This window comes from Ischnura elegans, chromosome 1 (genome assembly GCF_921293095.1).
Source record: "Ischnura elegans chromosome 1, ioIscEleg1.1, whole genome shotgun sequence".
Taxonomy (NCBI): domain Eukaryota; kingdom Metazoa; phylum Arthropoda; class Insecta; order Odonata; family Coenagrionidae; genus Ischnura; species Ischnura elegans.
In genome coordinates, this window is record NC_060246.1 from 143535998 (window position 1) to 143660180 (window position 124183).

At 36.8% G+C, this 124183-nt stretch overlaps 2 protein-coding genes across 5 annotated transcripts; both read left to right on the forward strand.

The window, feature by feature from the left end:
• The first annotated feature begins 18745 nt into the window (after positions 1 to 18745).
• Positions 18746 to 61449, forward strand: LOC124171453. Of its 2 annotated transcripts, none has more exons than XM_046550628.1 (12): positions 18746 to 18872; positions 18998 to 19084; positions 23253 to 23412; positions 23587 to 23736; positions 29310 to 29363; positions 30283 to 30409; positions 36257 to 36432; positions 40213 to 40348; positions 43669 to 43824; positions 53594 to 53680; positions 57788 to 57929; positions 60449 to 61449. In XM_046550628.1, exons 2-12 carry the CDS (start codon positions 19059 to 19061, stop codon positions 60474 to 60476), a joined length of 1242 nt encoding a protein of 413 aa, XP_046406584.1. In that variant the 5' UTR covers positions 18746 to 18872; positions 18998 to 19058; the 3' UTR covers positions 60477 to 61449. The 2 variants fall into 2 exon arrangements, 1 of the variants encoding a protein (XP_046406584.1); XR_006867725.1 differs by having other exon boundaries at positions 18747 to 18872; positions 57788 to 58021.
• Positions 61450 to 64084: 2635 nt separating this feature from the next.
• On the forward strand, positions 64085 to 121574 carry LOC124171465 (protein phosphatase methylesterase 1). Of its 3 annotated transcripts, none has more exons than XM_046550647.1 (11): positions 64085 to 64192; positions 64498 to 64723; positions 68068 to 68177; positions 70731 to 70891; positions 81319 to 81400; positions 82851 to 83063; positions 83163 to 83228; positions 91506 to 91704; positions 97820 to 98006; positions 111463 to 111595; positions 121373 to 121574. In XM_046550647.1, the coding sequence occupies exons 2-11, from the start codon at positions 64502 to 64504 to the stop codon at positions 121389 to 121391; spliced, it is 1392 nt and encodes a 463-aa protein (XP_046406603.1). In that variant the 5' UTR covers positions 64085 to 64192; positions 64498 to 64501; the 3' UTR covers positions 121392 to 121574. The 3 variants fall into 3 exon arrangements, with proteins under 3 accessions (XP_046406603.1, XP_046406595.1, XP_046406611.1); XM_046550639.1 differs by having other exon boundaries at positions 64106 to 64276; XM_046550655.1 differs by lacking the exon at positions 64085 to 64192 and adding an exon at positions 64390 to 64408.
• Positions 121575 to 124183: the final 2609 nt, after the last annotated feature.

Below are 124183 nucleotides of genomic sequence, written 5' to 3' on the forward strand. Positions count from 1 at the left end.
TGTTTATTAGGTTTAGAAAACTTCCTTTATACGTTAAGTCCTCAAATATAAGAACCTAATGTCTTAAAACATTTTAATATTTTATTTATGGCTATTCAGATTTCATACCTGGAATTCACTCCAGAAATAATTAACCGCTACATCATTACAAAATTCCCGTTTGTAGTACTCAAAACGTCCTGAAGTAACGCAAGAGCCCATTGACCTTTTGGTAGCTTGATTAATATTTTCGGCACGCTGCTCGGGAAAGTGCTGAAATTCCCCTCGCAGGACATTTAATACGGAAGTAATGAATACCAAATATCATAGCTTCGTTCATATGGTCTCATGGTGTCCCACTCAAAAAGATGAGGAAGCATGTTTGCACAAAACTTGGTACTCTATGCATTCCACTCACGCCCACATACAGCTCTTGGTCGAGCAACGAAATAGTCTACAAATGGCAAATCACCAGATCAAATATCTTTCCAAAAAAGAGAAATACCGTATAACAATTTTAAGAGAAATTTATCTATCATGAAGCTTATTTTCAAAATGCTTCTACATTAAATTATCCATTCTATCCCTATTCATCCCTAACACGTAAGTTATGTAAGTTTCCATTTGCATCTCGCACGATTTCGAGTTCACATACATAAAACCATGAAATCTAAATCAACTCGATAAGTTAACCCAAAAGTTATTTTATTCAAATTTATAACCAAGGTATTCTGGGTAGGTGATCTAGACCCTTTCTGTGGGCCACTTGTTACCTTATTAAAGGAAACGAATCACAAGTACTTCAAATATTGTGTTGCCTAGAGACTCCAACCAAATTTGAGTCCGATATCTTTCGGTCTAACTCCCGCAAGCCATCTCACAGTAGGTCAAAAATGTCAAAAGAACGTATATCTGCGTTATTCGGATTTTACGAAGCGTACTCCCGAGAGGTTTTTTGATGAGGGTACATTTCATAAAGAAGTAATTGAATTGCAGCGTAGTAAACAAAAGCTTTGTCCTCACAGGCAGTATTTTATCTTCCAATGAAATAACAGAAAGCGCACTTTAAGCCATGTAATAGCTTATGGTATAAAAAACATGGGATTATTCTTAATTAAGTCCCTAGGCCAATAAAATACCACTCAGATTTTATCTTTTTAATATAACGACGGAACCAGATAATTTTCTAAAACAAACAGTGCAACATGCACCGCATACTTGCAATACAAATTAAAGGAGGCACAGAAAATTTTGGGAACTAGTCATTTCCATAGTAACATTTTCATATTTCTCTAAACTCAATGGTTTAACGATAGCATAAGACTTACTAAGATTATTTTTTACTTGACAGCACTTGTATTTCCAGCAGCTCAGAAATTCAAGAAACGTGACAGCGCATTTTCTATAGCTGGCGATTTTCAAAAGGGTGCTTCTCTGTAAACTAATTTTCTTCACAAAATTCTTCATTTATTGCGCAAAAAATATTCAGAATTTCGGCTAAAACCAGTGAGCTTATAATTTACCTCTAATGCTGAAAACAATCATAGGCGACATTCGGATACCGCAAAAATGTTCGCCATTTCTATCCTTAATATTCCTGTATCAAGTAATCTCCCACAATGGATCATGAACACGGATAAATAGATTCTACAAAGTTCTATGATGTATTTTTTACGAATGTGTTCTTATAAAAGCTTTCAGCAGAGTTGGTGACCAATAAAATTGCCTTGAGGATTCAATATTTTGATACCTCCATATTCAAGGGTCACTCCTCGTAGTTGCGCGTCCGACTAAAGCATTGGGCTAAAATGAAGGGTTGGCTTTAGATGAAGAGAGGAAGTAGCCAAATTAAGTGTCAACGTACAGCAACCAGAAGCCGATACAAAACCATAAACACAAAGAACGAGATTGACAAATACATACCATCATAAAATGAAAAATAGAAGAAAAATGAATAACAATCCATCAGAGCAACTAATGAACTAAACAATTGTGCAAACACAACGCTCCACGAAATTTAAAAAAACACACTTTGGGCTACAGCAACCCATACAGAAAATTAAATAATGATTTTTGGGCCGAGTTATTAGGCATTAACGAACGTTCATAACCTTTATCCTGGCTCAGAAATAAAACATCGTGCAAGTTACGCTGACGAAAGTAAATCAAAGCAGTGGATTTTTACGGGATATCATGTTTTATTTCTCAATAGTACAACCCCGGTAGCGATTGTATCACGTCGGGGTGTTCATCGATTAAAATTTCTGAACCTTTTACCCCAAAGTTTAGATTTCTACGAACGAGCAACATCTTTTATGGCCTCACACACGGCGCCACGTCAAGTCAAAACAGAGCACCATGATGTTTTCTTTCCGAAGTCCTTTTCATAATCAAATTCATAATCCCCCATCCACCCTAACCGCAACTCGGCGATTTTCGTTATACGTTGGGAAATTTCACTCCAAATATGCGCATACATCACGATTTTTTTCTTATCAACACCATTTTTGGATGAATCCTCAACGGAATGCGTTGTGCGAATCACCATTTTCATCTAGTCACATTTTAATGCACAAAATGAATAGACAAAAAAACTAAAACCGAAAATAGCAGTACAAAATTCATCCATATGCCCCAATAGTAAAATTATCGTAGCTATTCATATCTAATTTTGTATCTCATTTCCAAGGTGTGTTAACGAGTTCCTTTGATCGATAAATCTCCAGTAGGTCACCTTTAATTTATTGGATTCGGGTCAGTGTAATGTCCGTATTAGATTTAAAAATCTCTAAACCTAAAATTAAGAACCCTAAATACATCATTATGAAAAAATAAACGCAGTAAGTAGATTGCATAAACAAATTAACCGCCAGGTTGTACGGGTCTTCACATATATTGCTTACTTCTAGCTATGCTGGACTATTAAGCACGTATCCTGATTAATAACATTAGTTTCATATCCTGGCATTGGGATTTTTAAAATTTGAGATCGAAGGATAAATTTATAAAACCATCGTGGCTCAGTTATCGACTAAACGGAAGGGTTACACAATAGGTTTGAGGATATGATCCATAAGAGAATAATAGAATCGATATGGATATTTTAATAAAAATTATCAAGTTTTAGTGGAGTAATTAAATAGAGAGACCTCTTTCCCGGTCGAAGAGATGGAACAAAGCGGCGAGTAATGGTCATCTCATTTTTCATTGGCTATTGCAACCATTCCTGACTGACTTCTCCAGTAATTTTAGTTTGACTTTTAAGTTGTTTGCTTTGTACTATTTTTTAGGTTTTTCCCAGGGGATTGGTATCCAGTTAAAATGTCAGAATATTTTCTCTCGTCAGAGGGGTAATCTAATTTCAACATCAAATATTAAAGAGTATAGCCATTAGACTAACTGGCTTAGAAATAAATGAATTCATATAGAGGCTTCCTAAATTCATATTAACGAAAACAAAAACCGTTTTACTACATTCTGATAATGGCATGACAAAACTCGTTAGCCTTCAGTCTTCCTGTTAATTTTATACGACCTGCAGAATACTTAAATAATTGCTCGTGGAAAATGCTCAGAATAATTAACTTAAACAGACAGTTAATTTAAATCTTATGGAATGCCTTATGATGAATTGAACAAGCGCTCTGAATAATGGATATTGGCATTGTAAAACAGATATTTGGATTCACAGCTCACTATACAATTAAAATTATTTATTTAATACACTAAAGTTAACTTAGAAAATAAAAAAATATTTTCACAAGAAAATATAAGGCTGTGCTTCCTGATGTATTCTGGAATGGAATTTATCATTCTTGAAAACCTTCAATTATAATGTGGGTTAAGTATACACCTTAAGTTATGACCACATAGTTAACGAGGGTATTTTTAGGAGTTCCTCGTCAAAATATGACAGAAAATTACGCTATAAATACATGACAATGATGTTACTCCCTTAAAAACCTCCGCTTAGCAAGCAGTTATGACAGTAGAAGAGAGTCTCGCAAGAACTACATGAATATTTTTTTCTGAACAAGTATTTTCATACAACTCGAAAATTAGACAATTAAACAGTTGACAATCTACCCGGTTTCCAATTCCATCTTCCACTCAAATGGTTACCAGCAATGAACTTGCTTGAAGCACTGCTATTTATTTTGAGAATTTTCATTCTTTAATTCATCTAAGGAGCATGATTACTAACTACAGCTTTTTCAGACCAGGCAAACACAAAATTAAATAGTAAAATTACAGCATCAGAAATGATAAGGAGACTTGGAATGATAAGAGGAGGACATTAGTGTCCAAATTAATATATGAGTTTTCAATGACAGTGTAATAGGTTTGATTCGTTTTAGTAGAATTAGAATAGCCTATTTTACGTATTTGTTGAAGTATGTAAATCTCGGGTGCACGTAGCATCATAGGCAAGATCGTAGCCAAAATAGAAAACATGTTGTAGACTGAATAAAAAAATTGAATCGATATTCGATATCTATAATTGAATTCATCAGTTTCCATAGACTGACTTGAGAATGAGTCTTAAATAATAAAAACAAAAGCTTAAAAATAGAAGCAAAACTCAGTTCCTTGAGAGAGCCAAACATCCCTCAATCAAATATTTATTTTTGAAACGATTTTTCCAAACCAATATTTCCTTTGATACCTGCTCAGTGCTCACTGACGATCCAGTGGGTAAATTATGTTTCCATTAACAGATTAAATTTCAGAATTTATCCGCCCTTGGGATTATTTTGGAAAATGCACATTAATGCAAATAATTATTGCCCCCCCTCCTCTTAAAAGCAAAAATCGCAGAAGTCTTTGACGAAAATCAGAACTTTATTGAAACAAAAGTTTTCAACAAATTTTCTTTTAATCCATGAAAAATTATATTAGAATAAGGCATGTAACTAAAATATTTTTCTTTCAAGCAAATAATTTTATAAATTAAGCGCAGTTATAATTATCTTAAAATGTTGGTTTAATTCACCTTTTCCGTGCAAAAATGTTAACACTTGAACGACCATGGCTTTTCCCCCTCCCCCGTGGTGTTAATCCTGGGTACGCCCTTGTATGCATACCGTAAAAACGCACTCCGAATCGAACCAAACTGTGTTTGCCAACTGAATGCCCGATAATCAATTAGCCCGACTGATTATATTTCTATAACTGATACGGAAAAAAAGGAAATGTTGGGATAAAAATGAAGGCAATGCGCCGAAAAAAAATCCGCGTTTACACACGAAAAGTGTCGACGGGTTATCTATGTCTTTAAATGTAGGCAGTGTCTTTCTTTAGCAAGCAAGTGGAGTAATATTTTAATGATTGTACCTTGCATTACCATACATATAGTGCTCAGCACAAGCATGGGGCTGAAAAAAATCTAAAATATGGAGCACGCAGTGAAACTTGTTTAAAGCGGCCGCCAAACGCGTAAATGTGAATGTGCGACCGCTGAATAGAGGCGAGAGATGGAAAGTTCTCAGGAATGATAACTAATAAAAAGAGCCATTCATTAACTTCCAACCTGGAACTGGTAGGATTATATGGATATAGTTTTTAATCTTTGGTTTCAGGTATTTTTATAAACATTAATTTCAGGGATGAAATCAAAGCATTAAAATCCCATCCATGATTTTTTGCATTGAAATTTCAGCTTACTTTCAGGCCACATTTTCCTACGACTTCGGAGTCCAAAATGTATTTGAACTGCTAGTTACGAAAAAAAACATGGATGGGCAAGGCAGTTTCGTATACTATAAAGCGGCCGCTGCATGTGAGTAGGAATAATCCAGGCTTGTGCCATGGGCATAATTACTGATTGCAGAATACAAGAGGCGGCAGTTTTTTTTTATTAGAGATTTTTAGAGCGGTCATTACATTGAAAAGTTTTTATTACAAGAGATCAATTCCTAAATGATATTGCAAAGTATTTCATTGACGTAAAGATCGAGGTATGGATGCTTAAAGATTCACCATATGCCGGAAAAAAAACATGGCCGCCACTGTTGAAGGAAGTGGCAGCTGACAAGAGGAAGAATTTACATCGTTTATCCGAGAAATACTGGGAAAATCGCTGGCAAACGGAAGTGGGCGCCTGGGCCACTTTTACTGCACTAACTTTACGATAAAAATGCAATGTTTTCCTAAGGTGAGCGCAAGGATTTTCAGATTTTTTCAACGTCTTTTGCATTGAACTTTCTCCTAACTTTCACACCACATTTTCCTATAAACACGGAGTCCTTAATGTAGATGAATTGCCTTTTACTAGAAAACACGGCTATTCAGGTTTTTCATGGGAGTGACCACCCTGATTATGCACTCATTCCTCAAGGCCGCTATACACGGCGAATGACTTCATTCGCATGATCATTCGTCTGATGGAATTCAAGGATTTCAAGGAAATCCCAGTTGATAGGCACCATTCGCGCGGCCACCAATTAGAATGGCTACACGGACGGAGGTAAAGAGGTCCTCTTCTTAGTGGACGACGCGTAGGTCAGGTCCTTTCCACTCGGATGGCAAGCGATGAGCAGGAGGCCGTTGAAACCAGGAAACGACGAACGCCATGTTAAGCAGGGGGCGTACCGGGCATTTCCGCCGGGTGAAGACTCGATTAGCATATAAATTATTGTCGCTAGGGAAACCGCCTAGAAAAAGAAGGATGAGTCGATAAAGGCAACGACGGCTTGACGCTGTCGTCCCGCACGCGTCTGCTGAATACTTCGTTTAGGTTTAGTTCGATCAAAGCATCAACAAAATTTTTTCTGTCAAATTTAACGCCCTCCAATACTTTAATTTCATCCTTGAACATAGTATTTTGAGTAAAATACGGAGCTAAAAAAGTCTTTTTCGATTTTCCTAGTTTTTTTCCACCAGTGATCCGATTCCTAGGGCCCAAAAATGAAGACTGGATTGGCTTAGGACTCAATGAGATTAAGATATAAAATTCAGAAAATACCATACACCTTACACTTTTATAAACTTTCATCAAGCATTGGGAAGGAAAGATGGAAAATATTACAACAAAATAAAAAAGCAATAAAACTTCCTTATCATTAATTAATTTTCTCCGTAGGTGCTAATAACCTCGTGCTGACATCAAATAACATGAAAGTGGCCGTGAACTGATTAGAAGATAACGTTTAAAAAAATCTGCCGAAGGGTATCATAGAAAGTGTGGTGAGGAAGAAAGAAGAAATAAATGCAGTACATATCTCACGACAAGGTAAATATTTATAAAATGTATATACTCTGGCGCCTATTTTCCTACACCATCACCAACATACGAAATAAAAGTGGAGCATAAATTTCTGTCCATGGTCGATGATTTTCCTGTGAAGTATTTTAGCCCTAATTGCACCAATGGGGAAATCCGTTAAGGTAGGTACACCGCTGAGCAATGCGCGGCAATTTACAAAGTCTTTCATTTATTGCCGGATCTTTATTATTCTTCTCGTTGTTCTGTACAAACTCTAATATCACCGACTATGATAAAGCCGATAGTTAGTAGTCTTGGAATCTAGACGTTAGGCTTGGAGGGGGGGCACTTCACCTTCTCTTTTTCACCTATCCCTCCTAGTAGAGAACAATCAATCGATTATGACCTTAGGAAGAGCAATTTTTCTCGTATAATACAAGAATGATCGAGGAATTGGTTTTCCCTGACCCTCACGTCAAGCTAAATCCCGTGACCAGTTAAACACGTGTAGAATTTCCCTTCATCCAGGGTATGGAGATTCCTATCAATTTGTGATCATTAACCTCCGCCCCCACGAGGAATCATCCATTCTATCGGCCAGACAACTAGCCAAATGCAGATAGAATATTCCAGAGTCCCAGCTTATGACATTTAGTATATCTTATTAAATAACTATCAGAGTGCTAACTACCTTTAGCGACTAATTCCATTTCTATACCTTTTCTCAGAGCAGTTAATAACAGACATTACTAAAAATATCAAAGATTAATTCATCATCACTGGTCAACAATCCTAGGATTGGTTTGACGCAGCTCTCCATTCAATTCTTTTATCAGCTCATCTTTTCACACCTATCAATTTCTTCCCTTTCCTATCCTTCTTTACCCGTTCCATATATTTTATTATGGGTCCTCCTTTTCTTTCTTGCTATCCACTTGTCCCTTGACAACTGTCTTCATTAGTTCACGATGGCTTTATAAGCATACAGAAATAAAGCAAGAACACAATTATGAAATGCAACATCCTAAACCAAACAAAATCTAAATGCAACAACTCCGACTTGTCAGTTCCTACGATATTCTATACAGCTCCCATCACTAGCAACATATGCGTTATGGAAAGTGATAATGGTTGTAAAAAGTGATATTGTTGCAATGCAGAAATCGCTTTCAACTTATTTCACTAAAACTAATATCGGAATTATATCCGTGACAAATCAATCCAAGGGAAATGCAATCATTCATAATAAAAGAATATAAAGAATTAATTGATGAACACGGCCTCGCTGCCTTTTGCACGACATTCAATTTTACAACTTCAACCTATTCATCTCTCAGTACGAATAGGCTTCGCTTTCTTATAAACTTAGAAACCAAATTAGTTAAGCGAACGATAGGAAGAAAGTAACCACATACAATTAACAAACTCCATAAATATGAGAGCAGTAATCATAGAGTGCATACATAGTATATTTGAACCGGTGCATTGGAATATTTCTATGAAAAATATCTATCGTCCTGTTTTTAAAGAATCACATTCCTATTCATCGGTATATTTGTCAACACAATTCTCATTCTGGTGGGAAGTTCTGCCTCCAACTAAAGCGCCCCTCAACGAAATGACACTATGTGCATGGCATATTTACACTACGGGTTGCTTCGCTTTAGGATACATCATAAGTCAGGTTTCTAGTGTTTTTAACCATCAACGATCGAGGGGCATATATGAATAAGCATCATATGTTTTAAATTATCACAAATTTAATTGAGGTTATCAATAGTTCTAAGTTAAACACGAATCAAATAATCCTAACTGTGGCTTTAAATGATAATACGTGTTCACAAAATCCTTTTGCCATTAATGTACCTATATTTATGAGAAAAATCACTTGAAAAGACTTTTTTAACCGGACCGAATCTAATATTATGGAACGCTACGAGTACTCCTGCTTAAGAATAAACGCATTTTTTATCATTTCACCCAAAAATCCAATTTATAGTGACCACTTGGAACCTTATGAAGGAATAAAACTTACTTCATAATCAATAGAAGTGTTTTACTCATTTTGAGAGCATTTTTCCGTAATCGACCATAAAGTCATATTTTTCCCTGTCTGTATCCCCGAAACTATCATAGATACCTCTTCATAAAACAGATTTTTGGTATTCGACCACCATTTATAGCCTAAAAGTTTTTTGAAGAAAATATTTCATAATGTAGTCCTAAAAAGGGTTAAGTGATGAGGTAATACACCATTGAAAATGATATAAATAATAGATAAAACTGTATATTATAATCAAAAGTGAATTTTTTTCCAAATTTCTGAAGTTAAATTAGCTAATAAAACTGAAATTTAAATTAAAATCTAAGTCATGGCCTATCTATACCTATCACTAGGAGCTGCTTTATTTTGAAGTTGAGATTTCTATACCAATGACAATTAAAATCCACCTAGCAATATAAATGAGTAATTGTCCCTATTCAATTATTTTAGGAAAAATTTAGTACTGGTTATATGAAGCCGAAGGTTTACTTTAATATCTAATGTAATTCTGTTCCGATTCCAGAATGAAAGATATTACTTCAAAACGTATTTAAAAATAAGATTGGCAAATTGGCAAAATATCAAAATCCTGGCATCATGATTATACAAGGCATTTCTATTTACACAAAAATTTTACAGCACGAAAATGCAATTTTTGGCTCGTTACTTTAAATTATTTTTCATTTCATTTAGGTACCTGCTTGGCAACGCATTTATCACTTACAAAATATTTCTTTACACGAAACATTCATGAAAACTAGCCTCGCCAGTGCGACGCTATTCATAGCGTGAGTTAATTTCTCAAATATCATAAGAATTTCATCATATGTTTATTCATATCATATATTTCATCACCATATCATCCAATGCTTTCAGATCTGACGGGAAATTGCTGTATTTTTTAATTGCACCCATCGCAACTGTATTGAGGTATGTGCGAGAATCAATCATAATAACAGAAAAATACCAAATACCAAGTCCGAGCATAAAACATAGAAGAGTTTGTTAATATCCCTCAGATGCAAATAGTAAAGGTAGACGTCGAATTTTCAGACATAACTTCGCAAGATGCTGTCAATTACTCTCCTAACTTATATTGGTCCTTTGCGCAAAATAAGATGACAGTAAGAGATAACATTTGTGCAAAGATGAGAGAAAATAAAACTTTTGACCGCAGCGGGACACTTTTTAACGGGTTCCCCAGCAGCATTTTTATATTCAAAATCATAATTCCTACCCTTCGCGCATGCCCTTTGAGAGTGTCATCCACACTTCGTTCCACACTCTTTCATATTCCCCATAGCTATGCTCCGATGGCTTCTTTCCTTCAGCTGCCTTGACCATAAATAGAAGGAAAGAGTGTTTGGCATCGTCCCTAAGGAGAGTCAGCGAAGCTCCACCAAAACCGTATCTATTCTGCCCTCTATCAGCCTCCTAAACACACCTTCCTCCTTCCCTTGTTCCCTCCTCGGGCACGTCGCATTTATTTTCTTTACTCTGCACCTTCTACTTCTTCCAAGTAAGGCACGAGAACAGCCTTTGTCCCTTACCCTGTCTCGGCGCGAATAACTAAGCATTTTCCTTTCACTCCAGGCTCCCCAACTTCCGATGCGATGCTTGGATATCAGCCTTTTTTTCTTCATATTCTTCTTCACCAGGATTCTTATCGTCCGTCCCTACGTCCCTAAACTATGGTTTCCGTGACGGCTGCGGCGATATTTTTGGCCCTCGACCGCATTATGTAGACTTCTGATTCTGCAACACACCGAGCCAACATTATGCCCCCTTCATCTGTCCATGCGCTACGTACGTGGTTAAAATCTGAATGTAATATATAACTATGCAGTAAAATAGCAGTTAGCATGAATAAGGAGTACTTAAGTAATTAATTCTAAAATAAAGAACCATTAAAAATATTCTTATACGTACATTTCCACGATTACATTTTTCACGATTCCAACAACTTGAATGTATCATCTCGTTCTAGCTCAATTAGCCTTCAGCTGAGGGAAACGTATATTTAACGTATATTCGTAAAAAAAACGTAAAGTAGAAACGTATAACGCAGAAATTCGTTAAAAAATCGTAGAAACATTTAACGTAATTATAGAAACCCCCCTCAAACTAAATCCAAACCAGTACCTTCCTTGTCCTGAAACGGCCGCCTACAATATTCCATACGGATACGATGATGACTTGTCAATGACCACCACCTGGGGTGCGCCAGTTAATCTGTTGAGTAAATATTTTGCTTTTAAACTGATAAGTGCGTTGAGAGGAAAGTATTTGAATTACAGGAAAAATACTTTGGAATAATGAGCTAAGCAATTACATTTTCACAAAGTTGGTTCCTTTGAAATATGAAGCTTTACCATGACGCCAAGGTTTTTACACCAGGAGAAACATACTCCTTTGCCAATTTGCATCTTATTTTGAAATAAATATATTCTGGATGATTCTCGGTATTTTTCCAGAAGACTCTGCGTAGGCTGGCTGGACGCGCCCACCTGTAAGCAAGACCACAGCATCCTCTGGACCGAGGTAAAAATTCTTAGCCATTCACAAGGGTCTTCTGGCGAGAGAATATTTAGAAATTCGGCTTGACGTACAGCTTGGCACGACGGAACTTAGATTTTCATCGCAGCAGCACCAGGAGTCAGCTCTGAAGTGCATTGAGAATTACGGAAAAATCGAGCAATCCAATCGGACAAGTCAATTGATACAATATAGTTAGGTGATGGTCTAGTAAGTATAGAAAAGTAATAAATACGATGCTATACCACGATCGTGTAAAAAGAAGCAACTTGCATGGCATATCAACTTGTATCACACTCTTCTCCCACTTTTTCCCTCATTTATGACTTTGTTCCCTCCCTCATAATAATCTCTCTAACTTATCACCACCTTGGAAACGAAATGCGTATGCTATGAAGAAAAATTTGCTAGCTGTGATATGTGAACGTAGAATTCACGCACTCTCTTTCTTTAAAATGTGAGAATACTATGGGCATTTGATACTTTCAATAGACTTTTCATTTACCGTAGAAGTCTCTAAACTATCACCACAATATTTTCCACTGGCCTCAATGGATATTTTGTTGATTATAAATGCGATAATTAAGCACACAGAACGCGAAGCGGTTGTCATAATGCGGTGATCTAGACGTCGTCATGAGTTGCAGACTTCTCATCCTTGCCAAAGTTTGAAACCAAATACATGAACGACCCAATTAAACCGAGGCATAACTTTGCGTCTCATCTAGCCTAAATATTCCAAGCGCCAACGCACCCTTCATCCCAGTTCTCCGTCTACGCGCTGCAGGAGAAAAAAACACATCCATTTATTCAGGATGCATTACGGACAAACTTCCCGGCAAAGTCCAACTCTCCAGGAGAATCCCACTCATTACTGCCGATCCATAATACATGCTGTAAAAAAGTCTGCTTAAAAGAAGCCTGAAACATTTTCAATGGTACGAATAAAAACTCTTGGAAATACTTGACGCAGCAGGTTGAATCAAGGTATCCCCTAAAAACGGGAAATTTTCAGTTGATTCAGTTGATGGTATTTCTTTCATGAAAATAATCGGTACCCAACCTTGATTCGGTTCACTGAGATACCAAAAAAAAGCATCAACTTGACTTCAGTTCGTAAGAAATCAACTTGGAAACGACTATAAGGTCGCCTGTGACGTCGTTTCTTTTGAATTTAATGAGAACTTTTAAGACTATTCGTGGACCATTCTAAGAAAAATTCAAGGACAATGAAGTCCTAAATTTTTCGTTCCAATTGTGCGATACATAATTCACAAGCACCCAAATCGAAGACGATAAATCTGGAATTCTCAATTCCATGCGCTCACAGAATAGCCTATCAGGCCATTTCACTAATTTCATTTGGCGTAGCCTAGATTCAGTAATAAGGTTATCCTCCTCTTGCGCACAAACTCGTACAGGTCATTTTATTCTCATGACGTAAATATAAATGCAGTAAGATTGAAATTACGAACATTTAAGAGAATTAGCCGACGTTATCCTCCGATGGCAGGAACTACGAAAGGTTCTCCGAAGACGGCAAGGCTCATCAAAGAAACACCAGTAGCTGAAATGCTCCATTTCAACGAAGGAGTGGCCTTCAAGAACAAAAACATAAGTTCGAAGAATGATATTGTTTTACTGAGAAAACGAGAACTTAGTTTAAATCCTCAAAAGTTCTAATAAACAGACTGTGGTAACTACGATCTTCTATGACTTCGAATAAAACTCTTAAATTTAAAAAAATAATAATTTCACCATTACTAGTATCGTGGCTCTACCTTATCCTTAGCCACAATACAGGAAATAACCAGGCAATTGGTAAATATTGCGTCCAAATATACATATACACTGGATATGAGGAGCAACCCTATTTTTCGCTGCAAAGCGACAAACCTTATGCATTAAAAAAGAAGTAAAATAAAAATTGTGTACTCCCTTATGACCCATGAAAACTTACGCAGCTATTAAGGAAGTCATATTTTTTAAATACGACGCAATTTCACCAGGTAACGCCGCAAACAGTTCATTACGTTATGCGCAAATTTTGATTTTCTCAGTACGATTTATTGTACCTACAATCAAAATATAACAAGCTGTTTTCCATGGCTCAAGGATGGAAAGAAATGTTTTGTCGCTTCAGAAATGCCAGTGATTACAAACGGTTATCACCATGAGCAAGAAGGGGCAAAAAGCAGAACCCATTTCACAATCTTTTCAATTTCACTGCTGATGATTATAATCTGAAATCGGAATATTGAATCTTCCAAATAAGTCGATGAAACGAGAGCATTTCAGCAGAAATATTTTAGAATGGACGTTTTTATTTTGCAATTTTGGTTAGCAATAGGCCTAAATTCTCCATCTTCATGAATTGTAAGATTGACGAAAACGAAAATTCATAATGCTTAAAGCTTAACTATTTCTGCCCTTGATGTATACTTGTTATTTTCCGAAAATTTTCAGCAAAAGCTCATTCATTCCAACGAAACCAAGGATCATTCCATTATTGTGATATAAAATCGAAATATTTATTTGACCGGTAATTTTGTACCCCGTAGCCAAACAGATCGATTACTACTATCTATTTTATTTAAATGCAAATATATTTTTATATTCACCATCTATATGCTTCCCTCTTCTACATCCATTGCATTCAATCCCTTCCAAGTCTTCCCACTTTTCAGCCTTAATTCGGAGTGCAAGTTCCAATCCTGCAAACTCATTGGCCTTCTATCTCATTCACTCCCGTCCCTGATTCCTGAACTTTATACCCCGTTTCCCTTCTGACATTTTCCTTAAAAGATGGCTCCACTTTCAGAGAGCCCGAATCCAATAAGCGCCTTTTATTAGTGTGTGAAGTACGTTCTATAGAGGGAAACGAAGATTAAAAACAGGTCTCTCCATTTCATATGCCAACTCTCATTTTATATGTACAGTATTTACGAAAAGGGGAAGAATTCGATTCCGCTAAAATAATTAATTATTATATGTTCAGTTAAATACATGCTCTAATGGCGATTAATGATAATAAAGAAGTATCAAATTCTAATAACTAAGAAATGTTTCAAATAAAAGGAATGCCAGTCTTCATTACTCAGTTGATGACATTAAAATTTAAATAGCCGATGAAAAAATAGACCTATTTTAAAAGCCGTGTTTGTGATTTCTTGAAAAGCGAGTCTGGGGTGAGCTCTACACTCACCTACCCAAACCGAACTTCGGCTCAAATAACTAAGTAATACAGTGATGACACTCCACGAATGACCATGAACACGTATTGAAGGTAAACTCAAATGAACCGATATGAAGGAAAAATCCAAGGTCATTAAATTAATATATTTAGCCTCGCCATAAACGATGAGATTTCATGGAATAATTAGCAGTGGTAAAACAAAATTACAAATTATTTTGATAATCTTTTCAAAACATGAATTTGCTAAATTAAATAAATATTTCTAACAAACTATCCATTTATAATTGTGTGATTATATCGCTAGTGTAATTTTGAAATTACCAACAAGTTCTAATGGTAAGCCTTGTATTTAATAATACAATACTTATAATTTAATGAATACTTAACAATACTTACTATTTAATGAATAATTCAGTCACATCTTATTACTAACATAGTAGATAGATAGTCTCCAACGACAACATGTTAATGATAACTTTAAAATATTTCACTGAAATTTAATTTACGCAGAAATGGAGTCACAATAAAAAGGTGGACGTTCAACTCTAAATTGATACGCTACATAAGTTATAAACATTTTGATGAGGGTTTCCTAAACTAGATTTCTTTGGCATAAAATATTGACTCGAAACATCACTGTCTAATATTCTGTGACTATTATAACTACCAATCTTAGGAATTAGCCAAATACAGGTGGAATATTCCAGAGTCCCGGCTCATGACATTCAGTATATCTTATTAAATAACCATCAGAGTGCTAACTACTTTCAGCGACTATTGCCATTCCTTTCTAAAAACCCATGAAATTAAAATTTTAATGAAGTTAGAATAACACTTCGGTTGTGAATGATTACATAGTGGATTCACTTAAATCTGCTACTCGTACATTTACAGCTTCCCTCCTCTAAATTCATTCAACTTCATTCCTCTTGGTTTTGTTTACAATTTTCTGATACTCAGAGCAACTTCTTTTTGGTTAATGGCTTCGAAACATCTGTTCCTATTATTTATTTCCTCTACCAAGAGCAGATCTGTGGAAACCGAGGTAAATGACGAGTTTTCGATCTTTGTCATGCTTAAATTTTGGGAGATGCGCGTGTTTTTTGGTGACGTAGTAGTTACAGGGTCGATTATTAATAAATGCCAGGCTACAATTAATTTATTTCAAGTAACAAAAAAAACTTTTCGTTTGTTAATCACGATCATTATTTTGAGAGAAATATTTTATATATATTTCAATTAATGGTTGGGCCTTCACACATACGCTCAATAGTTGGCCAGATCATCTAACACCATCTTTCGTAAATTTGTATTTTATCGTGCCTCCCAGGAAAATAGCAGTCAAATTTACTGAAGGCAGAACTCAAAAAAGGTACTTTCCGACAGAAATGTATGTATTGCTCGTATTTTCGCCCACATCAGTAATTAAGGTAATAATTATGTTGCTACGGTAAAATATTACATTATATATATCAAAGAACAAAATATATAACAGCCAAAAATTATCAATATCCTCCATGTCTTCACAATTTTTTATCACAATGATACATATTGAGTGAAAAATACAACTGAAAAACTGAAAAAAAATAAGTAGACATTGACAGAAATGCGACAATTGGCCTACTGTAGTAATTCACTTCACTCTTCTGAAAGCTAATTCTGTCGGAAGAAAACTTGATTTAGACTCAAACTCACGACTTTTGCATCAAAGTCGTCGATTATATTTTTCAGTGTGTACCTACTATTCTTTTCATTTCATTCCTACCTGAGTAACTTAATAGACGGGACACTTCTCAGAAATATGGAGAAATATAAAGGTTCCTTTAAGTTCCCGGTGCCTTTTAAACCACCATCCAGATGTTCGCAGGATAACTTTGTTTTTAAATTACGTCGTATTCCTTTATTTTCATCTCCAAGTAATTCCTTATAATAGTGATATTTCGATTCCACTTTATCCTGCAACGATAAGTTCCAGACTTCACTACCTCATTTCCCCCTTACATGCATACCTTCAATCCATGGCTTTTTTTAATGTTTTGTCAACTTCATAGAAAGACCCTTATTACAAAAAAAATTCGAAAATAACATTTCATAAAAGTCCATTTCAATCCATGGCTTTTTTAATATTTTGTCAACTTCATAGAAAGACCCTTATTACAAAAAAAAATTCGAAAATAACATTTCATAAAAGTTGTCTTTCACAAAATTCAAGCTCCTAAAGGCCGATCATGGAATTCCTGGAGCAGTTTTATCCTTCAGGAAACGTCAGCAAGCGCACCGAAAGCCAAAGCAACACAACCGAGCAAAATACTGTAGGCCTTTCCCCGGTCGATAAGGAATTGGGGGGAGGAGAGAGCATTGTATAATCTTTCTAAGATATCCTTAACGCCGGCTTCCACCTCACAACCCCCAGCCTTCCATTCGGTCATCCCATCCTCCGTCACCGTCGTTCATTTGGAATTCACCCCGCGTGGGACGGCTCGTGGGAGTTATCTGAATTTGTATTTGCCGGCGTCGCCACGGAGAGAAGTATCCGTCCTTAAAACCCCCAACCTACTACTAGGGGAGATTCGCCCGTCCGTCACTACGCACCCCTGCCGCCTTCTCCGTCTTCGCCCTTGCGGGGGAAAATCGAGTTAGCGCCGTAGATATGAAGAACTTGAAACAGTTCCGCCGTCGTTCGCTCAGTTAGAAATGAATAAACGACTCGCACTGACGTTCACATGTCGCCCCCGCGACATGCCGGCTCTGCTCGCGACGGGAAAAAACTTGAGTGCTGGGACGACCTACATTACGAATTAATGGCAATTCTACAATATATATTGACATTTTATCCGGATAGTCGAGCGATCAGAGTCCACATTTCCTGAGGGTTCCCCAAATATTACCTCAAGTGGCCGCCAGTTCTCTAGACTTAGCCTCCCCGCACACAAATTCCAAGGCACCATATAATTACATTTCTCAAATATTTACACATAATCTAAGTCGGGCTATGAGAAGATTATCTTATCCATCAGCATCACCTATTAGGTATTTCTCCCATCCACTGTCCCCCTTGTCATTTTTCTGCATGAATTTTAAGTTTTCAACATTTCAGCATTCCTCGATTTTTCTTAGGCTACAATCAACCGAGCCCGATCCTGTAGAAGACATTTGATAATACCTCCGATTTCGATTCCTCGAGAAGTTTTAGTGTCAAAAAAACTCTCCATCCTCTCCTTGACCATGTGATTTCAGAGACAAAATTCATCTGCTGCTTCGCGTTAAACGAAGTATCGGTAAATACTTACCATTGTGTCGCGACATAGCTTTGTATCCTCTTTTTTCCAATATGATGTTCATTATAATGGCTAGCCAAGATTTATCCTGCAGGCATTGGTCTCAAAATTATTCGCAAAGTTGGAGATGAAAGAAACACTATCTCTAATTTCCAAATGCCTCTGGACTATTCTTGCCACTAAACACACCGTAAATATCAATAAATATGTACAAAGCTAAGCCCTGATGTTAGTTTAAAATAAACTGAAACGCTGGCTAACAACTTTTTTGCATCATATACATTTGACATATACTCCAAGAACTATTTGGCTACGGTATAGTTTTATCGAATCTCCAATTTTTGTCGGATCTTCACCAAAATTAGTATACATAACTTATTTCACATCCTAAAAAATCCCAAATCTCCACAACTATTTAACCATTCATTTTCAGATAGTTAATTTATTGTAAACAAAATAAACTGTTGCGCCTCGCAACCAAAATCACCAATACCATTACTGGCCAATCATAGCTTCTGAACAGGTGGAAACCAGTAAAACATGTTATTTGTAATCATTTTTATGGCACATTCGGCACATTCACTTCTCACATGTGCATAAAAATATTCCCATGCAATCTCAAGACCATCGAATCAAGTAAGTACCTAACTAAGGAAAAATATTTAGTACACCATGGTGAAGGGAATTATATTTAGTTTTATTGACTGGTAACCAGTTTATCACAAGAATAATTTTAATAACGCTATGATATTTTTAACCAGACGATACAATACACCTGCTCTTCAGCAAAGGATTGCAAGCTTCTAATTCTCTTTCACCAAGATGCCGACTCTGCGAGCTGTTACCAAGTATGAAATCCTCTGTTTGTCTTACTTATTTAGAAAAACTGGCCTCGTATAGAAATGATTACTCTCTACGGAGGTAATGCATTACATGCATATTAATTATTGAATTTTCATACGTAATTTATCCCCTATGAAAAAATTGTATAAACCTGTTTCAAAATTTTATACAATTTATACAATTGCCATGGCAATTGTAAAAATTGAATAAAATTTTGAAACAGGTTTAAACAATTTTTTCATAGGGGTAAGTGGAGACTGATCATTAATCTGGCTATAGTTTATCTTCAGATAGTTAAAGATCTTGCGGAAATGAAGTGCGACCTAACAAAGGCAAACATTTCTTCGTAAATGCATTTATTGATCATCTCTTGAGTAAGGCGAGAATCGAGTGAAATACATCTTACATACATCGCAAAAAAAATCACACCGGGATACACATTTGGCCCCATTAGCTCAGAAAACCGATTATTTTGAGCAATATGAATTAAAATAACTCACACTGATTGAATAGCCATACCTTAAAGTAAGCTCTTTCACATTTTCAAGCTCATATTCACAAAAGTGTTGCAGCTCGTAGGTTCCTTGCACACACACCAATTTTGGACGACCGTTAAAAAATTGGCCGATATTTTATCTGTAGAGCGCTGTTTGCACATACGCCCGATTTTAACCGATCAAATGATCACTTGCTTCGTTGTCGTGTCGGCTTTGGTGATCCATAGCGGCATTGGCCGGCTACTAACCGACTTTTTATCGGAACCGGGTCGTGGTCGGTCAGTGTGCAAGCTCCCATGCCCTGCAATTGAAATGTGGACAACCATGCGTGGCATGCACGTTTGGCTGGTGGTCCGTTTCCAGGGTAACATTTTTACCATGAAATTTTACCTGCGTGGATAAAACAATTCTTACAAGTCGCGAGGTCAATACCGGGGGCCCCACGGCCGAAGGCCCTGAGCGGCCTCAGGAAGCGCGGAGCTCTTCCATTTCCTTGGACCATGCAAATACATGAATTGGAAAATGAAGGAACACGCAACCCAGACGGCACAGAAACCTCCGTATCTAATTCGTATGTGCATAGTACCCATTGACTACGGGGATACTATGCCGCTCCGTCGCTTTTCGTCATGGATAATTTCCGTTCACGGCCTGTCGACGAAGCGCGTACGGAGCATGTGAATGTCCGCTACGAAGTGCTTTCGAAAGGATACGAAGCGCGCAGGAACACAGCGCTTAGGCTAATCTCAATCGTTCAAGTCGAAAATTAGATATATCGTAACTGGCACGATCGAAAAATGTATCGAACGTAGCACAATCGATAACTACCTACCATGGCCCTTATCATGAACATGCATAGCCCTTATATACCCTTGGCCCTTTTACAGGGCAGGAAAGAAAAAAACACAGAAATACATTACAGATATTATTTATTTTCTTTAGTCAATCACAATAATATTTCCAATTTTCTCTTCTAACCCACATCTAATTTGGCGAAACAATTACCTACTCTTATTCTCTTCGAAATGAAAATTATTTAAAAGAGGACCGGCCGATACATAATAACTATCTTCAATGCTTCCTCCGATGAACGTTCACTATCACAGCATCCATTTGCACAAAACAAACCCACATCCACTTTAGATCTATATGTCACTACTGCTACGACGTCTTTCTTCTTGACGACAGGTTACAGCGAAGCAATGGCACCTTCCTCCAATCTGGGCGCCTTCAATTCAACAAGAATTTTCTCCCCGTCTTCTCGTCCAAGACCACAGATTATTTTCTGATATCACAAGGTGTGATGTGAAGCTCGCACACCTGAAACTAATAAATAATAAAATACAATGTAACTTACTAGGTCACATCAGTCGTATTATTGATAATTGTCACAGTTATTGTATAAAGGTAGGGCAATAGTCACAACACACTTATAGAGAACAACTCACTAGTGAACTTCCTTTATTTGAAAACACGCACTGATAAACATTGTAAAACAAAACACACACTAGAATAGTGCTACCAACCCTACTTATACAAAATTATCCACTGAGGTTATTGCCAACCTAAAATACATTCCAAAAACATCATTTCCAATTTTTGGTATTTCTGCATGAGAAATCAAATTACTAGGCTCGTAAATATAGTAAATAGTTGTATACCTGAATATTTTTTTAAACTATAGCATAAGATAATTTGAAATGATGAAAGCTGACGTATAACAAACCATTGGTCTAAGAAACAATTTTCGATTCTATAAACTCGGCTGCTAATTCCTTTTTTCTCCTTTAGCCACACGTTCACCGAATGAATTAATGCAAAAAAGACAACTAAAATGCAAGAATTTTCAAATGAATTGCTGCTGTAAAATTTTGAATCACCATTTTAAGTACTGAAGTTATGCATCAACATCCCGAAGCCACTAACTTAAAATTACATCCAAATAATTACAGCGAGAAAGAGTACATACCTTACTGTTTTTCGTAGGGGTGAAATGTTTTCTTCTTATCGCCCGAATACACTTCTTCAACTCAGAATCTTTTGGAAAGCTAAAACTTGAACCATGTCCCGGAGTTGATCCTTTAAACCCCGACAATACCACAGCCACCTAGAGAAACTGTCACGCACGAAATGCATTTTAAACAAAAATACCGCACGAACACGTTTCTGAAGCCCAGTGAATGAAATTAAAAAATTAGGGAAACTTCACCATTACCAGACACACTGTTATTCACCAACTTAACCGCAAAAATCCCTGAAATGTGGTGAGACGTAAGGTAAACCATGCAATCTCCAAAGCCTTGTGCTGGCTTGTGATCTTTAGGAGAATATGGCACCACCCGCGAAAGAAAATAGTCCCAGGCCGAATACAGTTTTATTGATGAGATACACTTTTATAGGTGCAAATGAATTTGCCAGTCCTCTTGTATCTTTTTTCTTCATTAAAGGAAATAAGAAAGAAAACTTTTTTAGTAACTTCCTAATTGCGATTTCTTGTATCCACTTATATCTTGATGGCCCACCTTCGTATTCAGGTACGTAAAATTCCTGTGCCGTCTGGGAAGAGCCTGCAGTGATTACGGCCCCTCTATTTTTTTTCTCGCACTCGTAATCGCTAGCTACGTTGTAATTATCAAGATACGTCAGGGAAGGGGGACCCCATCTCACTCCCTTTTCGGTTTTGTTTTCACATTTTATCTCTAGCACCACACTCTGTGCCGCTAAATACTTTTTTACGCCATGGGTTACTAGTCCGCTCCTCTACTTTTGAATATAATTTGAAGCTCAAATTTTTTAAAGGAATACTTTATTTAAATGGAAGTAAAAGTACTCGCTGGGCAAAAATATCCATTTAGGCATGAGGAAACAGGCTGCACTTAATTGCGCTGTATTGAGTGGGATACCAGCCTTTGCCTTTTATTATTTATGCAGACTCTGCAAATTACTAAATTAATTTCGCTGTGAAGAATTAACACCCAGTAACTAAGTTCCATCCATGTCCTAGGTGATTTAAGGAAATGTAGAAATAATCTTTGAACGCCGAAAGAGCTGGTCTTCTATCGAAATGAATAAACTCTTCTTCTAGGTTTAAAGAAGTGAATTAAAAACATTGAGCATTCTTGTGCGGTGATGAAAATCTTCTATTAGCTTATTGTGTTCAATCCATTCTCAGTGATGAAGATGCATTCACTAACACTGGTGTTCACCCATATTATCGAGAAAATAGTATTCACACAGGCACACATGATTTACGGTGTATACACCAAGGATGAAGTTTGCCATGAAAAAATATTTGGCTTAGCAGGAATTCCAAGCTGGATTTCCCAATTGTGGACAGGTCGCTCTGAGAAGATGGCTTGGAGGTATAACTAGCTAACACGCCTGACATTTGCACCTGTGCACGTGACTGTGAAGACTATACATAAGCCATCGAATTGTAACTAGAACCCATTTAGCTAAGAGATTATACATAATTTATGCACATGTTATTCAACCTCGGACTCATACTATCTGAAAATTTAAAAATATCTTGGGCATCCATAATGCTACTAACATCATTCCATTGGCAATTAATTTGAGCATAAGATGGTTTAAATGAATGAAAGATTTCAAATTTTCAATGATAAGCATAATAATGGAAATATAGTAAGTAAATAATAATTTTCTCTAATTGTAGCCTGGATTCTTTGAAAACTATTGAAGACTTGGATGCCATGTGGAATATAATACGCCCTGAAATATCTCAAAGGACAAATAATAAACAATATACTTGCCTTCCCCACATAACTGATGGATACCTATACAACATTGGTGGTTTAATTGTAAAAACGTCACAGGTTAGACAGTGAAAAGATGGTCTAATTATTTCACAATCTCAAATTCAACCCTCCTTCAATGATATGAATATAAATTAACAAAGGGCAACTATATACAATAGAATGCCATTCATAACAAAGTACATGTTTGAAAAATTGTTCTCTACATCGTGATGACCTCAACAAAAAATTCAGGCAGGTTGCTGTTTCAAGAGAAGGACATTTTTACCCTTGGGTCCCATTGAATGCTTCCTAGATAAAAGAAGAACACTGGACCAGTGGGATGGCAGGCATTCTTTACTTCAATCAACAACTCAGATAACACACTTGGGAAGTTATTTACAGGTAAATTCATTATAATTATGATCATATGGTGTTCAAAATATTAAATATTACCAACATATTAAAAAAATGTCTATCTCATCAATTTAAATATCCGTTTGTGATGTTTACTAATTCATATCTAAAATCCAATGTCAAGAATAATAGGCTTCAGATGAAAACTTCGGCAGACATCAGGCTTCCCACACCAATTCAAGAGAATTTATTTTTGGGATGAGAATAGCTTAGAAGATATTTAGGAGTCTAACTAGAAATTTTAAAAAACCTTATTTCAGCATGCAAATTAATTTCTTGCATCACAGTTATTACCAAATTAATAAAACCCTAAAAATTCATTCCTTCCATTCCACGAATGCATTGACAATGCATTGGCTATGCACTGACTCATTTGCAACATAGATATTAGGTCATCTTTACACAAACTATGCATTGATTTCCATAGCTACAGACCTGAAAAATACTGCAACCAAATATCTATATGTGTATTATATGCATAAAAGAGGATGTCTGTTTGTCTGTCCACCATGCGTTTTCATACGGCTGCTTGGATTGCGACCGAAGATAAAACTAAGGTCATCTCATGCCCCAGAACCCCATAGTGCTACTTTCAGTTTCGTCAGACGAGTCATTTGCATCATATGCTCATTACCTTCGTTACATCACATCATACTACTTATGTGGTGGGGCATCCTGCCGGGTAGGCACACTTCTTGACACACTCAAAGGGAAAACATAACTCAAAAGGATTCTATGCTTAACAATTAATCCTCTTGGTACAAACCCTTTTCCTGGGTTATGTGCTCACACAACGTTTTTGGTTTACACATATACGGACACACACAATGATCAATCATGATGTGCAGTAAACGGAAATCATTTTTCCCCCTGTTTGCTGTTTCATGTTTTCACACCTTTTTTGTTCCTTTACCTAAAAATCCTGCAACGTGACCATAAATTTCAAGTTCCAAGTTTTCCACTTCTCCGTATACTATCCTTCCTGAGCAACACTGGGTGACTTTTATAATAAATCCCATAATATAGCGCCAAAATGCATATTCTATAAATTTTTCACATCAAGATGATTCCCACCAAAAATTTCAGACAGGTTGGCTCTTTTTTATGCAAATGATATTTTTTCCCATAGCCCATGAAAGTCCTCCTTTGATAAAAAATTTACAAAGGAATGCTGGGAATTATTAGGATTGGAACCTCATAACTTCATTAGACCAATCCATACTCTGTTATCCACGGCTATGATATGCCAAAAAATATTATACTTTGATCACTAAAATTCACCCAAGTATTGCTTCATTCCCACTACTACAGGTTACGGTAGTGAGTGATACAAAAAGGCAAAGAAGAGCCTAAAATTCTCTTCCCAAAATGTCTTTATCTTGCACCAGAATCATTGTCTGAAACTTATGTCATCAGAATGTTGCGTGCTTTTGAGAGGAGGTCCCAACTGTCCCACATTCAACCCATAAAATTATTCCTGAATTTCTTGCTCTAATACTAAGACACGAAAACACTCCAGTATATATAATAGAAGAAGTATTCATCTGGTTTTTTTCATCTGTTTGGCAACCTTCACCATCATCATCACTGGTCAACAATCCTAGGATTGGTTTGATGCAGCTCTCCACTCAGTTCTCCTATCAGCTAATCTCTTCACACCTACGTATTTCTTCTCTTTCACATCCTTCTTTACTTGTTCCATATATTTTGCTCGAGGTCTTCCTTTTCCATTCTTGCCTTCCACTTGTCCCTCGACGATTGTCTTCATCTGGCCATCATGTCTCAAGATGTGGCCTATAAGGCTATTCCGTCTTCTTGTTAAGGTTTTCATGAGGCTTCTCTTCTCTCCTACTCTTCTTAGGACTTCCTCGTTACTAACTTGGTCGATCCATTTGATCTTCATCATTCTTCTGTAGCACCACATTTCGAAGGCCTCTATCCTTGCTTTCTCCGCTGCGGTCATTGTCTATTAGGGCGGATCGCAAAAATTGATTTTTTTCAAATCCATCTGGCCCAATGAAAAAAAGTTGTGGGACCGATCAAAAATTAAGGCCTGAAAAATTTGAGACCTCTACATCAACCCCTGACCCTCGCTCAAATGCAATTTAGGGGGGGAGGGTCGACATTCAAAAAATATAATATTTTATGGTCATTCCCTATGGATTTTGCCGAGTTGCTGCCCTTTTAGGGCAAACATTTCGTGCATTTTGACGTATCTGCCACCGTTTAGCCACAAAATGCCTAATTTGAGTCCGCGCCCGCGAAGAAAATATTCCAACTCCCACGCAGCGTCGCGGATACAAGAGCAGCAAGCCGATCCCGTCCCCTCCCCGCTCGCTTCTCCCCCTCCCACGCCTCGAAAGCAGCAAAATTCATCCCGCGTGTGCTGCTAGGAGGACGACCATCTTTGATAATATAAATCAGAAGATGGTAGAAGGTAAAAAACGATGCGTAGTGAGACGACTTGTCCCTTATTAGGCGCCTCGTCGGCGTTAAACAAATCGATGTTACCAACTTTTAGAGAAGCGATGAAATATTTCCTTATCCTAAATACTATCAATAACTTTTTCAGTCCTTCACCTGGTTCCTGGATCTTAGTTTCACTAGAATGTAGTCGATTTGGAATCTTATAAGGTCTCCTGGCATCTTCCACGTGTATCTTCTTCGCAGGGGATTTTTGAATAGAGTGTTGGCAACCACTAGCCTGTGCTCAGTGCAGAATTCAAGTAGCCTTTCTCCTCTTTCATTTCGGTTACCTAACCCATATTTCCCAGTTATTATTCCGTCTTGACCTTCGCCGACAACGGCGTTCCAGTCACCTAAAATAATAAGATTTTCTTCCCCTCTTACCTGCTTGATAACTTCCGCTATATCTTGGTAGACATCTTCTACTTCTTCATCTTCATAATCTGACGTAGGCATGTAAACCTGTACCACTACAGTAGTTACGGGTTTAGTATCTATCTTCACCATAACTATCCTTTCATTAAACTGCAGGTAGCTTTTAACACGCATCCCGGCACTTTTTCTAAGCATTATGCCTACTCCAGCATTACCATTTAGCGATCCTGTGTGTATCATTCTGTAGCTTCCACTCCAAAAGTCTCCTACTTGGGGCCACTTCATTTCGCTGATGCCTAATACGTCGAGGTTCATTCTTCGCATCTCCACCTTCAAGTTCTCCAGCCTACCATAGGTACGAAGTGATCTAACGCTCCATGTTCTTATCCTTAACATTCTATCACCTTTGACCAATGTACCCTCTCGAGCAGTCCCCGCCCGGAGATCCGAATGGGGGACTAGTTTACCTCCGGAATATTTTACCCGAGAGAATTCCATCATATCATTATATAAATTGAGTGGAGTAGCTGCGACTCCTCGGGATGATAATGTGGAGGTTTCCCCTTTGGCAACCTTATAGATTTTAAAAATGCTAAGATTAATCTTATTGAAGCAGTTAGAAAAATAGCTAACATATACCATCTCTCATCCACATCCAAAATAATACTACTAGCATAAATAAAGTGTACTAGGTGAAACTTGAGGACACACTAACAAATCACAGAGTAAAAAAGTCACACACACAAGTCACATGAAAAATTACACATTGCACTCTGATATTTTAGTCATAAATGAATAAGCTGGCCAGAGTTTGGCCACTTGATATTTTCCAAATTAAGATAAACAAGTTTATATTTAATATAACTTTTTCATCATTAATAGTGCTATCAAACTGTAATGCATGAAGCAATATTTAAAGGGTAGGTATCATTTTTAGATTAGCAACAGGATGTAAATGTAAAAGTGATACTTGTGATAATATTGATGTCTATCACATATAAAAATGACATATGATGCTGCTTTAGTCAGTTTTGGAAAATTATATAGACCTGTTAGAACCAGACCTGCCAAATCATGATGATAAATATTAGGATTTTGATATGGATCCTTCCAAACTCTATATGCTCTAGCATACTGTAAAGAAATTTCAAAGGGAAAATCACTCACTGTCACTCGGGCAGTTATACATATTATGTATATATTTTTGTCTAAAGTACTTTTTTTGAGCAGCACAGAAAAAAATTTGGGGCCAATGGTAAAACATTCTGATATGCCCACGACTCCCAGAGAATATTCAATTCCTCCTTGATGCATAAAACCAATTTCTTTTGGAGCGACTTACTAATGGAAAAATATGAAAAGGGCAACGAATGCATATTAGGTCGGCCCTTATTTCTCATAATTACGAAAATTTATGTTTTCCTAGCCTTAAAATGATTCAAATGAGGTTTATATTAATGTGTTAAAATTTGGTTACTTTAAAATAACGGCAACCCGTGCCCCAAGGGCCCTAAGTGCTGAGGACCCTCAATTGAGTTTTCCAGGGGCGAAAAAGTGCTACATAGGACGGCATTGAAGGGTTAAAATTGATAATGTGAGCTTTAACAACATTAATCATGACACATGAGGAACAACCTGTTCAACTCTGTACCACTAGCATGTAAATCTTGTCATCAGGAGCAAAGACTTTGTCAAGGGAGGGGACTTTGTCAAGGGAGGGGACTTTGTCAAGGGAGGGGACTTTGTCAAAGTCTCCAGTAAGTGGTGCGGGCCGTACCTCAGTGGCGCCGCGGTGCGAGGTGATGCCCTGGGAGGTGGTTTGCATTACAATGGACGATATCTCCTAAACGCTTAGAGATAGGTCAAAACAAATAGAAAATCGGCCAATAAGGCACACTAGGAAGGCAGCACGGAGAGAGACTCACAAACCGTGACCGAAAAAGGACTTCCTTCTGTGAGAGATGACGGCAGGGCATTGAGAGACTAATCAGACTGTATCGCTCACCTATATAACGATTTGATCATTGGATTCTTTTTCCTCATAGAATGGTCCTCCAAGATTGTTAGAACATTAATTGCGTAAGCTTGGTTTCGTTAGTAGTAGGACCCACCCGCCTTTGTGATGGTGAGGGATTCCTCATCCCCTTCCTTCCTCCCCTATCCCCTCCCAGGAGGCATCATCGGGCTCCTATCGAGGCGGCGCCTCCTTCCTTGTTCCTTCCTGTCCTTCCCCTCCTGCGGGCAGAGGAAAAAAGGTAGCGCTTAGAATCCCTGCCCCAGGAGTGTAACCCGCGAGCCTGACCTAGGTGTCTCATTTCCGTTGTATCGCTCACCATCTAATACACATAGTCCGACTTTACTTTCATTTAATTCATTGAAGAGAGGTTCAATACTGTATTTATCCAAATTATGGTTGGACAGAATCATTCTCATTTGGATGATCATCAAAAAATAGTTTTGCACTAAAATTATTGCATTATGTTAATCACATTAACAATCAAGATAAGAAAAGAGATGACTAGCACATTGATAATTACAGAATAATTAGCCAACATCTATGTACAATTGAATTAAATATTTATAAAGCTGATGAAAATGTACACTGAAAAGATTTGTATACAATATAGAAATTAAAATTATGCTAACAATAAAAGGCTCGAACACGCCCACCTATCAATAAAGCATTAACTAATATGAGAATATTCTATCATTTTTATCAGGAAAAAAAAGGAGATGCAGTGTCCAGTAGGCGGTTCAGTAGACCAGGATTTACTGTAAGTTCTACTTATTAAATATAGCATACCATTTAGCTCTAATATTGAAACAAAATCCCAAAACTTAATATCATCAGTTTCCCTTGATTATATGGAGACTTCATGGTGAATAATGATCACTTTTCACTGTTACCAAACTACCATACATACTTACTATTGTGAGCCGCTCATTCACTTTTCTCAAAAAAACAAGCAGTTGAGAAAAAGAGGGTTGGCAGGTGATGCAGACCCTCCAGGCTATAATTTATGACCAGATCTTAACAAAGACACATCTCATCCAAACATTCAGACAGAAATTTGTTATGAGGGGGCTAGGGTGGTACGCGGGTTGCCCATGCTGATATTTTGTTGTTATTTCTTGAACATCGGAAAAGCATACATTCCATTAAATCAGCTATACATTTCATGTTTCATGGTGCTGAAATTAAACTTCATCATTAGTTCTTACAAGGTTTTATGAAATGTAACTATGTCCAAAAATGGAGAGTCAGAGGAGGCCTTTGGGCTAGTGGTCTCCTCAGCAGATGTATCATGTGTAGTTACCACAAGGGAAAAAATTCAGGGGAGGGGGCCAAAGCCGACAAAGCCCCCTGGTTATGTGCCTGATCTCATGAGACCATGATCACCTCAAGAAGGTTTACTGAATAGATTAAAGAATTTACTTACATTAAAAATTTTTCAACACAAAGCTCTATTTTAAGAATTGACAATGAGTGGCAGGGGGAATCCTAAAATATTATTTTCTTGAAATCGTAAATTATCACCTTAAAATAAGCACTGGAGAGGATACAAAAGGGACTGACTGAATAATGTATGTAAATACTTTGGTGAGCAATTCCAAATCTGAAGTGAGCTTAATAATTAAGAATGAAAATTCCATTTTTGGCTATAAAAATTCAGGTCGTAATTTCCATTTTAGATTGTACTGGAGGATATTATTGCACACAAAGAATTGAAACTGAACATTGAAAATATGTATATGAGGACAATGTCACCTGGAATTGACCCTGTTGGTAGGATTGTTATTGATCGTTCCAAACATCCAGGTAAGATAATGCACACATAGTGCTAGCATTTTGCACATAAAATTTGGGTAGTTGTAGGGTAAAAAAAACAACAACAGTAGTTGGGGTAGCAATAATGGGAACAACAGACAGTGCAGTTTGCTTACAGAGAGAGCCTCTCTGGTTACTCCTGACTTTAATTTCCACAATACTTTACATAGATACCTACCTTGAATCAATTTTAATCTAGTTTTATACAACTTGTTATAAGTAATGAATATTACCCGTAATACATTCATGAAACATAAAATTAGCTGCATTAAGGTGCACTATACTTTCTTTATTATTATATTCTAAAATCATAAATTACTTACACCTCATCACTAAATTGTTGTAGAGTCATGATTTTTGTCTAAGATTGTGAACGCATGGCTACCTATGCAAAAGGTATTGAATTAATGTAATAGCTTTCTAATGGTACTTTCTTTGAAAAAATTTCTGCCTTTTGAATTAACCCAAGCAGTAAAAACTTACATATAGCTAGTATCTTTAAAATTATTAGAAAAAATTTCTTTCGATCATTAATAAATTTATTAATAAAAATTAATTGCTCGGCCTTAGTCTCGCTAAAACTCGATAACGGCTGGACAAATTTTGGTTTTGAAATATTTGTGGTATTTCAAGGAAGGCTTAAACGGTGAGAATATTTTTCTGGAGGGCCCATGAGGCCCTGGCCTATTTCCATAAGAAATACATGTAAAGTTCGTCATCGATGCCTGCAGACCTTCTTTTTTTTCACATACTTAAATTAGTGATAATGGATGCATACATTTGAAACATATACCATTGGAAAAAAAAATAATTACAAATTGTTTTGCATGCATTCGATTTTCATTTTCCACGTGATTTATGGTGAATTTTCAAATATTGTTCTAACTAATGTCAAAATTTTAGCTTTCTCAGCTTGCCATCCCCTTGACGACCGTCAATATTGTTACATATTTAGCTTGACATGTCTTTCTGTTTATTTACAAAATAAATCCTTTGATTTAGTTGCTAATAAGTTCATTTCTCATTATTTATTCTAAAATTTAGTTTGTGAAAGCATTCTTCTCTAACATTCGGCTAATTTCGTTCTTAACTGTTTATTGTTTATGTTAAGTCACTCATTCATTAATACAGTTTGACATAGGGACACTATTTACCGCGAAGTGTATGAGAACTTTCTTTTCCTTGATTATTTACAATGCCAAGGAGAAGACGACCTAACTTAAGTCGTCGAATTCAATCAAATGACCTGACCTGCTAACCGTACTGATGACCAGTAAGAGACATAATAACAATAGTCGTTTTGGTATGGCAGAATTGTGTTATAGAGTGACTGAAAATGAAGCGGATTGGCTAACAATGTAACAAGTTTGTAACCATCAAACACAACAACAGGAAGAACAACACAATCGATTAAGACGCTGTGATCCTGGAACGAGTAGCATTCGACTAAGATTATCGGGTTGTAGGTTATTGTGCCAGTAAATCATTCGCAGTTGGGGAAATGAAAATCATTTGTCAATATTTTAAGGCGTTAAGATATAGCGGTGAATCTACTGGATTATTTTAGGCTGGTGGAAATGTAAAATTGCCACAATTAGTGACACCACCAGTTCAATTATGCTCATTTGTTTCTGGAAATGGAAATGATTCTTAACCATTATTTGCCAACATTAAAAAATATAACAGTTGTTTTCAATTGAATTTGTAATCTATATATATAAAAGAAAGTCGAAAATCGTGTTAGTTAGAACACTTATAACTCGAGAACGGCTGCACCGATTTCAATGAGATTTGGTTCTTTGGATTCGTCTCAGGCGGGGTTAACATATAGGCCATTAAAAAAAGGATAATTTCACACAAAAAATTCATCTCATTCCTATGGGCATGCTTTTAGGAGTTATAGTAACACAACAATTGATAAGTCGGTCAAAACTACAAATTAAATTATTTGTTTTGTTTTTACCATTTTATTGACTAAGCTTCGTAGCAATATAATATTTTAACTACTAAAAATACTAAATGTATTCAAAATATTGAAATTCTATTTAAAAAATGAAATTCGAGCTAATTGTAATCCCAGCTCGAATTGACTCTTCACTACCGTGTTTGTAAACAAATCTCCAAGCAATTGTTGACAAACGGTAATGCCCGTGTTCCTGTCGAGGACCTTTGAAAATTATTTTAATCGGAAGGTGAGCTCATCAACAAAGTGTTCCAGAATATGATTGATCACCACAAAAATCAAAAATGGTTGATTGAGCGAACAATTTTGACGGCCTAGAACGAAGATGTGGATGACTCAAACGAGGTATATCAGGATAAGATAGTTGGTACTCTGCATGAATTTGAATCTTTTAACTGTGTAACAAACGAAGACGAAATCACCAAATATCTATCTGAATATTTTAAGTCCTTGGACGTACCTGGCTTACCAAGGCACGATTTACAGCTAAATGTTGGCTCTGCGTTCATGATCTCTCGAAACCTAAACCAACCATAACTATCCAACGGAACGCGTTTGGTGATTTAAAAAAATTGATAATGAATGTGATTCACGCGACTTTACTCAAAGGAAAATTCAAAGACGAGGAAGTTCTCATTCCGAAGATTCCATGATCCCAACTTATATGCCCTTTTGAGCTTAAACGTATTCAATTTCCAATTCGTGTTGCATTCGTGATAACGATTAACAAATCGCATGGTCAGTCTTTCAGTTTTTGTGATATTTCTGCTCATGTGCCAATGAAAACCCATGATTTTCTCATGGTCAATTAAACATGGTATGTTTACGAGTCGGTAAACCATCCGCTGTATTTTTTCCTTCGCTTCAAGAGCGCAGCTAGGAATTAAGGATAGCGGGGTTTAAGGCGCAGCTAATACTACGGGTCTGTAGGGTATAGAAAACACACTGATGTAAGCGAGAGGTGTGGGGGCCCTCCCCCAGACATTTTTAAGATAAATGGTTCAAAATAGTGGGTTTTGCGGCTGTGTGAATAGTTAAATATGTTTTGTTTGGTACTCTTCCGTACCCCTAATATTAGTAACAAAGGTTTTTATAAAAAAATTCTCTAAGCTCTTTGGGGGTTTTATCCCCCAAAAACCCCCCTCGCTCCATCACTGCTTTGCTTCACTATATTTATTTAGCTTCATCGGCTTTGTCTTGCGCCTAATAACAAAACAAAAACTGTTTTTTATCAGAAGGTGCTTGACACAAGACATTAAACCCGAATGTATAGGGCACACCTTGGTGCGTTTACGCAGTGTATTTTTTCCAAACAGAGATACTATGACTGGCGCACCTAAAGTAATTTGATACGAATGCGTTTATTAGGGGCTATTCTTACACGATTTTGAGCATCAGTCAAGCGTCGCTCTGGCGTTGTGTTAACTTGCCCCGTGACAATGCCAATTTTACGCAATAGACTTGGACCTAAAAACATTTTTTTTTTGTTAATAACACATATAGCCAACCACTGAATGCGTATAATTTAATTTCATTAACTGCTTTATAATACCACAATGCCCAAAATTTCTTAAGCTAAAACATGAGAAAATTCATTGAAAAAAATCCGCGTAAACGTGCTCCGATTCACCCTATGTAGATTCAATGAAGAAAATTTCTTTCTGACAAGCAATTTTGATCCTCATTCACGTAGTTTTATTGAATTTGTATCATTATTTTATTATAATAAATTAAATATGATTAAAAGTTATGCAGCCGCTCTTGATTTATAAATGGTGTAACTAAACAGAAAGTTCATTGAATTTTAGGCGGTACGAAGTTCGTCGGGTCAGCTAGTCTTTGTATATTAAAGCACCAAAAAAATGAAAGAATATATTTTATCAGAAAGCATTACTGATGAACTGTGATGTAATTAATGTAAATGAAGATATTAAATCCATTAAAATTGTAAGGAAGTTTTAGTTGATAACCGCATTTAATACTGACAGACCACAAACAGTACTGACCGAAAAAAATTGTTGGTAGGTACTTATTTGTTGGCATAATTATCTGTAGCACAATCATTAGGAAAATGAGGCTGAAAGGAGGGGCATCAAATGTTTGGACTTGATAGATATTTTATAAACAAAATTAGACAAATCGGCTATGCTGCTTTTCGAGTTTTAACAAGAAGAACTAAATGCGATTGACTTATGAGTAAATAAATAGATACGAAGGTGATATGAAGTTCACTGGGTCGACATATCCCAAGTAGCAAAAGAATATATATTGAAAAATGATTTTAAAATTATTTCAAATAATTTTAAAATCTAAATATCATAAGATGGCTAAATTCATGACTTTTTCAAGATTTTAAAATAATTTTAAAATAATGTATTAGGTGTTGCTCTTTTTAGGTCTTGTACCATTTGTCCTCATTTTCTTGATAGTATATATACATGGATATGCAGGAAGCAATGGCTTATTTTTGCCAAAAATGTTCCTTTCTTAATTTCACAGAAAAATAATTATGTGAATATTATTTTAAAACAATTTCAAATTTATTTTACACATATTTTAAAATAATTTTGAAATAATTTGATAATTATTTTCTAATCATTTTAACATAATGGTAAAATCATTTTAACATAATTTTGAAATAATTAGGTCATTATTTTGAAATCATTATAAAACATTTTAAAACAAAAACAGTGCACTCATATAAATTTTCATTGGTACATATAATCTTAGTCATACCAGTATGATAAAATAAACCAGTATAAAAATTCTCATTCCTTTGAGGTGAATGTGAATAACTGACAAGTATGTAGCTTTACATAAAACAATTAGTGATACAGATGATTTTGGAGACTTTTTCTACCAAAAATGATTCCCTTTTTTCAAAACTGAATTTGAATTTTGCCGTCTTGAAATCCACAAAACGGTATTTTTTGGCAGTTTTCAATAATATTCCTAGAAATTTAAAATAATGAATTTACGGAAAAATTATCCTGAAATGAAAGCATATCACATCAAATTTCTAATTTAAACATGGACATCTGATTTCGATGTTTTCTAAATGTTCCTGGTAATGGTGGGCATTCAGTGCAAATACGCAGGTAAGGAGATTCTGTAATATTCACAATGCTTGTACAACTTCCTTCGATACACTCAAGCATGTTGACGCTAGGATAATTGTTAGGTGGGAAAATATATTTTTACTGTTTCTGGCACAGTTTGTAATTTCAAACGTATTTTATACTTACATCATAATTAACATAACAATTAGTCATATTAATAAGAGGCTGAATTAGTTACAACATATTTTAAAATCTATAATTCATAGCTCACACAGGAGTAGGACATATTTTAAACTTATGTTAAAATCATTTTGAAATGATGAAAAAAAGATTTATAACGTTGAAACAGAGAAAGCTAATATGTTTTCAAAATTATGTTAAAGTCATTTTAAAATGTTCTCGCAATATATTTTAAAATAATTTTTACATAAGATTTTGCTACTTGGGATAGTACGTACGTACGTACGTGTACACTACATTTTTTTGGTTTTCAATTTTTTTTAGATATATAAAATATATTTTTTTTATACATATAGGTATATATCTTTATATTTTACTAATCACTTTTTTAGATTTAGGAAACATTTAATAAACATTTACTCAAAATTTTAAATTACATTTTATTTAAAATAAATAAAAATATAAATAAAAGACATTTTTTGTTTTAAAAATAAAAAAAATACTTCTTTGCCATTATAAGAGATTTTGAAATAATCACTTTTTTATAATTCAGAAGCTTTATTAAAATATTTTCTCATGATCTTAAAATATTCAGAAATTTTCAAAAATAACAAGGAATGAACCATTTTTCTCTAGAATTGTCAACAGTAAAAGAGATTTATGTTGTCACAAAGATACAAGAGGCAGATCGATTGGAGTTAACAGGTACAATTGGACCAATGGCAAGAGTTTTCCATTTAATAAATAGATATCCTTTATTGTTCAACTGCGAAAAAATCAAGCTTAATGAAGAAGGCAAAGCAGTATCTAAGGTAGGTTAGCCCTAATTGCAAAAAAAAATTTATGGTTTCATGGTTTATAAGTTTAGAAGGTGGAAAATTCTGGATAGTTACAAGGGCACACAGGGTTTCAGGGTTGAATAACAGTGATCTGACTTATTTCGACCAAAATGTGGCAGGCCTTCATGGAATCAATAACATGACTGAATGATTTCCTCCAATTAGTGGTGTAGCTGAAATAGACTCATGATGTGGTTTAGCCCCACCAGTGAACCACACTAACATACTACATATGTACTCCCTTCATAAAAAAGATTTCTAATGATATAGGTTTAATAAATATCATACTACATACATGTATGTAGCTTCAAATTAAAGAAATAGATTCTGCAATTCGACAAAAAGCAAAGTCATTCAAATTTACAAACTTTTAATTGCTAAATTCTTTTTTTAAATCCTCCATGCAAAAGGGGGGGAATTCAGAATTCAAGAAAGACGTGGGGACAGTGGCTCTCCAACACTGGAGGATTTCTTCTGTACTTAGGGAGGGATTTGGGGTTCATAGATAACACTGATAGGGACTTTTAATCAAAATACTTCTTAATTTGGGGATGTAATTCAGGATATGGGGGGTTTTACTTATCAGGCCACTGACTCACGTTCACTGCTGAGGTTTGACTTCCACTAGTGGCTCTTTCTCTGTTGTTGCTACGCCTTCCACTGTCTCCATGGCTGAGGGAGTGGCTGGTGGAGTGCGATGGGTGACCTCTCCATGACGATGGAAGAAAGAAGAAAAAGAAAGGAAAAAATCCTGATGGCAAGAACTACACTTTAACTGTCTGACAAATAGGTTTCGGACTATTCTCTCACCACTTTGCATCACACACAAATAACAGAAATTTTAACGTGTTCCCTACTATGAACGTTCATGTGGAATCTTAAATGACTTCAAATGCTATTTAACAAGATTCCATATAGCATCTCTTACACTAATGGATAAAATGCTTGGTATAAATGTAATAGTAACTCCATTTAAGCCTGGTTGGGAACATGCAAAGGTGGCAATATTTAAATTGAGGAAGGATGAATATCCCATGGCAGAATATTAATCACAAACTTTTCTCTGAAATCTTCCAATCAGATGGTTACTACAAATCAGAAAAGAGGCTTCATCTATTAAAAGAGTGGTCATTATGATTGTGCTTCCTTTGAGAAAACTTTAATGCTTTGGATAGGGCATCATAAAAATAGAATTGCATCGCATACCTGACATGAAAAATATTTCCCATAAACAAGTCTCAAACCTACATTACAAATCAGAATTTGGATATTACATTGATATACATATTCCATGTTACATTGCCAAGGTGCAACATAGTCATGTGATGTTACTTAATAGAGAAGTGTTTTTATAGTATAAAAGAATATCTTCAATCTGAAATGTAACATTTTCTTATGTGAATTTGTTAATTTTGACGTGCCCTATATACTTGTTTTATGATTGTATCATGACATATAGTATCCTTTGGGCAAATAAATATTATTATTATTATTATTATTCCCATCCATTGCCATTGGTTCACCCAATTAATATTGCATAAAAGCAATTGAATCATGTTCCAAGACCTACTGAATAACCTGTAACTGGCTGTGATGATGAGTCATAACTTCATTTTCCCCAAAGGCTATAACCCTTTTCACTCCATGAGTTTCCAGTCAATGATTTTTTATGAACACCCATATAATTCTTCACTAACCGACAAAAATAAATCCTATGGAAATACCCCATTGTTGTATCATATAGTTGTATTCGCAGACAATGATAGCATTATTTTCTCTATAGAGAATATATATACAAGATAGGATCAAAAATCTGTAAGGCTGAATTTGTTGTGCAAACGGAGCATTGGAGGTGAATGGGACCACCTGGTTGTGGTAGTGAGGAGCCTTCCAAAGAGTCTGATATTTTTTCCAGTCACCAGCAGTCAAGCGGAGAGTAAGCGAGTCAATATCCATGAACCTTTATTAACCCAGGAGAGGTGCACGGCAAAATGTAACGTTAGAGGGTGAGAGCGGGGTCTCATCGACACCCCAAAGAAAATGTTTTTTTCTCTTTACTTGTAATGATACAGTTATGTTATGTTCTATATTAAATAGGTCCACCAAATTAGATTGATACTAAATATTTACTTTTCTACTATTACCATAAAATTGATAATGGAGAAATGCATTCAACCGAAGTTTTCTATGTGTGTTATTTGACATTCGGCATCGTATTGATGTTAACTTTACAACTTTGGGTTTCAAGGCATGAAATATCTTATTATACATGCTGAATGTAATGTTCTACGTGCTAAAAGAGAAAAAAAATAATTATCTCTCATGAAAGGAGAAAGCTCAGGGGAAGTCCTATGGCTCCGAAGAATTGTAAGGGTGCGTGGGGTGTAGGTGACACCCCAGGACATTCTAACTTGTTCCGATCCCGAAGCAAAATGAAAATTTTATGGGGTATTGGCAGCATTTTGTCAAAATGTATAAAATTTGATGGAATAAGAACTGAGGAAGAACTGAAGAAGGTGTAGATACCACAATGTACGTACAATGGGTCAAAGAAGAACCATGGGGTGTCGTTAACACCCTACACACCCTTTCCAAGGTTAATAAGTGCGGTCGTATTCCAAGACAGAGAAAATTCTAGAACAGGGCTATGTCATCAGATACCGCATCAAACTCAGTAAACCACCACGGAGACGCTAAGAATGATTGAGGATGCCCATGGTGATGCTGTCATGAACCACTCAACAGTGTTCTTGTGGCATAAGCTGTTCCAGAAAGGGCGAGAACTCATTGAAGAAACTAGTGTGCCGGTCTCCAGTCAACTTCAAAGATTGATGAAAATGTGGCCAAAATGATAAAGCACTTTGAGCTCCGACTGGGACACAAACATTCGTCTAATCGTTGATGAGCTAGAGAATTCGTCCTAAAGATTATTAACGAGGATTTGGCCATGCAAAAGGTGTGCTCCAAGTTTGTGCCAAGAATCATATGATTATTTTTATTTATATTATTTTGTTCATCCCTCATATGAGGGATGTCCAAGAAAAACCAAATTTCTTTGACAATGGCGCAATAACCAGTGATGAAACGTGGTGTTTTGATTACGACCCAAAGACCAAATGCCAGAGTGCCAAGTTGCATAACTATAAGCCCTTTAAACTGCAGGTCAGAAGAAAGATATGAGCAAGGTCGTGAAGACGTATCTCTGAGGGATTTCCTGGAAAGCGAATTTCATAAGGTGTGCATGCAGTGTTATCAAGTTGTGTTGTGTCGAAGCACAAGAGTGTTATTTCGAGGACTACTAAAGATTTGTACCGATTAGTCAAAAATAAAAATTTCAATTAATTCAGTTCTACTACTTTTTTATCCTACCCTGTAAGTACTTTATAAAGACATATTCAACATCTACAACAACCACTCATATCCTTTAATAAAAACTATATAATTAACTAATTGAATATTAATTAAGATTCAATTATAGTTAATTATATACCTTAAGGCCTGGTTACACGGTATTTACAAGTTATTGTGGTTTGCATGAATGATTTTGGTGGACCAGAACGAACATGCACGAATGCATGAGCCAAATTAGAACAGGTTCTATTTTCTGTACATGTATTCGCACAAGTTGGGTGGTCACACGGTGCATTTTGGCGTTCATTCTCGCGTTCATACGTTTATACATTAACCCGTACGTGTTAATGTGTCATGCAACCAGGCCAAAAGTCTGGAATATAAAAATTTATTCTCCTTCAGAGGGAATGTAGACATTCAGATGCGAGAACTGAGTGGATTAGAGGCAACCCGACGGAGAAGGTGGAAGGATCCTGGGGACCCACCTGGAGAAAGAAAGATGAGCAAGATAAGGAAGACCAAGAAATTATCCAATTAAGTAAGTAAATTCCAAATGAAATTTAATGGTAAACAGAGACAAGGCGACGCTGTTCTTGATAATTTCTATTATTTTCAGTGAAAACGGCGGAAAACAAACCATTTCTTGGCTCACAATAAATAAATGAAATTTCATTTACATGAAAATGATGTCTCAAGTCCGGAAGAGAATTTTTTAAAGAATATTTTGGAATGGAAGTAAATAGAAAGAAATTAAAAATTACCATGTGCTGAATAGTTAGCATCATCTCTCCAAAAAGCGGCAAATTCTTCGATAATTTATCTATGAACTTCAACCAACTTTCAAAACAGCATGAAATTAATAGGGCAAATCCTATTGGCTAGGACAGAGGACGTCACTTACATGCAATGGCGCATGGCGCATGTCATACAATATTGGGGTGCTGGTGATAGCTCTGTGTTAATGTAGCAGAAGTGTTGGCTACTGAAATAATAGCTGTTTGGTGTAATTACTGATAGCATTAAATTTGCTTATGTTATTTATGCACGCGGTTATTTAGTGGATTCTTTTTCTCTCCGAAATCCGTCACAACTCTTCTCTACATTACGTGTCTTTCGGTATTGCAAAAGATCAATATCGAATCATTATGTCTGTTGCTAAAATTCAAGAAGAAATTAATAATATACCCTTGGCTGATGATGATCCTCAAGGTATGCTACGTTATTCATAGCTTAGAAATTAACATGGTTATTTTTAATGTGTACTATTTTGCTTCCAGTAACCATTTACATCGATGCGTGAAAGCTAATCACCAGTTATACGCGAATGTTTACGTACTTAAATTTACAATTACTTATCCATTTCATGGATTGAGGATTGGTTATTTATTGGCCGCGGAAATTAAAGGGATTTATTTCTTAAAAGATTATCAGGAATGATGAGTTATTACCACCGTATCATAATTATTTATTATAGAAAGGGCTGCTTATTCTTCGTGCCTAAAATTAATGAAATCATTGTACAACAGGTCACCTCCAAATATGTATACTTCTGTCAGTATCCGTAGTTTTAGATATTTCTTGAACTCTTAAACTCCATTTTCACCGTAATGAAAGGTCAAGTAAAATTGTCTCTGGCAAATTTACACAATACCATCCTCTTCCATATTTGCGTGTATTTTTTCCCTTTATTTAATCAGCTTCTTTTGCATTTCCATAATGGATTAATGGTTTTTTTCCTTCGCCTAGTGACTTTCTTTATCTACCTCGTACTATACATGCATCATAAAAGATAAAATTTTTAGAAAACATATGGCAATAATCTATAATTTATCCAAACTATTCATAGGATCATAGGTGACCTCTAAGTGCATAATTTTGCGTTGCTGAATTTATCGGATATTTTATCGTCTAATTGAAATCAAGATTATGGAAGGCAGATTAAAAATTTAACGTCCCAGTCTTAGATTAGGTTTCTTGAAGCAGAAACGTCTAGAGGTGACATCTCTCTCAGCGTTCTACCGACGTAATTGTTGAGAGACTTAACTGGTCAAGTGTTACAGCTGTCATCAGGATTTGGAAGAGCCACCTTTCGTAGTCTCTTATACAGAGTGCTGTCATTCAAGTGCCTTGAAAAAAGGACTCAAGCTAAGCGCTGGTATTGGTGTATTGAAAGTCCGGTCCTTATCTCCACCATGATAGGTTTTTTAATTTGCTGTGTGGTACAGTGGCGGAAAAAATCAACACAAAGCTCGTTGGTGTCTGAATGTTGCTAGCTCAAGAACTATTTCAAGACGTCCATATCCGATAAGTATGCCCCCATAATGTTCTCATACAACCAAGAATTTTCAAACTATATACTCCAGGGAAATTTCAGGAAACTATAAACTTCAGGGAAATTCACTAACATGCGTTGCAGTATGACAATGCTTATCAGACCTGACTACTAATTCCTCCTCTCATTCTTTGTATTATAATTTCACCCATGTCTCACCTGTGTGATGCGTGATTGGGTGCTGCATTGACTATGTGGGCAATTTTCTAATATAAAATTCTTCACAGAAACTAGTTTAAGGTCCAGAGGATGTTGCATGACTATTGAGTTCTTAAACGCTATTAATTTGTTGAAATTTAACTCCTACCTTGCATAGCCATTTGGGTAGTTGACTGTGGAGTGAATTTAGAGTACCTTTTCAAATAAATATTAGGCTTGTGCTTAAATTTTATGGCAAATTGGGCATTGCTCTCTAATAAATTTTTAAATATTTTCTTACTATCATGGGACTGACTACTATTTCTTAGTCTGAGAAATATTTTACAGTCGGCATTTTCTGCTGTTTATTTATTTCCTGAGCTGACTACATTCAGATGCCAACGAGCTTTGTGTTTATTTTTTCCACTGCTGTACATAGATGGTCTCAATGTCATAGCCTCTTAGAGACTTGAAATATTTATAAACGAGTTACAGGGGATTACTAGCTTGTATAGTAAATATGTCCATGTACTTCTCTCGACACGTGATTTGCATTAACTGAGGAAAGAATTTATCAATTAACTCATCATTCAAATTAGTTTATTATTTAAGCACACTAAAAAAATCTATTTAGGGGTTTTTCTTTCTTTTTAAAAGTGAGCCAAACCAAGTAGTATTGTTAAGTGGTGCCTAGAAATAAACAACAAACTTTCAATTCATGCCTTTGTCTGCCTCCTAACAACTTTAAGCGTGCACTAAAAGATGATCAAATCAGCAAAACTTTATATCATCAAAATTATATCTCCAGGATTCTTGTTTATACAAATTACTATGTTTCTTTTAGTTACAGTGTATTAATGCATCCCAATATGTTAACTGGATTTTATGTTATTTTTTACTAAATCCTGTGACCATCACATTTTTTTAAAGTGGCCATCTGTCCCGGTTAAAATCACTCTTGAGGGCATCCCATCTATCTCATAAAATTCTCCACAATGTCCTGGTTATGGGAATTATGTTTTTACAATAACAGTTTATAACAGAAATCATAAAACTATACGGCAATTAGAGTTTAGAATAAAAAGTATCATAGTAATGTATAATATTTAAATGGGGGCTTTATCAAAAAACACTATCAGTTGGTAACGGAACGTCACTGCTGCTGGTCTGAATGTGAAGAGGATGGTGTTACATGCTCAGACCATGTTAAGAACACATTATAAGCCACAAATATTACTACAATCTCTATTTAAATAGGAGTAACATGGAGGTTTATCTGAAATTTGGAGGTCTATTTTTTACTTTATGGATCATTGTGGTAGTTTTCTTAGCAATATGATGTAATGGCTATTGTTATTGTTCTCTCATTGACCCTTGTAAATTTTTAGTCGTTATATCTGAAGGAGAAGGAGATGGCTGTGAAGAAAGCATCTCATCTCAGCAAGTTGGTGTTGGTGGAGGAGGCTCTATGATTGGCCATGGCCGAAGCATGGACTCCATACCGTCAACGTTTACAAATGGAAGTAGCAGTCCGGGGCCTCACAGTAAGATATTAGATTTCCTTATTCCATTTTCTTCATGCTATCAGTATGTCAAGTAAATTACCTGTGATTTTGTTTTTTAATTCAAAAATCATTCTTTCTTGGTCATTCTTCTTCATTGCAATACATAATTAGTTAAAACTCAGTGGCAATACATGACGTTCAAGCTAAGTCATCACATGCGTGGCAGGTGGCATATTTTCAGAGTCACATTTTTGTTCAAGAAATTTAACTTGCATGGATAAAACTCCTCTTAAAAATGATTGATGGAGGTCTGTGGGGCTTTAGGGCCGAAGGCATCAAGCGGGAAGTGCAGGGCTCTTTCAGCACCTTCGAACCCCATGGTTTTCATATTTTATCTAGAGATGTGTGAATAGTATCCGCGAATACTAGAAAGTATTCGAGATTTCGAAAAATTATGCTAAGGGTACCATCTCGAATACTTTGAATTTCGCGTCATACACTGTCATGCACACGTCGTTGGTAGTTGACTCGGAAAAATGTAGAGAACTCGTTTAGTTCATGCAGCACCGTTTTAGGCAAGTTGACGAACTACATTAAATTCGCAGATTAGAGCGGTGAAAAGAGTTCAACATGGGGAACCAGAAATGATCAGGTGAAAAAATCCGAAAATCCCCAGTTTCCCCCACCAGGAGAACCTCAGTGCCATGGGATAGTAAGTACGTAGCACAATTTCCAAAATCCGCTACCCCCTCCATCCATCAGCCCTAGGCCCCTCCTCCGACGCTTTCCTCCTCTCCAAAATCAAACAAAAGGCCCCTGCTCGTGCAGGGTTCGTATTAGGAAGACCATAAATCAAAAGCTTCAAAAGAAAATACAGTGCAACCTCGATAAAACGACACCCCACGGTGCACCAATAAACACTCGCTATAGCGAATTGTCGCTTTACCGGAGGTGGAGCAAATAATAGCCAATATACCTGTTGCGAACAGTTATACAGGAACAGGAGTGGTGCGGCAACAGATATATTTCTATCCGATAAACGTTAGCATAAATCCAGACGAAAGGCAATGTTTTTTTGCATCAATAAATTTCCTTACTCAAACAACAACTAACTATTCAAACCATTTTAAGCGCCGCACTGAATAAAAATCATGCAAAGCGTAGTTTTGTCAATCATGCCAATGCACAACCGACGAAGCCATTTTTCTATGCACTTAATTAGTGCATTTACGTAATCATTCTATTATTCTGATATTTTCCACTGAAAATTCAAAAATTTAATGATAAAACAATATCGCGGTTATTTAATGCCTCAAATGTTTCCATTGGTGTATGTTTATTGTTCCTGTATGTTAAGCAGCAGTGAAGTGAAATAACGTATTGCATTTGTTACTGCAGTCGAAAACGCTGGAAGGTTGTATAACGTTCCTGCCTTGGAAGACTTTTCTATCAGATAATGTAATATCTTCATTATCTACAGTAAAAAGTTTGCTAAGCTTGAAAAATGATGTGATTAAAATTGCCATTGTTAAAAAAGTTCCTTTTCGAGTGTTACGCTCGCGACGTATTTGAAATAATACACAGAGTTTACCACGGCACTGCAAACGATAGTGAGTTGTTCTGTTAGTTCTTCCTGCGGCCACCAGGGGATGTTCGGCTACCCACGTGACGGAAAAGAGCGCTAGTACGACTCCGACCACTGACGCGAATAGTTCACCCTTGTGAATCCGCAACGGAGAATAAATACATCCATCCGGACAATTCACGCCGAGTATCATTGCATCGTACATCCTACATCATTGCTAAGGTGCACTACCTACCTTTAGAGGCATTATTGCAAGAAATACCTCGTACTGCAAGGGTTTTGTCGGGGAGTAGGATGTAAAAAACTTCCGTTTCGTCTATGTTATATGACGTGGGGAATACTTCTTAAGATACTTATGATCGGATTCCTTTCTTCCACGACTTAGTGTTTACACCGCAGGCATCACCAGCAATTATGAGGGGAGATAACGCTTTGGTGCTTTGCATTATTATAATCAACCTTCCGCACTCTTGAAATTTTCGATTTGCAATCTATCCTTGAAATACTCCGCTTTAGGCGTAGGCATAGCCCCCCTTTCTCAAAAGTTCCCGCAGATTGGAGTGGGCAAAACCACCCGAACAAAGCTCCTTGTAACTCTACATAGTCTGCATTCCTTGGGTACTTTTTTTTAATTGTGAAGAGCGAATAGGAAGATAAATTAATTTCGACATTCTCATATTACTCCTTTATTTTTATTTTCTCGCTTGAACGTGTTTGTTGTTTTTTTGGCCATGGTGTCTGCCATCAAATGCTTTCTATTCACGCAACTCACGGACGTGCGGGTATACTACCGACTGCTTTCTGCCGCCCGAGGAATGAAAGAAGATCAAGCATTCGCGAATGCTAATGTCACAATATTTCCACCAAAATTAACTACCTATTTATCGAATGACAGTTTACCACATAAATTTGAGACTGAGCACTCCATTAACTTCATTTCTTACAGATCGCTAGCAATTACAGAGATTAAGGAGTCTTGATGTAAGTTTTTCCGGCGGTGAAACCCTCGCTATGGCGAGAGCCAACACCAAATGGGCCTCGTTAAATCGAATTTTTAAATATACCTATTATAGGGTCAATTGACGGTGCATCGGCTATCTCTCGTAATAGTGGGGGTCTCGCTATAGCCCGTACTCGCTTTAATGAGGTTCCACTGTATTAAGTTACAGGAGAATAATAGAATCATGTTTCACCCTTCCCTCTTTCTCCCCCGCTGACCTTTTTCTGCCTACCTGCTTCAAAGTTCCCCATTACTGGAGGTCTACTGCTGCATGAGTCATCTATTAGCCCAAAAGGTGTCAAATTGACTTTCGGCAATTGATATTACACCTTCATTGGATTAAAATATTAGTAATGTGCACGCAATTAAAAAAAGAATAAGGCCAAACATGACGTAATTCTGACTTTATTTAAGCATTTTACGCAAGGAAATAAATTTCAAAATACGACGGCATTCTGGCAAAACTCGATATCCTCGCAGCTGAGCTTCTCAGAAGTTGATGCGGTATTTTTTTCCGAAAACATATATCAAGTTAGAATTTATGAGTTGTGCTATAAATCTCTATTGTCACAGTCACAGACGAAGGGATATTTTCTCAGTATATTTGGTTTCTCTCTGCTAGCAATTCAAACTCATTTGCTTATCTCATGAGAACTTCTAAAGATGGACAGAAAATAATTGAAGAAGAAAATCTAGTGGAGAAGCCCGTGTATTTTGCAAAATGCCTCGGATTGTCCACTAGCACTTGACAGTAGGAGTGGGGGTAAAGCGAGCTCCCTGTTGAAAATAAGAAGATGGATGAAGCAGAGTATCAGCTGGGCGTACCGCTGAAATGGCGTTTGGTAGATATGAATGTATACATCAGACAGAAATCCATCGTAGCAGTGTAAATGCCGAGACGGCATGAAATCATTTTTTCGCAAGGTGGTGTGTCCACTTGGGATATTTGAGATAGATGTTAGTTGAATCAACTATGTGCCCAAATTGTTTCCATAAAATGAAAATATTCCATTAATCAGTTAATTTCCTGTTTGAATCCTTTAAAGGAAATCACAATTACTCGCCAAAATCCTGAGTTTTCTGCTGCATAGGCAACCTAGTCAAACATTCCCGCATTCATCGTTTTTTTCGTCTATCCCTTTAAAAACGATAGATCGAGGTGCCACTGTATACCTTTTTATTTATAGATTCATCAAGGGAAATAGAAGAAGAAACATTCGTTTAATAGCTTTGGGCCACTCTAGTATTCGAATATTTGAATCATCATTTAATATTCGAACTCAATATTTGAGTTATAGAAATATGCTATTCGACCCATCTCTAATTTTAACTCTTAACTTTGCATGCTTTATGGCTTCATATTCTTTTATTCGCTTTGGGGCTCTTTGATCACATTGTCACCAAGGTCCTCGGATAACTAGTCAACCCCTTCACTTAGTGTACTTTTATGTGTGACACTTGATTTAGAATGAAGAAAAAGTACTGGTTGTGTACAAATATCCATTTAGACATCATAAAACAAGTGGTATGGTATTTGGAGGAGGCAACCGACAGCTGAAGTCATTTGCACCATGAGGGAAGGGTAGGTGGAGAGAAACCCGGCATCGGCATTAGCCAGCTCTTAACGAAAGGCACCAAGGGGTCCACAGCTTAACGTTTCATCCGATGGATGGAGTGTTTTGCTTGAAATGTCCTCCACAAAGCATTCAAGCAGGGATCGGGCAGTCTCTGAAAATTCTCTGCCACCCCCGGGATTCGAACCTGAGCCGACGAGGTGGGAAGCCAACACTCTAGCCACCACACCAACCCAATCCCCCGGAAACAAGTGGGATAACCAGGATTTTGAAATAGGGGAGGTTTAGTGGAGATTTCGGGGCCCTTCGGGGGTGTATGGAAACCACCACAGAGGAAAGGGAGGATGTAACCCAGAAAATATTTCTCCCCTTTCCCCCCCTCCCCCCGTGTTGCTACTGCATTGCAGGAAACTGAGATACGAGGTTAATTGTGCAGTAAATATTGTGGGATCCCCAACTTCATTTTTCATGACTTTTTAATTAATTTTGTTGCAAATTTACTAAGTAAGTGCCAACCATGGTCTCAATTAATGGGGATGTATAAATAATTTTTGACTGCTGAAGGATGCCTTTTGAATCTTATTTAGAATAGGCTAGTTGATGGATTTTAGCAGCAAGGAAATGACAAACAATCATAATAAGAGGTGCTGAAAAAAATATACGTACAGAGATACAGCTGAATTGACACCCTTGACAAAGCAACAAATGGTAGTTCTGTTCTCACCATCTGGCACCATATCTGGGATAACTTTTCTAGTTAAATTGTGAGATCTAATGAGGCATAAGTTGCTCACAATTGAAGTAATCATTATCTTATGCCAAGTTATTATAATTGTTAATGCAAATATTGTGCAAAGTAAGCTCCAAAATAGGTATCTCCTTTCACTTGGTAACTTTAATTGGACAACAATCTGTTTGGTCCTTACAACCTTAAGCCTACAGCTCAGGTGGGCCTAGTTCATGTCGGAAAATAGGGAAAACTGCGCTTTCTACAGTAGCAGGAGAGGTATGCTCAAAGGTTTCCCACAGGTAAAAGGGAAGGGGAAAATAGGGGAGGATGCTTCCCCTTGAAATCAGTTTGCTGACTTGTTTTTGGTCACACACTTAGACCATTTAAGTAAGTAGACCTGCCATTCGGGCGGAACGCTGTGGCCAACATCGCACGGCGGGGAAGTGGGTGGGATGAGGGAGCGTGACGTCACGGTTGGGACAGCAGACGATATTCTGTATGCGCGCTTCAGATATTTTAACGCTCACTGTACAAAGTCACTGAAAAGTGACGATATTGGGCACGCAAAATGATTATACACTTAATAAATATATTTTTACGATGACCTAAGGCATTTTATAGCCTTGACTGTGCGCAAAAAGCTAAATAAATCAAGATAAAGTGAGAAGCGATCGTATTAAATAAATTGATTAAGAATGTCATATGTAAACATGGGCGTACCCAGCGAAGGGCAGGGGGAGCAGCTGTCCCCCTGGAAGCAAAAATCGCATAAGTCTTTAAGCAAAATCAGCACTGAATTGAAATGAAAGTATTCAACAAATTTTCTTCAAATCAACGAAAAATGATATGTATTAGTATAAGTTAAGTAACTGAAATAAAACTATTTTTTCAAGGAAATAATCTCATAAACTAATAAAGCGCTGTTATAATGTTCTTATAATGTTGGTTTCATTCATCTTTTCCATGCTAAAATGTCACAACTTGGCTTGCCCCTCCCCTCCTAGATCATGGCTTCCCCCCCTAGACCATGGCTTTCCTCCCCCTAGGCCGTGGCTTCACCCCCTCTAGGTAAAAAGAAGGGGTTCTGGCAAGTATCACATAATTTTTTCCGCAAAAACCAGTTTATTGCGATCTCGGTAATCTTCAATAAAAATAATTAAACAAATCGTTTTATTTATAAACCCAACACAATGAAGCCTAGATTAACGTATTTACACTGAAAATACGCATTTTGAAAAATCCTACGTGAGATTAGAAAGAAGGCGTGGAGCAAAATCCCACGATATCTCACAAAGGATGAAGGGAGGGGTCCATAAAAAGGCAAAATTATTTTAGAAATATTACTTATTACCAGTAGATTAACCTAACGGTGACATTCCTAGAAAATGAATATTAAGACTGTCCCAACGGTCGTGTGTCATTTTTAACCCGTAATTTTAGTAACTTTGCATCGAGCAATATTCATGAAAATTGGCACACTTATGGGGAGAGGTCCTAAGTTTTGTTGAGTTAAAATTTTAATTTGCCTTATGTGGTTTTAATGTAAAAAATCGAGATTGAAAAATGTCTGAATTTCATTGACCAAAATGTCAATTCTTGGGTTTTCGGACACAAGAAACCCGAAAAAAAACACTTTCATTTACTAAAATTCAACCGTTGACCCAGTAAGGTCACCGTCAAGGTCATAAGGGTGGCAGAAAGAATAGCATACCAATAAAGGTGTCGATACATGGATTTTATATGGCACCCAAGTCATTGGTATTGTCCAAATACCCGTATTATTCACCTCCAAGGTTAATACGGAGGTCAAAGGCCATAGAGGTAAACGTCCGGCCATCGTGACACCCAGGTTTCGAACCATTTGTTTTGAAGGATGCCAAAGTCGATTTTTCAGTTAATAGATCCGTATTGTTGATTTTTTGACCACCGAGGTCTCAATGGGGGTCAAAGGTCACAGAGTCTGGCCATCATGACAACCAACGTGTCAAACCATAGGTTTTGAAGGGTGCCAAAGTCGGTTACGCAGCTCATTCATCCGTACACCAATTTATTTTGACCTCAGAAAGTCATAATGGGGGTCAAAGGTCATAGAGATTTTAGTCGACCGCTTTGACTTTCTGACCGCTTTTGATTCAGATATTTTAAACTTCATTCGCTACTTCGATTACCAAAATTTTATCACCCTCAATAACTTCAATAGCATTTTTAAAAAAGGTGATTGTTTGTTTTTAAACTCTAGCTAAATTTGAGGATTTTTTTCCAAACTCTCTTCTACAATTCTAGGACATTAAGCCTGATATAGAAAGTGGGAATTCATGGTGTGGTATAATTTAAAAATTCTATCTACAGCTGATGAAAGAGGTAACTAGCGCGTTTTACAGTAACCAAGTATTTTCTTATACATGCGACTTCCGCAGTTTCACAAAATTATTTCAGCATTTAAGACGCACAGTGTAATGTAGAAATAGAAATATATTTTAATGACAATATTTTCCACATCTGCGGGCAACAAAACAGCAGCTGTTTGAACGGCGTTATGTATCATGTGCGCCGCAAAATCGATTTGATAACTTGTGATGTACAAGCCTTAGATCTGAAGGAATGACTATGAAAAATAGCATGGAAAGACATCCTTCTGCTGATGCTAGTTTCTTTTCTTCGTCTCCATAAATTGTTTTTACTAAAAATTTCTGTATTTTGGAGGAAGATGCAGCAGTATTTAAATATCTTTTATGCTCTTGCGTCTCCAAGTGCTTCGAAATATCATAATGCCGTGAAAAATAGAAAATTATCCGTTACATTTCACACATTTGACAGAGTAATCGCTTCTGGATTTTTTAATAAAATGAGATTCACTTCTTAGATGATCTTTGAATCCGCATCCTCTTTTCTTACGTATTGTGACAAGAATATAAAAAATAAAATTATGTCGTAAATTGTTTGAAAAATTTAATTGAAAACTCTGTAAGTATACACGTACAACATTACATGAAAATATTTAATTAGTTAATATATATATTAAATATAATTGATTGGTATAAAGCAAATTTATTTTTTAAATTATTTTAATCCAATCCTCTCTTTCTTTCTAATTATAAATATGCTAATAGGTATTATTTATTCCCAGAATTTTCCGTAGCGTACGTAAATCGTAGGTGTCACTTGCAAAGCCGGCGCTAGACCTTTTTCCACCATCGCAAAATATATATAACACGAGAGCTGTCTGCTAAGTAAAACATTATGCATTTATAAAATAACTAAATTACTTACCTAAATAATATGAATGCTGATTTTTTGACATCCCTTTTTAGTAGCGCTAGCGCGCAGTTCAATTTGCGTCGTATAATTGACCGTTTAAAAATTACTATAAGCGAAGGCGTTAGCGCGTTACTTCGTGGACGACCGGCAAATTCTTTACACAATGACCCTTTTCCTCTCTAAAATTCCCCCCGTTTACAACTTTTGGGCAAGATTTCGTGTTTTTATAACGATGTTCCGAATGATGCTAGATCGTTAACGGGATAAGAAAAAAATCTGCGGAAGTTTACAAAGGGCTTTGTCTTCATTTTACTGCCACAATATTTTTTCGTCGCTGCCAATGCCGAAAAATGCCACTGTTCATTAATTGTAAGTTCACCAATCCAACCATGGCTGAGAGAATACTTCTCGTACATAACGCAATAAATATTAGTACATTTAATTGAAAAATCGCGAAGAAAATGGTCAAAATACCGCAGTGATACAGTGAATCCCCATTCGTAGCCATGCGCTACGACGATGAGCGTCCCAACCGTGACGTCACGCCGCTTTAAAAGTGGGTGGGGAAGGAAGGGAGCGGAGGGGAGATGTTGGCCACACGGCGAGACATGGGTAGGGGTGGGGAATGGCGGGTCTAGTTCTTATATGGTCTAAGGTCACACATTGTCCAAAAAACACATCTATGTGGTAGTCTTTTTGATGTATGATACTGTGCCTGGGATAGGAAAAAAGATGGGTACCATTCCTGTTCATGCAAAATATAGTCGCTACTTCTAAAATACAAATGCACAAGTTTTTAAGTTGCATAATTTTTCTCCCACAAAAGGAATTCTAATCCCAAATCATGGAACATGTGGTCAAATAATCATATGTACAGAAGGAATTATGGAAGACAGGACTTTTAATTGACAAAATCAAGAACTCTATGGTAAATACCAAGGGAAGTACTGTTAGGGGGTTTCAGTGAAAGTTACCATTCTTACTGCAACACAATTTATAAATCATGAATGCATGTATATTTATGCATATCCTCACAGGAAAGAATGGATATTTTTTTTTAAATTGCCCAATCCCAACATTGGTAAATCTACTTGCCACCATCCAAAGCCCTTTGCCCTCCCAACTAGGTCAGAGGCACCTTACCCTCCCCTTCTTCACTCAAAGGTTCGATATTCATTAAACTTGGTCTGACTTAATCATTCAGAAATGTAAGCTTTAATATCAATTTTGAAATTTCAGAATCTTAAATTGTCCAATATAACATCATTAGCATTACAAAATTCGTCTTTTTTTGTAAAAATGAGGGACTCTAATGTGTACTTCTGCCTTTAATTCTTGTTCTAATTATTATTAGGTAAGAATTTTAATGCTGTAGTTAAGTTCACAAATTGATCTATGGTTGAATATGTGTATCGTTCTTAATACTTTACTCTTTATTTATTTATTTTTTAAGATTGTTTTCTCTTGGCTGTTTCTCACAACATTTCCCTAGGAAAAGTTCAATCACTCACTAGTTATCAGTTATTGTTTGCTTTGTTGTTTTCTGTTTTAGAAAGATCATCTCATAATATTCTTGGGTGAGGAAGTTAATGATACAAAGCAAGAATCATGTAATTCAGTGCTGTGCTGATAGTTCTATTAATTTAAAATTTTTTGCCTAGGCTTGGATCCTGACATCAGTCCTGATGAACAAGAAGAAAAGGCTCGACTAATATCTCAAGTGCTTGAGTTGCAGAACACTCTTGATGGTAAAAATAACCTTAAGGTCTTTTTGTCTGAAGTACTTGATCTTGCATGTTAATATATGTATTGATAATTTACATGACAGCATGAGGAAAAATAAGAGCTAAGGCTTTTTAAGTAAGAAATTCTTATCGGGTCCTCAACCAGGTTAATTCAGTTGTATCAGTCTATGTTTTGGTAGATGACTTGTCTTCCATTTTCAAGGCGTGTTACTCAATGAATGTCCAATTTCACACTGAACCAAGTTGATCATTTAGCGTTCACAACAATAAGGCTCAGGTGTCGTCCAATTGGCTGTCAACTCAGTCCAATCTGTACTGTACATGTACTGTGTACCACTGATTGCTTTGGGATTGATGTAATAAATCAAATGTCGCAACTGTTATACATGCCAGTTGACCTTCTGGTAGCATGATCAATATTTTGTGTCAAGCCTGGCCAATATTATTCACCTGGAGAACTTAAAATCACTTTTAATTGCCTTACTCATGCATTTGAGCTTTGGTTCTCAAAATTTGCCATTTCAAGCAAAGCCATTTTCTTTCATTTCTGTAGACCTCTACTTCAAAGAAGGTTTATTTCATTTATTGTGTATACACTTTACAATCTGCAACCTGGGAATCTCATTAAGTACTGGTACTGTGTACACCATTTTTTATATATTGTAAATAGTTAAAGTGTCGCTTAAGTATATTTTAAGTAATTTGTTTTCCAGAATATTTAATTTGTTCAAGAAGAGTAGTTCATTGATGCAGGGGTCAAGGCAAATTACAGTAAAACTTCGATTTTACGCACTTTGATTTTACATCAAGTCTCGTTTTTACGCAGCAACACTCAAGTCCGGCCGGAAAGCATAGGGAATTGCAATGGTGAAACTTCGATTTTACATCTTTTCTTGATTTTACACAGTTTTTCGATTTTGCGCAGCATAACCCCAGCCCCAAAGAGGTCGCTAATCTTGATTTTACGCAGTTGTCTTTCGGCTTGTTTTGAAAATCCGACTGGAGCAATATGAAGTTAGGTTATTATTTCGTCTCAATGAGTTGCAAAAATGAATAGAGGAACGGTTGAAATGACGCCGCGATGTTGAGCGTGAAACTAAAAACATCGTGAATCTAATTATTGCTTCCCCCTGTACCCTCTCAGTAATATTTCAGGCTCCTTTACAAACGCGAATATCGATCTTGGTTCAAATTTGCCGTAGAAGGATATCGACACCTAAAACACCCGGCAATCGCCGTGTATGCGTAACTACTTTTGATTAAGACAGATGATCGCCGGAGAAATTAACATTATCACCTTTGGTTTATTATTCTACTTATTGATCGACGCTGTTTATAACATATTTATTGTAATTACAGTAGATGGCCGTTAATCCGGAATTATGAACTACGGAAGATCTATCCCTAATGGAAGGTTATCTAGAATTTTGCCAATGTTTTCCGTCGCCCCAGCGAGATATAACGGCGAAATGAGTCGTTAAAAATCCTCCCGTGCCAAAATTTTGGCTTCCAAGGTGATCCAAAAAAGGATAGTCGTACTTCTTTTATGGACGTAAGTCGATGGTGATTCAACACGATGGTAAAAGCAAAGCAGCATGCATTATCTCATTCCGCGGGCTAACTCTACATCTGCGGGACAAATGGAGGCGAGGGAAAGTTGCTTGCGCGGCGCGCTTACCAGAACTGACTCAACTTGTATCTCATTGTCAGTGGGTTTAAATTAAACATAGTTGGAACTTGAATAGCCATTAGCTTAACTCCGCTAGGTGGCAAGTGTTTATTTTAACGGAACGGGAATATATGCCCTCGGAGAATAACTCGCGTCGTGAATCGTCATGTAATCATTGAAGTAAAATTCAAGATGTGAATGATAAGGCAGTCCCATTAAACTCTAGAATGGCTTAGTACCATAAAAGCGGTATACAAAAAGGGTCCGGTGTTGTTATCAGATATGGGGAAGCAAAATATTACGTGAAGATGAGTCACATGGCTTGTGAGTCGAAGGTCCCGGCGCTGAATTTGCGGAAGAATGCCGACAGAGAAGCTATACCCGGTAGATTCAATCTACTGAGGCTAAAATTTCATGGGAAAATGCTTTTTTAATGCGTAAAAATTATAAAGTGGGAAAAATTTTCGGACTAATAATCATTTTTTTATTCATCATTGGCGGCATGACGGTAGTTTTCGGTTATCTAAATAGTTCTCTTAAAAAAGGTGATCTAAACACCGGAAAAATCTGAACTTCCGAATATCCCGGGTCCTGTGTGCTCCGTATTATCTATGGTATGCTATTTGGAAGGAGGTAACCGACAGCTGGTGTCATTAGCGCCATGAAGTAAGGGCTGGGGGGATGGGAACCCTATGTTGGCATTAGCCAGGTTGTAATGATAAGCTCAAAAGGGACCAGGGCTTAACGTCCCATCTAATGGACAGAGTGGTGCACTGGAAGTGCCCTCCACATTACACTCAAGTTGGGATAGTGCCATCTCTGATAAGTTTCTGCTACTGCCAGGACTTGAACCCAGGCCCAGGGTGTAAAGCCTTTGCGATGTATTAGCGAAATTTTTCTTCCTCTTAATGGGGTCAATTTGGATAACTATCCTCAGATATCTCATTTTTTCAATCTCCAATCTTTGTTTGTCCGCCTGTGGTTAAACGGGTATCCTGAAAACTGCTTTTAATGAGAATATTTTCGAAAATTAGTTTCTCTGAGAGCATTTAGTATCACCATTCCGAAATTTCTCCTGGGTAACAGAAGTAATCTTAGTGCCAATTCTATAATCAATTCAATAATCTGGCAATTCAACCATTTTGTTCAACCATGGGAAACATTGTTCAGGAATGCAACATTGTTTCTCTTAGGGTAGCACGTCATCTGTGGTGTTGCTTGTGAGTAAATAATTAGCCTTCATTTTCTTGCTTCCAAATGAGTAATTGAATCCGGGAAACATATATCTGATGTGATTGAAAAGTATTTCATGCTCATTTACTGTAAAACTTCACATATGAGACTTTTTCTGGTTCCGTTTCTGGCTTAAATGAGAACTATATGTACAAAAAGGTATGACTAAGCCTTCTAAAAATAATGAGCAAGTGTTATCCTGAAAATTATACTCCTCCTCAATACCAACTCTTGATTTTTACACACTTGTATTTTACACTGTGCGGCATATTTCGGTCCCTCCAACTCCGTAAAATCAAAGTTTTACTGTATTAAAGAAATAACTCGAGAGAAAGATAGGTTAGGAAGTGACTAAAGAAGTTGATAGTCAATAAACCTTATTTATATCTTTTGCCAAATCGCTTACTGGAAGGAAAATGATCCAACCATGGGATGAATCATAATTTCAAAATGCTCCTGGTCTTGCTTCATGCAGATTATCAATCTTCTGCAATAATTCGTTAATGATTAGTTTCTTTGCAATTTTTGCTTTTGTCTGTGTGCCATTGTGTCTTTAAATATATGCCATAAATCCTTAGGACAGCTTTATCACAAGTTTTTTGAGGGAGCTACTTTGTTATGGGACATTATAACATATGTTTCATAACCGATGTGATAGTATAAGTGAAAAGTTTCTTGAGGAAGGTTAGAAATTCATAGGGTCTCATGGGTTTATTCACAGACCAAAAAAAATTGTTTTAGTGAGGTCATTATACATCTAAGGCTCTACTGTATATGTACTGTGTACCACTGATTGCATTGGAATTGATGTAATAAATCAAGTATCTCAGCTGGTATAAGCCAATTGAGGTTCTGGTAGTATGATAGACATTTTGTGTCAACCAAAATTCAATCATTTTCTCATATTTTGTAAAAATAATCTTCTATTTCCATCAGTACTTAAAAAGGAGTGGGTTTTTATATTCATTTATGAGGTAATTTTAAGAGAATATCCTCCTATTTTCATTGTTTTCAATGGCACCATGTGATTTCATGTTTTTTATTACTATAAATTTGATTTTCATCAAAGGTTGGTCGAAAAATTGGTAATAGATAATTATATATCTCACTATAATCGAGAATAAAAATAACTGCTTTTCCTATTTTTTTGTTTTTAATGTTAAAAAATCTATCTATTCCATGATCCATATTGGTTTTTTTCATAATAGATCTGTCTCAGAGAGTTGATAGTGTAAAAGAAGAAAATTTGAAGCTGAGATCTGAGAATCAAGTTTTGGGTCAATACATAGAAAATCTAATGTCTGCATCAAGTGTCTTCCAGTCTACCTCCCCTAGAGCATCAAAAAAGAAGTGAGCCATCACCTTATATTTATTTATTGCCTGGCTTTCACGGCTTAAAATGGTGAAGTGTGGAATATTGGGGTCTTTCATCACTAATGCAGGTCAGTTAACTGAGAAACTTATCCAGGTTTTCTCTTCAGCTCAACCTCCTAAGTATCACATTTTAGTGACTACAGCTCCACCCTATAAGTGTTAAGTATATTTTAGCTCTAATTTATGGTGGTTTGTGCTTTTGGGAACTAATGGTATTTGGTTGCAGTATTCCTAAAATAGAATTAGATTTTTTTAGAAGTGTATTTTAATGCTTGGTAGTTTTTTCTGATTTACTTTTTTCCCTTTCATAAATTGATGCAAGTACTTGATGAAATTAATGGTATTTGGTTGCAGTATTCCTAAAATAGAATTAGATTTTTTAAGCTGTTTTTTTATGCTTTGTGGTTTTATTCGGATCCACTTTTTTCTCTTTCATAAATTGATGAAGGTACTAGAATTTTTGCTAATGAATGATTCGTAATCAGTAGTGCTCATTGTTTATATTCAGTTTTAGAGGTTTTGCAATACATGTTGGTTCCTGGATGTGGATATACATTAGGATTCAATTTCTTGAGTAGGCTATTGCAATGACCTTTGGTTGATTTTGAGTGCATGTTGGGCCATGGGCAGAGGTGCCATTCAGCAACTCTGGTTCATAGCAAATTATTTTCAATATGCATGACTTTATGGCAGGTTTTGGGTAAGTTATTGGGTAAATTAGTTACATATAGTTACATATCTTGGTAAATAAGTTACGTTACATTTATATACGAGGCTTACTTTTGGCATTTAAAACATAATACATATATGTATCATCTCTTTTAATATAGATGAGCTCTGTCACTCTCATCTTATCCCATACAATGTAACACCAAAACAAATAGCTAAAAATTTCAGTTTTATTGTAATTTGATTTTTGACACATATCTGGTCTTCCTGCATTCCTAAACCTATTTAAAATAGTCAAGTAATTGACTTCCTTGGTAATTTGAGGTTACAACTTATTTGTGTTGCATCTTAGGGGCTATGAGATAAAATGAAGCACCAGTGTAACTTCAGTTAGTATCACCTGAACTTTATGATTAGGGAAAACTTTTTTCCTCACCGAAGAATGAGTTTTTGGGAAATTTAGTCTGCAACACCCATCCTAGATAGTCTAGTCGGTGGCATTTTTATATGAAACATTCTTGCTAGGTTTGCTAAAATGTAGAGTGGAGAAAATATTCCTATTTATAAATAATTTTTGCCATACATATACTTGCTTATAACAGACATTTTTATTTAGTTTAATTATTCTCTGATAGGAAACCGTTCAGGAAATTCTCCCAAATTTTTATTTTTTCCATCTTTCCATCTTTAGATATATAATTTTTTTGGACAGTGTGTAATTCAGTCATCAAAAACTTCCATTTTCATTCACTTCTTACACTATACAGCAGCTGGCAGGGGCGAATCCAGGATTTTGTGGGGGGAGGGGAGGCAGCAGCAGATAATTCTCCTTCAATCAATAAAATTTCTAATAGCGCTCCACATGTCATATGATGAAATCCCTAATGGCTACCGTATGACATCTATCATGTGGTGTTGTGTTACCGAAAAAGAACATGCTCGGTCATCAATGACCGAAATATAGGGAGAATCACCTTAGCACTTCCAGGTATCCTCCACAAACTGACCTTGAAACAATTTAAAGAAAGGATCTTAGGTTGAACTGCTCAATGACTTGGGCTTCCGCTTTTGAGGTCAGGTAGAGGACTGGTTAAATATTGGGCAGGTAATGGACTTCCTATCGCCAGCAAGGTTGAAAGGGTCATTATTGATCAATCCCTTTGCAGCCAAATTTGGAGTGCTGATGGTGGATAATAACTGTGCAACTACTTGTTAATTTAAGTAGTGAGAAGAAGAAGGTGTCCTTTGCTTATAAATAATTGACTTTGGGACCTTTAGAACAAATTAGACAAAATGTATTCAGTGATGGTATCAGGAGGGAAAGAGCAAGACATTCCATGAGGTGAAACAGGCTGAGGCTGAGTCAAAGGTCCAGGCACTGCTTTCAAATAAGAATGCCGATGAAGAAACAGTACATAATGTGTTCATTTTACTCCTGCTACATTTTTACGTGAAACTTTCTTGCTAGGTTTGCAAAAATGTAGAGTGGAGAAAATATTCCTTTTTATAAATAATTTTTGACATACATATACACGCTTATAACAGACATTTTTGGTTAGTTTAATTATTCTCTGAAAGGAAAGAGGTCCAAATTATCAATCTTCAAGTATAATTCATTCATGAACAGTTTTTTTTGCTTGTTTCAGTGTCATTCTTTCTCTGCATCTTGTGTAATATTTCCATTAAAAAAATGCTTAATGGCATGTTTTTGCATTCAATATAGCCATGCGTACAAATTGTTCATTTATTGCAATTTAGTGTCATAAATACTGTCAAAGAGCATATTATCAAATAAATAATATTATTTTGTGATATTTCTATTTCAGAGGATCATCAGCCAAATTCATCAAATGAATGTGGACACTTAGTGGTCTCCTGGTCCATTTTCTCTTTCTTGAGCTGGAAAATCTTTTAATAGTTGTGGCTCTCTCACTGCACAAGTCAGAGCTCTTAGAGACAAATGAATTGAGTTCCATGTGCTTTGAAGATAATGGTTTAACTTCTGTGATTACATTGAAGACTTTAAAGTTGGTTTATAGTTATTTCATGTCTCTAGAGAAAAATGTCATTTGCCATTAATGCAGTGCACTTCTATTTAGTAAAGATTGCTTGCCTACTGCCAGTGATATGCTTTAAATTAAACATGGTGTTACATAAAATATTGCATAACATCTTCATCCCATGAATGTAGTGTTTTTGACCCCACAATTTGGGTGTGTATTTATTTTAAAAAGTCAACTTTTGTAGCTCCATTAAAAAATGTGTCACTTTCACAAGCCTGGAAAAATTATACATTCAAAATGTTATACATAATACGTTTTGAAGTGTGCATTTAACTTTTCCATAGCACCAACACTCTGAGCAAGCATTAGTTAAAAGTTTGTTAGCTCTTCATTTTAACACACACCTACCTATTCACAATAATTCTAGCTATCTCGTACAGTGCTTCATTGAATATTACTGACAATACCCCATTAATGAATGGCCAATTTTCTGTAGGCCAATCTTACATTTCAGCTTTCTTTAGTTTTAATGTTTTAGGTCACTGCTAATTGGTGTGATTTTGTATACATTCATTCATATGTGTAATTGTAAAGTAATTTATACTTTGAATATTTGACTTGTTTTGGTAAGAAAATGATTTTTACTGTAAACTTTCATAATGTATATGTTGTTCAGCTATGTACATTCCTTGATTTTAGTTCCTATTCTGATATTTGAGTGCCCATCACTGCTAATGTAATATGCTCTGAATTGCATATAATTTGTGTCTTTGTGTATGTTTGCTTTTTTTGGGAAATGAAAATGCTTATTCAGCTATTTAAAAGATGGTGTGATTACCACAAGTCATCAAATTACAAAAAAAACTCCTATTTCTACCACTTAGGAAAGCTGTAAAAATACCTGAAATTGTTTAGAGTACATTTAGATATAGTGTATACTGCAGGGTGCCATTTTTTGTCAGAGAAAACTGTAAAATATAAATGCATTTGAAAATGTCAATCAAGTCAAAATTTAAGAGATTGCCAATCCATATCGATTACAGATCATTAAAGATGTGATGTTAGCTTCAAAGTTATGAACTTTCAACTGAAAATGACAATATTTTTATTAATACATTTTGTTCTGTCCAAGTGACCATATTTTTGAGTAAAGGGGTATCAGTCATTAAGAATATTGGCATTCATACCTCAATATGCAAGTTTTATGACCATTTTCAATTGATTAGAAAATTGTGATGCTTGCTCCGTGAATTAATTGTGTTAAGTTTTCAGCCAACACAGAATCCGCATGCACTGTTTCAAGGTTTGTCACATTCCTTGTCTTCAGGAAATGATGAGGGTTATAAAATATGATGTCAGTTCCATGGATTTTCTCTCACATCAGGACCTCGGAGAGCTTTATCCAAATGCATAGTTGAATTAACAGAGCTCTCATTTGCCACCAATCCTTGTGGCAGGCAACCTGCAATACATTCATGTATGCTGGCCTTTAAGGAAGTATGACAAAACAGAAAATTGACCAGTTGTGAATAGTGTATCATGTACCTTCACAGTTGGAACGGTTAACTTCCCAAACCCACCCTCCCTCTCTGAAAATGGTCAGTGTTCTTTGAACAAGGATCCCTCTAAAAATTTTCTCATGAGAATTCATGCTAATTTCACCGCTATTCATGCAGCAGGATTGGAATATTGAGCATTACTTCCATGAGCTGCTTTAAAGCCGGTTTGAGGTTCTACACCAGTTATGGCTTCATTGAAGTCCTTTTTCCCTCTCGTTGCCATCCTTTACAGACCGCGAGGACCTAACGTGTATCATGAGCCTCGGTACAATTGCCATGGGAATCCAGGAACCTGGATAGTGTTGTGGTCTGCATGGTGGCCCAGAAGCAATAGTTCTGTGGTTTGATTCTTGGTCCATGAGAATTTTTTCTCATAGCAATTTTTGTGAATTTCAGTCTTTCACGCTGCAGGATCAAAATATTATGCATGGATCCCTACGATTAAGGAATTTTTCTTTCTTAACTCGCATAATTAATTCAATCTCTAAATATATCTGAATATAAATCTGAAGACACTTTAAATTCCGAGTCCTCTCTGATTCTCACACACTATTCCCACACCAAATGTTAAGGCAATGTAGGGGACTCTGTGAAAGATAAGTCAAATTTATAAGTATGGTGAGCCAGGGGCCCAGCTAGGAATTAAGGCTGGTGCATTTAGCAATTTAGGTGCAACTAATACCAGGGTGTGTGGGGGTATGGAATACCCACCAGGATAAGCGGTAGGTGTGAGATTAATAAATTGCAGAATTTTAAGATAAATGGTGAGTTGTACGGCTTTCTGAGGGATATTTTATTAATCCTTTCAATATTCTATTAGTAATATCAATTCAAATAAGTAAAATGGATTAAACTTAAAAATTTCTCTTAAGCTCTGGGGGGGGGGGGGTTTATCCTCCAAACCTCCCCCCTCGCTGCACCACTGTCATGAGACATTGACTACCTACTGCGGCTCAGATCATAATTGAGGAGAAATGCAATGCTTTCAAATGAATCCACAATCAATAACTTCACCTGTAGGTTGGTTTTGATAGCTCACCACATACTAGTAGGCTTGAACCACAGGCAAATGAATTTCACATGCATAATAGGAGGGCCAGATACTTTCCTTGCACCATCTTGCTCTTTGGGGATTTAAAAGTGTATAATGTCTGAAGGCTACACTCGGTATCAGTTCCGAAGACCTGGCACTACAACCCACTGGGCAAGCATGCTTACCCGAATTCACCTTAATATAAGATATTCTTTCTCTACCCCTGTTGAATTTTTCTTTTGTTGGAGAAAACTTCATCTGAAAATGTAATTCCCCAGAGCAAGTCCCCTTAAAAACCCTATCACAAAGTAAATAACTGTGACCCCAACATCTCCTAATGATGAGCTGCATTAAATCCGTCATGGTCATGAGAAGATGTCCCTAGATATCCTATATGCCCGCAGAGAGTAGTCCTCAATACCAAATTCCAGAGATCCTACATTTCAAATTCATTCTCTCGCGGGAAATGTCGTACCAGCAGCCCAGAAAGTGTTCAGATTGCATATACTTTGGGCGTACATTGCAACCAACCAAAACTTTTACATTTCATTGTGCAAATCGGGCAACTTCATTTGCTTTGTAGTACCATTTCATGTATTTGGTTATTAGCTATATTTTCATATTTTTACGAGAAAAATTTTATAAACGTATTAGTTTACCTTGCAAATTATATTATATGCGACTTTTCACAGTCTCACAAGACCTGACGAATGTGTTTGAAGGCCGCAAACGGTGGTCCTACAATTTAAGGAGGACATGAAAAGTCGTGTTATCGCCTTTTATAGAATATTCTGAGAAAAATTATCATATTTTCGATTTTTTTCTGTCTTCGGACTGCCTGGGATGAATTTAAATTTTTATGTTGGTATTGCAGCGTTTGAACGCTTTGCCTTGTCCCTGAAATTATACTAGCCAATGGTAAACAAGTGGGTTTATTTTATGTATATAAGCTGCAGTGGTGCTGCAATAACAAAGGTATTTGAAAATGTCATCTTTGCAGAAAGCTTTGATGAAAGATAAATTGCCTCCACTATCCCATGGGAGTACTTCGGTTCATGGGTATGACTGTATTCATTTATTCATTGCATTAGTTGTCGTGTGCTATTTTTCTCCATAAAGTGTTTATAGTGGAATCTTCCATCAAGGGATAGCCCAAGTCGATCATTTCTGATTTCTTAAAACAGCGCTCGTGTATGATTTCTTCCGTAGAAGCTATTAATTTGCTTTCCTATGAAATAATGTGTCCGAAATGTTTGAGTAATTCTATGTCTTATAATTAGTGGAATGAAGAGAATGCCTGGACGTAGAAGGGACTACAGCCCGGTTCTTTGGAGTCAGTATTTCGGCGTTAAGAAAGACGTTCAAATTGATGGCAATACCTTTCGAGTGTATATAAAAGAATCAGAGGCAGCTGAAGATGATGACTCAATGCCCTCGGAGCCTGTTCCAGTGTTAGTTCTATTACATGGAGGTGGTTTTTCTGCCTTAACTTGGGCATTATTTGCGGTGAGTATATACTAGTTTTTTTTTATTTCCCTTTTTGTGTCCATTTTATTGTTTATTAGATGATGTACATCACGCGTCAACCTGACGTTCATTCAGGTTCTCTGCACGACACAGCTTTTGTTGGCACTTAGGGCTACGAGATATGCATTATAGTTGAAGCCATCGTTCTCTGGAGAGTGAAAGATTAGGTTAAGGCACATGGATTATTCCTCCATACTTGTGATTGGTCATTTTTTCTAATTTATTCATTTAATTCTTATTTGTAACCATTACTTTTTCAATATCTATGTTCAGTGAACGTTTGGCCTTTACATCAAATAGTAAAACTATTAACGTCTACTGAATTAATGTATCGAATGGGTAGATATATTAATGGAGGTCATCACTGACTTTTTGGAATGTATCATTAGGCCTGCTAAGTTTTACTTTGTCAGCTCCTTTGCTTGTGTTTCTTATGCTCTGTAGTTATATATGAATGGCACCTTTTCCCGAGGAGGAACGTTTTCATGCTTTTCTACTGTATTTTAGCATTTATCTTAGCTCTTTTGCATTGTAGGTGTAATTTAATACTCTGTTGTGCATTCCTTTTGACATTTGTTTCAACTAAAAGTAATATACGAGTTGTATCAAATCTTAATCAAATATTACACAAACAATATTTTATACATCTTAGTGAGTAAATGCCAAATCTTCTCCTTAATTTTGATCCTGATTTATCGTTTTACGGATGTTTTTTTTCTATTTTGTGGAATCACATTATTGCTATATTAATAGATTTAAGTATGTTCCAATTATCCCCATGCTCATTGAAACACTTCATATCTTGGTAAACATTTGCTTTATTTCTGAGCTGAGGCTGCCACCAAATACTTCCAGACTTGGCCTTGTCCCTATCTAGGAGGTGTCTGGTATTATTAGGTCCATGAAATAATTTAGAACCGTAAAGATATTGATGTATGGGACTAATATCTGTATAAGGGGTCCAGTCTGCCAAAAACTGCCATGTGCCATAGACCCTTGGTAAACACTTCATAACCTAAATAGTCAGACTCTTAAATTATAAACTCTAAATATCTTTTCTTTGTTGATTTGATGTCTTTTGAGTCAGCTGGACTTGGTAGACTGATGGCTTATTCTAGCATCAAAATTTTGATGCATTACCTCTAGTCAAGTATTATGTTATTGCATTACCATTAAATCTATTAACTGAAACAGCAGGACTTTTTAATATCTTATCTGTGTAGCCTCAAAAGTCATTTCCCATCATTATTTTGCAGTATCAGTATTATGTCCATCACTTTCACCTAAACTACAGATCTTTTTCATGTTTTCTTTGTGTAGCCTTTTCGAAATTGGAGCTCATGATGTCCTCGGTAGCATATTCATACTTATCAATTTAAACTTATTAATAGTAGTTGAGAATAAAACATGGTTCGTGCATGAAGTCTCAAAGCTCATCGTAAGAAGAAGAGAGTACTAGAAAGAAACATAGAGGATGGGCAGAATTGTTACCAGAGGATAAGAAACTAGATTTGTCATTAAAGGAGGAGGGTTAGAGAAATGTGGATGAAGAATATTTGTAAAGATGAACAGAAAATTCTTTTCTATGGAAATATAGAAACGGCCAATAGGGTAGTTTCCTTCATCAAAGAAAACGAAAGGCATTGATTGCGATTCATTACCCACCATTAGTGTATTCATAATATACAAATTATTTGAGAAATCCCAGTTTAGATGAATGTTAATGGTCAATTTTAGCCTCATTTGAAAAAGGCCAGATTGGCACCCATGCGATTCCACTTCACGTGACGTCACAGGGACCTAGTTTCTCTACGAGTTGATAGGAGTTTTAAATCATCTGAGATTACCAATGCACGCATGAGGCACAGAGCTCTAATAGGAAACCACTCTATTGTATAGTGAGGAGCCACTTCAAGGAAAGTGTTGAGAGAACCTAAGGGAGAAAAAATGGGGAACTAATAATTGAAAATGAGAACAAAGTCAAGAGATGGAAGAGATATGTGGAAGATTTTTAAAACAGAAAGTCTTAGAACAAGAGCTATCAAAAACTGAGGGGAAGAAGTTAAAGATGGCAGAGGATTTTAAGATCAGAATTTGATGCTTCAGCAAGAGACCTGTGGATGAGTTAAGCATCTGGAATTGACTATATTCCACCAGAGCTAATCAAAACTGCTAGAGAAAATACCTTGAACCATGTGTACAAAATCATTTGTGAAATGTATTCAACAGGTGAAATTCCAAAGCACTTCATGAGGGAAGAATTGACAAGGAATCCTGATTCTCTTGAGAAAAAAAGTGAATAAGTGTGAAAAGTTTTGGACCTAAAGCCTGACAACACATGTATTGAAGATATTGACAAGGATTGTCTACAGAAGAATAGGACAAGGAGAAAAAGAGTTTCTGGATGAGTACCAATTTGGGCTCAGAAAAAGCAAAGGCTCAAGAGAAACAGTATTGGCCCATAAGCTGCTCATAGAAAAGAGAATTTAAAAGACCAAGCCCATGTTCTTAGCATTTGTGGACTCAAAGAAGGCATTTAACAATGTGCATTAGAACTCAATGCTTAGAATCCTTAAAGAAATGATAGTTTTTTTTTTTTTTAGAATGACAGGATAATTATCCTCAGTTTATATTAATACCAAGCTGTGAAGTTGCAGAAATTAGGGAAGGAGTTAGGCAAGGGTGTGCTTTGTCACACACAATTTAAACACTTGCATCGAAAAAGCCATAATTGAAATCATAGAAAAGGCATCCGTGGTGAATATCCATGGAGAAAATATTAGCATGCTATGACGATGAAATTATGTCATTTCAGATAACCATAATGATAAGAAATCCAGTTACAAAATAGGAAAAATGAGTAAACTTTCACTCAATGCTTTAGGTTGGCCAAAAAGGTTTGAATGGAAAAATAAACTGATAACCAGTCATCTTTGATGTCATAACCTTACCAGTCCATTGTTTTATTGGCCCTCCAAAAATTTCAACGACTCACTGTGCACCATCCCCTTTGGGCACCCCTGTAAAAATGTATTTGAAAATATTTGCCCTCTTCCTCTTTGAAATAGATAGTCTTGCCCATGATAATAACTCTCTTAATTAAAATGAGTAGTGTTGCTATTAAAATAGTGGATAAGGGCTTCATTACTTTTCATTTGAATGGAGGTATCTGTTTTAAAGTGCATATGAAATTACTGGGCAATGGCTTTGTTTGGGTATTTGGGTTGTTGGGGCATAAATTCTTTCCCTTTCTATATTCAAGACTTCGATTTGAATCTTATAATCTGTAGAAGTTTATTAATTTGTTACATTAATATTTCTAGGAATGTGTTACCAGTCAAGTACAGTGCTATGTAATGGCAATTGATCTTCGTGGACATGGAGACACCCATACTACGGATGACTTGGACCTTTCAGCAGATACCTTATCTAGGTATGCTATGTTTGTGTTTCTAGTCTTAGAAAAATGAGAAATTGTTAAAAAAAAATGTGTTCTCCTACACCCTTTATGCAGGAGTTCAAAGCTTTGCGGAAGGGAGTTTTCTCATTCGAAGTAGGATATTTGCTATGTGGTGGTAGAGTGAATTAAATAAAACTTTTCTAGGATGTCCTGTATTTTTACCACAAAAATTAACTACTTATGTGCTTCGATCCATAGCATCGTCATCAGGTCAACGAGATACAGTGTGGAGAATGGGAAAAAGTTTTATTTAATTCATTCACCATGTTGTTCAACTATGTATATCTTGACACCGATACCCCCAGATACGTCTGTGGAAAAAAATCCACCATTCATCATATTACATCCAGGAGTTACCCCCAGATATGTCTATGTATATCTTGGTTAAGGCAGTTGAACTTATTTGGTGTTAGAATGTTTGTATAGCAACTTCTGAGTTGTAAGGATATTTTTTCAGTGAGGAAATAGAAGTATGGGCCATAGTTATTTAAATGTAATTCAATTTCTAATGGTTAAAAAAAGAACAGACTGAAGAAATGTGAATTTGAAATCCCTGATAATGTGGTGTGCAGATATTAGAATTCTCATTGGTATTATGCTTCAATGTCATAATCATGGCCCTTATACACTGGTTACTAATCTCCGGCTCGGAGTTTGTTGCCTGAGATTCCGCTTCCACCCCTCAAACACAACTATGGGCACAGTGCGCTGTCACCAGGGGAAATATGGAACTAACTGCGCTGTCGAAAGCATACACCGCCGCCGACAGTGCAGTTAGTTCCATATTTCCCCTAGTGACAGCGCACTGTGCCCATAGTTGTGTTTGAGGGGAGGCGTGTGAGGGGTTTGAGGGGTGGAAGCGGAATCTCAGGCAACACTCCCGAGCTGGAATATGTCGGGAGATTAGCAACCAGTATATAAGGACCATGGTCATAATAAATAGAATGGGAGAGAGAATAAATAGAGAAACTTGTTTAAATTGATCAGGATCAATGCTGTGCTTGGACATTCTGCTAAAGTTAAGAGGTTTCAATTGTATCTTCACAATTTTTATAAATTGTAGTTATTCTTGGGAGGCATGATAAAATTTAAATAAAATGAAATTAGATTTATTGTCTTTTGGTGTTAATCTATTTTTATTTTTCAGTAAAGTGTTTATTTTGGAAGCATATACATATTTTTGTTTACAGCCTCTCGTAATGATTTTATTGGCAGCCCGAGTTAAAATGGGATATTTTTCTTTTGTAGGGTGTAATGTAGATTAATTTTTAATCACATGGCCATATAATTGATGAAATAATGCAGTGTTTAAAAATGATAAAATCATCTTGCCAAAGAGTTTATTGATGTGTCATTTTAAAAGGAATGTCCTCCTATATAGAGTGCCATAAATTTTTGATCTTGGCAATCTTTTTACCTGAAAAGTACATATAATGGAGGAAGGAATAGCTCAAGGTATGATGCAGTTAGTATTATTTTTATTCAAATCTCTGCCGCGCTTGTTTATTTTGTTATGAAATCCTTTAAGCTATTAGTAAACAATTTCATGTAGGTTACCATTAAATTAGCCAATTTTTCTCATGTTACATTTTTTGTCAATTTTCTGGCTTACCTATATTTTATTCCTTTTCCTGAAAATTATTTCTCTTATAAAGATGGTGTGGGAATTTCCTCAGTATCTATATTTACAGTTTCATGAAACGAAAATTTGATGTTCCGAACGTTTTAAGATTTTTTATGATATGTTTGATTGTACACACTTATTTTTTCTCCTGTAAAATTTAGTAATTTTTGCTTTTTTGCTCACTTGTCATAATTGGTGGATTTTGTTTTTTAACATCACAAAGATATCTTTTCATGTCGTATTAACTTCTGGGAAACATACAAGTAAAAGTCGTCTTTAGCCAAGTCTTAGATGAAATAGTTAAAGATTCTTATCACTTTTGAAAACAACCCTGTGCATATAACAGTTCCTCTGGTGTCCATTACCACCCAAAGACTTTCCATCTGCCAACAACAAGTATTATTGTTCATCAGTGAGTAGCAACCTTTCTTATGTTTGATAATATTTATAAATTATATGTTTGTAAGTCAGTTATTTTTTAATACTTCAGCATGTATTTGTTCAACGTGAATAAGATTCTGTCTTCCAAAGGAATAGGTTCTTTGAAAATTAGGATTTATACAATGTTGTCTTGAATTCAAATGTGTCACAGAATCTAGTGGTAATCTTGCAATGAGTTATAAAGGTTTATGTTAAGCTTCTGATTGATTCCTCATTATTGGGGTAATATTTTCTTCGTATGTTTATTAGATTATTAAGTCTGAATATCAAATTTTTATTGTGGTTTTTATTTACTTTGATCACTCAGCACTTATCAAGTCTCCCACAGTTTTTTTTCTGTTTGATTCACTGATTTTCGAATTTATATATCAAAAATACATTTATGGAAACATTTAGTGTGATAAAGAAGGGAAAAGTTTGCATTTTTTCTCTGGTTCATGCATTTTTCTTTTTATTTCCAGTGATGTAATAGCTGTGATTGATGCTGTTTTAGGAGAGAAAGATGACGTCAATTCACATCCCCTCATCTTAATTGGCCACAGCATGGGTGGAGCAATTGCAGTGCATGCAGCTACAAAGATAGTGAACTCAGATTACAAAGATTCAGGAGGAGTAGTTGTTGGTAAGGCAATTAAATGTTTCACTAACTCTTGGTTAACTATGTGGTATTCCATTATTTCCTGGATTTAAACAGTTACTTATAAGTGGTATAAGTAACTGTTTATATCCAGGAAATTAAATGTTTGCTCACTTAACTCTTTGGATTTATTTCTACCTCTTTCGGTTGGTCTTACAGTATAACCTGTTTACATCATAGAGGAGGGGACCTAAATTTAGGCAATTAGATGTATGGAGGTTCACTATACAGAGGTTTTAGTGATAGGCATGTAACAAAACTCACCTTCCACTTCTTAATTTGTGTTACCCTGGGTTACAGAAATACACTTAATTAAGAAATAACATGCACCAAAATCACTTTTTACAAATTAAATTCAAAATGTCGTAAAGAAGACTAATTGGGCCCAATTTACAATCTGATATTATACAAATATTTATTGCGTAATTTCCCTTTCTGTTCCAATGGGCATAATCAAAAATTGTCTATACATACAACTGAACTCCTGTCATTGAAATCTTGGATAAAAGGTGAAAGATTTATACGAAGTGACTTGAGTTCTGCCGTATCTCTTCCTCCGCGATCTTTCTCTCTCGTAGACGCCTCCTTTTTCTTTGCGTCCCTCTCTTCTTTCTGCCGATCTTTTCAGAACACGTCTCTCTTTTAGCTCTCTCAATATACCACTATGTTAGCTTTTCTCCCGATCCTTTTTATAACATGTCTATCTCTTAGCTCTCTCAATATATGACTCTATTAGTTTTTCTTTCCGCGTCCCTCACTACCATTATTGCCTCCTCACTACGATTGTTAATTTTAATTTATTTATTTAAACAAACAACATGGCGGTTTGTTTACAGGCACCATTTTTTCATATCCTTCGCAAATGAAAGGCACTACTATTTTTTAAACCATTATATGTATGTGTTTAACCCAACATGCAAGCATTAGTGAACACATATTTATTATTTATTAATAACAGAAAGCGAGCGCTATCACATGATTTTTACCATGATTCGAGAGGAAAAGATGTGATCTCTCTTAAATTAACAGTCACTTAAAAAGATTTGGATAGTTGGAAACCTTTTTTTCTTATTTACTTTTAGGTATGCTCTCATATGGAACAAAATGGTGGTAATTAATGGTTATTGTGAAAATTACAGCACATTAAAGCTGTATAAGAAAAAAGATAAGCATGAAGCATTTATCGCTGAAAAAATGTCATTCCATGTACATACCGTATAAGCGTGTGTTAGAGGCGCACCTTTTTTCCCAGACATTGCAGCCGAAAATGGGGGTGCGCCTCTCACACAAACTTCTTATCTTCCCCCCTCCCCTTTACCGGTCGCAAGTCCAAGGGGAAGTGAGTGGCCTTGGTTTTCAGCGTGAGTCAGTCATATTAAACCCTGGGTCAAAATCAAGCGGCAGGCAGGGGAGTTTCTCCCTTAGTGACGTATTTTTAAAATGCTCCTGTTTGAATTTCTTGCAAGCATTGCGCCGTCACGTCGGTACCCCAGAGGTGAACATGGAAAAGATCGCGCAGGGTGATTCGCTCCGGAGCGCGTGCTATATTTACTGCCACGAGTGGGCATCCCGCGGCATTTATACTGCACATAGTAATCGCTTATCAAAGGTAGAGAAACGCGTAGTTTTGAAGGACATACCTGGTTAATAGTCAACATCCGTCTTGCCGAGCAATTTCCATTACGCTGAGCACCTGATTTTTCAAAAATCATCTTCAGACGCTAATATGAGGATTTTTGCAACTGAAAATTATATTGGCGTTAAAACCTACGGTTTAAAAAATTCGAACGAGTGTGTTCATTGTTGGACTAAATGGTGGATAGCAGAAATCGGAAATGCTATTAGTGAAGAGCGCTGAAGGAAAGGTCTAGGGGAAGGAGCGCGCTCCCTCCCCTCCGTATTTCAAGCTACAAGGCTATGAGTGAAGGAGCAAGGGAAGAACACATCCGATCTTGCATGTGACGTCGTTGCCTTTAAAGCGAAGGGGAGAAGGCACAGCAATGTGATATACGCAGTTTGCATTGCCTGAAGTTTCCAGTCCATCTCGTCTTGTTTGAATGCGCTTATGCTACGCTTGTTTCTTCCGAAATTGTGCTGTTTGGGCTATGTTGAATATTAGTAGCCTTGTTTTATCTATAAAACTTTGTGTCAATCAATTAGAGCTCAAAAACTTAAATGCTGTCAGATATACGTCGCGTTAGGTCTAATTCTTTCTAGAACCTCGTGCGTGTCATACAATTGCTGAAAGATATCGAGAAATCTTTGAACTCAGTAGGTGACTCACCTAGCATTTGACCTCCAGAAACTCGGAGAATTGAACCTGGTAGACCGAAAAAGGTCAGTTGGTGAGATGGGGTAGGGATGAAACACGTTTCCATTGTTCCCCTGTAACTTGATAATTTCCTATTTTCCTTTTGAGTCTCGGAAAGGAAAAAAAACGGCAGAGGCATTGGCTGATGGAGGGCCGAGTGTAGTTCCGTTAGGCCCCTTGCACACATACCGATTTTGGACGGCCGGTAAAATATCGGCCGATATTTTACCGGCAAAGCGATGCTTGCACACACGCCGGATTTTTACCAGTCAAACGATAGTTACCATGTTTTTGAGCCGGCGCTGGCGATCCACAGTGACAATGGCCGGCAGCTAACCGGCATTTTGCCGATGCCGGCGCGTGGTCTGTACGTGTGCAAGCTCCAATGCTCGCCCATTGTTCACTATTGGAATATGGACGGCCGATATTTTACCGGACGTCCAAAATCGGTATGTGTGCAAGGGGCCTTAAATCTACGACGTGGTTTATATCCTACGGCGCTGAGATTGCCCCGATTGTTGTCCAATCTCTTGGGAAGGTTCATGCCATGTGCCTGTCGTGTTTTGCCTTAAAATTTTCCACTGCTGCAATTCTATTGCAATACTCCTGCGAGAGCTTTTAAACAAAATTGTTCGTGGGTAGGGACAAGCAACGTAGAGCAACGGCGTATGCGAATAGAGGATCGGAACTCTTTTTACTCCCTCTTATGCCGCTATTATCAAAATTTCCTCTTTCTAATAGTAATGAAAAAGGAAATTTCGATAACTGTCGTAATTCCAGGCATAGGTCTGCAAAACCGCATGATAGGATAAAAAAATGCCGCAAAATTTTTTTCTTTATAGCTTCGATCCTCAAAATAGGGGTGCGCCTCTTACACACGCTTATACGGTAATTGTGGCTGCATTAATGGTCTCTAGTTGTCTCAGCATGAGTTGCAGTGGTAGTTAGGCCATCTCAGGGGTGTCTCCTTGGTATAATAAGTGGAGTTTTTACGAGATAAAGAGGTTCATTGCATAGAGGTTTGCCAATAAATTTACATGTAAATCTGACGGGACCGTAGGGGTGGTATGAAGTAAAGAGGTTTATGATGTAAAGAGGTTCACTACATAGAGGTTTTAGTGTATTTAGGTCATAGGTCACCTTGACCCTGTCAGTTTTGTTGCCGGTTTTAGACTTTTTTATTTGAAAGATCTAGAGGTCATGAATGGATAAGTGTGACACTTCATGTCTTAGTCATGGATTTTACTTGACATCCAAATGCTGAGGTTGCAGAAACATAAAATGCCATGAGAAAAATTCTCAATTGAATTGTGGACCTTTCATGCACCTTGAATTGTGGTTCATTCATAATGCAGTAGACTCCCAATTACCTGGCTGCGGTTTATCCATGTTACGGATTATTTGTGCATGAATTTTACACTTCTTTGATGTTTTCCACTATCTTTATGAAAAAATCAGTGGGACGCAAAAGCACCAGGATATTTTCATTTTAATGATAATAATAATAATCATAAAATAATGAAGGCTAAACCGGACTTATTATTTCCTCTGGAATCCTCTTCGTAAAAGGGGATTATTTTATTACTTTTTGTCCAATGGGAATGTTCTAAGTTTACTTGGACATCTGCTCTAGCATGCAGACGATGATCAGAAGTGGGAAAAAATTTTTGATTAAATTTAGAAGACTATTCAATGGTTAACCAATCGCAAATGAAGATAAATGTTTTCTACAGTCTATAATTGTACATTTCATGTCGCAAATGCGCAATTATTGCCTTGGCCATGCATTCGGTTGAATTAGGCCCAACGGAACTAGGGATTTCGTCTGCTCTCTAACATAGTTACGCCGTGACTAGTCAAGTTTAAACTGTAGAGAAAGGGTATAGTAGAATTGAAGGCAGTGGGGGAAATGGAATTAGAGAGAACATAGCTAGGCACTCGCCTATGTGGACAAATTGCCAAAAGTCCTAATTTCATATAACCACTGATGTGCAATGGCGTGATCGCACACCTGTTGCTCCGATTTCCTTTTTCCAAACATCGCAATGTGCGATCACACTCGGTGATCACGGATCTGTGCCCGGCAGCAGTTTCATCCCAGGAAACTTGTGTGAGACATGACTATGTGATGCAGTACCTGACATTGAAGTTTCCAACGTTGCACAGTGGTGTTCAAGAATCCATATTAACAACTTTTCAGAATCCGTTATCTTGCTGCCACAGTCACGTGGTTTTTGGAAACCAGGTGTTACATGGAGCAGTAGGAATAAAAGTGCAATCACATTATCGTCACAAAAATGTAAGGTGTGTAGTGTGTAAGGTAATGTGCGTAAATAATTATGGATTGTTTGATTTACATGAATTATGTAAATTACAAGATAAAGTGAAAGTTTGGATTATTCGTACCACCTCTCCCCATCATTAGCGCAGATAATCGGGAGAATACTGTATTTATTGTGGCAATTTTTGTTTCTGCTCAACAGCATGGAAAACCTGATGTCTATGGTTTGATTCCTTGTCCTGTGTCTTTCTTGTTACGATAGATTTCCCTCCCTAACAAGCATTAGGTTTTGGAAATTTGGTTTGAAGAAACATCCGCATGTGGCAACTTCTTGTCCCTAGCAGTCTTGAATAGTATAACATGCTTCCATGTTCAGTAATCAATGTCTTCATTATTAGGAAATGAATGTTTAATGAACAATAGATTTCCATATAGAGGTAGATTAACTATGATCTTGAAATTAACTGTTAGAGTTGACTCTCGTTATCACGAAGTTCACAGGACCTAAAAACTGGAGTTTAGCAATAATGAAGTTATAAGAACGTTTCTTTTAGGAATCGTTGAAAAAAAATATGGTTTGTAAAAATTTCTTTTCCCTTCTACTCATACTTATAGTCACTCTGTGAAATAGCTTCAGAGTCAAGGTTATAGTATATGCAATTAAATTATGCACTAATATACAAAAACAAGCACATTCGTTTCATTTTCTCAAAAGAAGAATGTGGCATGACTCAATCAAGGGTTGATATCTTCCCGAATACAGTCCGATTATGCCCAAGTGCAAGTTCTTCTACGCCACACCTCATTGCATCGGCTAACTCTAAAGGTGCCAAATTTGAAATTTTGGGCTTGCTTGAATTTTTTGAACGTTTATATCTCTGAAAGTTTGTAAATCGAATGTGCGTAGGAAGAGGACTAACTGTACATCCAATGTACCAGTGATGATGAGTGGGTTACCATGATTCCACAGTAATGAAGTTTATAATATGATGTTGCGTGGATGCTGAAGAAAAAAACCATAATTGATGCTCTTGGCACAGTGCACAAGGAGAACTTAAGCATAGCACAGTGATTGTGATGTAGTGTATAAAAACACCTTTAGTATATTATAAAATGCCGCCATTTAGTGTATAAAGGCTGTTGCTTATCTGTGGGACTTGGTAATAACATTCACTCTGTAACCCCCGGGACTGGAACTGAGGTTTGTAATTTCGAATTACGAAAATTTTGTAGTAAAGTTTCTTTTACAGTAGATTGGATAGGCCTTTTCGTCAGGACCAACAATTTACTTTGTAATAACGAGAACTTCATAATAAGGTTGTTCGTATTAACGAGAGTCTACTGTATTGGGTCTCCAGTGGATATTGTGTGAGAGTTTTGTCTCAATACTCCCGCATTAATTTTGTCCACAAACGTAACTATGAATGAGTTATTCTCCTTGTACCCATTCGAATATCTGTAAGTGTCTGCAGGGGGAAAGGTCACCACCGATGACTATGGGTTGTAGAGACAGGGTTCCCACTCAACCGTGAAAACCTTAAAACCGTGAATTAGCCGTGAATTTCGTCTACCGTGAAAAAACCGGGAAATAGCCGTGAATTTCGTCTTAAAACCTTAAAAATCTCTCTATCTTGATAATAATACCTTCCCAGAAATTTTCATCTTCGTTCGTAGCTAGTGCACTTCTATTCATTGTGGCGAGCATCGTCGCATGCGGTCGCATGGGTCAGAAAAGCGTGGGAACGAATGTTGCCTGAAGAAAAACATCTTTCAGCAGCGCAGGCCTTTTCTCTCCCCCTCCTGAAATATGACACCACTTCTCATCAGCTTGTTTACTTTCCTCAAATGGCTTGGTTTCCCCTCCCTCGGTCACTGCTTAGTCCCCCTTCCACCCAATTAGGCATCCCACTGGCTGCAGCGACCACTTTCGAAACTAAATCTAGATAGCATTTGTGTCGAAAAATTTGAACGTTTATTCAACACCCTCAATCCTGTGATTGGAAGACCGCTAACCTTGACAACCTGCTATGCGCTGTGGACACTACGCTCCCTGAGTTTGAACCGGGCGACAGCGAGCTTTCGGCACGACGTTACTAATTCTTGCGCGTTGCGGCCTGAAAACGAGAGAAGATTTCCGCTTATGGCACAGCATTACACAATTGTCGCATGCGTCGACCTGGAACTTGCCAGTTTTACGTCGCAACCGGAAAGTTTGTGTGGAGTTATTTACTGTCGGTGGTGATCCAGTTCCTCCTCTTTGTGCTATCTAAGGTAATGCTGTTTGTTTGTGTCGTTAAAGCCTCAATGCCGTCGCGATATAAACTGCTACATAGTCTCACGAATACAAGGATCAAGAACTTTGCTATTTCCTTGATCCTTGTATTCGTGATATTATGGATTTCCACCAAGTTACGCCCTCTACGATTAATTATGCTACATAGTCGTTCCATTTTTCCCAGAGCAACGGTAAGAAGGGAACATGATTTGCCTCTGATTAGAGAGATCGATTCAGTTTTGGTTTCAGAGTTTAACGATAGCAGAGAAAAGAAGTCATTACACTGCCGCTTTCAAAATAAAGTTATACAGTGGAACCTCGATCTATCGTTCCCGCATTGATCGTTTGCCGTTTCTGGTCCCAAATAAAGTTCCTTATAGATAATTTAATTTTTTCCCGCATCTATCGTTCCTCGAAGTATCGTTTCTCGCATTGATCGTTTGAAGATCGCGGTTCCGACGCAGAATTTTCCCGCATCCATCGTTTGACGAAAATGAGACGAAATAAATACAATGTGTCATTTATGGCTAATAATGACAAGCACGTAGTTGGAATCCTCCCCAAGAGATGTAACTACCATTGGGAGAAGCTCAGTGCCGTGGGAAAGTAACATTAGCGCATTTCCCAAGAACCTTTATCCCCCTCCATTCACCATTCTCCTCCCCCCTTCTGACGCTTTCCTCTTCTTCAAAATAAAAACAGGTCCCAGCTCGCGCAGGGATCTTATTACGAAGACCTTAGCTTCGAAAAAAATATCGAGTTACACGAGAACAATAGAAACGTGTTTCGCGCTCCCCCCTCTTCTCACCAACTGACCTTTTTCAGCCTAACTGCTTCGAAGTTCCCAGTTTATGGAGGTCAACTGCTGCATGAATCACCTATTAGCCCAAAAGGTATCTAACAATGATATTACTATGATGATACTACAATGGTACTAAGAAAGCTATCTGTGGCTTTAAAACAATGACTCTAAGGCTTTATAACAAGCTTCCGAAGAACCTAAAAGCTCCCATGAGTTTGTCGACCTTCAAAACGAAGTGTAAAAACTTTTTATTATCCAATTGTTTCTACTCAGTTGATGAATATTTATCTTTGTAACTGCCTTTGTATTTAAACTGCCATTTTGTATATAACTTGATTTTGTATTCATGACGTGCCATATACAATGTATGTACAATACTTGTCGTCTGGCAAATTAATAAATTATTATTATTATTATTATTCAGTAATTGCTATTATGCTTTTATTAGATTGAAATGTTAGTAATTTGCACGTTAAAAAAAAACGAGACCACATATGACGTATTTTAAGCAAGGAAATAGATGGAAAAATACAATGGTGATTTTTGGCGAAACGCGATATCCTCGTAGCTGAGCTTACGGCAGTTAATTCGGCATTTTGTTCCGAAAACATGATACCAGGTTGTTATCAGTTATCAATTTACGAGCTATACTACTACTAGTAGTCTCACTTGTCAGAGTTACTGACGAAGGGATATCTTCTCAGGATTTTTGTTTCTCCCTACTAACAATCCGAATTCATCTGATCATCTGGCGCTACGCTAATTAGAAAAGAATGGGCATCTTTAGGGTAAAAAATTTCATGGCGCAGTCATATGGTCACGCTTCGCCCTCTGCGTACCCCCGTACGCGATAGCATCAGTTCCGAACTTCACCTCGTACGAGTGGTTCCCTACTTTCCGGGGTGGCTGGACTTCGAACCACCGAGTGTTTTCCATGTGGGTTTAATAAAGTCATTTTCACTAGTTTAATTTTAGTCGTCTTCCGACCATGGCCCCTCCGAAAAAACTATTGAGAACTTTAAGAGATGGACTGAAAATAATTGAACATGAAGAAAAGAATCCGGGCTAGATGTGCGTGAATATTGCAGAGCGCCTTGGGTTGTCCGCTAGCACATGACGTTAGGGGTGGGGGTAGAGTGAGCTACCTGGAGAAAACAAGTAGAGATATGAAGGCGAAGATCGTGGTGGGCGTGCCGCTGACGATTAACGCAACATTGTTCACGCTTTACCCACTACCTCAATTGTATTAAAAATATATTCATTAGACAGGAACAATTCAAGTAATTGACTATTTTTGGCCTTCGTGATCCATCTCACAACCAGTCACTGCACTGGCGAATGCGGTTGTTTTAGGCACAACATGCACATTGCTCTCGTGAATACGTGTACTGGAAATGGTGTTTGATGGATAAGAATTTTTACATCTGACTGAAATCCATAATAGCAGTGTAAATGCCGAGTGGAGAGCAAACATTCAGAATTTTGAAAGAGATATGGGTCGAATCAACAATATGACGTATGTGTCTTGATAAAGTACTACTATTCCTGTTATTATCTAAAATATTGTTTTGAAACCTTTAATGAATATCTTAATTACTCGCCAAAATCCTGCGTTTCCTGGGACATAGGCAATCTAGCAAAAAAAATAAAGCATTGATCGTTTTTCCGCATTCATTTTATAATCGTATCGTTATTAATAAAGAAAAATTGTCCCCTAGTGGAGTTCCAAAAAAGGAGGATAGTCTTAGAATCGTGTTCGTCTTAGATTCGCGCTAATACGGTGTATGAAATTGTTTTTCGATTTATTATGTTCTATTAACAATTTTCATAAAATATTTTCCGTTAAATAAGAAAGAATCAATTTATTATTTTCTATAAACAATTTTAATAAAATATTTTCCATTAAATAAGAAATATTGGGGTGGGGGAAATTCGGTTACTGTGCAGTAATAACAACGTGCGCAAAAAACAATCTCTCAGCGAGGAATTAAAAAAGGACCTCGAGTGTCCGGACGGAAGAAGGTCCGAAGGGTATTCGGCATCCGGGCAAGAGTGCGGTTGGGCTGGTCCTTTAGTCGGCCCTGAATTTTGCAAACGATAGATCACGTCATAACAGATATCACTTTTCATTGCGGCGTTAACATTCACAGCGTTTTTCGCGTACGTTAATTTTCTATTGATATACGGCCAGTGATTTTCTTATTGTTGGCTTATTAACGGACCGTGAATTTAGCAAAATTGAGACTGTGAAAACCTTAAAAAACCGTGAAAACATGAAAAATAACCGTGAAAACCTGGAAAAAGCCGTGAATTTCATTGTTCAGGTAGAGTGGGAACCCTGATAGAATGCCCCCCCATGTAAAATGAGAGATTGTGAGGATTCCATAAAAATATGTATTTTTAGTACACGTATTTTTAATTAGTAAGCATAGAAATTCTATTTATTTATTCTAAATTTTTTTATCAAGGGGGTGGGATAACATTTTAACAGTCCCTCTGAATATGCATGTGCTTTTGCCTATTCTTAATGATTGAGGGCTACAATTGATTTTTGGCTCTTCAGTCATGAGCTTAACTCTTCATCCAAAATTGTCTTGTATACTTCACAGTGTATTAAAATAATTATGATATATTCATTGAAATTCCTTGCACCATGTTGGGTTATTATTTGAAATGGATAAAAAGAATTGGAGGTAGAGAAAGTGGGTGATTTATATGCTTTTTTCTCCTCATCTTCTCAAAGGTGACTCGGATGATGTTATGCCGGAGAGCCCTCAATGTGAACAGCAGGGAGGTAGTGATGAGGAAAGTAAAGAGCCTGCAAGGTAGGTGATCTCGTACCAGTACTGCGGGATAATTCCATTGAAATTCCTTATAACTTTTTCAACTGAATTCCCTTTACTTTTGTATAGAGCTGTCATAAAATATTGAGGCACCTTTTTAAGTAATGTTTACGGCAGCTCCTTAGCCATTCCTGTAGAGTTCTACACAGTTCCTTTGAACCTTCTGTAGAAATTATTTTCCGTAATTTTTACTAGCATTAATAATTAAATTCTAAAATAGGAAATCATGCTTTTCAAGACTAAAAAGCACTATGTAAGAGTAAAGAATTACATATTTAAAAAGAAAAAGCATATAAAAACAGCAATAATGGGCTCAAACACATGACCTAGTTAGTGCTTCTGAAGTAACTGCTGTAATCATTACACCAACATATCGTCATGAGGAAAAGGTGTAACTATGCAGCTACCATTAGCATTGGAATAGGTTGTCCTCATCAAGGTTCTGAGTCGTAAGGTCTTACATACTTCTCTTGTTCCCGTAAACTGAATTATAATCCACCTATGGTATAATAAATATCAAACCTCAACACTCAACATGAAACAACTGCGGTTCATGTATCTTCATCTTCAGTAATGCAGGACATCGCAGTGGATAGTATATTTTTGCTTTCATTAGGAGTTCTATTTAAAGTATGCTTAAACTCATTGTAGCCAATTAAGTATGTATTTATAACATTACGAGTGGATTTCAGACCATTTAAACAAATCCCCCACATGACTATCCCTCTCTGAAATAACCTTTCCAAAAATATTTAGGCAACACTCTTTTCCAATCCTTTATTAGAATTTATTTTGTTTATGATTATTTTATTCATACATTTTTTGACTCTCAGAATACTTACGATGAGAGTTGAGTTGAGCATCATTAGTTAAAGATTGGTCCATCTTGGAATGATAATGACTAAAAATCCCTTTACGTTTATTTTGTTAATTTCATGCTTATATTGCTCTGGAACCAACAAGCAAGTAAAATGAAAAAATATAAGTGAATAATTTTATGTTCCACTGTGGTTACCTAAAAACATTTATGCTCATGTAATCTAAATTTATGATCATGGATCTTGTAATACATGCATAGTCTTATTGTATCAATAACATACTTGCATTTTTATAAAAATTCTTATATAACTGAGTATATTCAACTATTTTTTGCAAGTTTTTTTTTTCATGTGGGAATCCTTTCCTCGTATTCATAAATTATAATAAAACTCTAATTTGGACCCCATCAAGCTTTAAGAAATTGGTTCTCTAACATTATGGTTGATCATTCCCCTGATCGAAGTCAGTAATTCTTTTTACTTCTTTCGGTTGATATTTTTTTCTAGAATTTGAACAAAAGTAGTGGCTACAGATGGTGTTTTAGAATGTCAAATTGGTTGACTGAAAGAATAATATTTGATGATTCACTTAATGTCTTTAACGCCAACCGCAGTCCTGGGGAAGAAGATAATGTGGAGTACAAATATGATGGTGCATATGATTCATCAGATCAGGATTTTCAAACAAGAAAAAACTATAACCTCTGCGGCGTAGCTGTCATTGATGTTGTTGAAGGGACAGCAATGGATGCATTAGCAGGAATGCAAAGTCTACTGCGTTCACGACCTCAGAAGTTTCCATCTCTGCCCAATGCTATTGAGTGGTGGTAAGTTCTTCAGCAGTTGGAGAAATGATGTATATTTTGTTTATATTTTTCATATGATTTTTTTTTCATTAAGGCAAGTGTGTATTTTTTTCCGTGTAGTGTCAGAAGTGGCCAAGTCAGAAATGTTGAGTCTGCTAGAGTATCCATGCCAGGACAGATAAAAAAGTAAGTACATAATCACCATTTCATTTTTTTCTTAATCTCAATTAATATACTACTAATTGTCTCTTTATGTTCTACGGGATGGGAGGATAAATACTTCATGAGATTACAGAAGTAGTTTGTAGTCGCTTCTGCATTTTGTCTCAATGTCTTGCCTTGTGGTGAACAAATTGGATTATATTTTGAAAAAATATACCTTTTTTGCCATTTTTTGTGATTGGGTAATCACCCACTTCAATCTGTGGGAATTACTGAGAAAGGCTTATGGCTAAAAGCTTTGCTAATGGCTATGTTTAAGGCTCAAGTGGAGTATTTCAGTGATAGATTGAGAATCGAGAACTTGGAGAGTTCGGAAGGTTGGTTATACTAATTCAAAGCACAAAAGTGTAATCTCCCTTCATAATTACTGGTGATGCCTGTGGTGTAAACCCGAAGTCATGGAAGAAAGGACTCAGATCCTATCGGAATGTCTTTAGAAGTATTCCCTGCGTGACATAACGCTGACAAAATGGAACTTGTTTACAACCTCTCCCCGACAGAACCCTAGCAGTACAAGGTATTTCTTGCAATGATGCTTCTAGAGCCAGGTAATGCGCCTTAGCGATGTGTTATGTGAAGAGCTGATTCTGCACTTCTAGCTTATCATATAACATTTGGACCTCATAAGGTAGGGGTATTGTGGGTTTATGTTTGAACAAGAAGGAAAGCTTAAGAAGTCAGGAGGGAATATGTCAAGTCTTAGCAAAAATGTTCCCTGACAGCAGTAATGCAAAGGGCATGGAGATCTATCTGACTTAAACTGCATACCTTGTAACACAGGGCCTTGTTCTTTCTTTCTTTCACCTGAAGCTGACTGATGACACATTGTTTGCAGAAATGCTTGTAGTTTGTTTTGATAAATCTTTCAATAGAATAATGAAAAGGCTTCAGATGGATGTAATAGTTTAGTTGTGGTTGAGGAAAGCCAGCAGGAATGAAGTCTCAACTAGGTGTTGGACTTAGTCATTTCTAGAACACTCAACAGCTTCAAATATTCTCAAGTGGTTTAAAGATTCTAGAGGAGATTGTAACCAGAAAGTCGTTTGTTCTGGTTGGCAGAGTGAAATATTTTTTAAGTCAATCCATAATTTATTCAAGGATTCTCTTGGGTGTCGTGCAGATTTTTCACATCTTACTGAAAGTGATGAATTTCCTCTGAAATTTCACTGTTGTCGATGGCTTGAGGATGGTCACATGTGTACAGCCATTTAGGTTGTAGCCCAACTAAAAGATTTCGAAACCTAGCTCATCAAAACTAAACCTATGGTGGAGTTCACTGAAGTTATTTCATTTATCCAATAGCTGAAAATCTCCATTATATCTTGCCAGAATTTATTTACTTATCATTTTTTGTTTATCAATATATATGCATACAGTCAAACCTTCTTATTACACACTTCTTGGGATTAATAAAATAGTTAAATGTAGGTGTTTATTGTAAAGATGTTCTAATTAGATATGGGTCGAATAGCAGATTTCGCGAATTCGAATATGAAATCATTGCTCGAATATTCGAATACCTCGAATACTAAACGATGAATGCTGTAATGTTTGACTCGGTTGCATATGCAGCAGGCAACACAAGATTTTGGGGAGTAATTTCGATTTCCATTAAAGGATTCGATCAGGAATTTAGCTGATTAATGGAATATTTTAATTTTATGGAAACAATTGGGCATATAATTAATTCAACTAACATCGCTTTACCCCCACTGCTGCTGCCAAGTATTAGCTGACAATCTGAGGCATTTCGCAAAATACAAGCTCTTCTCCACTGGATTTTCTTCAATTATTTTCAGTCCATCTTTGGGAGTTCTCACGAGATAAGAAGATGAATTGGAATTGCTATCAGGGAGAAACCAAATATCCTGAGAAAATATCCCTTCGTCTGGGACTGTAACAATAAAGATTTATAGCACCACTCATAAATTGTAACTTGATATATGTTTTCGGAAAAAAATACCGCATCAACTTCCGAGAAGCTCTGCTGCTCATATTGAGTCTCGCCAGAATGCCAAGTCTCCGTCCTATTTTGACATTTATTTCCTCGCGTAAAATGCTTAAATAAAGTCAGAAATGCGTCGCGTTTTATCTTGTTCTTTTTTAAATTACGCGCACGTTACTAATATTTCAATCCAACAAAGGTGTAATATCAATTGCCGGAAGTCATTGTTAGACACCTTTTGGGCTAATAGGTGATTCATGCAGCAGTTGACCTCCATAAACTGGAAACTTAGAAGCAGGTAGGCTGAAAAAGGTCTGTGGGTGAGAAAAGGGGGGGGGCGCGAAACACATTTCTTTTGTTCTCGTGTAACTTGATATTTTTTTCGAATCTAAGGTCTTCGTAATATGATCCCTGCTCGAGCTGACACCTTTTTTTTATTTCGAAGAAGAGGAAAGCCTCAGAGGGGGGGCTAGTGCTGAATGGAGGGGGATAGCGGATCTTGGGAAACGCGCTAATATAACTATCCCACGGTACTCTTGCAGCATTTGACCTCCAGAAATGGGGAACTTCGAAGCAGGTACGCAGAAAAAGGTCAGTGGGTTAGAAAAGGGGGGCGTGAGACATGTCTTTATAGTTCTCGTTTAACTTGATATTTTTTTCGAAGCTAAGGTCTTCGTAGTACGATCCCTGCGCGAGCGAGGAACTTTTTGTTTGATTTCGGAGAAGAGGAAAGCGTCAGAGTGGGTGAGGCAAGTGCTGAATGGAGGGGGATAGCAGATCGTGGGAAATGCGCCAATGTTACTATCCCACGGCACTGAGTTTCTCCCTATGGTAGTTTCATCTCCTGGAAAAGATTCAAACTAAGTGCCTGTGCTTATTAGCCATAAATGACGCATGATAAACACTTCGTCTCATTTATATGAAACCTGCGCGAGCAGGGGGCTTTTGTTTGATTTCGAACAGGAGGAAAGCGTCGGAGGAGGGGCCGAGGGCTGATGGATGGAGGGGGAAGCGGATTTTGGGAATTGTGCTACGTAGTTACTATCCCACGGCACTGAGGTTTTCCTGGTGGGGAAACCGGGAATTTTCGGATTTTTTCATCCGGATCAATTTAGGTTCCCCACATCGAACTCTTTTCACCGCTCTATCCCGCCCATTTGATGTAGTTCGTCAACTTGCCTAAAACGGTGCTGCATGCATTAAAAGACTAGAGTTCTCAACATTTTTCCGAGTCAACTACCAACGACGTGCGTGCAACAGTGTACGACGCGAAATTCAAAGTATTCGAGGCGGTACTTTTCCCATAACTATTCGAGACCTTGAATATTGAATACTTTCTAGTATTCGAGGTATTCGAGTATTCACGGATACTATTCGCCCATCTCTAGTTCTAATGCAATGAAAACTCATTACTGGGCGAATGACAAATATTTTGCTATTCTCTCAGCAGTTGTTGCTGCTCAAGTTAAAGAGATACATATATCTGAAGGCAATTCATAAATTTTAATGAGTGGTTTTTATTTTTAAATGATGTCAGTGAAGCCCTCATTGTTCTTGACATCATTAAGCTAATATATAATGGCAAATCGATATGCCACTGACTGACTCATCAATATTCGCAGCCCAAACTGTGATAGGTGTGGGTATTTGGCTTATTGGACGCAAAAGTAAAAAAAAATTCATCGGGAGAAAAAATCTGAAAACTTGAAAAAGTCGATTGGTTTTCGAGATATATCGACTTGAATTAACATGGGAGCCTTATGGGACTAAAACTTTTTCGCTTTTATTTTGTACTTTTAAACGTTTGAGGAACATGATATTCAATGGACATAAGCTAGATTTTTTGGTTGATTTTTTGGTATGGTTGCCATAGCGACAAATTGATATTCAGTATTTTTTATTATTTTTTGAACGTTTTCTATGCTTTTCTTATGGAAAAAGTTTAGGAATTTTTTTGACCAACTTGCAATAATCGTACGACAAATTCCTTGACTTATTTGGTAGAGAATTTTTTGGTTGATTTTTTGGCTATCTTGGAATTTTCATATGTCGAAACAATTCCGAGGAATAAACGATTTCGATTTTACATTGTCGTGATGGGCGAATATTCAAATTCGGATTTCGGCCTTGAGACATGTGCCATGTGAAAATTTGGAATCTCCTAGAAAAACCGTAAAGGATACTTCGTTCCCTTACGTTTGAGCTCACTTTCTCCGTATCCCTCTTGGTTAATTAATAATTAAATTCCGAAAAATGTCCTGCACGCGAAAAATCATTGTCGCCATTTTTTTGTGGAGCATACAACCTTAAATATCTTAGCAACCATTTCAGCTAGATGGATGAAATTTTCAGGGTAATAGCATCATTAAAATAGTCAACTTTTGCAATGGTGATGATTCCGCTCGATCGATTCATGTGCGAGTTATATCGATACCAATCTCCTTGGATACGCTTTAATCGCTAATAACTTTTTTGTTAATCAAGTTTTGAACATGGAAGTCATACACAATACAACTGATAATGTGTTTCATCCGACAAAAGTTAAATCAAGCGGATCGATTGATTAGACTCGAAGTTATGATCGATACAAGGTTGTATTCGATTGAGCCTTTTTTTGGGCTTATTTACATAGTTACAGGGATAAAAATTTTAACAATATGTAAGGAAAAGAATGAATTATGCGCACACATAAATTATTTAGATGAATTACGTTTCCTAATGAAGATACATCGATATGAATTTATACCTTTTTGTATTAGGCCCCCGTAAGAAATACACGCATCCCGTCTATCTACGTCACCAATATAAGAAAATAGGCTAAATTTTGAAAGCGGGGATAGTAGAGAAGGTAGGGATAACGCATTGACCAAAGAATGGAAGGGATATCAATAGGATTCCGGATTTTACAGTACAGATGTCACTATTGTCTAAAGTACGATTCGATTAGTATAGCAAATATGCAAATTGGCATAACTTGATTAGCGTATACGTTAGACCAATGAAACTTGGTGAACGGGTACATCTTGGTATTCCTCACAATACTCAATTGTAATATGTTTTGTATATGGTCTCACATGCGATATATATCGAATCTACTTTTTCTTAAAATATATCGAATTGCTATAACATGTAGGATTTAACATCCAAGGACATAGTTGACTAGGGATTAAATAGTAGATACCCATAGACTGGATTTCAAACCAATAGCATTGTGGATTTTACAGTACAGATGTCAGTATGATCGAAAAATCGATTCAATTATTATAGCAAATACACAAATTGGTATAACTTGAAAAGTATACCCGTTGGACCAATGAAATTTGGCGAATGTGCACATCTTGGTATTCCTCACAATTCCCAATAGAAATATGTTTTGTATGTAGTCTAACGTGCGATATATATCGAATCTACTTTTTCTTCAAATATATCGAACTGCTATAACATATAGGGTTTTACATCCAAGGGCATAGTTGACCAGGTATTACATAGTAGATACCCATAGACTGAAAGTTAAACCAATAGCATTGCGGATTTTACAGTACAGATGTCAGTATGATCGAAAAGTCGATTCGATTATTATAGCAAATACGTAAATTGGCATAACTTCAATAGTTTTTCCGTTGGACCAATGAAATTTGGTGAATGGGTACATATTGGTATTCCTCACAATGCCCAATGGAAATTTATTTTGTATGTAGTCTCACGTTCGATATATATCGAATCGACTTTCTCTTAAAATTTATCGAATTGCTATAACATATAGGATTTTACATCCAAGGACATAGTTGACGAGGAATCATATAGAAAATACCCGTAGACTGGAAGTTAAACCAATAGCATTGCGGATTTTACAGTACAGATGTCAGTATAATCGAAAGATCGATACGATCATTATAGCAAATTCGCAAATTGGCATAACTTGATTGCTATCTAAGTTGGACCAAAGAAATTTTGGGAATGGGTATATCATGATATTTCTCACAATGCCCAATGGAAATATGTTTTGTATATGGTCTCACATGCGATATATATCGAATCTTCATTTTCCAAATTATATCGATTTGCCTTAACATTTGGGATTTTACATCCACAGGCATTGTTGACCAGGAATTATAGAGTAGATGACTATTAACTGGAATTATAATATACAGCATTGCGGATTTTACAGTGCAGATGCAGTTTAATCGAAAGATCGAATCGATTATTGTAGCAAATACGCAAATACGCATAACTTGAGTAGTATATGCGTTGGACCAATGAAATTTGGTGAATGGGTACAACTTGGTATTCCTCACAATGCCCAATGGAAACATTTTTTGTGTATAGTTTCTCATTCGATATATATCGAATCTGCTTTTTCTTAAAATATATGGAATTGTTATAACACATAGGAATTTACATCAACGGGCAAAGTTGACTAGGAATTATATGGTAAATGGCCATATACCGGAATTAAAATCAAAAGCATTGCGGATTTTATATTACAGATGCAGTATAGTCGAAATATCAATTCAATTATTATAGAAAATACGCAAATTGGCATAACTTGATTCGAATATCCGTTGGACCAATGAAATTTGGTGAATGTGCACATCCTGGTATTCTTCACAAACCCCAATGGAAATATGTTTTGCATGTTTTGTCTCATTAGATATATATCGATTCAGCGTTTTTTTTAAATATGTCGAATTGCTATAACATGCAGGATTTTACATCCGCGGGCGTATTTGACCAAGAATTATAGGGTAGATGACCAAACGGGAAGATAAATCAATAGGATTACGACATTTTAACTTCACGTGTCAGTATACTTGATAATTCGATGATTACGGTAGCAAATATGCAATTTTTCATATCTGTCTAACTATTGATGTTAAACCGAAGAAATTTTATGAATATGTTTATTATAGCATTGTTCATGCTGCACCAATTAAATATATTTGCTTTCCAAGCTCCCATTCAACACATATCGAATCTACGTTTTTGTAAAATATATCGAACTGCTATTACTTACCGAATATAACATCAACGGGGACAGTTGAACATTCTTCGGTTCTTTCTCCAATTCAAGTTTCATAACCGTATTAATATATTTATTGTAATCAATGCGTTTTGTTGTTATAAACCTTCTTTAGATCCAAAAATTGACACCATTGAGAGACATACATCGTCAGAGAAATCCGAACATTACTTCATTATTCGAGACATTTCATTAGTCTCTGTTCGTTTATTTTCTAAAAATGCTGTTTTTAATTTCATTAAGTTTGCTGTATGCAAACATTATAAATCAAAAATAGGTGAGTAAATCAAGAGGTGATACAATCCTAGGGTAATGGCTGAAATACGATAAATCGCTTAAATTCATCTACCATACACTATATTTTTTTTATATTGCGTAAATCATTCATAATAAAACGGTTCCCCGAAGCATTGATCACCGTGGTTACTAGGATGGTCTTAAGTATTGTTGACAGTGAATGAGCGTATTGCCCGCATATTTCACTCATTTAAACGATATTTGGGGTGTTTCTTTCGCTTTTTGAACCACTTATGGGCACATGACTCGGAAACATGTGACACAACTATGTTCCCCCCCCCCTATTTACCCGCTTGATGAATTCAAGCGCCCAATCGACTCGTTTCTTTATTATTGCTATGGCACAAGATGATTTTTCCATGCCAGATATGGCTGGAGTGATAAATTGGCATCAAAACAACCACCTAAAATGTCAAGCCATTTTGGTTAAATTCCCCTCCCGAAAATTGCACCAATTGAAATGTGTTATCTTCCGATGTGCATTTTTTAGGTTCTTCATAGCAATCCAAATCACAAAAATAAAACAGAAATCATTTATTTAGTCACTCATAGGCAATTTGCATCGTGTGCTGTGAAGGAAACGGGCAAAATTGGACCTTGCATGTCCTGAATCTTAATTTTTTCTTCTGAGGAGGTGAAAAATATTTTGTGCCAAAAATTTATTTTGCTGTTTTGAAATTTTTGCTGAAAGGTTTGCTACTTAAAGAGTGAATGAAAATACATTAGTGGTAAATAGGAGTTAAATCGGGACTATAATTTTTTACTGAATACAGATGTTTTGCCCTGATGAGGTTTGTTATGTAGAGGTTTGACTGTATCACCGTACATTGCCCTACAATCATATCCATTTGTTAGTTTGTAGCATGGAATGTCTGTTTTTGCATATTTGAGCAAATATTTGTTTATTTATCCTTAATAACCAGCAATTTCCTTGATATGGGTTTAAAGCAGATTTTTTTTCATTAAAATTACTTTTCAGTGCCAAAACTGGACAAACAGCGACCAACGATGTAGACAGCTTACAAAACCAATCTTTTGATGAAGCTAGCAGCAACGATGGCAATGCAAACCCTGAAAGTGGATCAAGACTTTCCACTGATATGGATGATGCCATTAGAGAGGAAGAGGAAGGGGAAGGAAATGATTCAAAGCTCCCTGAAAGCTTTAAAAAGCCACTGGTATGTGTTTATCTGTAATTTAGTGTGATGAGTCTGCACATTTCACTTGTACCCTTTTTGATGAAGTACGTGAAAATCTAGAAATCATGAATGAAGGATTATCCCCAACTTTTAGTTTAAATTTTAAGTGCCGTATTTGACGACATACACAGATACATAGACATACATGTATGTATAAGACACACCCTCGTTTCAGTATGGTACAGACAAAAAAGAGTGTGCATGAAGGCGTGGCACCCCAACAACATAATGTAATTCCTTTCAGATCTTATACAAACATATAAATCAGAGCGAGACATCAAATGAGAGTGATTGTATTAATGTGATCAAACTCATTCAATATCTCTCTCCCAACTTCTTCTATATCGCAAAAGCGAGCAAAAAGATAGTAGTTAAAGTATACCGGGATGAGCCACAGTGATGACTTTACGGGAGTCACACGTAATGCACGAATTGTGCAAAAAATCCTCAGAGAAAAAATCATTCGTCTTGACCGGGATTCAAACCTGGATCCCCCGATTTCCGTTCGAGTGCTTTAGCCAGTTAAGCTTCTGAGGCATCATTCCTCCCTGTGGATATTTTGTGGACCCTACTGGAAAAGGTGTTATGGACTGCTGAGCATATGATGCGACAAGCAGTCCAAATCATGCGCACAGCACCACAGGCGGAGAGCAGGCCTGGACCTAGAATACTTTAGAGCTGTTGACTAGTTTAAGTACATATACCGGAACTAGTCACGGTGATAACTTTTACGGGAGTCACCCGCAGTGCACTAATTATGCAAAAAATCTTAGAAAAAAGGTATGTCTTATATGTAGAGGCAAAGATTATCGGTGAATAAAAACTGTGAATTTCGTCATAAAAATCTGTCAATTTTGGTTTAAAATTTCGTCATAAAACTGCAATTTCGTCATAAAAAAATACAGTTTCGTCATAAAAATTCATTCGTCACAAATATTCTTTTTTATCCCAAGAACAATAATTTCACCAATAAAAATGCTTATTGGCATCTTAAATATATTTTTAATCGTAAAAACCTTGACAAAGAAGGGACAAAGCAAATGCTAAAGGAATAAGTTAAGCATTTGTTAGATACACATACCATAAACACTCTTTGCTATGTATGTATGTATTTCAACCGCATACCGCTTGACAAATGCGGGATTTGTATACATGGGGAATATTTTTGATTGGTCTAAATTTCATTGTCTCATTGGCCTGCATGATGTAAAAAACGTATAGTTTTTACTTAACACATTGATAACAAAAGTCTTTAAGGTCTTACACAAAAAATATAATATCAACACATGCAAGTATGTGTTTATCTATTATCTATATTTTTTTTAATATGCCCTCTGAAATTGTTCACACTCTGGAATTTAAAATTGGCTGAATCCTTCTTTTACTGGAATTGAGATCCATTGGTCAAACTTGACTTTAATTCTACATTTTTGGAAGTTTAGTTGTTCTTTTATTTATATTTCCATGCATGGAAAATCCTCTTCCTGCATCTACATTTGCCACGGGTATTCACAGGGTTTTCACACAATTTTCTACAAAATGGGGAAAAATCATTTGAAAGGGCTAGAATTAGAGGAAGTACTGAAAATTCTTTTCCTTCTTCCTGAACGGATCTAACAGAATCCTTCAAAGCAGAATAGCCAAAAAGTTCTTGAGTTTCTCGTAATGATTATATGAGGACATAAGCAACAATTGTGCTTAAGTCCTTCACATCAGTTGTCAATATACACCTTGAGTTAAATAATCTTCCCATGGCTGTAATAATGCTCCTCCCTGGGTCACTATACAAGGAATGACAACTTGATATTAGTCTTTATCCTATTTGCTTCAGGACCTCACACATGGAAAGTTTCACAGATTTTTTGAGACTGTTAAGCGAAGATTCATTTTCTTTTCCAAACTGTGCATTGCTGACTAGGGTAAAGGAAGGTAAAGGTTGAGTCGGTTCTTAAATTTTTTCGGTTCTCGGTACCGTTCTGGTTCTCCCCCATCAGTTCTCGATATTCGGTACCAAGGATGAACTCTAATTAAATTTGCCATTAATTCAGGTAATTAAACAACCACAAGAAGTGAATGAAAATAATTTCACGAAAGATGTTAATTATCAAGAAAGGTCTGTTAAAAAAACTCAAGATCGCCTCCATAATTTTATTTACCAAGTAAAAAAGTTAAATAACACATTGTTAAGAATGCATGATCGACCAACATGTCTCATTGCATCAGGCATCCACTGGTTCTTTCTCCAGGTTTTTTATGTAACTTCTAAGTGAGATTAAAATACATTCTGTGATGTAACTAGCTTAAATTGTTACTTTAATTGACAACTGATTTGCATGCTTCACTGTCACAGTTCTTATAACCTCAACAATAAACTGCTCAACACGCCGGTACAGCGACAACATTCATAAACTGAGCGGCCAAGAATTAACGTAAAATTGTAATGCGGGGTTGCATTCTGCAGGATAACCACACTTCTCGACGCCTTGCATAGGTTTATCAACTCACGAATAGGCTCTCGAAATGCATCTTGCTCGTATGTCGAAGAATTGCAGTCAGATCAATCTTAAGACCACTCTCAGACGAAACGATTTTCCGCGGGTGCCGTTCACGGCACAGCACACGGCGTTGCAGAAAGTCGTTTCGTCTGAAAGCGGCCTCAATGTAGCATAGCCTATATTTCACGCCGTAGATGGGGCATCGCCGGGCCGGATTGAAATGGGCGCCGTGCCGTCAACCCAACGGTGTGTGGTTCGACTCGTTTGAAGACCTCCATAGACCTATAGTATGTTGAAAGAACGTCACCGTGCCGTGGCCGGCGGCAGGCGAAAAGTCAGCTTGTTTGAAAGCGGAAATGAGCGTGCTGGGGAGCAACTCTCAAAAGAAAAAAGAAAACATTGACGCCATGCAATCGGAAAGTAATATATGCGTTTTCAAATTTTATTTTTTTTCACTTTTTGGCCTTGAATACGCTGCGAACCATTTCGGATTTGGGCGCCAAATTCAAATCCTCGCAACAGTTCCGAATCGGTTCCAAAGCACCGACTTCATGCGATCGGTTCTTGATACCGGTTTTTTAAGAAAACTTACAGTAACGGGGTATTTTTTACCGGCAACGGTGGAAAATATCGCGTCAAATTCGCAGAAAAAGTGCTTAAACGCGAAATTTCGTGGAACCAAGTGAATTTCGCGCAACCTTGGAAATTTTGCGTTATATTTTGCGTTTCGCGGTTCGCGAAAATTCGGTGCCCCTACTTATATGCCGTCAAATGTGGAAAAATTATCCTATAACTGTAAATCCTTATGCAAAAATGTCTGTCGAAGTAAATATTGTGTGATGTGGCACTGCATGGTTAAAATTTTACAATTATTATATTTGAAATTCTATTATTCTTAGTGATAGCCAGAATAGTACACATTTCTTTTATGGATGTAAAAAATATGTTTGTGTGCACAATTTCATTTTTTTCTTCTACAGTTACAGAATCAATTCCTTTATTATATACTTATTGTTAGTGCCTCACCAGCACTCCTAAAAACTGCATAATTATATGCTGACATGCATGTCGCCTGGATATCTTTCATGTTTTTGCTGTTTGGGGTGGGGGGGTGAATACCGTTCCTGTTTTTACTGACTTAGAATGAAATCTATCGAGAAGGTTAGGTATTGGCTATTCACATATCCAAGTCTACCAATCCCTCAAGTCTTGGAGCAGGTTTTAGATTCAAAAACTTAAACAGGGTTGTTACTGGTTAAGAACTTAAGGAAAATCAAGGAAAAGTCTGGGAATTTAATGGTGAAGGAAAATCAGGAAAGAGTAAAGGAATCTATGCAATGCCAGCAACAGAGAAATTTTATTTCATAATTTTCATGTATTTTTTTATACAAGATAACTTTCGTAAAATAATTTGACCCCTAGCAATGATTTGCATTTGTATATTACATATAATTTGGTCAAACATAGTTGTATCTAGAAGCATATGAAAAAGGGGTCTTGATACGGAATGATAGATGTGAAACATACCCTATTTAAAATGGGAGAAAATTGAAAAAAACATATATCTGTGCATAGGCATCTTAACCCGAGATATGGCACGCGGGGTGTATATCACCCCATGATACTTCTTTATTTAATAAGAATAATTATTAGTATCAATTTAATTTTGTTGACATATTTAAAAAAGAACACAGCATAACTATATCATTTCAAGTAAAGAGAAAAAAAATATTTTCTTTGGAGTGTCGACAACACCCCACGCACCTTCTAATATTACATTTCGTCACTCGCCCTATCCTGGGTTAACCCTTTCCTGCCGGTGCCTACAAGAGGGAAGCATTTCCCATTCTACAAAAGCATGAGAATATTTTAAACCTCTCTGTACGGAGTTCTTTTTTGGGGTGGAGTTACCCTGGTATTCTCGTCCCTCCGATTTGGGATCCTACTGAACAGGGTGCCCGGCCATTGGACAATACTCTGTAACCCTATTTTATCACGAGTCCACAGCCAACTTATTGCATTACCAGTATTTTTTAAGCCAATTATTGCATTTGATTTTCAATAATTTACTGTTCTATAAGAATTACTAACATTTTTAAAAGCATTGTCGAATTTTATACAGATTTCTAGATTTGATAACAGCAAAGTTAGTGAACACTAAGCACTAAGTTCAGAAATCCATTATTTGTAATGCTAACATTTTGTTTAAAAATTGATAACGCACAGAATAAAATGAAGAATTCATTTCAAAGTATTAAAAAAAATTGTAGTATGCAACATAATGTATCATAGCAAAAACCATTGACAATATAACCACTTCTCAAAGGATTCCTGCAGTGAGGATGGTCATAAACGAGTCTCGCTAAGCTGGGTCTTGGGCTGGGCCTGAATGCATCCGACAATGGCTACTTCAATGGTCACTTCTCTTCCCCCACATCGGCTATAGCTGATGTCTGGTTGTTTGTGTAGAAAAATCCACAACGGCAATACCAGGTGTTAGGTCTTCTGGGTATGAAATGCTTGTCGGCTGTACCTGACGTTCAGCGTGAAAGGGTTGTTAAAATGAAATTTCAAAGGTATTCTTAGTGATGAAATTCCGTTGATAATTGCATGTTTTGAGTTTTTGCAACTTCGGAACTTTTAAAAATGTTTTCACTATGAATGTGGGTCACAACCTTCTGATGTGAGTGGGGGTGAATATGTTTATGTGGTAAAATAAAAATTTATATTTCTTGGAAATATGGTGTGGTATTTGAAGGAGGGGACCGACAGCTGAGATCATTTGCGCCACGAGGGAAGGGTAGGGAAGGAAGGGTGGGGAGAAACGTGGCGTTGGCATTAGCCTGCTCTTAACGAAAGACACGGAGGGGACCACGGCTTAACATGCCATCCTACGGACGGAGTGTAGCGCTTGAAATGTCCTCCACAGAACACTCAAGCAGGGATTGGGCAATCTCTAAAAATTCTCTGCCACTGCCGGGATTTGAACCCAAGCCCTCCGGGTGGGAAGCCAACTCTCTCGCCACCACACCAACCCGATCCCCCTTCTTAGAAATATTCTGGTATACATACCTATGATGAAAATATGAACCTCAAAATAAAACCTTAACTTTATATATACTGGGAGTAAGTACTGTAACTTTTGGTGAGTCATTTAAAAATGCATTTTTAAACTTATTTATTATTGTATTATATTTGTCCTTACTTAAATTTGTAAATAACTTTTTTACTTTTTGTTAGTATAATTTATCCTAGTAAGATTCAAGTTTTTTGAGTTTTGTGTTATTTATTCGGGAACTTTTATTGGAATTGTGTTTCGGTTTTAGGAAGTGAATGATCTGTCCTCCCTCCCCCCAAATTAATAACATTTGTTTCGCATTCAATGAAGGATGTTACCTATTTTTTTATGTACCCAAATGGGAATTTTATGTGATAACAGTTAGAATTTCTATCAAAAATGTGCTTTGCATTTATGATCCACATCCATTGATTTTCTTTCACTGAATTGTCATTTAAGTATTTTTATATTATAATTAGTAACAATTAAGCCTGATGAATAAGTCTCTTGCTTAATCTTTATCATTTTCATTCCTTTCCAGCCCTTGATGCAGTCACCGCCTAAAAGTGGTTACGAGTGGAGGATCGATTTAGGAAGAACGGAAGTATTTTGGCCTGGTTGGTTTCAAGGGCTATCTGCAGCATTTCTAGTTCTACCTGTTCCAAAGCTCTTGCTTTTAGCTGGAATTGATCGACTGGATAAAGCTTTAACTGTTGGTCAAATGCAAGGTACTACTTGTAATTTTAATCATCACACTTCAAATTGCAGGCATATAATCATGATGTGCACATTTCTATTATCACATTATGTTTATATAGGTTTAAGTAATCAGTGTACAATTAATTCACCGTCAAGTTATGTGAACAGTATGCCTTGACCTATTGATCTGTCTTCATTGTATTGTTCATTTACATAATTATTGTTATTCGAGTATTGGGGGATTTCATCTCAAATCAGGCAGATAGTGCAAAATCATGTCAGGTGACCATCACCGATTTCTCTGAAATTTATATATGTGAAAGCAGTATCCTTATGATGAATAGCGATGACTTAATCTCTGCTCAGAACTGAACCGTCCTAAAGTTACCGCCCCTTGAACATTGCATTGTCAGGCCTCAGAGTAAAAAATGAAAAATCACATAAATGCTGATTACTAAGGAACCATGGCCCTTAAAGCAGTGTTTATTGTTTTATTTTGAAGAGAATTCATTTGTGCACATTATGGCATAACTTGCAAGTCATTTAAAGCAATAATAAACAAATAGGACTTGTTTAAACAATAAAAATTAGTCATTATTTAACAATTTATTACTAAAAAAGGCCACCTTTTATTTTCTTTAAAATTTCTCAGCGGGTAGTTTAAATGTTCTTCTTTCAATTAAAAAAATAAAAAAAGGTAGTATTTTTATACTTTTTGTTTTAAGGCATGTCAAAGTTAGGCATGTTTTCGACGCTTTTACACCAAGATTGCATACCTTTAAGGGGGGAAATGCAGTTTCATTCTACTTAGCATTCATAATATTTCACTTTCATGAAGTTACTTTTTTTTAATGCTTTACAACATTTACTCATACGCATTCCAATGAGACCGTTTTTGGTTGAGTATTGTGCATTTGCTTTGCTAGATGCATAAAGAATATGTAAGGATGTGTTAAAATTTTGATCCCTTCAGTTTTGAATTACAGATGTTTTTACTATCATCCAGTGATTCAACCGAGAGGTTGGTTTGGATGGGTGAAGGTAGAGCTCACTCTTAGTAGTAGGTGTGTGAATTTTATACATTGAGGGTAGGAGGGTCTTGGGCTTTCCCTTTCTTTGGACTTTCCATGGGCCACCTAGCACTTCAAGTATTTTTAATTTGCGATTTCTGAAGGCTACACTATTCGAGACTCAAATGACCGATGGCGGCGCTGCTGTCAGTGATGTCAATTTCAAATATGGCCGCCAGAGTGATGGTAAAATCAAAACAATCATAAAGCATTGGCGTACAGAGAGAACATAAACCATAATATCAAGAGCTAATAAGATAAAAATATTCTATTAAAACCTTCGTACGGTGTATTACTCGGCTTCTTTCGTTCGTAAGAAGATCTAGAACTGAAGAAAACTGCTTGACGATGTAACTAAAACTGCTTATAATGTACCCAATCATTGCGATTCAGGTTTGATTCTCGACTTGCATCTATCCGACTCGTATTGCGTTGCTTCCTAGCCATTTCTATGGAATACACTTCAAAAGAACTTAATATCGTTCAATAGCACATCGTGCACAGAAGAAAAAAACACATTTATCAGACTAACACCGGCAAATACCATCCCGCTCATAATAATGGCGATGTATATATTGAGTATGTTATATTGAAAATCTCGAAAACAGCGATCACAGATATCGGATACTTTTATGCATTGGATATACGCTATTTTTCTACTTTTTTCTGCGTAACCTGACACACGAACGATTTTCAATTGAAATAACACTAAATTAATAGCTATAACATGTAAAACCAACGTATCTCCATTATAATCGTCCTAATGAAGAGCTTTCTGCTCCTACCTACGTGCGGGAACAACAGCCGTCGCCTCGCTTTGAAACAATTCTACTTGTGCTGCAGTTATTACAGGGTCGTAGAATTAAAAAATATTTAACTTCAAGTAACGGTAATAATTTATTTGAAACCAAAAAGTAGGTATCACACCGTAACTAGTCAATAAAACAGTGTAAAGGTCTCACATACACTATTCCTCATAGCACTACCGCATCATGACCATCGTTCCTCTGTTTCGAGCGTTCTCCACCAGGTGGTGTCTCCCTTGGCTGGAATCGCGAATAACCAGGATTTGTACTAAGCACTTTACCCAACAGGCTACCACAAACTCTTCTCCAGGTGTTACTGTAGCGTCTATAATTCTCTCAAAAAGTCCCCAAATTCCCTCCCCTTCTCACCCATCAGTTTCCCCCCCACCCACCTTCCCTTCCCACCTGCCACCAGATCTGTTACCTCATGAAGCAGTTTACATATGAAATTCTATTTCATTTCTGAATTTTGGCTGCACTTGAGTGTTGCTCTCTCAAAACTTCAAAGGAGTGATCTTATCACCCACAAGTAATGTATTCTTCTGTTATATCTTGCTTGGGGTGGAGGAATTCGCTAATTTTGTAAAGTTAAAATAACCATGTACCCTGCTAATGTTGAAACTTGTATACTTCTCGGCAATCACATTGATAGAACGAAGTATGTACATTAAATTTTTTCTATGGAAAAGAAAAGTATTACTCTTTTATGAGTTCCTAATTATGTTTTATGGACCCAACATGGGTTATGTGACATATTTACGTCTTAGTCACATAATGGCATCTTTAGATGAAGTGGTAACTGCATTACCAAACCTGGGCCTATTAAATGTAAATACTGAACTGTACAAAGTGTAATGCCGTTATGTACTATAAGAGAAACGATTCACTGAGTGAAGCAAGAAGATACACCCATGCCTCATATAGCGCAAGGGATGTGTTCCTTGGGGTCTTTGCTCTGTACCAATTTGCGTTATATGAGAGCATTTTAACATTGGGAAAATAGGGATGCATTTCTGGTAGCATAGGTGTTGGGTATCGAATTTCCTCTAAACCATATATATTCCTATTAATAGCCTTAGATAACTTTATTCATATGAACTTTTAAAGTTTAAAATATCTTTAAAGATAGTAGGCACGCATTCAAATACTTTTATTCATGTTAAAAAAAATTCGTACATGCTTTTAAAATTCCTTCCTGTTGTGCGGGTGGGCTAACATCTCCTATCTAACATCTGCTAATGCATTGCCGGCAGTTGACGAATTTTCAAACCAGTCTGAAAACAATTACAGTAAACTCTCGATTATACGAAGCAGGATTTTACGAAGTTTTTGATTTTACAAAGTGATATTGCGGTCCCGGCGAAAAGCCTATGGTAAATACATGGCGCTATTCGATTATACGAAGTTTCGAATATACGAAATGTTTTGAATTTACGAACCTCGGATCGGTCCCCAGGAGCGAAAAGCATTAGTTTATACGAACTATGGCGAAATATTTGACAACAAAACTAGTTATGCCGGCGTAAGTAGCTAAAAAAATCAGCGCTTCCAACTGTGGTTCATTAAAAGTGTGAAATCATAAATGATAGTGCAACTTTGGAGAGCAAGGGTTCGCCTAAAACCTCACGGTGGGAATTTAGGGGAAGTAGGAGTGCAGTAAAATATCGCGACTGACATAATGCCCCTATTTACGTGCCTATTCGTAAACATCGCATCGACAATACTTCGTAGTTTAACATGTTAGGAAGGTCGCGCGGGGTATTTCGTACACCCCTAATTAACCCTTTGCACTGCTGTGAACGTACGTGGTACATTCGCAAGGCAGGCTGCTGTGAACGTACTTCGAAGACTACTTGACTACTTTTCGCCGAAGCACTTCGAAGGGTCACTGATCCGGGAACCTTTCCTCGACGAGCTCACCCTCGCTGGCCCCTCTCTAAGACCCTCCGAGCGGGAGGCCTCCCTCCCCAAAAGTGACCGATCTGACTGCATTTTGAAAATCTATCAATCAATGCCATCATCAAAAAATAATTGTTTGCATTGCACTCCTTCCAATCAGGCATTCAAGTACGTCTCTGAACCGTGTTTCTGCGATGAGAAATAACGATTTTGTTAACTTTGCTAAAATGGCCAAGTTAGTAAAATTGTTGTTTTTCATCGCAGAAACACGGTTCAAAGACGTGCTTGATTTCCTCCTCTACAATCGCAAATTGCTGGAAATCGGCCGGATTCCCTTTGATAGCGCATCATGAGGATGTTCTCGAGGTTGGTAATTGATACAACTAGCCTAATAGAAATTCTACTGCTATAATATCACGGCTATGGTTGATTCGTTACGTTATACCTTCAGGAAGATGCAGCGGATAAAATCGCGGAGGAGATTAGAGGCTTAAAAGATGATTTTGAAAAATTCTTGGAAAAATCAGGAAGAGCACAGCGCGCAACATCAAACGATTATATTGCCCTTGACGATAATCTCCGGGCTTACGACAATGGGACGCCGGTACATACGTCGGAAGAAGCAGCGGCCGGGACTAGTCAGAATAGCAGTGACGGCAAAGATGTAAGAGAGGAAGTACCGTATTTCCCGGCCTATAAGACGCACCGGCGCATAAGACGCACCTGGATTTTTCAGGTTAGAATTTACGAAAAAAACTAAAATACTTGGATAATACAAAAAAGAATTTTAATGATAAAATTTTACATAAAAACGGAACTTTAATATTAAAAAATTTTAAAATCATTAATGAGCAAATATATCAGAGTTTATTCATCATAGAACCCCAGAAATTCCTCATCACTGCTGCTAAAATCATTCGCGTAGATATTTTCTCGGGAGTCGTCACTTTCCTCATACAAAATGTCAACTTCACTTCCATCTAGCGCATTGCTGATTCCACACTTTTTGAAAGACTTCATGATAGTCTCAAGTTTTTACTTTCTGCCAGGACTTTTTCACCCACTCACAAACGGTAGAAATTGACGGCCATTTCATTCTTCCGGTCGGTGTGAAATCGTGAGTTGGTGCCTCAATCCACTTTATCCATTCTTCACGCATAAATCCCTTGAATGGTTTATTGATTGAAACATCCAAAGGCTGCAGTTGAGAAGTCAATCCACCAGGAATCACAGCAAGATGCGTCTTCAGTTCTGTAGCAAGGATTTTTGCGGACTCCGTTATATGGGCCTTAAACTGATAGCACACTAACAAAGACGATTTCTTCAGAAGTCCACCTGGACGCCGGGACCACACCCTTTGCAACCACAGTTTCATACCCTCTCCATCCATCCATCCCTTAGGATGAACATGAATATAAATTCCATGTGGAATTGTACACTTAGGCAGCGTTTTTCGTTTAAAGATCAACAAAGGAGGGAGTTTTGAACCATCAGCACAACACCCAAGGACAACAGTATAGCGTGTTTTTTCGTTGCCAGAAGTCTTTATCGTAACTGTCTTTGCACCTTTAACGTCCACAGTTCTATTTGATGGCACATCAAATGTCAAGGGAACTTCATCCATATTTCCTATCTGTCCTATTTCAAAACACTTCATTTTTCTCAGGTTAAGTACGTATTTATGGAATTCGATAATTTTTCTTTCGTATTCAGGTGGCAGTTTTTGTGCTATTGTGGTTTTAGTACGCATGCACAGACCATTTCTCTTCATAAATCTTTCACACCACGACGTTGTCCCAGAAAAATCGGCAATATACATATCTATCGCCAACTTTCTCGCTTCCATTAAAATCATTTTTGTTGAAACAGTGATCCCGTTCTTCCTGTGATTTATTATCCAGGTCTTAACGTGCTCCTCAAGCTTTGGCCATTTCGGAGAACATGAACGTAAAGTTTTCTTACTCTTATTTGCATTCATTAAATCTACCTTCTGCTTCCGCCATTCTCGTATCATCTTCTCGGTTGGAGGTGGGCCGAAACGCCTTGCAGCTGCCCGGTTGCCGTGTTCCGAAGCATATTTCACGACTTCAAGTTTAAACGCAATACTGTACGACAATCTTCTCTCTTTAGATCCCATTAGGTTATTCCAATTTTGACTTTTTATACAGAAATTACCAAGTTTCTGTGCTTAGAAGCACATGTGCAGACTAAATAGAAAGATACGTATTATGAACTGACTGAACACCGCGCTCATACTTTGTTACCTAAGGTTGAGTGCCGGTGGTGCCGGTAGACTCGTGAGTTTATCGTGAGAGATACAATGTATTAGCATATAGATGACATCTCCTTTAGCTCAATGTATGTAAGTTTTGCAGCAGCACCCATTGCAAGATTAAACTAAACATGCTACATTGTATGCATTTCTGATTTATTCGGGAATTTTTTTAAAGGAGTTAGACATCGACGTATTAAAACTTTATTTCTAACAACCTGCTCAAAAGAGTGCTATTATCAAAATTTTTAATGAATTGAACTATTTTCAATGCCTGATACACTAAAAAATACTTAATGGTAATTATTTATCCTGTCAAAACGGTTGCTTATTATAGGACGAAGTTATACCCGTGATATCCGTATACCATCGGCGCATAAGACGCAGGCAAATTTTACAGCACATTTAGGAGAAAAAAAAGTGCGTCTTATCGGCCGGGAAATACGGTAATTTCACCAAATAAAAAAGAAGTACACGCTGCCCTCCAAACATTAAGATACTTTGATCTGGCTAACGAGTTAGGTCCCCAATTTCATTCCCATTTATGCAAGTGAGAAACCATGGTGGAAGCGGCGATGGAGAAGGGCAAAAAGAAAAAAAATAACAGCTCTTTTTAGTAATATCTATCTATCAACCACCAACTTATTTCTCAGGCTACTCGTAATGAAGACGCACTTCTAACTCTAACCATGAACTTTCTTCTCGCGCGTCTCCCCGTTTTCCCATGCCGAGAGATCTTTCTTTCCAAAGTCTTTGTTTACTCCCTCCTGCGGCCTTCTGCTGATCTTGCTGACACCCACCTTACGCATCCCAAACCCCTCCTTACCCAGCATTTCCCATTCACTCCCTCCCTAAGGTTACAGAGTTTGAGTGCGTCGTAGAAAAGTACGCCCCCCAAACGTAAACTGAGGCAGAGCTGAAGGCCCTTTCCCCACCCTTCTTTCTCCTGCCCCCTTCACCACTCGTTATGCTGACCACTCCTCTTTCCTCAGGCAATCCCCATCCCACTCTTATTCACCCCACCCACTGGGTAAGTTCTCCGACTGTGGAGAAGGGCATGGTTCATCTTTACCTGCAACGGGGGTAAGTTATTAACCGGAGAGAGGCTGAAGAAGTATCTTCCACTATCGGGGAAATGGTGCCGCGCTTATAACTGTCCCTTCTTCTCTGCTGACGTTTCAATTGAAATTATTTTCTTTGCTCTTTCCACACTATATTTATTTACGATTATGGCGCGGCTATTTTTTAGTGCTAAAGCTAAGAAAATCTTTTCTCTATGTAAATGATCCTTTGCATAACTTTCAACTCGCACGCTCCGCGCGCTCGTTAAGGGGCTCCGCCCCTTAAAAACCCCGGTTCCGGCTTCGCCGTCTATATTTGTGTTCGCTCGAAGACTTTTTAAGTTCGAATAATCTCACCTCAGCTTGGGGCCGGCTTCGCCGGCCAGGGGGTAGGGAGGCGCCCCACTCATTCCTCGGAACGGCTTCGCCGTTCCTCGCTGAAGGGCGGCTTCGCCGCCCAGGGGTTCAGTGTGCCCCCCCGGGGCTTCCCCGCTTAATATTCGGAACGGCTTCGCCGTTCCTCGTCTAAGGTCGCCATAGCCGCCCAGAGGGCGAAGGCATTTCGGAGCTGTTTCACCGTTTTTAGTTTGAGGGGAGTCCACAGCTTCTGCGCCGCTTGAACATCGGGGCGGCTTCGCCGCCCGAGGGTTACTGAAGCTCCTCCTCGCCTACGCCAGTTACTCCTCGGAACGGCTTCGCCGTTCCTCGTTCTGGGGCGGCTTCGCCGCCTTGGGATTGAGGATTTTTTTGGTGATGTTCCAGGAGGTGATCGGGGGTTTTCTGGTATTTTTCCCGTATGGTTTGCGGTGGGTCGCCCTCACCAAATATTCCGGATCTAGAGCTCAGAGGGGACGGGAAGTGCGGCGTAATGTTTGAGAGAAGTTCCCAAATGGGAGACTTAATGGCACATTTTACATTTGGGGGGTATTTCAGGGGGATTCCGGGGGTTTATGTGTGTATTCCAGGTGGTCACCATCCGTTCAAATAATTTCCGTGGGGATGAATCGTTGGGGGCGGTGGTATACTCACGAAAAGTACCCAAAAAGTAGAGTAATATGCAAAATTTTATTTTTAGGGGGGTGTATGTGGGTTAACCGGGGGTTTATAGGTTTGTCCTACCAGGGGTCATCAGTCGTCGACATCAATACCGTAGTGATGAGTGGCAAGGCTTGGGATAGTGGCGGAATCGTGACGAAAAATACCCGAAAAGGCTACTTATATGCAAATTTTAATTTTTAGAGGGTTTCGGGGGGTTTAAATATGACGATACCATATGGTCACATTCATTTGCTGTTATATCTAACAGTAGTGTGCCCTATGAACTCCATATTTCAGGAGTAATAAAAAAAAAAGGAAACCAGTCCCCGAAAAAAGTGAGTAGTGCCCGCCATTTTTATTTTTTCGCGTTTAAATCCATTGAATCATTTACTAGATGTTTATGTTTTCTGAAAGACAATTCATAGTTGTATGTAACTACAAAGTTTGAAAGAAATCAGTCGGTCAAAAATTGACAAAACATTGTGTTAATCTTTTGGAAATCGTAATTTTCGGTGATTTTCGGAATACTTTAATTTTTTTCTGAGTAACCAAGCACGATGAAAGAAAATTGTTACCTACATTTCGTAGACGAAGTGATGAGCATATATAGTAATCATTTTCGTTATCCAACACCTTAAATTAAGTCGAGGGGAGGGGAAAGTTTGATATTTTTTTCGAAAAATCAATTTTTGGACGCCATTTTAGCTGTAACTTTCTCAAATGGAAACTAATAAATTTACTTAATTACGTGCCTACGTTCATAAGCTTTCAAAAAATGCATTAACGACTCGTGTGGCACGCACGGTTCGCGCGCAGTAAAATAAAAACCGAAAGACGGTCACCGGAAAAAGCCCGATTTCGGCCATTTTGTCGTCCTAGCGACGACACGTGGCGGAAACTTCCGGTTTTCGGATTTTTCCTCCGGATCATTTCGGGTTCCCCGCACGCGTGCCAGATTTCAGCTCTCCAGCACGTCTGGAAGTGGTCGGGAATTTGTATCCATCAGTCAGTCAGTTACCCCAAGCGCTGTATATAATAGAGATATGGCGGAGAAAGGAACACGAAAACTAAATGACGTGAACGTACAGGTTTTTGCGTGTCATTTTTGGGAATTCACGCAAGTTAACCAATACTTCACACACGTTGAGAAATGATGAAACATCTCTTGTAGGAAAACAATCAATGCGGATAATAACGTTTCTATCTATATTTCTCCGATAATGGAAGATGTTTCTCCAGTCGTTTTCCGGTTAGAACCTTGCTCCTGTCGGCATAAAAGAAGAGAGAAATACCATATGAACATAGCACTTCACACCCGGTATGAAGAATATGGTCCTCATGAAGAATAAAGTCTTTCGTAGCAACGTCTGCAAAGGTGATGGAGCGCAGTATCCGGACGGAGAACTCAAACAGAATTTACTTCAAATATTCGCCAGAAGATATCCTACGTAATTTATGATCGTGACTGAATCTCAATGAAAACAACTAATTGAAAAAATAGCACATTCAGCTGAAAATACGGAGATGCTCGAAATATTAACTTACGAAGGTTATGATGGAAATGGGTTAAAGCCCTCGTTTTTCTTTTTTTTCTCGTCACTGAGCGATAGAGGGGGACATAAATGGCGGTTAGGCCGGCTGCCGCTAAAATTCCGTGGGTGCTGGAAACAAATATCTATCTCACGCGTACTTAATAGTTGTTATTCGCTCCTAACCACAAATTTATAACATTAAATTCTTATAATAGACTTTGCAATACATTATTACGTTTTCTAAACTGGTCGGGAATTTCTTAAGCGATCGTTGATGTTGAAGTATGAACGAGAAATGGGAATTTTTTGGTGGTATAATTATTTAACGATCTTTCACAGCATAAATCGATTACAAAAAGCCTTTTCTATGAATAATACCGGGAATAACCACCAAAAACATTTAAATAAGACCACTGAAGACAAAAAAGGGCGGAAGAAACAAAAGCGAACATTTTTTCGTGACTTATGAAAAAGGTTTGAAATTGCGAAACTCGATTTTACGAAGTGCCAATTTTCCGGTCCCACTGACTTCGTAAAATCAAGAGTTTACTGTATTGTGTCACCCAGGCCCCTTTGTCGCTCATCCAAATAACAGGCTAGTGCTAATTTGAATACCATTTCATTGCCGCGGAGTTTGTGAATGATAAATTATAACTGGCTTTAATTTAAAGTCCCCCGAGGCATTAGCAGCTTCGTAAAAGGGTCTTTAAATGACTTGAAATCTGACCCAGTTTTCCTTCCCTGACCATGAACAAACGAGATTGTATTCTTTTCCAAAACAATATCATCTTGTCAACACTAAAAACTAGTTGAGGGGGAAAGGAGCCACTTTCAATCGCAGCTTGGAGTTCATCAGAAAATATTGCAGTGACTGCGCTGTCAACACTTCCAGATTCACCTAATATCACCGCATTGAAAATACCTGCTTGGCATTTAAAATTCTGGAACCAACCGGAGCTTTCACTGAATGTCTCGGAGCAATTACAACCCTTGTCTTTTTGTACAGATTCACAATGAACTTTCCGTATTTGTTGACCGCTTGGTTGAAGTTGGTGTGGCTGAGGTCACTGATGTTTTAACTTTGTCTTTATTCAGAATAAGGCATCATGAGTTTAAACTTCCGAGCAATATCGCTTTGACACTCTCCATTTTCAAAGAAATTGACCTTTTTCAATTTCTCTTTTAGGTTTATGGTTTGATAAATTATCGATTTTTCTACCCACATTCCTATTTTTTGCCATTTTCCCTTGGTTTTTACTCAGTATGGCTCTATCGAAATCACCGTCTACTGCTGTATTCCTCTGTAGCACTGTAGCACTCTGAAACACTGTATTCCTGAGACGCAGAGGGCCTATGACTGCTAGGAGGGAATGAAGCTATTGTGTTTGAGACTCTATTGCGGACCCTTTTATGTGTTAATGATATTCATACACAACTTGGCTACCGCTCCATTTCTCCCCCGTGAATCCCATTGACCTTGAAGGCTTTAGCGTAGACCCTCTACCTGGAAGTCAATCGCCTGATAACCTTTGAGGGCAAAAATTACATATCAAACCGTATTGCTTAAAAAACTAATTCCCACGAACGAATTTTCGCTATATCGAAATTGTACTATGCGAGGCATGGGTGTACACCCATGTCTCGTATAGCGCAAGGGATGCGTTCCTTGGGGTCTTTGCGCTATATGAATTTGCGTTATACGAGAGCGTTTTAACATTGGGAAGATAGGGATGCGTTCCTGGTAGCATAGGTCTTGGGTATTGAATTTCCTCTAAAACATCTATATTCCCATAAAAAGCCTTAGAAAACATTATTTATATAAGTGTTTATAGTTTAAAACATCTTTAAAGATAGTATGCATGCATTCAAAGACTTTTAATCACGTTAAAAAAAATTCTTACATGCTTTTGAAATTCCCTCCTGTCGTGCGGGTGGGCTAACATCTGCTATCTCAGGGGATCGTAATGCGTTGCCGGCAGTTGACGATTTTTCAAACTTGTCTAAAAACAACTATTGTGTCACTCGGGCCCTTTTGTAGCTCATCGAAATGACAGGAAAATGCTACTTTGAATGCCATTTCATAGCTAGCGGAGTTTATGAATGATAAATCATTTTAATTTGAAGTCCTTCGAGTCATTAGCAGCTACGTGAAACAGTCTTTAAATGCCTTGCAACCTGACCCAGGTTTTCCTTCCCTGAAAATGAATGAACGAGAATGCATTCTTTTCCAAAAGAATATCGTCTCGTCAACACTAAAAACTAGTTGAGGGGAAAAGGAGCCACTTTCAATCACATCTTGGAGTTCATCAGAAAATGTTGTGGTGGCTGCGCTATCAACACTTGCAGATTCACCTTATTTCGCCGCACTGAAAATACCTGCTTGCCGTTTAAATTCTGGAACCTACCGGAGCTTTCACTAAATGTCTCGGAGTGATTACCACTCTCGTCTTTTTGTACTGATTCACCATGAAATTTCCGTATGTGTAGACAGCTTGGTTGAAGTTGGTGCGGCTGAGGTCACTGATGTTTTAACTTCGTCTTTATTCAGAATAAGGCATCGTGAGTTTAAACTTCCGCGCAATATCGCTTTGACGCTCTCCATTTTCAAAGCAATTGATCTCTTTCAAATCCTCTTCTAGGTTTATGGTTTTTCTTGATAAATTCTTGATTTTTCCACACGCATTCCTATTTTTTGCCATATTCTCTTGGTTTTTACTCTGTATGGCTCTGTCTAAATCACCTTTTACTGCTGAACTGTATTCCTGAGACGCAGAAGGCCTACGACTGCGGGGAGGGAACGAAGCCATTGTGTTTGAGACACTATAGCGGACCCTTTTGCTATTCATGCGCAACTCGGCCACCGCTCCATTTCTCCCCCGTGAATACCGATGACCTTGAAGGCTTTAGCGTCGACCCTCTACCTGGAAGTCAATCGCCCGATAACCTATGACGGCAAAAATACGTCTCAAACCGTATTGCTGAAAAAATACTCATTTCCACTAGCCCCACGCTTAATTAACGATCTAAATTATTTATTATCGTTCTGTTAAGGAGACGAGATAAATTACTTCGGTAGGCCGGCTATCTGGACCCAATGACGAGTAATACTTTTGGCCATTGCACAGCAATGGATTTCGATTAACATGTAAACAAAAAAGATGATTTGAGGCAAGAAATAACATTAATATGCGTAAATTGATAGAAATTTCGTGTGTACTTAGCGCAAGTTCACGTTTTATCACGAGAGCGTTTAAGATTTTTGATTAGGCTACACTGCGTTGCAATGTTTCCCCCAGGAACGAATTTGCACTATATCGAAATTGCGCTAATCGAAATTGCGCTATACGAGACATGGGTGTATTCATAATACGTATATATTATATTGTTTGTTCTATCACATTAATGGATTACATGAAAATCAACTCTAAATGCCAATTCCATCAACAATTGCCATAGTGTGGTGGTTTGTGTGTCAGATTTCGAACCAGAGGTACATAAGTGTCACTGGTTCAATAATACCAGCTTCCCATTCTTATTATTTTTTTCTAATTTCAGCATAAATTGGACCAAATGTTAGCCAAATTTACTTACAGGAGGCTCTTTAACTAAAGAATCAATTCTTTTGTTTGAGATTTTATGGCACTTTCTTTCTTATCTGGTTATGTTTTATCTTGTTTTAAGTGCAATGAGACATAAGGGAGGCATAAAACTACCTAAGATACTCAATCCGCAAGACTCTCATTGTTGTTTATAAAATTCTTGGCATTCTCTTCCAAATTACGCTAATTCTTCTTCAAATTTTTACAGGAAAATTTCAAATGCAGGTACTTCCCAAGTGTGGCCATGCTGTTCATGAAGATGTTCCTGACAAAGTTGCTGACGTGCTATCGACTTTCCTAGTCAGGCATAAATTTGCAGCTCCTTTGGCCAATTTTAACCGGTCAGTTGTTATGGCTCCAACTCCCAATTGGTCTGAGTTAGTCTCCCTATAAACCACTAAACTTTTAGCTGCCTACATTTGTAATTAAAGCCTGTAATCTTTTTGTAAATTATTTTGCTCCCTATTTTTTAGTGCTTTGAACTTACCTGTGATTAATTATTATAGTATTTGTAAAAAGTCGATTAGTTTGGAAGCTTTTTTATATGTATATATGCTAAGTACAACTGAAAAAACATTACTATTAATCAAGTAAAGCATTCTGAAAATTGAAGCTCATGAAAATATCTTTTTTGATGAAGGGTATAATTTTTGCATGGAGTCTGTAAATAAAGGTGTTTTCCATGCTGACAGTAGAAGTATCTTATATGTTTTCATGTACCTAAAGTCAGGTAGGGAATCTGGATTGATTGCAGAGAGATCAGTGGTGTTAATCATAATCCTTGATTGATATGTTCACTAACTGATTACATGCAGGTGGACCTTTATTCCAAAAGCTCAAACATTTAACCAGTGATGGTTAGGCTCCTCAATTTTCACCTCAAGTTCTATAACAGACTTGGTTTACAGATGAACATTCCTTCTTATTGAACTCACAGTTCACTAAACTAAGATTTCTTGTCTAGTATATTCTATTCTTCTTTTGAAAATTGATACAGTAGATTCTGGATAATTGGGACTTACCAGGGCTGGAGCACTTTGCCCCAATAAGGTGAAGTATCCTGTATATATGCATAAACAAATGTTGAAATAGGAGAAGGAATACTAATTAATGTTTATAAAGCAAAAAAAGTTTACTGCACTATTAATTGGTTCAATAAATCTGCAAGTAATGTATTTATTAAAAATTTTCAAGAATTCTGTTAGTCGTGGTCATGATAATATTTTTTGCAGCCTCAGGCAATGCTGGATGAATGCTTTTCACTAAATCCGATTGAAGAAAAATTCACTGTATATTTGTTAAGACTATGTGATCACTAAGTATTTCATTTACCTATACGTATGGGAGTACTTACGGTTGAAATCGTATCTGCTTATCCAAGGAATTTGTCAAATGTTCTCTGCTGCATTCTCTTCTTCCTTGTCTCTCTAACACAGTTGTCACAGACATCCAATGATGAAATTTGGTTACCTTTTTTCATTCTTGCATAAAGAAGAGACATTACCCCTCAATGACCTTCCTAATGTCCTGAGATTTCAATCAGCTACGCTCAACTACAAATTCATCTCCACCACTATCCTCACAGTAAGCTTCACCTTGTTGCTTGGATAATATGATTTCAACATTTCAACAAAACATAATGGTTATTGCCCACATCCTCTTATACTCAAAACTCTTATCTCTTAGCCTATCATATGTAGCCTAACTACTGCCACTGACATACTTTTAAATGACATTATGTTGAATAAGGATTCATGGTGCAGAAATGGAATCCGAATCCTCTACCCGATGGCCTATCAGTGAGAGTTCCAATTATAAGGCAAGAATAGATGCCCATGTAAAAATGCAGACTAATTTAAAGAAGGAGAAAATTACGGTATTGTGATATGAAAACATTTGAATTTGTGAGTATAGGGTTACTGTTGCTGACTCATGGCCCAATAAAGTGGGATTCTATCCCAGTTAAGCAGAGAAAAAACTGGCATATTCATTTGTTGGCTTCTGTTCTTCAAGACTTACTCTAATGAAATGGCTGCCCCATATAACCGGTGGCCCCGTTAACCGTAATCTTCTCTATTCAATGATTTAATAATGTTGTTGGCATCTTGGGCGTATAGCTGATAGGCTTTGTTGTTCATTTTGAGATTCAGTTATTGGTTTTCTTAATACTTATAAATTTCATGATTTTCATTACCAGTTTTTAATATAAGATGCTACCATGGAATGAATTTCTGCTGAATGATGCAATATTTAATCAACTGTCTCAAAATTAAATATGAGTCTGTCAAGAAAAGAGAAAAGAAAAACTTCTTCCAAAATCAATATGATGGGCTGTAAGGGTAAGGTGGGTGTTGAAAACAGATATTGCTAGTAAATTTCAATCAGAATCAGCTGGATTAGGCCAAATGATGATTATTGATGGATGTCCTCCCCCTATCCTCAATTCCTTGCATCCCAACACCTGGAAGGACCTATGAAACTCCTGTGATGCTTTTGATATTGGCTAGTTGCTGCTTGAGTTGGTTTAAAAGGAAGGAAAATTTTATAAAGGAAGGGTGAGATTGGTAGCTATTTTTCGTTTCCCTTGGAAATTATCTCCATACTGACTAGAAATTACACATGAGTTGTTCTATTGAGAACTAAAGTATTCTTATTCATTGCTGTTAGGATTGAGAAGCAGAGAGAGACTTTGAATGTAGTTATTTTACCTTCCATGTCTTGAGTGAAGCTTTTGCTGCTAATGGTAGTAATGAGACGAGTGTATGCCATGTGATACACTAGGACATTCGGTGCGATGTTTTGTGATCCACTGCTGGTAATTTTTTCAAGGAAAGTGACAACACCTGGCTATGTTGGCTTTTATTTATTTCAAGTGGTAGGATTAAACCAACATCGCAAATAATAATACAGTAAAACCCCACCTTGACGAACTCCCGCTAAACAAAGAACTCCATTTAACGAACAAATGCTATTGGTCCGGCCAATTGCCTACGTAAATACAGTAGTGAGAAACCCCAATGAACGAACTCTTTTACAAAAACTCCCGATCAACGAAATGAAATTTTGGCGCGATCACGTGAAATTCACCTCTCAATAACCAATTTTTCCGGTGAAATTTTTATTTTCAAATGAATAATTTAATATTTGTAGCGTTGGAGGGCCAATCAGAGACTTCTACTGAAATAAGCCAATCAGAATCGTCGTTATTAAATGTAATCATAACCTTCCTTGTGGTGTGTTTCCGCTGACCCTAACTCGCAGCAAATTGTGAAAAACTTAAATGCTGACTTTCGTAAAATAACTCAATGTCCCAATATTTACATGCTCAAAGATATGAAATCTAGAGCTATGTACTTCGATCGCATTCTTTTGACGTTTGTTTAAGATACTATACAGAATTGCAACGCGTAAATTCCAAGAAGCATTTTTTTTCACTCGCCGCCATCTTGGATAACTTCTTTAAATTATGGAAGATACAATGTGTGCACTAGAAGATGAAAGCCAAAATTTGCGTCTCTTAAAACTATCTTGAATATGACTCAGTAGTAACTCTTGTTTCATTCTCGTAGTTTATGTATTTCAATATCATCTCAAAACTAGGAGAAATTTTTGCCTTTGCCAAAATCTTGGATAAATTCTAAAAAATAAAAAAAATATTCGCCCTTAAGCGATGAAAGTCAACATTTTCCCATTGATCTAGACATTATTTGAATTGAGTGCTTTATTCTCAAGGTCGGTCTCTGTTACACTATTGAGCGATGTCCTAATGATTTCTGTCCTATTGATTTTCTTTAGAGGAAAAGGTTTTTGACAGCCGTGGATCGATGCATGAAGAAGACGGAGGTCGCAATTAAGTATGACATTCGGTCATCAATACTAGAAAATTCTTGCCTAACGGTCGGAGGGGCCTAACAGAAAACGCCTCGTTACCAATGTCAATGGACGGAATTTCGTTCGTGAGGGTGGGGGGGGTCCAAAACATGGGGTGGAATTTTTGAAAAACGGGGTACTAAGTAGAGAGTTATAAACTAATTTTTACACTTTTCATAATTGAAAAAACATCATTTTTTAAATAAGGACTTTGTACCCCTCAGACCTCTCCCCTGGCTAAGCCACTGGTGAGAGTGATGCCTTGCGCCTGTGGTAGCAGCAAAAATTCATGAATGACAGTAGGATTATTTCAACGGTGGTTGGCGGGAGTTGATGCACTCATTGGGAAAGTAGATTTCTTCCTCGATGGCTGCATGGGCCCCAACATAGGACTAACAATAAGAAATGTGCGCATTATTTTCTTCCCCCCTAACAGCACCAGCAAAGCTGCAGCCTCTCAACCGAGGGGTCATTTATGCTGCAAAGCAGCATTACCGTAGCATTTTAGTTGAGTTTTTGGTTTGCCAAATGGATGTAATGGATCGGCAAAATTGAAGAGGAACATTTTTCAGGTAATGCAGCGGTTTCACATAGCTTGGAAGCGTGTCACATCTGTCACCATATTTAGTTATTTTGCAAAAACCGGGTTTGCAGTTAACAACCTCATCATCGTGACTTATTTTACTTCAAGAACTCATGCATGAGGCCTTTCAAGCTGTTTTCTTATCAGCAGTTGTGTATCCAGTTTACAGTCAACTGCGACCACGCGATGGAGAGTGATAGCGAAATCTGTGAATTCTGGCAGTATCTCTCAAAAGATATGAATATTGAAGGGTCGTTTGATGAGTTCACTAGAGTAGACTCAAATTTAGTTATCTGCAAAGCTAGCAAACTGAGGGTTGCGGAATATAATTTCTCAAAGACTCATTTTTCAAAATCGTGACGTATTTTTCTTCGAGATCTCCTTCATGAGGCCTTTCAATCTGTTTTCTTATCGGGAGTTGTCTATCCAGAATATGATGGAAATGATGGTATTACAATGAATTTTTTACAAAGCCCACGACTGCAAATATTGCAATAGAATATTCTGGATTCGACTACTATAAAGAAATGATACCACCCACTGCGCTTGAATGGATCGACGAAATTCGCAACTCACTTAGTTATGGTAGAGCAATCTAAATTTCATGGGGATAAAGCTATAATTGGTGCTGTTAACTTAAATGTATATTAGTGATGGTCAAATCTATCGAATTCTTAATTTTTCAGAGTAAACCTCACGAATACATGTACTCTATTTAAAATATTGAGAATAAAGGGATCGCCTCGCGCTCACCGCTACGCAGCATCCATTTTTGAAAACAGATTAAAAAGCATGCGAAGTGATTGAATAATGCGAACTGAGTCTTCCTAAATGTGGTTTATTGCCTGTGATTTGCATTGCAGTTGCAGAAATCAGCATTGTTTTGAAGTATGCGAAGGTAGAATGAAGATAATGCATGCATACTTGCTTCAATTTCCGTGCTCCTAGGATGATGCAACATGTGAATCACCTCCAGGGAATGAACTCCCGATCAACGAAACGGCAAAATTTCGGTCCCTTGAGTTTCATTTAAGAGAGGTTTCACTGTAGTAGTAATAAATTTATTTCATCATTGGCAATGCATACATTTGCATGGCTAAAGTCAAGCAAGATAAAATACATAGACACCATCCTATTCACACATGCATGAGGTATGGAACATCAAAGTTCACAATTCTCCATAATTGTTTTAAGATATACAAAATTAAACAGATCGCAGAATGTATACATATGTGTACAGCAGAAAATACAAATGTGGATTTAAACATATCCTATAAGAATTTTATGAAAGTTATAGCAAAATTTGTTGACAGAAGGGCTCATCTATATATATAAATTTATGATAAAAGATTCATTTCCATAGTTTTTTTTCAAGATAAATTCCTAGGAAATTGATATCATTGAGCATATATTTCAGTCAAAAATGTGAATGCAATACATGTACGTACGAAGCTTGATGATAAAAAGCTGGAAAATGTATTGTGAAGCTTATGCATGGTCAAACTGTTGGACCAGAAGGAAAACCTATTTATTATAAATTTATGGCATTGCTAAAAAATTTGAAGTTTATAAAATATGCATTGTCAAATTTTTGAAATTGCTAACTGAGCCCATTCTTTGTGAACTTATGGCATTAATATTCATGAAGCACAGAAAAACTTTTTTCACAGGGCAAAGTTTGCTGACAAATGTGTTTTATTGGTTGGAATGGAGCTTTAATTTGGGAGAGATAGGAGCTTCTGGGGGCTGACTATGACTGGGTTAGTTCAAAGGAAAAAATTCTATCACCACTGCTATAGTTCAGTCTTCCCTCTCTCTAAAAACATCATATCTGGTTTTGCTAGTGATAGCTAACGTTACCTTAATGATTGGTAAACTCTTCCTTCCTTTCCTATTCCTAACCTGAATAAATTGTTGGGCTCTTAGTCCTGGTGGTGTCTCCTTCCTTTTTTCCTTCCCTTCCTCCCTGTTCATGAAATACCTAATGAATATGTCTCGGGACTCATTCCAGTGTCAGTAAATTTTTATAGATGGCAAAAAAACTCTTGAATTAGAAGGTCTTTAAGCTGGTGTTTGAATGATTTTGTACAGTTTTTCACTTCAACCTTATGATAGAAATATTTCGGCATGCTATTGAGGCAGCCGCTTGCTGTCTTTTACTTGTGACAATCTTCAGACTGGTGACAATGCAACCCAAGAACCTGCACTGTAGGAGGTAGCAATTTATTGTTTTATAAGCTATGTCCACCAAAAAAAATTTTCTAATTCATCCACGTCATCTAATTATGCCACTGTCTAATGAAGAGAAAGATGCTCAAGTATATCAAGAAATATCTATATATGTACATACAAGAAATTTACTCTAACCTTCCAGTTCTTCTCATTTCCCATTGTGAAAGATTTATTCTTTCATAACATGAAAAACTCCTCCCTCTTCTTCTGAAATTGTTCATTGTCCCTCCTCTGGTGACTTTACTTTCAAGTCATAAAAATAACACACTCCCCTTCCTAATATCTCGTCTATACTTCAACCAATGGATCAAAATGTCATTGCATCAATGAAAAGAAATTACTACATTGGCTTCCTTCTAGTGCTAGCCAATGAAGATGAAAGTTTAATGAACTTTTGTAAGAAAATGACAATTTTGGATGTCAGACAATATTCATGGTGTCTCTGAAGCTTGGTCCTCAGTAAAACCTATTACTCTAGCAAACTGTTCATAAATGTCGAAGGTGTTTTTGAGATATTCTCGGAAACAAAAGTAATTGATTACAAAGTGAGGGAATTAGAGACAACAGTAAAAAAAATGGAAAATGTAAATGCAGAAGACCTAATGGCTCGATTGGGGCAAAAATGAACCAGGCTTCCAACATCAGATGAAAAAAGACATTGTTTATGTCGTGACCAGTAAGGGTCAAATGGGAGAAGGGAGTAGTAGTAGAAGTGAAGGCAGCGGGTAAAGTGGAAGCAGAGACGAAAGGAGTAGTGATCGCATAAGTCACCACCAGGTGCTTGCCTACATAGACATTTTGCTGGAGTATATAGAGAAGTGGGAATACGAATACCATGAGATTATCACCACTAAAAAGATCTGCTGTTGGGTGAAGAAAGCTCTTCATGAATCCTTTAAGCAATCTAAAATAGCAAAGTATGTGTAACAGTAATAATATATCGTTTGGTTTACGTAAATTATGAATAAGAGTTAATGAAAGTGAAAGTTTTTAAAAGTAAATTATGAATAATAGTTAAAGAAAGAAAGAAAGGCTTATCAGTATTTTCCGATTATTCCTGCCTCCTCTCCCCATCATCGACCCGTATAACCGGAAATTTACTCGTGCCCCTTCTTGGACCTTAGCCAAGACCATGCCTCTTGGGAGGTAGAAAAGTTGGCTTTCTTATTCCTACTACAGAGGCAAGTTTTCACCATGGCAATGTTTGAAAAGTATATTTTTATTATTTGAAAATGAAAAGAACTTGGTAATAATCCTCATTCAATATCTTTAAGTATAACCAACATTTTTCATGCCATGTAAACTCAGAGTGCAATGTGTTTTGTTCACTTGCTTGAATTTGGCTGAATTACTCCCAAAAAACATTAATATAGAATATTTTTTATGCTTAATCAAGTTAAAGATAGCATCATGACAAAAAGGAGAGGGAAAAGATGTTCATAATTCTAGTGCAGTCAGGCCATCATCATGGTAGAAGCAGGAAGTTTCAGCAGAGATGAAAAATAGTAAATAATGTGCTTGTGGTGGGTATAATCATTTTACTTGCTGGATATAATTTGATGAAATGAGTGAAGTCTATACTTATATCTGATAATTTGTTCATTTTACACTTCAGAATATGCATGACTTGCTAAATAATAATAATAAAATTTCTCATTCTACCTCATGGCCTGGAAGGTTTATATGCTTAGGTATTGCCTCCTAATATTGTGTTGCAATCTCAGGGTAAATAACTTTTTTGGTACATTGTATATTGTATATACTTTAAAAGAGAGAATGAAATGAAGTATGACACATATTTATAAATAGTATGTTGAAATTCCCAAAAATGTAGTCTGAATTGTCCCTCATATATTATTGTATGGTGTATAAGGTAACCTTAAGTTAATTCTACAGGTGTCATTAATGCTTCACTCTGTGTTTCACGTCACCTGTTAATTATTCATAATCCCTTGTGCTGTCAATGAAAAATTGTGGTACCCTGTTCCTTAAAAAATAAACTGTTTTGGATTTTAATGAAATGGTGAAATAACGAAATATTATTTTCTGCTGGTATTAAATCTTAAATATTTTCTTCGAGGACCAAAAATACAAGAGTTTAAATTACTATAACAACCTTTGAAAACTTTTTTCTAGCTATTTGGATTTCCCTCAAGAATTCATTATGGCATTAATAATTGAGTATCTGGTCGTGTGAATCTATCATCCTCATCTCTAAATCATTTTCTTATTAGGGTTTTGAATAGTATGCAAGTATGCCATTACTACTTAAAAATTGAAAATAAAATTCTACTTCTTAACCTAAATGCACATGTAGTAGTACAAAGCTTGTAGCTGCATGCCTAATATCTGAGGGTGACTTCACTTTTCCCAGGCAAATGGTAACAGTCACTTCTTCTAGGGATTTCATCCGGGTAATCTCCTCAATCTGCATATTACATATTTTTAATACAGTGATTACAAGTAAAAAGTCAAATAACTGTAATTTTTACTGTTAACTTGGTTACTTGTGCTCTGTTACTCCTCAACTATGGCTATTATTATATTTTATTGCTTGGTGGCAATATTGACATTTCATCTTACAATGTTATCTTATTTACTTTAGGATCAAAGATAAAACTTATGTGGTGTCATCCAATCTAAGAACAATCAATACAATGTTGCCTAAAAATAATGTGCCTACTTAAAACGAAGTTCCAGTTTTAATGATATGCAAGTCATTCCCCTTTAGAGAGGGTCATTTCTATGTAATAAGTTCTACTCTTAGCAAATGCTTATTTTTATTAACACCTGCTTGTTAAAGCTACAACAGAGATATCAATAGCAGAGCAAGCACTCTCACATTGAAATCTCCCATAGGCACCTCTTTACTACTCTCCAACCACTTAAAGAACATGTCTGTATATATTCCCTGACATTGCTTTGGCAAAATTATATGCCTTGCTGCTCAGTGATTTTTTTCTCCTCTGTTCAGTCACCTCCTTCCATGCTACTATTTTAGTCCTTTGTGGTATGGTGCATCATTTGAATGCTATGTGACCAAGAATCACCCATTTAATTAGGTCCCTTATATGGACTGCAATGGAGATATAAGTAATAGTATTCAGAAATCAAGGTAAAAGAAAAGTATTTAGTTTTAAACTCTTTGAAGAGGTATGGAAGTGAGATGTACCTATTGTGGAAAGAAATAATGATGAGCTTCCACTACCTACTTCAGTTGCCCTCAAATTTTATTACGTTTCTGCATGAGTAGTTCATTTTGTTCACAAAATATTTTCCTTCTTAATTATCAGGCTTGTTTATCATATTTATTTTATTATATTAATTTTATTTACTATTTCATTTGATGTTTATTTTTTACTGTGAACATGTTCTTTTTCACTATTTAGGCTCATTGAAAAATATAGTTTTTCCTCATTCCTCATTTCAATAGGACATTTCCTGCTTGCTGAATAGCCACAAGTGAAGTCAGAAACCAAATCTGTGGCTGAAATTCTGTACCTGGAGTGGAGGAATCAATGTGCGGCGATCATCTCATTCACTCTTTTGACTGTTAACTTTTTTTATGTAAGACTATTCACTCCCAAAGTATTGTTTGAGTTGACTTAATTGATGCTATTAAATATTTCCCTTTACCTTTTTTTTCCTTTGTGTTGGAAAATTGATTGAATAGTACGTAATATTAGCATGGAAACAATTTGCTCAAGTTAAATGAGAACGGAATACCACTCAGATGATTGTTTTTGGTGAAGCATCATAAAAATAGCTTCATTTGTAAATTCCTCTCTTTTAAGAAAGGTGAAAATGTCTTTCCCTCGTGATTCTTCATATTGAAGAAATGGTGTTAGTTAACTTCCCATTTGATCTTGGATCAATGATTGTCATCACTTGATATCGTGTGAGTTACGTGCAAGTTCTAACAAGTGAGGGAGAGAAGGCTTTTAAAAAACCTTGATGAAGATGAATTCCTGAGTGTTAATACAGAATTTTGACCCGTTGAATCCTGGTACACTTGAATGCTTCAAAGGAAGTGTGAGCCAACAGTAAGATTTGAGATTTCATTCACGAACAAGGACAGCATTTTAGTACTTTATGTTAGTTAAGGGAGATTTTCTTCTTCTTTTGGACATCATTACCACAGTAATACTTGCTAGTATACATAAAAATAATTGGCTCGACCGAGTTTGATAATTTCAAAGTCTGAATTAACCTCATTTCGTACAGTCCCTTCATTAAGAAACTGCCATATTTCTTGTTTATTTTGCTTATTTTCTATTAAAATTATAAAAGTGCTGAGGTGATATCCAGTCAGGGTTGGATAAAAATTTAGGAGGGAGCAGTTCACTACCTCTTGTGGAGCCTGGAGGACAGTGCAAATGTACCTGATTTGGAAAATATATAATAATTTGTCCATGCACATTTAGAGTTTATAGGATAAAAAAAGAGGATAAACTGTTTCAAAATGGAGGAAAAATTTTGAAACATGACGTTCATATATTCATCACCACGATAGTAATAATAAATAGCCACCTCTCTCATCTCTCTAATATGCAGTAATAATGGCCATAAATGATTTCATTGTGATAAAATTCTAGTGGCATAGTTATTTTTGGCCCTCTGGTTCTTTCCTGGTGATATATGGGCACATGAAAAGGTAGTATTGTAATCTTTATTTCAGAACCCACATGAAGCACTTAAATTGTCTGTGTACACAAAAATAAAGTGACTCAATGAATTTTATTTATCACAGCTGGTGATTTAATAGTAGATGCCAGATTAAGTCATGGTAAATTTTCAGAAGGCTTCATTTTTTTCATGGTAAATAAGTGCTTAAAGTAAGTAAGTAAATAAAATGTTCTGTTTTTCAGTTTTCTAACAGAAAAAAAACTGATAAAAATATAGCTTTGTTAAACACTTTTTTATAATCATTTTTTGAATTATGTGAACATATTGCAGTTTTATTGGTAGTTAGAAACCTATGGCCAGCATAATAGTGTCTTTCTCTTTGATAAATTTATAAATATTGTTTCTTTTAAAGTTGGGACGTTTAAATCTTATCAACCTAAAGCGTTTCAAAAGAATAGGGATCTGAAAACTCTATTACTCCTGGTACCATGCAATAACAGGAAAATCCCATACAAAGTATGTAATTATTATGTACTTCCTAGAAATACTATCAATTACCAGTATAAATTACTGATTTAAAAAGTAATAAGGGTACTTACAGTTACAATTACTTCTTGCAAGATTTTCCACTCTACAGACCACCTGACAACCTTGGAATATTGCAGTAAAAATGTGGAATAATTGAGGCATAGAAATTGCTAAAGTTGCAATTTCACTGGCAATACATACAATTATAACTGCTGTACCAACACAGGGGGTGTCATTTTGTACCCACCGTAAGAAGGCTACAACATACTTAAACAAGTAAATTATGGTACTCGGGTACTGCAAGGAACTGTAGGCCTCAGTAAATCCGTGAAATTAGTGAAGTAATTGTCGATTATGAGCAAGTAGTCATTACAACAAAAGTAGTGATTCCTTTTTCACTACAGGGAGTAAATTACAATTTGTGGAAAGTAATCGTTACTAGTACAAATTATTGCAACATTAATTATTATAAGATATCCAATTACTTTTCTCTGGTACTTACCAACACTGGTAAAGATGATTACTAGCATAATTTGTACGGTATCTGGATCACTTACTGAGTAAGAGGGGTAGGAAGAGAACATGTTTTATGTTCATAAAATAATAATAGTAGGCCTAACTAAAGAAGGAATTTGAAAGTAAGAATGGCAATCAGTTTGTGAGATTGAAATTGTTGATTGAGAAGGTAAACCCACCATTACTGGTAGATTAACTATAATTATAAAGGCAGTAATAATAATCCTAAAATATTTTTCTAATATGTCTTATCTGCTAAAATATTGATTTCCTGGTTTTTTACTCATGTATTTCGTGACTTTCTATTGTACTAAGTATAACATTTACAGATAAAGTCTTTTTAGCCAGAGAAAAAAATTCCTGTGAAATAAAGTTAAGTTGCTCCAAGTCTTTGCCAAAATATCAACATCGCCACTCAAATGGAAGCATGTGTGTATTCAACCACGATTTTTGTATTTATGCTGTGCCCCTTGCAGTTTTTCCCCGAGCATGATAAATTTCTCTTACTGGTATGAATTCTGATCTACCGGCATCATGAACATTTCCAAATTGTCCTGACTGGCATAATTGTCTC

Excerpts from the sequence above, each read along its gene's own strand:
- LOC124171453 (XM_046550628.1), top strand. The coding sequence starts at position 19,059 with ATGCCGACTCTGCGAGCTGTTACCAA. Across the intron at positions 23,737-29,309 it reads ACTTGGGAAGTTATTTACAG|GAAAAAAAAGGAGATGCAGT; the intron begins GTAAATTCATTA and ends CATTTTTATCAG. Across the intron at positions 40,349-43,668 it reads CCAAGAAATTATCCAATTAA|TCGTTATATCTGAAGGAGAA; the intron begins GTAAGTAAATTC and ends GTAAATTTTTAG.
- LOC124171465 (XM_046550639.1), top strand. The coding sequence starts at position 64,203 with ATGTCATCTTTGCAGAAAGCTTTGATGAAAGATAAATTGCCTCCACTA. Across the intron at positions 70,892-81,318 it reads TTCAGGAGGAGTAGTTGTTG|GTGACTCGGATGATGTTATG; the intron begins GTAAGGCAATTA and ends ATCTTCTCAAAG. Across the intron at positions 91,705-97,819 it reads AAAGCTTTAAAAAGCCACTG|CCCTTGATGCAGTCACCGCC; the intron begins GTATGTGTTTAT and ends ATTCCTTTCCAG.